Raw genomic sequence first — 144,179 nt, 5'->3', positions numbered from 1 at the left:
TCTGTCACCTTTCTGGTACACCAGAAGCTACACCAAGCTATACCAAGCTTCTGGGCTTGAGAGATGGGGAGGATGGTAAAGTGTCGGCTGGTCATCCAGGTGGGGATGTTCTGGAGGCATGGGGAATTGCGAGACTGCAGAGGGGAGGGGTCAAGATTGGAGAGGGAGATTGAGGAATTATCTGCATAGAGGCAGGTCTTGAACCCCCCCCAAGTAAATGAGTGTAGATTGAGAGGGGGACCCAGAACTGACAGAGCCTTTGAGAGTCACCCACCATTATGGGAGTGGAGGACAGAGGGGAAAGCCCAGTGTGGGCAGGGATTGTCTCCCTTTATTGCTGAATTGTACTTTCCAAGCACTTAGTACAGTGGTCTGCACAGAGTACGCACTCAATAAATACTACTGAATGAATAAACGCACGAGCCATCAGAGGTGGTCAGAGAGAGAAGAAAGTGATAAAATGCGAAGGGGTGAGATCAGAAGCACAGGTGGAGGGGGTGATTTTGAAAGTGGGTGGGGGAATGCCCTTTGAAAGTCTCGGGGGAAGGGTGAGAGAATTCATTCATTCATTCAATCCTACTTATTGAGGGCTTACCGAAGGCAGAGCACTGTACTAAGCGATTAGGAGAGTACTATATAACAATAAATAGACACATTCTCTGCCCACAATAAGTTTACAGTCCAGAGGGGGAGAATAAGAATGAGGAGGGGGGCACTCTGTCGACAGCAACCCATCTTGAGGGGGGCGGTTGGGGGGAAGGTAGTTTCAGGAGAGAGTTAAAGGTGGTAATCAATCAATGATATTTACTGAGCACTTACTGTGGTGTAGAGCACTATACTAAGTGCTTGGGAGGGCACAAAAGAATATATCCGTAATTTATCCGTATTATTGTCAGTCTCCCCCTCTGGACTGTAAGCTTGTTGTGGGCAGGGAATGTGTCTTTTATATTGCTGCGTTGTACTCTCTCAAGCACTTAGTACAGTGCTCTGCAAACAGTAAGCACTCAAGAAATACAATAGATTGACTGAACGGATTGGTAGACACGGTCCCGACCCACAATGTGTAATCTGTCATAACCATAGATAGTGCCGGCAAATTCGTAGATTCCCTCTCCCAGGGAGGGACTAAGATTCCTCTGAACCTCTGCAGCCATCCCTCTTGACTGTAAGCTCTTCGTGGGCAGGGAACGTGTCTACCAACTCTCCCAAGCGCTTAGTACAGTGCTCCACACACAGTAAGTGCTCAATAAATACCATGGATTGATAGGTTGACTGAGGTGCAGGAACGGTTAGCTGAACCCTAGAGGCTTCCTGGGCCTTTTCCAGGTTCCCAATCTAAGTCACAGAATAGTGAGGATGAACTACTGGGGCACTCTTGGGGTGCCCCGGAGGGAAGCCCCAAGAGTGTCTCTTGCCTTGTCTTATGCTGCCGAGTCGTCTCTGACCCATAGCGACACTCCACACATCTCTCCCAGAACGCTTCACCTCCGTCTGGAATTGTTCCAGTAGAGTATCCATAGAGTTTTCTTGGTAAAAATCTGAAAGCGGTTTACCATGGCGCAGTAAACTCGAGTCTCCGCCTTCGACTCTGTCCCTTGCCGCTGCTGCCCAGCACAGGGGAGTATTGAGTTGTAGCAGATTGCCTTCCACTCGCTAGCCACTGCCCCAACTAGGAATAGAACCGGTAGGCCTCTGCTTGACTCTCCCTCTCGTAGTCAAGACTGGTAGATTCCTGGAAACTCTCCAGGTGCGACCCTGATTGGGTAAGAATGTCCCTACCAGAACTGTAAATGCCCATTTGGGCACTAGAATCCTGGGGCTAGAAAGTCAACATCTGATCTCTAAAATGATCAGAAACGTCACTGGTGGTGGCAGCGGCGACATGTCTCTGCCCCATGATTTGGGAAGATCTTTTTCGATCCCGAAACAGCAGTCGAAGGTTTTGCTTTATTACGTCCTTAAAACATCTTTGGCGTTGCTGACGAGTAACCCGAAAGAGGAGGCACTGCTCAACTAGGTTTCCTTAGCCAAGGCCACAGCTGCATACCAAGAATACCATTTGTTGCTATAACAGCCTTGACCCTGTAGCCTCTGATGGCAGGAAAAAAGAAACTTTGCTCATCAGGAGACAAACTCAACTGGCCACTTAACGAGATAAAGCGGGGCTCGTATTTGGGCTCCAGACTATAAAGCTGAGAAGCCCCCCACCCTCACCCCACCAACGGACTGCTGGTGCACAGAGGCTGTCCCCCTTCTCATCGGGAATCTCCGACGGTCCAAAGGATGCAGTGACAGTAGCGTCCCCGGAAGCTGAGCTACTGGGAATTGGCTTGGGATGTGGGTCGCTGTTCATTGGAAGGGATTGTGGGCCCTGGCCCCGGCCCAGTAGAGAAGAGCTGTCAGCCCCCGAAATAAAGAGTTGTCAGCCCCTGAAATAAACCCCGCTAACCTACATTGGAGTGTCTTCCTTCCTTCTGCTTAAGCAACCTGAAATCCCCCACACCTAGTCGGGTCACACGACGTGTGGAAGCAAAGGAAGCAGCCTGTGGGCCACCTTGGAATTCCAGTTTGGCCCCAATGCTCTCCTTGTAAATAGGCAGGCATTGCAGGAGGAAGAATCCCTTCCTCTCCCCCGCCCCATCGCCGAAAAAAGGGCTCTGGGAGTTTGGGAGAGATAAGCCAGGAAAGCGGGACAGATATTTTTAACTGTAGTGCAAGATCTACAGGGAACGAAAGAGATAGTGGAACGAGGATCCAAAAAGTGAGAAGAGGACCTAAAAGTGTGACCGATCGCCCGCTGAAGGTGTGAGCGGGGATTGTCTCTCTTTATTGTCGAATTGTGGATTCCAAGCAATTAGTACAGTGCTCTGCACAGTACGCGCTCAATAAATACAATCGAATGAATGAATGAGTGAGTGGCAAAGTTCCCCCTCAACCCTGGCTTCCTCAGGGGAGGAAAAGGCAGGGACCAGAGCAGGATATGGGCACAGAGTGGTGCATTATGGGAAGAGAGGGCGAGCTCGTGCATGCACCCTCTTCGCTCACCCAGATTGGGATCCCATGGCACGGGATGGTGCTATCCGGGCTTCAGACGATGAGTCCGCTCCGGGGATGGAGGAGGGAGGCGGACGGAGGCCGATTCCTCGGATGGGGATCAGTCACCGGCCTGAGCCGAGTTTGAGTCGTTTGCGCTAACGGCAGCCTCTCAAGTGAAATCAGTATTTGCCCAAGGCAGGCAGCTCACACTATAACCTAATACTTCCACCCCAAGTTCTCTTAAACCTCAACGAAAATGAAGAAAAATCCTCAAGTTACCAGTGAAGCTCTGGGCTCAGCTTTAAGACACCCAGAGGAGCGCATGAATGTGCCAGGATTGAGGACGCTTTCTGGGTTGGTTCGAGGGTTTGTAGAATGATTAATGGTGGGATGAAGTGATCTGGGTGGTGATAATTATCAGAGAAGAGCTGAGAGCCTCAGGAATCAACCCTGCTCGCCCACCCTGGAATGACTTGCTTGCTTGTGTTTAAGTGACCTGAGATCTCCCAGACCCAGTCCAGCAAAAGCCTAGTGGTAAAAGCCCAGGAACGACAGTGAGGAGACCCAGGTGGGGAGTCCCAGCCCCCGCCCCTGACCTATTGTGTGGCCTTGGGCAACTCACTTAGCGTGGCTCAGTGGAAAGAGCCTGGGCTTCGGAGTCAGAGGTCATGAGTTCGACTCCCGGCTCTGCCACTTGTCAGCTGTGTGACTGTGGGCAAGTCACTTAACTTCTCTGTGCCTCAGTTACCTCATCTGTAAAATGGGGATTAACTGTGAGCCTCACATGGGACGACCTGATTACCCTGTATCTCCTCCAGTGCTTAGAACAGTGCTCTGCACATAGTAAGTGCTTAACAAATACCAACATTATTATAAATATTCTCTTTCAGCCTCAGTTTCCTCATCTGTAAAATGGGCATTAAAATAGATTGTGTACTTTGTTTGGGACAATGGAGTTGTTTGATCTCATAACCTGGCGTCTACCCCAGGGCTTAGCAAATAATAAGTACTTTATTCATTCATTCATTCAATCGTATTTATTGAGCACTTACTATGTGCAGAGCATTGTACTAAGTGCTTGGAATTTACAATCCAGTAACAGATAGAGACAATCCCTGTCCAATAACGGGTTCACAGTCTAAACGGGGGAGACAGGAAAGCAAAACAGAACAAAATAAAACAAGTAGTCTTACTAATGATGGCATTCACAGGGCCTTAAATCCTCATTTCCTCTGCTCCCACTCCATTCTGGTCACCCTTGCATTTCAATTCGCTCACTTTATTTACCCCTCCCTCAGCCCCACATTACTTATGTCCATATACTGTGACATAAAGGGACTGTGCAGAAAGGGACGATAGTAAGCCGCTTTGGTATTTTTACCAAGAAAACTCTATGGATACACTACCAGAATGATTGCAGATGGGAGAGATGTGTCTGTGGTGTCGCTATGGATCAGAGACGACTTGACAGCATAAGACAAGACACGAATCTGCTGATGGTGTGAAATATTTATATAAAGGACTTTAAAAAGACATTTTACAGCACTAACCTGCTACCACCTAGGAGTTAATAAAAGTCTCACAGTGCTAACGAAAGAATGAGATTACGTTGCAACAAAATGAGATCTGAAGAGTATTTGAAAAAATTAATATAAATGGACGTTAAAGGTTTCTTTCAAGGTTACAGTGTATATGAAGCAAACATATTCCTATAAGAGGCTGCATATTAGCTACCCTTCAAATTTACTCAATAATAAACTCGTTTATCTATTTTTAATGAACAAATTAATTTTTGGTTCGTGACACCTTATGATGAATGAAATCATAATTCTCTCCTGTTATCGTGTTAGCTCTCCCTCTAGACGATTAGCTCATCCTCTAATAATTGTGGTATTTGTTAAGCGCTTACTACAGTCATTCATTCAATCATTTTTATTGAGCGCTTACCGTGTGCAAAGCACTGTACTAAGTGCTGAGGTAGATACAAGATAATCAGGTCCCACATGCGGCTGAGGGAGAACAGGTATTGAATCCCCATTTTGCAGATGAGGGAACTGAGGCACAGAGAAGTTAAGTGACTCGCCCAAAGTCACACAACAAACAGTTGGCAGAGCTGGGGTTAGAACCCGGTGCCTCTGACTCCCAGGCCCGTGCTCTTTCCACTAAGCCACGCTGCTTCCCTAGACTGTAAACTCACTGTGGGCAGGGAACTTGCCTGCCAACTCTATTACACTGTACTCTCCCAAGTGCTTAGTAGTGCTTTTGCCCACAGTAAGCACTAGCAAAAAAAAATGGTTGATTGATTATCAAAATAGTCCCAGTTTCCATGCCATATTGAGGTATTATTCAGCAATTAATTCTAAAGGTTTACTTTATGGTCAGAACTTATACAGTAATGACATTCTGATTGTAATTTTATGTTGTTTTTGTTATCAAACCAATAAGAAAAGATGATGCATTTCATTAACTGACAATGATGATTTAAAATTGACACAAGATGCTCTTTCTACTAGCCCATGCTGCTTCTCTAGTGCTAAGGGTGGACATGGTTAAATAAAACATTCATTTCTGGTATTGTCAAAAATGCAAAAATGATCAGATCAGATAAGATTCGATTAGCTGCTTATTAGTTGGGAAAAGCATATTGGAGGAGGTGGGATTTTTAGGAGAGCTTTGAAGGTGAGGAGATTTAGATAGGGAAGAGAGTTCTGGGTGCTGGTAACAAAGTGAGACAGGGTTCAGAGGCAGGCAGGACAAGAACTGGGCACAGCCAGGAGACGGGCTTATACACTGGCTAATAAATGATGTGGAGAAAGCTGGTGGAGTGTCTTGAAGCCAGTGGCAAGGAGTTTGGGCTGATATGGAAGGAGATGGGCAACTATTTGAGGGTTTTGAAGAAAAGGGAGATGTGCGATAATAATAATAATAATAGTGGTATTTGTTAAGCATTTACACTGTGCCAGACACTGTACTAAGCACTGGGGTGGATACAAGCAAATTGGGTTGGACACAGTCCCTGTCCCACATGGGGCTCGCCGTCTCAATCCCCATTTTACAGATGAGGTAACTGAGGCCCAGTGAAGTGACTTGCCCAAGGTAATAATAATAATGATGGTATTTGTTAAGTGCTTACTATGTGCCAAGCACTGTTCTAAGCACTGGTAGATACAAGGTTATCAGGTTGTCCCAAGAGGGGGCTCACAGTCTTAATCCCCATTTTACAGATGAGGTAACTGAGGCACAGAGAAGTTAAGTGACTTGCCCAAAGTCACACAGCTGACTTTGAGAGGGCAGTTTTGGTGGAGTGGAGGGAGGGAAGCCAGATTGGAGGGGGTCCAGGAGACAGTTGGAGTTGAGGAATTCGAGGCAGCGAGTATAGACGATTCACTGTAGGACTTCGGAAAGGATGGGTAGGAGGGAGATGGGGTGATAACTGGAGAGGGCAGTGGGGTCAAGAGAGGGGTTTTTTAGGATAGGGGAGATGTGAGGATGTTTGAAGGCAGAGGGGAAGAAGCTGTTGGAGAGTGAGCAGTTGAAGATGGAAGATAAGGAAGGGAGGAGGGAAGGGGAAGGAGGCCAAGTGGAGATGGAGGCAGAGGGGAGGCTGGGGGGAGGCTGGAGACAGGTCAAGAGCTGTTCTTGAGGTTTGGTGACAGGCAGGTACTCTGTCAGTGGGGACTGATCTGGATTGAGAAGCAGCATGATCTAGTGGAAAGAGCACGGGTCTGGGAACCAGAGGACGTGGGTTCTAATCCCAGCTTTGCCACTTGTCTGTTGTGTGACCTTGGGCAAGTCACTTATCTTCTCTATGCCTTAGTTCGCTCATCTGTAAAATGGGGATTAAGACTGCAAGCCCTGTGTGGGACAGGGATTGTCTCTAACCCGATTATCTTGCATCTACACCCAGCGCTTTTTCTGCCTGGTACATAGTAAGTGCTTAACAAATGCCATTTTTTAAAAACGTTGCCTGCCACAGATTTATGGAAAACAGGGAGAAGGTGAGAAGATGCAGCAAACCAAACTCCTGCCCCTCAGCCCTGGCAGTAATAATAATTAATAATTATGGTATTTGTTAAGCGCTTACTATGTGCAGAGCACTGTTTGTCATCCCAGAGCAGAAATGACAACACATCTGGCCTCACTGAGTCCAGGAAAGAATCTTCAATCTGCAAGACCTCTATTTTAAGCCAGAGCAGCCCAAATACCAAGCATGAAGCTTAAAATAGATTGGCCATTAGGGGTAGAATTGACATTTTACTGCCAGGGTCCCTAAAAGCTTTAGTTTTTTTTTTAAAAAAAACACAACATTCTCTCATATACACAGACACACTAATTTATTTATATTATGTTATTTATGTAATGCATTTATTGATATCAACGTCTGTAACCCCTCTAGACTGTAAGCTCACTGTGGGCAGGGAATGTGTCTGTTTATTGTTATGTTGTACTCTCCCAAGTGCTTAGTACAGTGCTTTGCACACAGTAAATGCTCAATAAATAGGATTGACTGACTGACTACACTGTTTCTGGGGTGAACTCAATTGCAAGTGGCTGCAGTTTGTTCAAAGAATCTTGCCACAGTGGTTACTTGTAATGCGAAATATGCTTGGCAGGGCACAAACTGCATTTAAAAAAAAAAATTTTTTAAAACTACATCCGGGTACTTTGTAATCTGTACATCAAGTTTTTAGGTTTTCAATCGTTTTTCTGAAACGGTGCCACCCTTGTGTCCCACAAAAATGTACCGCTATAGGATAGGGCCTATAGGGTCTATTGGGAAATCAGCCAGGGGTTAATCTGCTTCAGCAGCTTCCAAGGCTTTCTGGCCACTCCAGACTCTAATGATGATGATAATAATAATAATGATAACAATAATAATAATAATAATGGTATTTGGTAAGCACTTACTATGTGCCAGGCATTCTACTAAGCACTGTGGGAGGATAAAAGCAAATTGGGTTGGACACAGTCCCTGACCCACATGGAGCTCACAGTCTTAATCCCCATTTTACAGATGAGGGAACTGAGGCCCAGAGATGTGAAGCGACTTACCCAAGGTCACACAGCAGACAAGTGGCGAAGCCGGAATTAGAACCCAGGTCCTCTGACTCCTAGGCCCGTGCTCTTTCCACTAGGTCATGCTGCTTCTCACGCTGCTGTGGTCTGTTGGATATGGAGGAGGAGAAGGAAGATCCAAGCGGGGGAGGATGGGCGTGAGCAAGAGGTCAGTGAGGCGAGAGAGGAGGAGGAGGCGGCACAGGGAGTAGGTTAGCTTGAGAGGAACGAAGAGTGTGAGTTGGGGTGTAGGGAGAGAGGAGAGTAGATAGGAAAGAGGGAGAAAGTGCCTTAGAGCGAATTCCTAGGGGTTTCTAGGAGATCTTTAAGGAGTGGGGAGATGTCTGTAGAACAATGTTTTAGAAATACGATCCAAGCAGCAGAGGGAGGTATAGATTGGAGAGGGAACACACTGGAGACAGGGAGATGGGCAAAAAGCTATTCCAATCAAGCTGGAGGATGACCAAATTCTGCAACCTCCTTGGAGGAAAAAGGGCAGGTTGTGGTGGAAGAAGTGAAAGGTTGAGTGTAGGAGCTGGAAGAGAGAGAGGAGCCAACCAGTGGTATTTATTGAACACTGACTGTGTGCCACGCTGACTTCCGACTCCCAGGCCCATGCTCTATCCAGTAGGCACGCTGCTTCTAATCCCGGCTCTGCCACATGTCTGCTGTGAGATTGGGCAGGGATCATTACTGTTCATTGTTGTATTGTACTTTCCCAAGTGCTCAGTACAGTGCTCTGCACACAGTAAACGCTTAATAAATATGAATGAATTTGGGGTAAAACCCTTCACTTCTCTGTGACTCAGTTCCCACATCTGTAAAATGGGGATTGATAATGATGATAATGGTATTTGTTAAGCACTTATTACGTGCCAAGCACCATATTAAGCGCTGGATTAGATACAAAATGATCAGGTTGTCCCACGTAGGGCTCACAGTCTTAATCCCCATTTTACAAATGAGGTCACCAAGGCCCCAGAGAAGTGAAGAGACTTGCCCAAGGTTGCACAGCTGATGGGTGGCAGAATTAGAACCCACGACCTCTGCCTCCCAGACCCGTGCTCTTTCCACTAAGCCACACCACTTCCGCTGCTTAAGACTGGGTCCCATCTCATCCATTTATATCTACCCCAGGCCCTCAGTCCAGTGCCTGGCCCGTAGTGAGCGCTTCACAGCCGTCGTTGGGCAGGACTTGTCTCTACCTGTTGCCTCACTGGACTTTCCAGGCAGTTAGTCCAGTGTTCTGCACGAAGTAAGCGCTCAATAAATAGGAGTGAATGAAATACCCTAAAAAACAAAAAACAACCAAAAAGAGAAGCAGCGTGGCTCAGTGGAAAGAGCCTGGGCTTGGGAGTCAGAGGACGTGGGTTCTTCTCCCGCCTCCACCACTTATCAGCTGTTTGACCTTGGGCAAGTCATGCAAAATCGTGAAACGTTCCATATTTTTCTGTTTCGCTTTGCTGTCTCCCCCGTTTAGACTGCACGCCGGTTATTGGGCAGGGATTGTCTCTGTTGCTCAATTGTACATTCCAAGTGCTTAGTACAGTAGAGAAGCAGCGTGGCTCAGTGGAAAGAGCCCGGGCTTGGGAGTCAAAGATCATGGGTTCGAATCCCGAATTTGCCACCTGTCAGCTGTGTGACTGTGGGCAAGTCACTTAACTTCTCTGTGCCTCAGTTCCCTCATCTGTAAAATGGGAATGAAGACTCTGAGCCTCACGTGGGACAACCTGATTACCCTCTATCTACCCCAGCGCTTAGAACAGTGCTCTGCACATAGTAAGCACTTAACAAATACCAACATTATTACAGTGCTCTGCACATAGTGAGCGCTCAATAAATACAAATGATTGAATGAATGAATGAATGAATGAATGAATGAATGAATGAATGAATGAATGAATGAACAAACGAACGAACTTCTCTGGGGCCTCGGTTCCCTCATCTGTCAAATGGGAATGAAGACTGTGAGCCCCGCGTCGGACAACCTGATCACCCTGTGTAATAATAATAATGGCATTTGTTAAGCGCTTACTAGGTGTCAAGCACTGTTCTAAGCGCTGGGAGGTGGGGGGGAATACAAGGTGATCAGGTTGTCCCACGTGGGGCTCCCAGTCTTCATCCCCATTTTCCAGATGAGGTCACTGAAGCCCAGAGAAGTGAAGTGACTTGCCCAAAGTCCCCCAACTGACAAGCGGCGGAGCCGTGATTAGAACCCAGGACCTTTTACGCCCAAGTCCGGGCTCTTTCCACTGAGCCACAGTGCCTGTATTCATTTGAGAGCTCACCTCCTCCAAGAGGCTTTCCCAGACTGAGCTTCCCCTTTTCCCTCTGCTCTCTCTGCTCCCTCTCTGCTCCCCCTTCACAGCTAAGCCCCCTTTCCCCCCTTTGCCTCTGCTCCTACCCCTCTCCCTTCCCCTCCCCTCAGCACTGTAGCTCATTTGTATAGATTTTATCACCCTATTTATTTTGCTAATGAGGTGTACATCCCCTTGATTCTATTTATCGTAATTAAGTTGTCTTGTTTTTGTCCGTCCGTCTCCCCCGATTAGACTGTAACCCCGTCATTGGGCAGGGATGGTCTGTATCTGTTGCCGATTTGCACATTCCAAGCGCTTAGTACAGTGCTCTGCACATAGTAAGCGCTCAATTAATACGATTGAATGAATTCAGTCGTATTTATTGAGCGCTTACTATTCATTCAATCGAATGAATGAATTCAATCGTATTTATTGAGCGCTTACTATTCATTCAATCGTATTTATTGAGCGCTTACTATGTGCAGAGCACTGTACTAAGCGCTTGGAATGTGCAAGTCGGCAACAGATAGAGGCAGTCCCTGCCCTTTGACGGGCTCACAGTCTAATCGGGGGAGACAGGCAGACAAGAACAATAGCAGGGTTGTTATGCGCAACCTTACTATGTGCAGAGCACTGTACTAAGCACTTGGAATGAACAATGAACAGTGCTTGGCACAGAGTAAGCGCTTAACAAATACCATTATTAATTATTATTATTATTCCTTTCAGGCGGGCCGGAAGGCTAGCGTGGCGAGGAAAGACTCCATTTCCCGTGAAGCTTTGAGGCGAGCGGCCTGCGGGGCCATGGCGGCGCCGGCGAGGTCGCCCGCGGGGTGGGACGTTAGCCGCGGCTTGGAGAACCTGCCTGTGGGCCTGTGGTCGCAGCGGGGGGAGCAGGAGCCGGGCCCGCTCCAGGTAGGCCCAGCGGGGACCCCGCCCATAGTAATGGTGGTATTTCCTAAGCGCTGACTATGTGCCGAGCACTGTTCTAAGAGCAGGGGGAGATCCAGGGTCATCGGGTTGGCCCACGTGAGGCTCACGGACTTCATCCCCATTTTCCAAATGAGGTCACTGAGGCCCGGAGAAGCGAAGTGACTCGCCCCAAGCTGACAGGTGGCGGGGTCGAGAATTAGAACCCACGACCTCTGACTCCTAAGCCCGTGCACTTTCCACTGCGCCACGCTGCTTCTCTAAGGCATTAGGTCGGATTGGCCGAGCGCTTACCGGACTAAGCGCTTGGACAGTACAGTTCGGCCACAGATCGAGACGATCCCTACCCACCGACGGGCTCACAGTCTGGAGGGATTATAATAATAATAATGTTGGTATTTGTTAAGCGCTTACTATGTGCAGAGCACTGTTCTAAGCGCTGGGGTAGACACAGGGGAATCAGGTAGTCCCACGTAGGGCTCACAGTCTTCATCCCCATTTTACAGATGAGGTAACTGAGGCACAGAGATGTGAAGTGACTTGCCCAAGGTCACACAGCAGACAAGTGGCAGAGCTGGGATTCGAACTCATGACCTAAGAACGATGGTATTCATTGAGCGCTTCCCATGTGCCAAGCAGTTCCTTCATTCAGTCCTACTGATTGAGTGTTTACTGTGTGCGGAGCACTGTACTAAGCACTTGGAGAGTCCAGTTTGGCCACAGATAGAGACGATCCCTTGTCCACCAACGGGCTCACGGTCTCAACGGCGGAGAGACAGACAACAAAACAAGTAGACAGGAATCAGCATCAAAATAGATAAATAGAATTACAGATCTGTACACATCATTAACAAAATAATAATGTTGGTATTTGCAAAGCGCTTACTATGTGCAGAGCGCTGTTCTAAGCGCTGGGGTAGATACAGGGTAATCAGGTTGTCCCACGTTAGGCTCAGAGTCTTCATTCCCATTTTACAGATGAGGGAACTGAGGCATAGAGAAGTTAAGTGACTTGCCCACAGTCACACAGCTGACAAGTGGCAGAGCCGGGATTCAAACCCATGATCTGTGACACCCAAGCCCGAGCTCTTTCCAATGAGCCACGCTGCTTTCCTAAATAAACAAAATAGATGGATTAATAGGTAAATATATATATATATATGTACACAAGTGCTGTGGGGTGGGGAGGAAGAGCAGAGGAAACGGGGGCTCAGTCTGGGAAGGCCTCCTGGAGGAAGTGAGCGAGCCGGAGGAGGCGAGCACTGTTTTGAGCGCTGGGGGAGTTACAAGGAAGTCATGTTGGCCCACATGGGGCTTGCAGTCTTCATCCCCATTTTCCATATGAGGGAACTGAGGCTCAGAGAAGTGAAACGGCTTGCCCAGGGTCACCCAGCAGACAAGTGGTGGAGGTGGGATTAGAACCCAGGCCCGTGCTCTATCCACTAGGCCAGGCAGCTTCTACGCATCCCCTCCCCTCTCCCCACAGGCTCTGCGGCCTGTTCTCGCCCAGTACAAAGTGGCAGGGACCGTGTCCCCTTATTCTCTTGTTTTGTACTTTACGCTGTGAGCTCGGTGAGGGCAGGAATTGTGGCTCTTTATTTTGCTGTTTTGGACTTTCCCAAGTGCTTAGCACAGTGCTCCGCACACAGTAAGCGCTCAATAAATACGATTGAGTACCCTCCCAGGAGCTTAGAACAGTGCTCTGCACCTAGTAAACGCTCAATAAATACCACTGATTTATGGTATTTATGGGATTTAGAAGCAGCATGGCATAGTGGCAAGCGCACCGGCTTGGAAGTCAGAGGGCGTGGGTTCTAATCCCGGCTTTGCCACTTGTCTGCTGGGTGACCTTGGGCAAGCCACTTAGCTTCTCTGTGCCTCAGTTACCCCGTCTGTAAAATGGGGATTAAGACTGTGAGCCCCACGTGGGATGGGATAGCCTGGTTGGCTCGTATCTACCCGAGCACTTAGAACAATGCTTGGCACTTAGTAAGCACTTAACAAATACCATAATTATTATGTAGTTAATGCCCCAACTAGGCCCTCGTTCCCTACTCCCTCAGTCTCCTGGGTCGCACTTGCATTAGGATTTGCTCCCTTTATTCACCCCCCCCTCAGCCCCACAGTACTTCTATAAACATCCCTAATTTATTTCTATTAATAATTATGGTATTTGTTAGTATCTATTAGTATCTGTCTCCCCCTCTAGACCGTCAGCTCCTCGTGGGCAGGGAACACATCTAGCAACTCCATTGTATTGTACTCTTCCAAGTGCTTAGTACAGTGATCTGCACACAGGAAACACTCAATAAATATCACTGACGGATACCCGTGTTGCCCACCGGGGAGGTATTCTTGTACCAGATGGTTTTCATCGTCTATGGTTTTCTTGACCCCAGGCCTTACATTGCAAGTATGGATCGGGAATATGAGGAGGAGCAGTGTGGCCTAGTGGGAAGAGTCCTGGCCTGGGAGTCAGAGGACCTGAGTTATAATCCTGCCTCTTCCAGTTGCTTGCTGTGTGACCTTGGGCGAGTCATCCCACTTCTCTGGGCCTCAGTATCCCTCATCTGTAAAATGGAGATTCAATTAGTCTGTTCTCCTTTCTGTTTAGACCCTGAGCCCCAGTGCTTAGAATAGTGCTTGAGGCCTAGTAAGCACCTAACAAAATACCATAATAATAATAATAATAAAATTTGTTCTCTATTTGCTTGAAATGTCATATTTTGAGCCGAATGTGTGGTAATCTGGAGCCAGTCAATACCCATTCCACCTGAAGTTTGATAGTTGTTTTCATCTTTCTCCCTGTTGCAAAGATCACATAATAATGATAATAGTAATAGGATTTGTTAAGCGCGACCAACGTGCCAAGCATTGTACTAAGCTCTGGGGCGGATACAAAATAATCAGGTCGACAGAGTCCCTGGCCCACATGAGGACTCACAGTCTAATTAGGAGGAAAAACAGGTATTTAACCCCTATTTTACAGGTGAGGGAACAGGCACCGAGAAGTTAAATGACTTGCCAAAAGTAACACAGTAGGCAACTGGCAAAGCTGGAATTAGAACCCAGGTCCCCCAACTCCTAGGCCTGGACTCTTTCCACTAAACCACGATGCATCTGAAAACACTAGTTTCTCATGAACCTCACTTTAAAGTTGCCTAGGCTTGGTATCAAGGGGCCAACCCCTTCCCCCGCCCCCACCTCTCTAACCTGTCCTCGACTATCAGATCTCTCGGTTTCTTAGCTTCTTTGCTCTCGTTAAGCCGACCTGCGCTCATTCCTTCCTCTACTGCCGTATCTGACAATAACACCTTCTCCCGTGGTATTCTCCTCTCCTGAAATGGCCATCCTTTAACAGCCTCCATTTTCTCAATATTTCACTTCCTTCATCTGTAAAAGCAAATGGGCCCCATCCACTTCTGTAGCCTCCCTCCCAAATCATCATCAGGAAAAAGCCACTGCCGCCAGGAGGCATTTTCCCAACTAATCCCTAGCTCTTAGAAGGCAGGATCCACATCTTCAATCAATCGATGGTATTTATTGAGTGCTTACCCGGTGCAGGGCACCGGACTCCGAGAGAGTTGGGAGACATCCCTGCCATCTTGTAGGGGAAGACAGACATTAAAATCAGTTGTAACTAGGGGAAGTGACAGAGTAGGAGATGTATAGAAGTGCCGTGTGGGTGGGGTGAGTATCAAAGTAATTGAGGGTTACAGATCCAAGTTCGTAGGTGACACAGAAGGGAAGGTGAATAGGTTGGGGAAGATGAGTCAAGCGTGGAGGAGATATGATTTTAAGGCTTCTACTTTTCTTGTATATTCTAGCACCTAGTACAGTGCTCTGCTCACAGAGGGCACTCCAATATCGATGATCATCGCTGACCCCAGTATTTCTGTACCGAGTGTTGTACTAGGCATTTGGGGACTGTACAGTGTGAGAAAGAGATGGTCCCTGCCCTCAAAGATCTTACCAGTTAATAGGGGAGACTAGCCACCTTCCCCTCCACCTCCCCGACAAAGAATCTATCTCTTATTTGGAAATTGGTTACTAAGGGACTGACATGGTAGTTTTGTTCAGATAGTCACCTTGGTGTGATATGTAAATATTAAATATGGATGATAATATAAAGTTTAAAAAGCCACAGTAATGCTACTGTAAAGACTTCAACGTGAAGTGTAAAAAATAAATCTCTTAATATATACCACCAAAGGCTATTTCTAAACTTTAATAGCTAGGAACTTTACAACAATCTTCTCTTCCTGGTCGTTTGGAAACCAATTTTTGATGCTCAGGAAAACTGCCCCCCTTCCCCTGCCCCCCCCCTTTTTTTAACTAACCCCTGATTTTTCAAATATCTTTTTATTTCTGTTTTCGGTGCTCAAGCATGCTTAGAAATAAAAACAGTAATGTACAATACTTTTAAGACGTCTTAATTTTTTTTAATAAGCTTAACTGAGACTTAAAAATGTTGGAGTTGGAATCAAGAGTACCACAGTATCACAGACAATTAGCGGTTGAAGCAAATAATATCTAAGTTAGTCCAGAAATTTTTATTTTCACTAATGTACTGATCTCTAAACCCAACTGAACCATAACAGGACTTGTCTGGCCCACACTCCTCTAGTAGCTGCCTAGAGCAAAAACAAGCTCAAAGGGCTAGAGGCCAAGTGCACAGCTTCTTGTAGCTGGTATTTCAAAACAACCAAAAAAGGAATGAAGCTTTTCAGAGCCCTTCTTTCAAATCCAAGAAGGAGCCCTAGGCTTTAAAGAGCAACATGTAACACCCCGCTGCCTGACTCTTTCTGTACCGAGTTTATCGTACTGGAACCGAACTTTAAGTTGGAAACAATCTTGTCCCTATTTATTCAGCTACATTTTAGTCTTCCAGTGGTTTCGTGCTCTCCGTTATCGCTTTTCTTGTAATCAGAAAGCAGAACTAAAGGTCCCACTAGTTTCAAGTCCACGACTTCCACCGCGCAACCACATATAGGTGGCCTATTCCTGGCCCAGTGACGTGTACGGTTTTTTTCACCAAGTATGTTAGTTGCCCAGGCCGCTTTGCCTGTAAAATTTGATATTAACCTGGAAAAACACAAATGGGATTAATAATGAGAATTGTACTACATAAATTACTGGTGTTTCTAAATCTTGAGTAGGTGAGTTGCTCTCTCCCCTCTGCGCCCCGTCCCCAGCCCAATTTTAAAAAAGTAACTTACCTGCAATATTAAGCCAGAACATAGAAGGGCGCTATAGCCTCAGCTAAAGGGTTTCCCCATATCTTTAGTGAACATAGGAAACGGTTTGTGTTAACAAATATACAACTTACATATCTTTCTTGGGGGAAAAGTCCCAGAAGGTATAATCCTTGTCCATAAAACAGAAAAAATAAAAATGAATAAAAATGCCACCCTGCTGATCCTGGAATTAAATTCTGACGATATATGTTCCCTGAAACATTTTTCTAGTATTCGGGACACCAGTACATTTTGCTTTCACTTGAAAAGAAATATTGCACTAATGAAGTGGATGAATAGGAGTTCATTAGCCTGAAGGTGAGACTTTGGTCTTTTGACAGTATTACTTCAAAGCATGCACATCATCATCAATCTTTATTGGGCACCTGGATGTAGAACACTATTAGGTGCTTGGGAGCCCGTTGTGGACAGGGATTGCCCCTGTTTATTGCTGTATTGTACTTTCCAAGCGCTTAGTACAGTGTTCTGCACACAGTAAGCACTCAATAAATGCGATTGAATGAATAAAAGATATCTCTGCCTTTGAGTAATTTAAATACATTGAATTTTTTTCTTTCTAAAGATATTTTTAAGAAATCAAGATTCCAGAGTTTAAATCTTGCCATTAACATTCCCAGTAAGTGGGCATATGATGGCATCTTTTATTAGAAACCAGTCAGCTTATTCTTGAAAAAAGACTAAGTGAAAATCTATTTTAGACTGGTACAATAACTTGCTAAGATTTTTATGCTGGAAAAAAACCCAAAAGGATCTTACAGATGAAAAAAAATTAATGTGGGGTGGTTCCCTCTTAATTTCTCTTTGAAATGATCTTTTTAATTGACTTCCATGGGTTGTCCAAATGTGATCTTTTAGTCACAGCTTATCATCCGATCCTTAGGGATGAAAGGCGTCAACCATGGGTTAATGCAGAACACTGCTAGTAAAGAGTGTTAAGTTAAGTAATGTACTTGCTTCTTCTGCAGTTAAACAGAATCATGAGGAGTACTTGAAAATTCTGACAGGCATTTAAGATTCTATGTAAGGTTCATAACTGAGGCTAAATATAAAAAAGAACTGAGACCTTTTCTTGCTTCACTAACGTTCTCAACGGTATAAGATGTATTTCAGAAGCATTTAACCTTTGCTTTCCCATGAGATATAGTTGAGATTTTAATCTATTCAAAGACAGAGTGATAGGAAATGAGAATGTAAAAGTTATAGGAAACCCCAAAAAGTCATAATGCTCACCACAACATTTTAAAAATTTCAGCTATTTGAATTATAGCTCTTATATCAATGTTACTCTTTTGTTAATGCATTGAGAATTGGGGAAGTGTTGTAATGAATCATATAATCAAAGCATAGAGGTTAAAACTAGGGCAAAGTTAGCAAATGAATAATGTTTGTTTTGTTTAACAGTAGTTGTGGTATTTATTGTTACTGTGGTATTTAAGTGTTTACTCTGTGCCAAGCACTGTACTGAGCTCTGGGGTAGGTACAAGGAATTCAGGTTGAACACAGTGTACGTCCCAATCAGGGTTCACATTCTAAGTATGAGGGAGAACAGGTAGTGAATCCCTATTTTACAGATGAGGAAACTGGGGCACAGAGAAGTCAAGTGCCTTGTCCAGGGTCACACAGCAGACAAGTCGTCTAGACAAGTCATCTGCTCATCGTGGGCAAGGAACTTATGTACCAACTGTCGCGAGCCCCCGGTTCGTACCAACCAGGACCTTCCTGGATCGGGGGAGCCTCGGTGACACTTGGTAGAGTCAAATCACACCACCGACCACCAAAGTTACTGTGGAAAATTTTTTACTTAGTTTTACCGACATGCAGGGGAGTGACACATACATGCACACACACATTCACTCACTCCACTTCACCAAGGGTCCAATACCAGTCTGCTGGTCAAGGGAACCCATTCTGCCGATGCTTCTTCACGTAAAGCCCATCAGTGCCTTCGCCAGTCTCTTCCTTCTTCTTGTTTGTGGGATCACAGTCACTAATAAGGCAGCTTGTTGTGGACTCACCACACCAACTCTATCATATTGTACTCTCCCAAGCGTTTAGTACGGTGCTCTGCACACGGTAAGTGCTCAGTAAATACCAGTGACTGATTGAAGTGGCCGAGCCAGGATTAGAACCCAGGTCCTCTGACTCTCAGGCCTATGCTGTTTCCGCTAGGCCACTCTTCTGTGAAAAATTATTTTAACAATAATAATAATTCAATTAATTCAATAAATTAATGATAAGTTGTGTCAGATATATAATATACTAATATATTATATTAAATATATATAATTTGGGGCAAATATAAACTATATATAGTTGCCCTATCCCCATCTCGATGTGGATGACTCTCAAATATATTTCCTTTGCCCCAACCTTTCACCTGCTTTTCCTTTTTGCCTCCAGGACATCTCCACGTGCATGTCCCATGAGCAATTTGAACTAAACATCTTCCCTCTGATACCTACTCTAGTCATCTAGCTTTTCCGTTGGAGCTGGCAGTACCACTATTTTTCCTGTCCCCGAAGCCTGCCCACTTGATGTCGCCTTTGCCTTCTCACTGTCTTTTAACCCTCACATTCAGCCGCTAAATCCTGCCGGTTTTCTCCGCAGTGTTTCTCCCCTCCTCCTTTAGCCCCCAAACATCGACCACCCTAGTTCAAGACTGTGAACCCGTTGTGGGCAGGGATTGTCTCTGTTGCTGAATTGTACTTTCCAAGCACTTAGTACAGAGCTCTTCACACAGTAAGTGCTCAATAAATACGATTGAATGAATGAAAGTCTTGACTGGACTACTCCTCACAGAACTCCCTGCCTCCAGCTTGGCCCGTCTTGGGTCATCTTCCTAAAAGAACAATCTCCCCTCTTCAAAAACCTCCACTGGAACAAAGACCTCCATTTCTCTCAACCTCAAGCAAAAACTCAGGAACATTGGCTTCAACGCTCTCCACCCGCTCTCTCCTTACACACCTGCTCTCCTCCTCTGCTCCTCCCCGCTTGTACTCTCCACTTCTACCAAGCTCATTGGTATCCCTCATTCTCACCTCTCCCACCTCCCCCTTCCCATTCATCTGCACCAGACTGCAACTTCAGGACCTTCCTGCAGCATCAACTCCCTCAGGAAACAATGCCCACTAATTTCTTTCTCCTTGGGTCACGTCATCCCAACAGCCCTTCTGGACTATATATATGTACAGCACTTATTGCATGCATCGCTCTACATTTATTCCCGTACCCATCTTTCCTTTCCCTTCTTCTAACTGGTCGATCTCTTCCTCCTAACTGTAAGTCATTTGTGCCTGCCTGCCTGCCTCCTTCCTTCATTCAGTGTAAACTCCTTGAAGGCAGGAATGGTGTCTTTGACCTTTATTGTACTCTCCCAAGTGCTTATCACAGTGCTCTGGACACAGTGGATGCTCAGTGCCATTGATTGATGGGTGATGTCACTGTGATAATCAGAAGTTCACAAAATTACCCCCAAATGCAGATATTGTGCTCGAAGAAACAGTAAATTGGGTTTTGCTTACAACTCACCGACTGTATGTTTGTGTTCAAGATGCTCTAACAAAGTTTAAAGATGGCTTTTAAATTCTAAAGCAGACTGGATTTTATTGCTACTCATTAAGTTCAAGGCAACCTAGCCCACCAGAGAATTCTGACAATTTCAATCAGTCCATCAATGGAATTTACTGAAAGCTTACTATGTGCAGAGCATACTACTTTGTGCTTGGGATAGTACGGTATAGCAGAATTAACAGGCATGTTCCCTGTCCATAATGAGGGTACAGTCTAGAGAGGGAGACAGACATTAATATGAATAAAGTAATTTGCAATGCAAAATTTAAAGACATTTTGAGTGACTTGGAATCATTTTCTGCTATGGACTATAACCCATTTGTACCTTAGGCAGTAAAACTCAAACTTGATTGGCAAAGCTTTTCCATCAGCTCTCTGCTGGTATGGAAGTGGATGCCAGCCAAAGAAGTGATGAACAAATCTTTTAGACTGTGAGCCCGTTGTTGGGCAGAAATTGTCTCTATCTGTTGCCGAATTGAACATTCCACGCGCTTAGTACAGTGTTCTGCACACAGTAAACACTCAATAAATACGATTGAATGAATGAATGAATGAATGAATGAATGAATGAATGAATGAAATCTTGCCTGGGCTCCATGGTGTTCTTTCCCCTTCTCTCCTAAATTGGATCCTGCCACTCCCTGGGGTGGGTGACTGGGATCACCTGGGGAATTTAGATTGACAAACAGCCTGGCTTAGTGGAAAGAGCCCAGGTTTAGGATTCAGAGGACGTGGGTTCCAATCCTGCCTCTGCCACTTGTCTGCTGTGTGACCTTGGGCCAGCCACTTCACTTCTCTGTGCCTCAGTTACCTCATCTGTAAAATGGGGATTAAGACTGAGGTCCACATGGGGCAACCTGCTTATCCTGTATCTACACCAGTGCTTAGAGCAGTACTTGCCACGTAGTCAGTGCTTAACAAATACCAACATCATCATTATTATTAGATAGCTCCCAATGTGTAGTCTTCAAGCTCTGAACCCTGAAGTCCTTCTACCCTCCACCAGTCTTTTCCTGGTGTAGATTTTAGCTCTTCTGCTGTGATTGTTAGCATTTCGTTAGCACCTAGAGCGTGATCTTTCCTCTCCCAGCCCCACTGTTAGCCGCGGTAAGAGACCAACAACTCTTGCGTTTTAACAGAAAAAAAAAAACCAACCCCATGAAAACCTCCAGTCTTTATGCAGGGAAAATAAGCCCCCTCACGAGACACTGAAGAGGTATTTCATCTATATTCTATAAATGAGAAAACTAATCCGAGTCAAGCGAAGAACTTGTCTCTGCTCTCCAGCGGCCAAAAAATCTGAACAACACTTTGGGCCAAGTTTGTGGTTGAAATGGTAACTTCTGGCCGCTGGAGACCAGAGGTAAGTAAGGTTCAGAGAGACGAAACGACTTGCTCAGTGAATTCTTATCGGAGCCAGAAATCAGAGGCCTTCAAAATTTGGTCAGGGCCAGGACTACTACTACTATCGCCTCCTTATGACAACTGTGTGAGTCGGTTATCTCAATTACTCGTGTTGATAAATTTTGGGGACTTTGAAAGTTAACCATTTCAGAGGTACTCCCCCATTAGATTGTAAGCTCCTTGGAGGCTGGAAATTAGCCTTTTGTGCTTCTCCTTCACTTTCTCAAGGACTTAGAATCACCCGATCAGTAGTATTTATTGAGCGCTTACTGTGGGCCAAACACTGTACTAAGCACTTGGGAGAGTACAAGAGAATTATTCATTCAATCATTTATTGAGCGCTTACTGTGTGCAGAGCATTGTACTAAGCGCTTGGGACGATCCCTTTCCTCAGAAAATTTTCAATCTAGTTGGTGAGACAGATACTAAAATAGACAAGAGGAGGGGAAGGGGAGGAGAAAGATTTGAAGTGCTTAAGTAACAGGGGATGTGAAATACCTACAGAAGGTCAGAGGGGTTGGGAGTGCAAAATTCTTTAATGGAGTGCATTGCATTCAGTAGCTGCTCAATACATACCCTTATCAGTCCTCCACAGGAGGAGAGCAGGTTTCTAAGGCTCTGTAATTTAAATGTTTGCTAAAAAGTGAAACAGAAACACATAAGTAGTATATAAACTTGCGGTCACCATTTTCAGCTGCTCTCTGTTCTACTATGATGTAAGTAGATACGAAAGCAGAGCCTGTGGGTGTTTTTATTCTATTTCAAGAAGTCTCTTCTGAAAGACATTTTTCCGACTTAATTAAATTCCCAAATCTGGTCAATTCTATTTTTGTTTTCATGGGTCTTTCAGAGAACTACGTAGACAATGGTGTTTTTCAAACTCTTCTACAGCCCAAATTGACTAATCAGTATGCTCTTAAACTGTTATAGCCCAGGTACCAAAATCTAGGGAAACATGGTAGATCTCAGAGAATGGTCTGTAAATTGAATGTTTTTAGCTGACAATGTGAGCAATTCATTATAATAAATATCTCTGATAATAATAATTGTATTTAAGTGCACTAAGCGCTGCAATAGATAAAGTAAGATCATGGGAGGGAAAACAGGTATCTTAACCCCATTTTTACCAATGAGGAACCTGTGCACAGAGAAGTGAAGTGAAGGTCACCCAACAGGGCAAGAGGTGAAACAGGGTTTGGAACCCAGCTCTCCTGACTCCCAGGCTCAGCCTCTTGCCCCTAGGCCCTGCTGTTTCTCTAGGATCTTAAAGAATGCATTTACATTCCAGAACCCCAAAGCACAGCCGGAGGTTTTCCTAAAGATGAAGACTCCCTCCTCCAGTTAGTGTCTGACTCTGACTCTGCCACTTTCCGCTGTGTGACCTTGGGCAAGTCACTTCACTTCTCTGGCCCTCAGTTACCTCATCTGTAAAATGGGGATCGAGACTGTGAGCCCCATGTGGGACAAACTGATCACCTTGTATCCCCCCCAGCGCTTAGAACAGTGCTTTGCACATAGTAAGTGCTCAATAAATACGATTGAATGAATGAATGACAGGGACTGTGTCCAACCCGATTTGCTTGTGTCCATCCCAGTGTCTAGTACAGTGCCTGGCACATAGTAAGTGCTTAACAAGCACCACCATTATTATTATTATTATTATCATAGGTTAATATTTTTGAATAGGTGAATTTTAAGCCATTTGTATTTGTATTGTTGATTTAATTATATTCTTATTGTTCTATGTTTTCTCCCCCCCCCCCCAACTTAGATTTTGAATCCTCTGTGGGACAGGGACTGGATCTTAATTGATCTTCCCACATTTACCTCAATTCTTTGTACATTGTAAGCTTTTGTTCGTAATAATTTTGTGAAAGTAAATAGGAGAATTTCAAGCCCTCTTTCGTCATTCCAATGAGAGAAAGTCCAAGTTCTGTTTAGTCAGGAGTGAAAGTAATTTCCCTGATAGTACAGACCATTCCAATTCATGAAAAGTTGAAGTCAGAACACCCATCCTAAAGTATGGCTTCTTACCTGAATAAGAGGAGCATTTATTGGCCGAGTGATTTGTACAGTATTGAGGAATGAGGGAGTCTGGAGGGACAAGCAAGTTAAAAATCTTCATGAAACATATCATAAATAGATGATTTTGCATTTCATTACTTCTTAAATACCATAAGAGCCATTCCCCTTTGCCCACAGTTTGGATTTTCCTCCTTTCCCCATCACCCCACAGCACTTGTGTATATTTGTACATACTTATTATTCTATTTATTTTATTAATAATGCATATATATCTATAATTCTATTTATTTTGATGCTATTGATTCCTGTCGACTTCTTTTGTTTTGTTGTCTGTCTCCCCCTTCTAGACTGTGAGCCCGTTGTTGTGTAGGGATCGTCTCTATCTGTTGCCTAATTGTACTTTCCAAGTACTTAGTACAGTGGTCTGCACACAGTAAGCGCTCAATCAATACCATTGAATGAATGAAGGAATTTTCCAGCGACTTGAACGTAATTCCAGTTGTTGCAGTTCCTCAGTTTACTCCCTTGTAGTGTAAGCACACTGGAAATAGCGTTTACTTTCAGACCACCAGAGGGCTGCTTAGCCACACAAACATGGCTGTTCTTCATATTCAAAGATAAACCCTGCAGGCAGGAAGATTTTGTGTGGAAGAGAATATGTCTCTTCCAGTAACATTGGGCGTACCCTACTGGGATGCACTAAAGATCCTAGAGTGGGCATAAAATGGTAAATTTCCATACCTAAGTTCCCAAGGCATCCAACTTACTACCAGGAAGTAAACTTAGATGCGGAGAGAATTGTATAAAAGGCTGTGGTACTAAGGGAATTGGGCTAAAAGAATTTCACCCTTTTCAAAACTGTCTTCCCACCTAGTACCCAGAAGCACATAATAAGGCACGGAGATTGCTCCTTATTCATTCAGTAGTTTTTATTGAGCACTTATTATGTGTAGAGCACTGTACTAAGCGCATGGAATGTACAATTCGGCAACAGTTAGAGACAATCCCTGCCCAATGACGGGCTCACAGTCTACACGAGGGAGACAGATAGCAGAGCAAAACAGAACAAAACAAAAACAAGACATCATCATCAAGATAAATAGAATCAAGGGGATGTATACCTCATTAACAAAATAAATAGGGTAATAAATAATACATACAAATGAGCACAGTGCTGAGGGGAGGGGAAGGAAGGAGGAGCAGAGGGAAAGGGGGGGCTCAGTCTGGGAAGGCCTCTTGGAGGAGGTGAGCTCTCAGTAGGGCTTTGAAGTGGGGAAGAGAGTTTGGCGGAGGTGAGGAGGTGAGGAGGGAGGGCATTCCAGGACAACAGTAGGATGTGGGCCAGGGGTCCGCAGCGGGACAGGCGCAAATGGGGGTCCGTGAGGAGGTGAGCGGCAGAGGAGCAGAGCGTATGGGGTGGGCAGTAGAAAGAAGGGAGGTGAGGTAGGAGGGGGCAAGGTAATGGAGAGCTTTGAAGCCAAGAGTGAAGAGTTGTTGTTTCATGTGAAGGTTGATAGGCAACCACTGGAGGTTTTTGAGGAGGGGTGTGACATGCCCAGAGCGTTTCTGTAGGAAAATGGTCCAGGCAGCGGAATGAAGAATAGACTGGAGTGGGGAGAGTGGATTGTTCATACCAAAAAAATCTCCTCTGTTTTGCTTTCTTGATTTTGAAAATGTATTTCCCTGTGTGTTTAGAAACAACTGGAAACTTGGCTACCTGGGGGAAACAGTGGGCATCTTGCATTACAGTGCTCTGCCCAAAGTAAGTGCTCAGTAAGTACAATTGAATGAATGAATGTAGTGCTTTTTGGATTAGTACAAACTACAAACTCCATCAATGGTATTTATTGAGTACTTACTATATAGAGAGTACTATATTCAGCACTTGGGAGACTACATACAGTACAGCAGAGTTAGCAGACACATTCGCTGCCCACGAGCTTAGAGTCTAAAGGGAGAAATGTAATTTCCTCACATTGAATTGTCAACTCTCTGAGGACAAGGATTGGGCCTTTAACTTTGGTTGTACTCTCTGAAGTACCTACTACAGTGCTCTGCACGGAGTAGGTGATCTATAGCTACTGTTGGATGAATGAAAAAACATCTAGAAGTTTAATAATAGGTGTATTTACATCTTAGTTGCCTTAAAATTTCTGGCATGATTTTTTGAAATTTTTTTTCTTTTAAGGGTATACGTTAATCACTTACTGTGTGTCACTTACTGTTCTAAGTGTTGGGGTCGATAGAAGTTAATCGGGTCGGACAGAGTCCCTGTCCCACATGGGGCCCACAGCCTAAGTAGGAGGGCGAAGAGATATAGAATCAGCATGGCTTAGTGGAAAGAGCACAGGCTTAGGAGTCAGAGGTCGTGGGTTCTATTCCCACCTCTGCCACTTGTCAGCTGTGTGACTTTGGGCAAGTCACTTAACTTCTCTGTTCCTCAGTTACCTCATCTTTAAAATGGGGATTAAGACTGTGAGCCCCACATGGGACAACCTGATTACCTTGCATATACCCCAGCGCTTAGAACAGTGCTTGGCACATAGTAAGCACTTAACAAAAACCGTCATTCAAGCGCTTAGTACAGTGCTCTGCACACAGTAAGTGCTCAATAAATGTGTTTGAATGAATGAATGAATCCCCATTTGGTAGAGGAAACTGAGGCACAGAGGAGTTCAGTGACTTGCCAAGATCCCACATCAAGCAGTTGGCGGAGCCAGGATTAGAGCCCAGATCTTATGACTCCCAGGCCTGTGCTTTTTCCACTAGGCCACGCCGCTTCCCTGAAAGGAAGATCACTGTAGTGGCAGGATATTTGTAATTTTAATATATGAAGTGCCAAATTGAGCTATGAAATAACTTTTTTCTAAAAGGTCAGGGATGTGTAAATCGATGCTAACCTTTGTGGAAAAGTATAAACCTACAAAAGGGATAGAAACTTCCAGAAGAATCCATTTATCTATTGGAAGAGTGCCTCTTAAAAGGGAACTTTGGGTTCATAGTTCTACTGATGAGCTTGGTGGAAAAAAAATCCCCTCCTCAGCCCCTCTAATGGCTACCCATTTCTTTCTTTCTACATCATGCAGAAACTCCTGATCATCCTGTATCCTCCCTAACTCGTAGAACAGTGCTTGACTCAGAGCAAGCACTTAATAAAAACCTCAGTTATGATTATTCTTATTACCAGTGGATTCCTGGGCTGTCCGCCAACCGTCTCCTCCTTAACCTTCTGCTCTCTCCTCGGCTTCGCCCCAGTTCACACTGTTTGCGCTCCTGAAATGAAAGTCCTAAAGGCCCCTCGCTTCTCCCCTTTCCCATCTCCATCTCATTCAACACAGTTTCTCCCTCCGCCCTTTCCTCAAGTCTGCCAAACAAGATCCCTTTCTCATCTTCAAAGCCCTCCCAAAGAACCACCTCCTGTAGCCTATGGATCCCCACCTCCCCGATGGGGTCATCTCATCCATTTTCCAAACACACTGAAATGTCAATTGATTTCCTTGGTTTTTTTGCCAGTTTTTACTGGTAACAAAACCAAGAGATCTACCCATCTCCTCCCTGAGTTGGTAAACTCCTCAAGGGTGGGGCTCACGTCTTCTTTTATCGTATACCCCCCAAGTGTCTCCTACAGTACTCTGCACACCGAGCAGACCCTCAGGAAATTCTGATGATGATTAAAAACCCGTGGTATTCATTTGGTAGAGGAAACTGAGGCACAGAGGAGTTCAATGACTTGCCAAGATCACACATCAAGCAGTTGGCGGGAGGACGTTTAGACTGTGAGCCTGTCATTGGGCAGGGATTGTCTCTATCTGTTGCCGAATTATACATTCCAAGTGCTTAGTACAGTGCTCTGCACATAGTAAGTGCTCAATAAGTACTATTGAATGAATGAACCCCTCGAGTTAAGGAGAACAACACTTACGGTTTGTAAATTTTCACCATTTTGGCTTCACAACTCATTTGATTCAACTTTACAGTCGCCAGCCTCCTTTAATAATAATAATAATAATGTTGGTATTTGTTAAGCGCTTACTATGTGCAGAGCACTGTTCTAAGCGCTGGGGTAGACACAGGGGAATCAGGTTGTCCCACATGGGGCTCACAGTCTTCATCCTCATTTTACAGATGAGGTAACTGAGGCCCAGAGAAGTTAAGTGACTTGCCCACAGTCACACAGCTGACAGGTGGCAGAGCTGGGATTCGAACTCATGAGCTCTGACTCCAAAGCCCAGGCTCTTTCCACTGCGCCACGCTGCTTCCCCAATCACACTAGCTCTGGAGATATGATACGATTTGTACTAAGGCACGATTTTCAGGAAACCAGTTGTGCCAAACATCCGAGGATGACCCGAATCGAGGATTCTGGTATTTTGGGGAGCAAGGTTTTAGAGGAAATCAGAGCACCCCCCTGGGAGCTGTGATCCGCGCTGTGGCTGAACGATATCCAACCCAAAGACAAAAACTGCATTTGCTGTACTGAATGAATAGCAAGGGGAGAGAGAAATAATCAGGGTTTGATTATAATTCATTGTTGACGAGTAGATAAAAAGGTGAAAACTCCCACAGTGAGGGTTGCCTGGACGGGTAGATTTTTGACAAGAGCAGTCTCTGGGTCATTTTCATCAGTTCTTTTTGACAAGAGCAGTCTCTGGGTCATTTTCATCAGTTCCTTTTCTTGCTTCACAGTAGTGGCTCCAAACTGCCCACCTGGTCTGTGATATCTCCTTTTCTTTGCAGTATACTCCTGAGCATGTGATGGGACCTGGAGCAGACATTGATCCTACTGAAATAGCCTTTCCAGGATGCCTCTGCCGTACGACTTCCTGCCTCCCTAGTGATTGCTCCTGCCTTCCTCGAGGCCTGAATTACGATCACTCTTGTCTCAAAGATATGGGAAGTGAAAACAGCTACGGCAGGCCCATTTATGAGTGCAACGTCATGTGCCGGTGCAGCGAAGAGTGCAAAAACCGAGTGGTTCAGAAGGGCCTGCAGTTCCACCTTGAGGTGTTCAAAACCGATAAAAAAGGCTGGGGGCTTCGGACTCTGGAATCCATACCGAAAGGAAGATTCGTTTGTGAATATGCTGGAGAAATTCTAGGGTTTTCTGAGGCCTGTAGAAGAATGAAGTTACAAACCACAGATGATTCCAACTACATTCTTGCAGTCAGGGAACACCTGCATAGCGGACAGGTCATAGAAACATTCGTGGATCCCACCTGGATAGGTAACGTGGGCCGATTCCTCAACCATTCCTGTGAACCAAACTTACTCATGGTCCCCGTCCGAATTGATTCGCTGGTGCCTAAATTGGCACTTTTTGCAACTCAAGACATCTTGCCCGGGGAAGAACTCGCTTATGACTATTCAGGAAGATTTCACAATCGGGTGGAGAGCCATGGAGATCAAGACGCGCTATACAAAGACAAAGCAAACAAACCTTGTTACTGCGGGACTAAATCTTGTGCCATTTTCCTGCCTTATGATAGTTCTCTTTACTGTCCCTTAGAAAACAAAAGTACTAATTAAAGGATTTGTTACCAGGCTGACATTAGGAGTGGAAAGGTCGTAAAAGTAAGCATCACCTCCTACACATAACACACAGTATTACTAAAAGCCATACTGTTGATTGATGCACTTTGTGGCTTCTGTGGGAGGCAGGCAAGAAATTGAGAGAGAGAGACACTGGGCCACAGAGTGGAAAGATGGTGAGCAGAGAGAGAGAGAGAGAGAGAGAGCCAGCCGGAGGCGTGAGCCCCACCCAGGGGAGGGACTGTATCTGACCCGACGATCGGGTACTTATCCCAGCGTTTAGTACATACGTGTTCGGCACAGTAGACAGCGCTTACCAAAAACCACCGTCGATCATTATTAGACATAGATCGGAAGGCAGACAAAGTGGACAGGAATGGATGAGAAGAGGCGGCTTGGCTTGGGTCTGGCTGATGTCACTGGGTTGGTGGGGGTAGGGGGGAACTGAGCTGGAACTGCTCCTGGGAGGCACATGGGTCATCCTAGGGCCTCAGCTGGAGACATCCCTCGTTGCCCATTTTAGACACTGGAGGGGCCGAAAGTTGTCCCAACCCTCATGAAGACTCACCAGAAAGGATGGAAAGTCTCATATGCCCTTTTAATTAATCTATCAATCAATGTTATTTATTGAGTGCTTACTGTGTGCAAGAGCACTGCACTGGGCTCTTGGCAGAGTGCAATACAGCAGAGTTGGCAGACATGATCTCTGCCCACAAGGAACTTGCAGTGTAATAATAATAATGGTATTAGTTAAGCGTTTACTATGTGCCAAGCATTGTTGTAAACACTGTGGTAGATACAAGGTCGTCAGTTTGTCCCATGTAGTCTTAATCCCTATTTTACAGATGAGGTAACTGAAGCACAGAGAAGTTAAGTGGCTTGCCCAAAGTCACACAGCTGACAAGTGGCAGAGCCGGGATCAGAACCCACAACCTTTGACTCCCAAGCCCGTGCTCTTTCCACTAAGCCACCATTCACATACATTACCATTAGGGGAAATGGATCTCATCAACATCAATGGACTTTGAGCGCTTACTGTGTGCAGAACACTGTACTAAATACTTGGGAGAGTACGATACAGCAGAGTTAGCAGACACATTCCCTGCCCACAGTGAGCTTACAGTCTAGAGAATCTATACAAAAGTTCTGTGGTGGTGGGTGGATATCAAATGCTTAAGGAGTACAGATCAAGTGCATAGGCAAATGGGGGAAACGAAGGTTTAGTCAGGGAAAGCCTTTTGGAGGTGTAACTTTAGTAGGACTTTGAAGGTGGGGAGGGTGGTAGCCTGTAAGGTATGAAGGGGGAGGGAGTTCCAGGCCAGAGGAAGGATGTGGGTGAGGGGTCGGCAGTGACATAGATGAGATCGAGGTACAGCGAGTAGGTTGCCTTTTAGAGGAACCGAGCGTGCAGGCCGGGTAGTAGTAGGAAATCAGCGAGGTAAACAGGAGGGGGCAGGCTGATTGAGCGCCTTCCAACTGCCGATAAGGAGTTGCTGTTTGATGCAGATGTGGATGGGCGACCATTGGCGGTTTTGGGGGAGTGGGGAGATGTGGCCCGAAAGTTTTAGAAAATGATCCAGGCAGCAGAGCGAAGTATGAACTGGAGAGGGGAGAGAGAGGAGACAGGGAAGTCAGTGAGGAGACTGCTGCAGTAGTCAAGGCGGGACATGAAAAGTGCTTGGATCAGCGTGGTAAGCAATCTGGATGGAGAGGTGGGGGGATTCTAGAGATACTGCAAAGGTAGAACTGACAGGGTATGGTGACAGACCGACTGTGCGATTTGAATGAGAGCAATGAGTTGAGGATAATCCCGAGTTACGGGTATATGAGGTGGGGTCGTGGTGGTGATGTCTACAGTGATGTAGGGTTTGAGTGGGAAGATGACTTCTGTTTTGGACATATTAAGTGTGAGGTGTTGGCCTAAACCCAGCAGAGATGTCCCGAAAGCAGGAAGAAATGTAAGCAGGTTGGAGAGGTAGATTTGGGAATCATCTCTGAAGAGATGGTAGCTGAAGCCATGGAGCAAATGGCGTGGATGTAGATGGAGTGGGAGTGAGTGTAGATAGAGAATAGAAGGGGACCCCGAAATGAGCGTTAAGGGACTCCTCCGGTTAGAAAGGGTGGGAAGCAGAGGAGGAACCTGCGAAGAGACTGAGAAGGAACAGACAGAGTCAGAAGGAGAACCAGGAGCAGACAGTGTCGATGAGGATTAGGCCGGAGTAGAGGTCGTTGGATTTGGCAAGAAGGTGGTGGCCTGAGAGAGAGAGAGCAGCTTCGGTGGAGTAGAGCGGGAGGAAGCCGGCTCCTAGGGGGTCAGTGAGAGAATCGGCGGAGAGGAAGTGGAAGCGGCAGGTGTCATCAACTCATTTAAGTTTGGGAAGGAATGGTAGGAGGGAGATGGGGCGATAATAAAGGAAGTCATGGGGTCAAGGGCTGTTTTTTTTAGGGTAGGGGATACACGGGCATGTTTAAAAGCAGCGGGGAAGGGAACCATTGGAGAGTGGGCAGTCAAGAAGAAGCAGCATGGCGGAGTGGAGAGAGCACGGGCCTGGGAGTCAGATGGTAATGGGTTCTAATTCCTGCTCCGCCGTTCATCTGCTCTGTGACCTTGGGCGAGTCACTTCAATTCTCTGTGCCTCAATTACCTCATCTGTAAAATGGGGATTGAGACTGTGAGCCCCATGTGGGACAGGGATTGTGTCCAACCTGATACGTTTGTATCCACCCCAGCGCTTAATACAGTGCCTGGCACATAGTAAGCACTTAACAAATGCCATTATTATTATTATTAAGATGGCAGTCTGATAAACTGGTTAATGCAGTGGATCTCCATCTCCATGCCTTAGAGCAGATAGTTTCAACTAGTAATCCATGTATTAGACTTGGTAGGTGTATCGGAAGATGCCAAATCTTTTAGTTTCTCAAGAAAAAATTCTGGAGCACAGCAATTTACTGATTGACATCATGGGAACCTTAAGCTGTGTGACTTTGGGCAAGTCACTTAACTTCTTGGTGCCTCAGTTACCTCATCTGTAAAATGGGGATTAAAGACTGTGAGCCTCCCATGAGACAACCTGATTACCCTGCATCTACCCTAGCGCTTAGAACAGTGCTTGGCACATAGCGCTTAACAAATACCAACATTATTATTATTATTAAGTAATTACAGTGTATCTTCCATGTCACCATTTAAGATCTGGATGCTTGTTGCAGGTCACCTTGTCAAATGACATCTCCCCAATACATCAATGATTGGATAATGTAGATAGAAGTAAAACAGATGCTCGGTGAATTAGAGGAATCCAGGAAATTCATTTTTTTTAAAGTGCACTTGACCGAACATATTAGATCTGTAAGCAAACTAAAACGACATGCTCTTCGAGAGTTATGCTCAAAAATCTACTTACCATTTAGAGCCCCTGGAATATTGAAAAAGACTTATGAGCGTAGAAAGCGCAGGAAGGACCTCATTCTAAACATAATGTACTTAATAATTTGGTTTATGGAGCCAAATGAAGCTAAGTGTGTTTTCTGGAGAGAAGTTTTTATAGTAAAATCTATTTCTTTAAGTTCCCAGGGCCAGCTTCATCTGACAGCTACCCATCTTCATCTGCACCTAAGTCACAGTTAGGAGACCACGTACCCCTCGTCTCATCTTAGAGACCAGTTGGAGGACTCCAGCTTCTGTACATTCACTCGAGTGACAGCATTTTGGGCTTTCCCACTCCTTTTTCTTCCCAGACCGCTCCTCTCCCAGTTCTGTCCTCCCATCGGGGGTGATCTTAGGGTAATCCTCATGGTTGGAAGATGATAAGGGGCTTGGAAAAATGTGCTTCCAGTGCACTGGGAAACTCTTCCAATTCAAGTTAAAAACATCATTTAAAATATTTGAGTTGGTCATCCACAAGTACTGTAGGTTGAATAATTGCTCTTGAGACCCATACACATACAGCCCTCTGGACTGTAAACTCATTGTGGACAGGGAATATGTCTGCTACATTGTTGTGCCGTACTCTCCCAAGCGCTTAGTACAGTGTTCTGTTCACAGGAAGTGCTCAGTAAATACCATTTGTTGACTGATTGATACACAGAATGACTCACAGATTCATTCAGTTGTATTTATTAAGCTCTTACTGTGTGCAGAGCACTGTACTAAGCACTTGGGAAAGTACAATACAACAATAAACAGTGACATCCCCTGCCCACGACGAGCTCACAATTGCTTCACAGAGGGTGCAGCACAGTGGACTGACAATAAGTTTGAACACCCTAGTTATGTACTGGGCCACGACCAGAAACCCTACACCGGCAGATTTTCATTGGCAGCAGTGAAGTCAGTGATATCGCTTTTGGGAGATTGACAGATGGGGAGATAGAGAAGAAGCATGGCCTAGTGGATAAAGCACGGCCTGGGAATCGGGAGGACCTGGATTCTAATCCCTGTTCCTTCACTTCTCTGCTCTGTGACCTTTGGGCAAGTCACTTCACTTCTCTGTGCCTCAGTTACCTCATCTGTAAAATGGGGATTAAGACAGCGAGCCCCATGTGGGACAAGAACTGTGTCCAACCTGATTAGTGTGTATCTCCCCCAGTGCTTAATACAGTGCCTGGCCCATAGAAAGTGCTAAACAAGTACTAAAAATGAAAGTATTATCATCATTACCCCTATTTATTGAGTGCTTACTGTGTGCAAAGCACTGTACTAAGAGCTTGGGAGAGTACAATATAACATCAAACACAAAAAGTTCACGGTCTAGAGGGGCAAGTAGGCAGAAACGAGGCTTCAAGCACCATACCAAGTGGAAGGTTTTCAAAGCTAGGCTGGTAATACAATGCCTTGATATGGCTGTGAGGCGTGGACCTGCTACAGAAGAGACGTTCAACTTCTTGAGCAGTTTCACTCGCATCTCCCGTGAACCGTACCCAACATCAAAGGGCAGGACAAGATTACCAACCCCATGATCCTGCAATGCAGTCGCCTCACCGGCACCGAGGCCGGGCCCAGGGCAACACAGCTTCGCTGGGTGGGATGTGTGAAGAGAAGGGATGACAACAGGCTAGCCAAGGAACTGCGATCTGGTCGGTTTGGGTATCTTACTACACACTGAGCCCCAAGCAGATTGGACACGGTCCCTATCTTGTGCACAAGGAACACATTCATTCAGTCATATTTATTGAGCACTTACTGTGTGCAGAGCACTGTACTAAGCGCTTAATGCAAGCAGCAAGCACAGGGAGCACGAGAGGCAGCGTGGCCTAGTGGATAGAGCCCGGGCCTGGGTGTCAGAAGGACCTGGGTTCTAATTCTGACTCCGTCACTTGTCTGCTGTGTGACTTTGGGCAAGTCACTTCACTTCTCTGTGATGGGTTACGTCATCTTAAAATGGGGATTAAGACTGTAAGCCCCCAAGTGGGGACATGGATCGTGTCCAACCTGATTAGCTTGCATATCTATCCCAGTGCTTAGTATAGTGGCTGGCACAGAGTAAGTGCTTAACAAATGCCATAAAAAAAAAGATATTGTGGGGCACAGTCTCAAATAAGGACGCCACACCACCGTAGCAGGCAGAGCAGCCTGGTGGGTAGTAACTGGGAAAGGGGTTACTGTCCTGTAGCAGAGACTCTGCAGAGATCAGGATGTCAAAAGATGGGCTCAGAAACAGACAGGTCCAACAGATGCATCCAAACAGCTAAGAACCAGAACTCTACCCAAAGCGTATGGCGGGCATTGGTCTTTTCATCTGCACATTCGGTGAGGATTTCACCATTACCTTCTCTCTAAAAATATAGGACAGCACACATTCTCCCTCTACTTATAATTGGGCTTGCAACAAGATTTATTGAGCACTTACTGTGTGCAGAATCCTGTACCTGTACCTGCTGCTTGGAGAATCTGCCAAAGACACAATTCCAGTCCTGGAATTTTATTCTGATGGGGGAGAAAGTGGGATTGTATTTGAGCCATTTCAAAACATATACATTTCAAGAGTTTTCTTCAGCCTAATGTCTAGATTCATAATTCATACAGATCCAAATCGAAAGCACTTCCTCATGAACTGGTTAAAGTTTACTGTAGTGGTATTTATTTCAGCACTGAAGCAATTGAAGAATCTGTTCTCGGGGCCATTGAATTGGCAGTCATTCAGCATGGAAATGGGTCACTTTAAAAAATTGTGGCATACTCTTCCCTGAAGATTTTTGAGACTATGATAAATGCCACGAACTCTTCCCGAGGTATGAAATATGCATGGAAGCAGAGGGATAGATTAGTTGACTTCTGGAGTTCACTTCCTTTTTGAAGATATTATGTGGAAACTCACAGAATTGGGGTCTTTCAGTGGAGAACGTGAGATGGGAATACTGTGGATGTAATAGGTTTCTGAAAATGGAATAAGGACTAACATTTATGAGTTTGAGCGAGGGGGAAATTGCCGAGGTTAGTGGGTGGGGTGAGAAGAGGAAATTGGGATCAGGAAATCCAGCTACTGTGTGACTTTGGACAAGTCACACACTTTTCAATGAGCTCATCTGTAGGCTTGGAATAACATTTGCTTTCTACATCACAACACAAGAAGGGAAGTTAGAAAATCATTTTCATATTCTCAGAAAGTTTTATAGCTTGGAATTAGATCCTGTTTTAGCTATATTCAGCCTTATTTAAGTGTGAGTTATTAATAATATTTTTTGTATCTATTTGATGTTTACTATGTGCCAAGCACCATACTAAATGCCAGAATAGATACAGGGTAATAAGGTCAGTCACAGTCTCTATCCCATATGGGCCTCACAGAGGGAGAGTAGGCACTGAATCCCCATTTTTCAGCTGAGGAAACTGAGGCACAGACAAGTCAAGTGACTTGTCCAAGGACACCCAACAGGCAAGTGGCAGGGTTGGGATTAGAACCCAGGACTTCATTCTTTTCACTAGGTCACACTGTTTCTCAATTATTGATTGGGTTATTGATACAGTGATCAGATTTTCTGGAGATCAAAGATCAGAAGCCTCCAGGGCATAGGAACAGAGAGAAATCCAAGAGCATGCAAGAGATGGCGTGGGAAGGCCAGAAGAAGACAGAAAGGAAGAAAAACTGAAAAAAGGGTACTGAGAGGCAAAGGCTGAAGTAGACATATAGGCACGTCAAGAGCCCCAACTGCAACGAGCGTAACCAACATCCTATTCAGCCACCAACCATCTCCTCAAAGTTCAGCCACAGTCGTCCTCATCCCCTTGCAATCTAATGACTAGGCAGCAAAAGATTATGGTTTCACTATTATAAAGGCTATTATAAACGCTTCCCAGAAAATGAGGTTAGGGAAGCAGGTTTTTAAGCCCGTTCAGTCGCCGAGTCCTGACCTAAACCTCGTTTCCTGTTGCAGCCTTCAGGTGCTACTCCGCTTTCTATTCTATTCTATTCTATTCTATACAATTAGCTCCTTGCCGCCCTGGGAACTGCCCGACCGACTCGCGCCGCTCTGCGGAGGAGGAAGCGGACGGTGCTTCTGGGATGCTGCCTCCCCTGACCTTCGGGCAGGTTTGCAGAGGGTGCCTCCCAAGCGCTCAAGTAGAAGCCTCCCAAGTACAGTGCTCTGCACACAGTAAGTGCTCAGTAAATACGATTGAATGAATGCCAAACCGGGACCCAAAAGACTGCAACGGGGATGCCAATAGCCAACTTACCTCGGGACCATCTGGCAGGGCAGATTATTTTTTAGCGGCAAACCCTACGGGACCTAGACTCTGAGTTTGTCGTGGGCAGGGAACGTTTCCGCCAATTCCGTTGTGTTTTATTCTCCCAAGTGCTGAGTATATTGCTCTGTTAATAGTAAGTGCTCGACAAATGCCATTGGTTCATTCATTGATAGACCTCAACATTCCTCTTTTCTAGGGTCTATGGATCTTCTAGAATTCTAGACTGTAAGCCCGGTGTGGGCAGGGATTGTCTCTTTATTGTTGACTTGTACTTTCCAAGCGCTTAGTACAGTGCTCTGCACACTGTAAGTGCTCGGTGAATACAACTAAATGAATGAATGAATTATAGCTCATAAAGCCATAAGGGCTCATAGCCCCAGAGCTCTTCAGATGGGGAACAAATTAATGGCTGAAATGAAAGGTTTAAATGAACTGTACTAGTTCCGATGGGGAAAAGATGATCCTCCAGAACAAACATGGGCTGGTAAAACCTTGGAGAGCTCAAATAGAGATCTTTGTTTCTTCTTGAGTAGCACGCTAAAGGTAACAGAAATCACAGCACCCTCATTGACGGTGAATTGTACCAAGTGTCTGCTCTGTGCGAGGTCGCACTACTTGATGCACAAAAGGAGAAATGAGAGAAGTATGCCCACAAAACTGACCTGCAAATCCCCGAATAACTCACTGAAGGTAACAGAAGATAAGCTAGCGCCAAAAACGGTGAATTGTACCGAGCGGTGTCTGCTTTGTGCAAGGTCACTCTACCCAATGCTGAGGAGAGGACACAAAAGGAGAAATGACGGAAGCACACACACTACTGACCTGTAAATCTCCACTGCCTGAATTCACCTTCACCCTGCCCCGCTCCCCTTGGCCTCCCCCTTACTCTACCCAGAGTCCCCCACAATGATTTCAGAAGAACATCCTTTATCTAAAACTTTAGATGTTAAGGAGGCACAGCAGACTTTTTTATGGTATTTGTTAAGTCCTGGACTAAGAGCTAGGGTGGATATAAGCAAATCAGGTTGGACACAGTCCACATCCCACGGGCTCACAGTCTCCAACCCCATTTTACAGATGAGGTAACTGAGGCACAGAGAAGTAGAGTGACTTTCCCAAGGTCACACAGCAGACAAGTGGAGGAGTTGGGATTAGAACCCATGACCTTCTGACTCTCAGGCCCATGCTTCTATCCACTATCCCATGCTGTTTCTTGCATGATTTTTGCTGCTTGTCAGATACAGAAAAAGTTTAGGAAAACACCCCGTGACATCTAAACCAAAGAGCTACACTGCGATAGAATTGAGTGTCGTCACTGATTCTGCTTCTTACCCAGCGCACTGCCTGATAAGACACAGGACAGGCAGGCCACAATGAAGAAAAGCAAATCAAGAAGGAGTGCACCTTCTTTGAGGAGGCCAACAGACAGCACGGCACTAATTTGGCATCACGATTCAGACCAAATTTATGCCCAGCTGTCTTTATTGCTGGGAAACCTGGATCCAACAATATGTCACATTCAGCAGTTCCACCAATGCCACTTGTCTGCAATGCTCAATATCAACTGGCAAGTCAGGACCACAGACAGTAAGGACCTGGAACCAATCAACCAAACAATCACTGGTATTTATTGAGCGCTTACTGTGTGCGGAGCACTGTATAAGTGCTTGGGAGAATACAGTCCAGCAGAGTTGGTAGACACGTTCCCTGCCCACAAGGAGCTTAGAGTCTAGAGGGGGAGAGAGAGGTTACTATAAATAAAGAAATCACAGATCGGTACCTAAGTGCTGTGGGGCTGAGGGAGGGAGGGATGGATAAAGGGTGCGAATCCAAGTGCGAGGGCGATGTAGAACGGGAATGGGAAACAAAACTGAAACATTCTTATCACATCTTCCCTAGAGGGCATGTGTGAGGAGAATGGACATTCAAATACCTGCTTTATGATAAGCTGGAAAGGGCTAACCCATATGTAGGTTGGAAGGAAGAAATGCTTTAAATATACAGTGAGACCTAGCTTCCAACTATGAGGCACTGCCAAGGACAGTTGGGACAGAAGCAGAAGTCAAATCAGCTTGTCAAAACGGCATGGCCTAGTGGAAAGAGCAGGGGCCCAGCTCCACAGCTTGCCTGCTGCGTGACCTTGGGAAAGTCACTTCATGTCTCTGTGCCTCAGTTCCCTCATCTGGAAAATGGGTATTAAGACTATGAGCCCTATGTGGGACAGGGACTGTGTTCAACCGGATTATCTTGTATCTACCCCAGAGCTTAGAACAGTGCCTGGCACATAGTAAGCACTTAACAAATATCAGTATTATTATTATAATCATAATAATACAAATACTTGTGTTATTTGGTTATATGTTAAGCTCCTACTATGTGCCACACACCGTACTAAGTGCTGGGCTAGATATAAGATCATCATGTCAGGCACATTCCCTGTGAGGCAGTTAGAAATAGGGTACTGCCTTCAGGAACATCACCACAAAGAGGGCCAAAATGGCAAACCCCCCACAACAACCCCCAAAACTCCACAGTGGGTAGCAAATGCAGTGTGACACAGGGCAATTTTTACATACCTACAATGAGGAAGAGATTGGTTTTGCTAGTACCCATTAAGCACTTGCTATAGGGAAGCAGCGTGGCTTAATGGAAAGAGCACAGGCTTGGGAGTCAGAGGTCGTGGGTTCTAATCCCGCCTCCACCACTTATCACCTATGTGACTGGGGGCAAGTCACTTCACTTCTCGGTGCCTCAGTGACCTCATCTGTAAAATGGGGATGAAGACTGTGAGCCCCACATGGGACAACCCGATTACCTTGTTTCTACCCCAGCACTTAGAACAAGCCCGTCAAACGGCAGGGACTGTCTCTGTTGCCGACTTGTTCATTCCAAGTGCTTAGTACAGTGCTCTGCACATAGTAAGCGCTCAATAAATACTATTGAATGAATGAATGAACAATGCTTTGTACATAGCAAGCACTTAACAAATACCATTATTATTATTATTATGTACATATCTGTAATTTATTTACAAGCCTGTCTCCCCATCTAGACTGTAAGTCTCCCCGTCTAGATTGTAAGCCCCTTACAGGCAGGGATCATGTCTCCCAATCCGCACTCTCCCCAGCACTTAGTACGTCCCTTTGCTCAATAAATACCATTTATTGATTGATCGATTGGTTCGCTTGCAGAGACGGATCAAAATCTCACCATCAGTGGCATCGACTCCAAACTCAAGGGAGCTTTTAAAATTTGATTTATACTTGGAAGTATACGGTGTGCGTATAGTATAGGTTTTTGGGGGTGAGCAGTACACTCCTGAATAGAGTTAGGCAAACCACCAGGTTGTCACTCAATGCGTCATCGTCGTCGTCCTCTGCTCTCAATAAATCACGACAGCTGGACGTGTCCGTGAAAGCACAGATTGGCCGTTCCACCTACTTAACAGAGAGGAAGTACTTACTGAGAGAATCAGGCGGCCAATCATACTGACTGAGTGCTTATTGTGAGCAGAGCACTGTACTAAGCGCTTGGGAGAGTACAATAGAACAATATAACAGAAACATTCCCCGCCCACGACAAGCTTACAGCCTAGAGGATGAGTTTACAGTTTGGAGGGATCCACAGAAGCAGCGGCGGAAGCAGCGCGGCTTAGTGGAAAGAGCCCGGGCTTGGGAGTCGGAGGTCATGGGTTCTAATCCCTTCACCACTTGTCTGCTGTGTGACCTTGGGCAAGCCACTTAACTTGTCTGGGCCTCAGCGACCTAATCTGTAAAACGGGATTAAAAATGTGAGCCCCCCGTGGGACAATCTGTTTACCCTGAATCTACCCCAGTGCTTAGAACAGTGCTCGGCACATAGTAAGTGCTTAACAAATACTATTATTATTATTACTTGAGGGTCAAAGGAAGGCAGGACTGTGGCAGCATGCCTGTTCTGGCCTGAATTATTTCAAAGGGGATGCTGTTCATTTATTAATTTTTTATTTATTTATTTTTGGGGGGTGGGGGGGCGCACACGGGGCTCCTTTCGGCACTGAACCAAGCTGCCCCTCATTGGCGTGTGTTTCGAGGAGCAGACCTGGCCATGATACCCGATGAGTGTGGCATCGGTTCCCAACTAAATGAATCCCAAACAACCAGATGGCTTCCAGTCAGCCAGTCAATCCTATTTATTGAGCACTTACTGTGTGCAGAGCACTGTACCAAGTGCTCGGGGGAGTGCAGTATAACAATGAATAGACCCATTCCTGGCCCACAAGGAGCTTACGGTCTAGAGGGGGAGACAGACATTAATATGAAGAAATAAATTACAGATAGGAACATAAACACTGAGGGTCTGGGAGGGGGGCGGTGCTATCGGCTCTCCAGTTAGCCAGCATTCACTCACTCAATCGTATTTATTGAGCGCTTATTGTGTGCAGAGCACTGTTCTAAGCGCTTGGAAGAGTACAATCCAACTGAATTAGCAGAACATGTTCCTGGCCCATAATGAGCTTATCCCTGAATTTATTTAAAAATATGGAATCTGAAGTCCAGAGAGGACTCCCAACACCACCCTAGCAGTGGCCAAGCTGGGTCTAGTTAGTCAGTTATGGAACTTAATAAGTACAGTGCTAAGCACTGGGGTAAGCAGCATGGCGTAGTGGATAGAGCTTGAGCCTGGGAGTCAGAAAGTCATGGGTCCTAATCCCAGCACTGCCACTTGTCTGCTGTGTGACCTTGGGCAAGACACTTCACTTCTCTGGGCCTCAGTTACCTCATCTGTAAAATGGGAATTTGCACCCATTATTCACCCCACCCTCAGCCCCCCAGGACTTATGTACATATCCACAATTTATTTATTTATTTGTAATAATGTCTGTCTTCCCCTCTAGATTATAAACTCCTTGTGGGCAAGGAACATGTCTACCAACTCTGTTATGAAGTACTCTCCCAAAAGCTTAGTACAGTGCTCTGCACTCAGTAAGTACTCAATAAATGATTGATTGAAAAACATTTTCAACAATGATATCCAATGACTTGTAATATATTGCAAGAGTTTGAGGTGTTAAGAAAGTTTTAACAGCACTTGCCTCCTGTTATAATCTATGAGCCAACTGCCTAACTCCCTACATATAGAGATTCTAATAACTTGAGAGTTCTATCTGCTATGAAGACGTCTAGAGGGCAGAATTAATTATTATTATGGTATTTGTTAAGCGCTTACTATGTGCCAAGCACTGTTCTAATCTGTGGGGTAGATACAAGGTTATCAGGTTGTCCCATGTGGAGCTCACAGTCTCAATCCCCATTTTACAGATGAGGTAACTGAGGCACAGAGAAGTTAAGTGACTTGCCCAAGATGACACAGCACACAAGTGATGGAGCCGGGATTAGAACCCATGACCTCTGGCTCCCAAGCCTGTGCTCTTGCCACTAGGCCATGCTGCTTCTCTTAATAATGATGGCATTTGTTAAGCGCTTACTATGTGAAAAGTACTGTTCCAAGCGCTGTGGGGGGGAAACAAGGTGATCAGGTTGTCCCACGTGGGGCTCACAGTCTTAATCCCCATTTTACAGATGGGGTAACGGAGGCACAGAGATGTTAAGTGACTTGCCCAAAGTCACACAGCTGACAAGTGGCTGAGCCAGGATTTGAACCCATGACTTCTGACTCCCAAGCCCGTGCTCTTCCCACTGAGCCACGCTGCTTCCATAATAAATATGTACAAATATACACAAGTGCTGTGGGGAGGGGAAGAGGGTAGAGCAGAGGGAGGGGGTAGGGGGAATGGGAATGGGAGGAGGAGCAGAGGGAAAGGAAGGGCTCAGCCATGGAAGGCCTCCAGGAGGAGGTGAGCGCTCAACCCCCATTTTACAGATGAGGTAACTGAGGCCCAGAGACGTGAAGTCACTTGCCCGAGGTCACACAGCAGCCAAGAGGCAGAGCTGGGATTAGAACCCATGACCTTCTGACTCCCAGGCCAGTGCTCTATCCACTGTGCCATGCTCAACAAATACCACACTTTCTCTTTCAATAAACCACAGAATTTATCTAGTTAATTTGGGCCTCCCAAAATACAGATATAATCAGGTATCTAAATACTCCCGATGCATAGTCTTCTTGAATTCAGGTCGACACACATTTTTAGGTTGCAATTATCCAGGTAATTATCCAGATGATTAGCAAATGTCACTCATGCTTGGCCCTATTTATGAAAGTACAAAGCTACACAATCCCCTTAGTAATGTTTATGTAGTCAAGGGCTTAGGCTCAATAAACTCTGGGGAAAACAACTTTGTGTTTCTAGGCAATTAAAAAAGTCAGTTTCATTGCTACTGCACCTTTCACCCTAAATAGGGATCAGAATGGAAAACAATAACTCTCAAATTCTAATAATAATAATGATAATAGTGCTTACTATGTACTAGACTAGCGCCTTGCGGGTTGGGAATGTGTCTACCAACTCTGCTGTATTGTATTCACCCAAGCGCTCAGTACAGTGCTCTGCACACAGGAAGCACTCAGTAGATCCGATCGATTGACCTACCGAACCCTGTACTAAGCACTGGGGCAGATACGATACAAGATAATAATAATAATTAATAATAATAACTATGGTATTTGTGAAGCACTTACTATGTGCCAAACACTGCTCTAACCACTGGGGTAGATATAAGGTAAGCAGGTTGTCCCACGTGAGGCTCACAGTCTTAATCCCCTTTTACAGATGAGGTAACTGAGGTACAGAGAAGTTAAGGGACTTGCCCAGAGTCACACAGCAGACAAATGGCGGAACTAGGATTAGAACCCACGACCTCTGATCAGACACAGTCCCTGTGCCACCTGAGGCCCGCGGTCTACGAAGGAAGGAGATTACTGCTAAACCAAAGTGATTTGTATTCTGGTGGCACCAGGACGTTTCCAGAACTGGTGGTCCAAGCCCACATTCCGGCACTAAAAGTTTGAATTTGCTAGGCAACTGGGACCAACAGACCGATCAACCAATCAATGGCATTTATTGAGTGCTTACTGTGCACAGAGCACTCTACTAAATGTCTGAGAGAGTACAATACAGTAGAGTGGAAAACTCCATCCCTGCTCAAGAGGAATTCACAGTCTAGAGGGGGAGGCAGACAGGAAAAGAAATTAGGGATAGGAGAAAGAGTAGAATAGAAGGATAGGTACATAAATGCGGTGGGCCTGGAGTAAATATCAAAATGCAGAAGGGTCACCCAGACGGTTGCATAGGCAATTATGACGGGAGTGAAGACTGAGGATTTTTGGAAACCACTTGATTACTTGATGGATTGATTACTTGATTACATCCCCTCCAAGAGGCCTTCCCCAACTAAGCCCCCATTTCCTCTTCTCCCATTCCCTTCTGCGTCTCCCTTGAACTTGGATTTGCACTCTTTGTTCACCCCTCCCTCAGCTCCACAGCTCTTAAATGCATATCTGTAATTTATCTATTTATAGATACCATACAGTGCTCTGCACACAGTAAGCACTCAATAAATGCAGCGTAGCTTAGTGGAAAGAGCGTGGGCTTGGGAGTCAGAAGTCGTGGGTTCTAATCCCGGTTCCGCCACTTGTCTGCTGTGTGACCTTGGGCAAGTCACTTAACTTCTCTGTGCCTCAGTTACCTCATCTGTAAAAATGGGGATTAAAAAACGTGAGCCCCAGGTGGGACAATCTGATTACCCTGTATCTACCCCAGCGCTTAGAACAGTGCTCTGCACATAGTAAGCGCTTAACAAATACCATAATTATTATCATAACTATCGATTGACAGATTGATTGGAGCTATCATCCAGCATTTTTCTTTTGGGTAGCATGCAGTTCCTCCGGCATGACTCTTCCCATGTGTCTGCCTCTTACGTAGTCCTCTGAATTTTCTTAATGGAGGGTGAAGGGGGAGTGTCTTTCCAATTGATTTGGTGGCTTGACTTTTCTCCTCTTCTCACTGACAGATGCTCCCACAATTAAGAACTAATTGAGTGGTCTTGTTACTTACAGATGAAGACAAACCTCTTATTCATTAAAGATTTTTAAGACGTGTGTTATAACACTCGTGAATAAAACCCATAGTTCTCTGTCAATCTTTGGTTGCCTAAGAACGATTGATGTGCCTTGTTCACAACATGCAAATGTTAGGTCACCTTAGGGACCTAAAGAGTTCAGAATTGATTGAAATGTTCAAACCACCCCTGAAATTGGGACTTATGAATCAACATTCATTTTGTTCGCAGCAGGTTTTCCGGGAAAGCATTTTATGAACTAAGCTCAAGCTTATGGAATTCTCCCACACCCTTTCGAGAAGGCTGCTCAGTATGCTTGATGCAGCCCATCGTGGATTTTCCTTACTTTTTTTTTCCCAGCCCTATCTTATTTCTCCTTTATCTATCAGCTGGATTCCTTTAATGTACTTCCGCTTGGTACAACTTAGAAGATACAGTGCCTGGCATATAGTAAGTGCTTAACAAATACCATAATTATAATGATTAAGATAAATTACCTTTTGATTTCCATTATTTTCAGCAGATGAATGTTTCCCTGCTTAAAAAAAAGGCTTTCCTGGAACATAATCACTTTGCAAACAGAGGAAGTACCTGTGATGGAAGAAAAGGAAAGGTGAGCAAAACATACTGTACTGAAGTTACTACTCATGACCCTGAGGGTTGTTTTTTTTTTAGTAAGAGCAGCTGCTCTGGGAACTTTCCCAAGTGTGATCTAGAGAGTTTAAATGGAAGATTTACTGACACCAGAATCCCGGCGGCACCAGCGGACGAAGTCAACTGGTCTTTAAATGGACATCTCTCCGCTTCGCCCACACATAAAAACTAATCTCATAATCAGTCTTGAAAATGTGTTGCTGGACAGAAAGTGGGAAGGACTTTCAGGGGCTTGGACTTTCCTCTCACCACTGCATGAGAAGTAATCCTTGCTGGTACTTTATATGTTCTCTGTCACTTTTCCAGTGCCTACACTCCTCTGAACACAATGGGTACTTAATAAATACTTGATGTTGACGATGGAATTCCTCATGAGAAACTACTTCACAATGGCATGAGCAGGGTATGGTTGGGTGGGCCAAAATTTTAGAGCCCGTTTCATTGTTCATCTGGCCTGAACCCAACAGATAGCAACAAACTGCCCGGTTCCAGTCTATTACCCTCCCCTCTGCCCCTGCTTAAAAAAAAAAAAATAAGGCCAAGTCCAACAGGAGCACAGTGGGGTGGGATTCCAGGAGGCAAAGATGGAAAGGGGCAGTGAATGAGACGGCAGAAAGACAGAACAGATGGAGGCAGGGGAGAAGACGTGACAGTCACTGAGTCAATGTGGCTACGCTCTGCCGCCGTCCAATCTCTGGGCCGAAGTGGTGGCTTCCCCTTCTGCCACCCCGGCCAAAAGGGAACCCTTAATTAGGTTCAAGCAGCCTGGCCTAGTGGCAAGAACAAGGCTTGAGAGTCAGGGGACGTGGGTTCTAATCCCGGATCTGGTTTCTAAAACTAGCTTCGCCACTTGTCTGCTGTGCCGCCTTGGGCAAGTCTCTTAACTTCTCTGTGCCTCAAACACCTATGTCAAATGGGGATTAAGACTGTGGGCCCCATGTGGGTCAGGGACCGTGTCCAACCTAACTTGTATCTATCCCATTGCTTAGCACAGTGCTTGGCAAATAGTAAGCGCTTAACAAATACCATCACCATTATTATTATTAGGGTCCCATCCCCAGGCTTTCCCCAGTTAAGCCCTCTTTTCCCCTGCTCACTCTCCCTTCTGCATTATCTATGCACGCCAATATGTGACCTTTGGGCACTTGACATTCGCCCGACCTGCAACTCCACAGTACTTATGTACATATCTTTAAATTATAAAAAAAAAATAATAGTACTTGTTAAGCACTTACTATGTGCCCAGCACTGTTCTAAGCACTAGGGTAGATACAAGTAATAAGGTTGGACACAGTCCCTGTCCCACATGGGGTTCACAGTCTCAATCCCCATTTTACAGACGAGGTCACTGAGGCCCAGAGAAGTGAACTGACTTGCCCAAGGTCACACGACAGACAAGTGGCAGAGCCTGGATTAGAACCCATGACCTTCTGACTCCCAGGCCCATGCTCTATCCACTATGCTGTCCTGCTTCTCAATGTAAATAGTAATTATATATTAATTAGTTATTTATTCCTACTAATGTCTGTCTCCCCCTCTAGACTGTAAGCTTGTTATGGGCAGGGAACATATCTGCTAATTCTATTTTTTGTACTCCCTTCAAACCTGTTGCCTTCATAACCCCAACCCCTGCGTGGCCTAGTGAGAAGCAACATTGCCTAGTGGATCGAGCACAGGCTTGGGTGGTAGAAGGACTTTGCTTCTAAAACTAGCTCTGCCTTGGGGAAGTCATTTCACTTCTCCGTGCCTCAATTCCTTCTTCTGTAAAATGGAGATTAAGACCCTGAGCCCCATGTAGGACATGGACTGTGTCCAACCTGATTAGCTTGTATCTACCCCAGTGCCTAGTGCAGTGCCTGGCACATAGTTAGTACTTAACAAATACCTTTTTTTTAAAAAAAAAAAAAAAAAAGAAGCAGCAGCAAACACTTCTAAGGAAGCCTGAAACAGAAACAATGGGAATTAACTCATTCAGGCCCAAACCCAGTCCCCAGAGATACAAAGTTAGACCCCCTCCCACATGTTCATGCCTCTGCATCTAGGTATTCATTTTCCTCCCAGACACTGCTGAGGCTGTTCTTAGCTCAGCTGTGGTTGGGACCGTGGAAAGGAGACATAGGGCAGAAGACAAAGAAAAGGGATCGGCACGACAACCAGAAGGTCGGACAGATAGGCCCTCCTACCCAGTGGTTAAAGCAGCCCTGCCAACCTCGCTTTGAGTCTAAAACCAGTCTACGTACTGGGTCGAGCCAAAGCTGAGGGACTTCTTTATTTTAATAGCCATGGGAAATAAAGCTTAAACTGTACAAATCCCTCTAAGACGGTAAGTTTGTTGTGGGCAGGGAATGTGTGTGTTATATTGTCATGTTGTGCTCTCCCAAATGCTTAGTTCAGTGCTCCACACACAGTAAGCGCCCAATAAATACAATAGATTGACTGAACAGAGTTGGTAGACACGGTCTCAGCCCACGATGGGTTATCTGCCATAACGATAGATGGTGCCGGCACATTTCTAGACTCCCAGCACACAGTAATCACTCAGTAAATACATTGATTGGATGAGTGAAATTCCAATTCCCTAACAGAACTCATAAAAATAAGGAAAGTGCATGAATCGTGGAATCTCAGAGCTACCTTAGTTGATCTTGAAAGATCACCAGATCCGGCTCCCTGCCTTCAGGAGGCATATTATTATCATGGGCCAGATATTTGCCTACTTCTTTCTTAAAGCCCTGCAGGAAGGACCTACCTCCCAACCAGAAGATTATTTTCATCGTATTGAGCTCTCTCAAGTGCTTAGTACAGGGCTCTGCACTCTGGACTCTCTGCGGGATCCAGTGTGGTGTCCAGAAGGGGACATACTTCTCAGAGTCTCACCTGGTCAGACCACAAAGGAAGGGTGAGTACCACTCTTACATCCCATAATCAATCGATGGTATTTATTGAGTTTTCACTGTGTGCTGAGCACTGTACTAAGCACTTGGGAGAGTTGGACACTACAGAGTCGGTAGACACATTCCCGGCCCACCATACTCCTAAGGAATTCCAGTGCTAAGTTGGCTATTTAAAGAGTGCCAATATATTGCTGTCTCCTTCAGTTTCTGATCAACTATGACCCTCATTTCCAGTATAAATAATAACCAATATATTTGTTAAGCACTCACTACGTGCCAAGCACTGTAGCAAGCGCTGTGGAGGATACTGTATAGGCAGATCAGAGACCGTCCCTGTCTAAAATGGAAGGCAGACCAGGTACTGAATTCCCATTTTACAGATGAGGAAGCTGAGACACAGAGGAGTTGTCACTTGCCCAAAATCCCACAGCAGGCAAGAGACAGAGACAGGACTAGAACTCAGCTCCTCTGACTCCCACTTTCCACTAGGCCATGCTGTTTGGGCCTAGTCTCTCCCCCTGTAGTCTTTGCCTTATCTTTCACCTTTAAGGGCACTACGACACCCTTGTCCGCATCGAATTTCATCCCGGTTTTCACAGCGTAGCTTGAATCCCTGCCCCGCAGAGAAGCAGCAGGGCGGTGATTAAGATGGTGAGCCCCACATGGGACAGGGACCGTGTCCAACCTGATTTGCTTGTATCTACCCCAGTGCTTAGTACAGTGCCCGGCACAAAGTAAGCGCTTAACAAATACCGATTAATTCAGTGTAAATTGAAGACCACCAGCCCTCATCAGACTGTGTTGTGTAGGACACCACTCTACACATGCTTGTTCCCCCACCTAGTTTGGCTGAAAAGCAGCGTGGCCTAGTGGGAAGAGTAGAGGCTTGGGAGTCAGAGGAACTGGGTTCTAATTCTGGCTCTGCCACTTACCCGGCACCCTAAACAGCAGAGTCAGAAGGCTAGTGCCCTTCCATTAGATACATTTTTTGGATGACCTTAATGGAATTAAGAGGAAGACTGCTGAATTGCAAATGATTATACTCAGTCTAAAATGGGGAGAGACAACACATAGAGAAGTTCAAAAGTCAAAAAAAAAAGCACTTATGAAGTCCATAACATGAAATAGGAAGGAACTTAAGTTACAGTTGAAATCAGCTAATAGCCCTTCTGAGGTACCAGGAATGCTCAGGAGTTCAAATGGTCAAGTTTTTCCCAACAATCTAAGTGGATTAAGGGCCAGCTCTTCTCCAAACTCCTTTTAGTCATAGGGGTGCAGTGTCTTTCCCACAAATGGCAAACCCAAAGGGGAGAGAAGGGAAAGGGTTTAGGGCTCAGGTCTGACCTCAGATCCTGGGACCATTAGTGTTGAGGGAGGTCCGGGAGCACATGGCTGGCTCCCCCCCATTGCCCCATGGGCCTAGGAGTCCAAAGAGCTGGGTTCTAATCTCAGCTCCGCCACTTACCTGCTGCGTGACTTTGGGCAAAACAGTTAACATCGCTGTGCTTCAGTTTCCTCATCTGTAAAATCCATCAATTATTGGAATTTACTGAGCACTTACTATGTGCAGAGCACTGTACTATGTGGTCAGGAGAGTATGATACAACAGAATTAGTAGACACGTTCCCTGCCCATAATGAGTGTAAAATGCAGATTCAACACCTGTTCTCCCTTCCCCTTAGACCGTGAGCCCAATGTGGGACAGAGACTGTGTCCAACCTGATTAACTCATGCCTACCCCAGCTCTTAGAGTAGGGCTTGGCCCATAGTAATGCTCAACGGATGCCACAATTATTATTATTATTATTTTATAATTTTATAATTTATTATGTGCTGGATGTAGATAACTTTTGGGTCTCTAACAAAGGAATTGCTTGCTTTTAAGGTTTCCTCTGTCTCCTCCAGTCCGGGACCATCAGCAACTTCTGCAGGGGGCTTCCAGGGTAGAGCACTGAGCTACTTTCAGCACAGAGCAAGGCCATGACCCTGTCTCCAGGCAGTCTCCACAGAAACCATTACATATACATTTGCATCTATTTTCTTCTTAAAGATAGGGAAGGAGGCTCCATCCTCCCTCTCATCTTGTCCCACTATCTCACGGGCCTTGTGGGCAGGAAGTTCATTCTTAGGTCCTGCTAAATACCCCTGAAGATTTAAATCTAATCCCTGTGGCCTGTCCTCAGTGAAGGTGGCGAGTATAATAATAATAATTATTATGGTATTTGTTAAGTGCTTACTATGTGCCAAGTACTGTTCTAAGCGATACAAGGGAGATACAAGGAGATACAAGGTAATCAGGTTGTCCCACGTGGGGTTTACAGTCTTAATCCCCATTTTACAGATGAGGTAACTGAGGCACAGAGAGGTTAAGTGACTTGCCCAAAGTCACACAGCTGACAGGTGGCAGAGCAGCATTAGAACCCATGACCTCTGACTCCCAAGACCACGCTCTTGCCACTGAGCCACGCTGCATCAGTATCTGACTCTGATCCTACTTCAGATACTGGAAGCGATTAGCTCACCTTTTTTTTTTCTTTCCCCCTCAGCTAATTGCTTTCACCAGGTCTCATGGGTCCTATTTGCTAACCCTTTAATTTTTCTCACTTCAAAATCATCCTTTAAGATCTCCCCCTCCCTCCAGTTGAGGTGCTCCAAATTGGATACTACTCCAGTAAAGAAACCATCCAGTCCTAAGGAGGGTGTGAAATGAACAGGAGAAAAATTTCCCTTAAAATACTTGTGTCTAAAATTAGGACTAAAAATTCACAACAGTATTATGGCCCAAAGGAATTAGCCCAAACTTAAAAAGAACCAAACTGGAGCAGGACTATTGAAATTGTATGGGCTTGACTTTTTTTTTTTAAAAAAAAAAAAAAAGCATCAAGCCACAAAACAACCAAAAACACCAATCGAGGTTAAGTTTAGAAACTTCTACTTCCATTTCCCTCCTGAGACTGACTCAGCTGTTCCTATAGAAGGCCACAAAGGAAAAATGTGAGAATCCCATGTTATCTACGATGCTATCTTTTTTCTTTTCAGGACCAATTTGAATGTACAGGTACCATATTGTACTTTCCAAGCGCTTAGTCCAGTGCTCTGCACACAGTAAGCGCTCAATAAATACAAATGAATGAATGAATGCACAAAATACACATGTAACCGTTAATGGGATCCATTCCAGCTTGCTGTGTTTGAGATGAAGTGAAGAAAAGATCATCTTTTAAAATGCTGACTCCTTCCTCTGTATCCCCTTTCCGTCACCAAGTTCTCTGCCCTCGGGACTAAATCTATAATTCCAATTATAATTGGATCCATAGCACCATCCTGCCCCTCTGCCTTTGGAAATTCGAATGGTCCTTTTTCCACACGCACACCCTCCCTCAAATAAAAATAACATCTGGTAAGTATTTTGACTGGTTGGAAGTGCGGGATATGGAAAAGTGGTGCAATACTGTCAAGGCCCTTCTCCATTGGCAACAGACCCAATGACGTAGGTGACTCTTATCAGTGCCGACAGCATGCGGGTTGTGACTTTGTTCTCAGTTTTCCCCCCAGGTGTTTGATTTACACCCCATTTAGGTACATGCCATGTTGAAAAGCATCTTTTGGGTAAAGCAAACAAGCAGCTCCCATGACCCTATCACCCAGAGAAGCAGGATCACCCTGCCTGCTGTGATCTGAAACCGCAAGGCCACTGGCTGATTTTCAGGCAATCATTTCTTGAAGGTCATTACCGTTTTGGGGCAGAACAGAACCTCTGACAGAGTAGGAAAATCCCCACACTCATTATTAATCCCTTGAATTTTCCTATCCCTAACGGGCCCCAGCTTTTGCCAGGCACTGTAGCATTTTCTCGCTTTATGACTTACCTGAATGCAGCTTACGTTGGTTTTTTTAAATTAAAAATTACATAACCAACCTAGTAATTGAATCACACATTCGAGAGGCAGGGATTACTCAGGGCTAATGCCAGTTCTCCACTGGAGGTCCAGTGGGTTAATGTATTAAATGTTTAAACCAGCTTGGAATTCAATAAACGGTCAGCCTTCGTGTACGGTTGCCATCTCTAGACACAACAAAGGTACGTTCCTTGGCAACTTTCAATGGGTAAGACTTCAAGGGTAAAAGGAATCCAAGAGACAGGAAATACTTTTGGGGTTCTTCCTGCCTGACTTTCACTACCTATGTGAAAGAGTCAACTCAACCCCAAAAGAAGCAACTCAGTGATCGAGGGGCCGATCTTCCAGTTTATGTATTAACTAGAACAGTGCTCTGCACATAGTAAGCGCTGAACAAATACCAACATCATTATTAGTCTTCTTATATCCTCTCAGGATCGCACCTGGAGAGTTTCCAGTTCCCTAACAGTCTCGGCTGTGGGAGGGAGAGTCAAGCAGAGGCCTACCCATTCCATTCCTAGCTTGGCCAGTGGCTAGCGAGTGGAAGGCGACCTGCTACAAGTCAAAACTCACCTGCGCTGGGCGGCAGCGGCACGGGAGAGAGTCGAGGGCGGAGACTCGAGTTTGCTGCGCAGAAGAAGGCAATGGTAAACCGCTTCTATATTTTTACCAAGGAATCTCTATGGAGACACTACCAGAACGATTGCAGATGGAGGTGGGGCGTTCTGGGAGAGATGTGTCCATCGAGTTGTTATGGGTCGGAGATGACTCGACAGCATAAGACAAGTCTCCTTACCCCTCCTAATAATGTCCGTCTTACACTACTTCACTGCTTTGAGGCATCTCTTTGACAGTAGCCCAAGAACAGGAGAGAATATAAAATGTCAGTTGGGCATTTTGCTGCTAGTCTGAGGTTCAAGTATATATTCTGGGCTATAGACTATAAGCTCGTTCTGGGCAAGGAACATTTCTGCTAATTCTGTTGTACTGTACTCTCCCCAGCACTTAGTAGTGTGCTCTGCACATAGTAAACACTCAATAAATACCATTGATTGATATACTTAACACCCACAGAGTGCACCGTTTCAGTGGTAGTTTCTACTGCGTTTAGATCAGGGAAGTTTCTAAAATAGCATTAACGGCTCTCATGAGAGAGGCTCCACAGAAAATTCTTGTCTGTGAACCTCAAGGGAACTGATATTTCTGCTTGGTCATTGGTAACTCTGTTATACTGTACTCTCCCAAGCACTTAGTAGTCAATAAATACTACTGATTGGTGAAAATTGAGACTCCCTCCATCCCACTTAGTACACAGGTCACACTCACTTTTTAAAGTATTCCTAAAAATGAAGGGTTTGTCATTGAGATATTGGTGAAAAGAGAGTAGATGGTATTTTTCCTCTAAGGTAGGTGGTGACAATTCAATCCATTTTAGAAGAAACAGCAAGACAGCCATAAGCATTTAGTATCCTTACATTTTGCCATTTAATATTTATTCAAAGATTTTCCATTAAAACCTCTCCCAAGAAAATAGACAGTAGATGCACATTTCTCCCCCCGACCAAACCAACACACTGAGACTGTGAGCTCGTTGTGGGCAGGAAACGTGTTTACCAACTCTGTCATATGGATTCTCCCAAGCACTTAGTACACAGTGCTCTGCATGCAGTAAGCGCTCAATAAATACACCTGATTGATTGATTGACTTAGGCCCGATCATCACCCAGTTTTTATTTCACCATCTGATTTTAAATTAAGGAACAAAAATCCCGCGAGTGAGGCAGGATGCAGCGAGACCTTTGCAGGCAGACAGATGGAACCAGAGGAGCTCCCCTTTTAGAGTGTAAACTCATTATGGGCAGGGAATGTGTCTGTTATACTGTACTCTCCCAAGCCCTTAGAACGATGCTCTGCACAGAGTAAGTGCTCAGTAAATACGACTGAGAGACCACCCACCTCGGTCCAAGCTGCCCAAGGTCAAACAAGATGAACGGAGTTTCTTTTCCCCTCAAAAATGGAATGGAAGGGTTCAGACTCAAAGCAGGCTTGGAATCAAATCAAAAGGTGATAGTGGAATGAGGAATAATTCATGGTGGGTAGACCTGCCTCTTGGGGAAATAAATCTCATTAAACCATTTAAATACTGAAGCTAATAGATATGCGTGAGCTAATTTCCAACACAAAGACCTTCTAGCCAAAGAATGAAATTGAAAGAAGCTTTTCTTTAGAAGTCAACAAAACAGAAGTGAATACAGGAATTGATAATGGTAAAGTCCTCATTAGGTCAAAAGGGAGTCTAATTTGAAACAACTGCTCCAGCTCGACCATTTGGATGCCCTATTTTCTTTAATAAAAATAGCAGATCATTCAAATCTAGTTTATTCAAAGGGTTTTTTTCCTAGTTCATTTCAAAATAACGAGGTTTTACCGCACACCTCAATTTCACATATTCTCAAAAGTAGAGGGTCATTTTCTATAATTGCCTCTCTGCATTCTAGGCACTTAATGTTTAAAAAATAAAGCACTGCAGAATGAGTCCACAGTTATTTCTGTAAATTCAAGGTTTAGAGAACGCTGATACACTGTGCCACCCTGGATTCATCAGTAGAGTGTACTGGACTTTCATTTTCTTGGAAAAGTGCTACGTGAATATAAAATCCCATTTTCCCCTCTCGCTACTGGGGGGTGCAACCAGAGGCGACTCTTATTTACATGATAAACATCCTCCACGTTTCATTTATGTTAAAACATTTCAGCTTAAAAATAATCTGTTTCCTTGTTGAGGACTGGAGAGAGTTCATTTTTAAAAGAAGTCTCCAAAATAGAAATCATAATCACGTCCAAAAATGTTACAAGACAAAACACACAATCGACAAACATCTCCACATCAGCCACTGGGTTTGCTTTAGCCGGCAAATTCTCAGTAGCCTAAATTCCCATCCTATTTGGCATCCTGTTTCACAAGAAACCTGGTGGCTTTCAAGTTTTTTGGTGGGAAGCCAGAATTCCGGCAAAGCACCACATCGCTCTTGCCGGTCGGCCTCCAGACACTCCTCTGTTGCCACCACAAGGGGAAGCTCTCATCCAGACTCGGGCAGGCGGTCGGCAGCACAACGGAATCCCAGGTTGGAAGCTGAGCTGTCGGGTGTGTTCTGGCTGCGGGCTGCACAGCGGTACCTGTAGCAGTAGGACTGGGAGGAGGAAAAAGATAGAGAGAATTGTTTGCAGGGGGAGAGCGTGGGGGGGAGGGGGGAGGTGTGTGGGTGTATGTGTCCAGGAGGAGGGGAGGAAGATGGCTTTGCATCTTCCCCTCCTCTCTTGGTGACCGTGAGACTGGGGGAGGGGAGAGAAGTGTGGCAGGAGCCTCCTAGAAATCTGGCATTTTCATTCTAGAAGCCCACAGGCTGAATGCTGAAGGGCCAAAACTGAGCCGGTGCTATTCAAAATGCTCCGTCCCCAGACAGGAAGACCCAATATGGAAGGGAGCAAGAGCCAAGATTGAAGGGTGCTCAGTAGGCTGAAAATTGAGTCAGCCCAGTCCCAATTCCGGAACTTCTGTTCCTCTAGACTCTAAGCTCTCTGTGGGCAGGGAGCGTGTCTACCAACTCTGTTGTATTGTACTCTCCCAAGTGCTCAGTACAGTGCTCCGCGCACAGTAAGCACCCAATAATTACCATGGATCGACTGACTGGTGCATTTTCCAAGATTGTCCAGGATAGCCTACAAAAAGCTGGGCTGGTCCCAGTGATGCTGGGACAATTGCCCAACCTACAGCTAGGCCTCTAAGCTGGAGCTCTAGGGTGCCAGATGGCATATTTAAGACAACGCTAAGCGCAGAAGAAGTCCTAGCTACTTGCATGCACATCTGCAAATGATTTCAAAGTAGCAGAGCACTGACAGGCTCCTGCGCTTGACTATTTCTTACAGTTTATCGTACTTTTGAAGGTATTACAGATTTTCATTTCAGTAGATTATTTATTTTGCCATAATATATAAACACACTCAAATAAAAAAATGCAGCATGATACAAATACCCAGTTCTGTAATGCGAGAGCGGCACTCTCGGAGAACCTTGCGTTAGGAACACTCACACCGTAATAGTAATAATAACCATGGAATTTGTTAAGCGCTACGTGCCAGGCAGTGTACTAAGCACTGGGGTGGATACAAGCAAATCATGCTGGACACAGTCCCGGTCGAATGTGGGCTTCACAGTCTTAATGCCCATTTTATAGATGAGGTAATGAGGCACAGGGTAGTGACGAGACTTACCTAAGGTCTCACGGTGGACAAGTGGCAGAATCAGGATTAGAACCCATGACCTTCTGACTCCCAGGCCCGTACTTTATCCACTACGCCATGCTGCTTCCCTACTATGAGACCCTGCACCTGACATCATGCGCATAACCCTTTCTTCCAATCCCGAGTCATGCTATATCCAGACATGTACGGTCTGAAGAGTGTTCCCTAATTCTCCTCCGCATTCTATCTCAGAATGCATAGCGAAATTATGCATTCTGACAGAACAGAGTGCATGTGTGTACGCACTTGGAAGTGCCCCTTTTTTCCCCCTACTCATTCCTTCAATCGTATTTATTGAGTGCTTACTGTGGGCAGAGCACTGTGCTAAGCTCTTGGGAGAGTACAATATAACAAGCAGACACATTCCCTACCCACAACGACCTCTTTGTGAACAGGGACTGTATCACTTGGTTTTATACTTCTCAAGGACTCAGTATAGTGCTCTGAATCCAGTGGAAGCTCAATAAATGCTATGACTAATAATGGTAATACTAGTTATTAAATGTCTACTGTGTACAAAGCACTGTCCTAAGCACTGAGCAAAAGACATGCCGAGAAGTGGCGTGATCTAGTGGAAAGAGCATGGTTCTGGGTGTTAGAGAACCTGGATTCTAATCCTGGCTCTGCCACTTAGCTGCTGTGTGACCTTGGGCAAGTCACTTCATTTTTCTTGCCTCAGTTCCCTCATCTGCAAAATGAGGATTTGGTACCTGATCTCTCTCCTATTCAGGAGGTGAGCCCCACATGGGACCTGATTATCTCTTATACACCGCAGTGCTTAGTATAGTGCTTGGCAGTTAAATACCACAATAATAATAATTATTATTACACAGATGAGAATTAGACACAGTCACTGGCCCCGAAGGGGCTCACAATTTAACAATCAGGGTAATGGGGGCCCTGTGTCCTTTATGCACTTTAATACCCCAGCCCCACAGTAATAATAATAAATGTTGGTATTTGTTAAGCGCTCACTATGTGCAGAGCACTGTTCTAAGCGCCGGGGTAGATACAGGATCATCAGGTTATCCCACATGAGGCTCACAGTCTTAATCCCCATTTTACCCATGAGGTAACTGAGGCACAGAGAAGTTAAGTGACTTGCCCACAGTCATACAGCTGACAAGTGGCAGAGCCGGGATTCGAACCCATGACCGCTGACTCCCAAGCCCGTGCTCTCTTTCCACTGAGCCACGCTGCTTCTCATATCGCTAAATAATCCTACACTCCACTGTCTCCCCGATCCCTACTCTATTTAAATGTCCATCTCCCCCTGTAGACTGTAGCAAGGATCATGCCTATCAACTCTGTTGTACTTTCCCAAGCACTTAGTACAGTGCTCTGCACACAGTAAGAGCTCAATAAATACCACTGATTGATTGACTGAATATACTACTACTTCCAAATAATTGAATCTTTAGTAACTGGTCAAACAGCCAACAAAGTTCTGTTTTGTTTTCAGTCACCCTCTTTTCCCCTTAACTTTGCCTTTCCTGGTTAACCTTCACTGGCATTTTAGCTGTTTCAAAATGGTCAGAAAACAGGCAAGCTCTTTATAGACCAGCCAATGGATTTGTTTTCCCCTCTGAAACACGGGTGTGATCAGTGACCTCTCAACGAATACAGATTTGGGCTCTACACTAGCTGTTCAGTTCCTTCCTGTGCTAAAATCATTTAAATTTGGAGTGTTAAAACACTACCCTCCCAGCCCATGCTGAGAGGTTAAGTACAGGATTCGGATCCTGTGTTTGCCTGCTTTTTATAGGTCAGAGCTCTAATTTAACTCTGTCTGATGTCCCCAGAGAAGCATTCCAAACACATTTCCAATGGGAGAGCGACGCATACTGATAGAGGCCCAGTCTGGAAACTCTAAGGTACCATTAATGTTCGTGACCCAAGGTAAGTAAATCAATTGGAATTATTTTAATCAATCTCATTTATTGAGCGCTGACCGTGTGCAGGGCGCTGTACGAAGTGCTTGGGAGAAGACAATACAACAGAGTCAGTAGACATGTTCCCTGCCCACAACGAGCTTGCAGGGTAGATGGAGACACGGACATTAACATAAAGAAATAAATGAATTAGAGATCTATTTCAAGACCTTTTCATTTTAATGCCTACATACGTAGTTCACTGATCATTAAGTGTTAGCCATGGTCATAGGCATTATCATCCTCATCAAAAAGACATAAATGGCTTAATTTTGATCCCCGTCCCCCGCCACACCCCCCGCTTACGGTATCCGAGTCTCCCAGCACAATCTTACAACTTAAGTAGGCAAGCGCTTTGCAGCCACTTTAGCTGGTGGCTAAATAATCTGGTGCCATAAATAATGGCAAATAGACCATTCGGCTATTTGTCTTCTCTTCAGGTTCCCACATACTGTACTCCGAGTGAGCCTCCCAGTTCCCCGAACATTTATCACATTTCCGCAAAGTGCCCTAAAACACAATGAACAGGGTAGAGGAAGTAGCACCGGATCAACCTTGGTAGAAGAGATGTCAGGCTACAACTTGTCCAGTTCGGAGTAAATGCATACCTGCAGGGTGGGAAGAAACCTTGGAGAAAGAAACCCCTAAACCCTTTCCCAATAGAGATCTGCAATTCAGAAGGAAGGTGGAGCCAAGAAGAGACAAAATGGTGTTGCACAAGGCAGCAGGAAAGGTGACTGCACCTGATATATTTTGTGGGAGATTTTATCCTTTAGGATTAGGGGGGGGCATCCACACTGAGTATGTCTGTCAAGCTGCACCCACAGTTGAGGATTGTGATGTACTAGGACTGGCTCTTTTGGGAACAAAATGGCTTCCGGGCATCCGTGCACAGCACACTCTGTGGGATCAATGCTTATCTTTGCCCCCACAGCTTTCGGGGCAGGAAGTAGTTCCTGCCCTGCCCCTTCGAGCCAGAAAGGGGCTGAGGTTGAGCCCAGATAGCTGAGAGACGCCGTGGGGGAACCAAGTAGTTACCGAATGACCTCTTGGTATAGCTGACTTGGAGAACCTTCTATGGGCCTTCTGTGGAGTGATGAAATGGTAGGATAATAATAATTGTTACTCGCTTACTATGTGTCAAGCACTGTTGTAAGCGCTGGGGTAGATGCAAGTTCATCAGGTCAGAGGCAGTCCCTGTCCCACAAGGGGTTCCCAGTCTAAGTGGGAGGGAGAACTGGGATCGGTTCCCCCAGCTTGACAGATGAGGAAACTGAGGTCCCGAGAGGCCCAAGGTCACAGAACAGACAAGTGGAGAGAGCTGAGGCGGGGTGAGTGGGAAAAGTTAGGAAGCACTGACAAGCTGGGGCAGGACAGGAGACAGCCGAGAGGAGCAGGGAGCCAGGATGGGAAGGGATGAGAGGCAGCATGGCTTAGTGGAAAGAGCACGGGCTTGGGGGTCAGAGGACGTGGGTTTCAATCCCGGCTCTGCCACTTGGCTGTTGCGTGACCTCGGGCAAGCTACTTAACTTCTCTGTGCCTCGGTTACCTCATCTGTAAAATGGGGATGAAGACTGTGAGTCCCACGTGGGACAACCTGATTACCTTGTGTCTACCCCAGAGCTTAGAACAGTGCTTGGCACAGAGTAAGCACTTAACAGATACCATCATTATTATTATTATTCAGCAGGCGACCAAAGGACAGAGCTTGGGGCCAGAGGCACCAGGGAACTGGGTCAGAGGGGCGCTTGAGAAGCTGTGAGAAGGGAACCTGTCTACTAACTCTTTTATATTGTACTCTCCCAAGCGTTAAGTATAGTGCTCTGCACACAGGAAGCGCTTAATAAATAACACTGATTGATTGGATCAGAGACAGACCTTCAGGAGCAGCAGGGAGCGGAATTGGAGCAAGGGCTTGGAGAGTGCTGGATGGGCAAGAGGAAAAGAGATTCACCTGACTCTCCAATGTTTGCTAAGTCCCTGCCCAACAAAGTTTCCTACTGCTCCCAAGACATTTTATTGGAATATTTATATATTTTTCTTGGGGGGTGGGGGGGCGGCGGGGCGGGCCCGGTGGTGAGGAGCAGAGCCAATGAAAATTTCAAATATATTAACGTTGGGGCCAATTGTGATGTGGGGGGTGCTTGGGGTCTGAGGAATTAACAGACTGTGAGTCAAAGGGGCAGGGTGGTGGAGTAGTACCGAAAGAAGAGTCAGAGGTTATCCTCAGAGGACAGTCAGCACAGAAAGAGGAAAAAGATAAGGGGGGCTTCCCTCAGATAAGAAGGGCCCTCAACTGAAAAACAGCACCAGAGATAACCTTTGAGAAGACTGCACAGAATCCATGGGGGGTGGTAGGTGAAAGCAAAACCACATCTCCCCTCCCCACCCTCCCCCCAGCAACACACACACACACCCCCTTCCATTACTGACCGACAACTAGGTATGACCCTCCAAGGCAAGGAAATCCCCCCTGGGGTGGAAGCAGGGAGGAGCGCCAGATGTCGGAGGTAAAAGAGCTGATCACAGTGTGAGCTTTGTCCTGCCCTGCTGGATGGAGTCGACTGGTCTGCGTGCTGGTGTAGGACTGACTCGTCCATCTGTAGCCAGTAAACCGCATTGCTCTGGACCTCTCAGTGGGCTGGTTGACTCTTTGGGTGGGGATGAATCAATCCATCAATGGTATCTATCGAGTGTTTACTGTGTGCAGAGCACTGGACTAAGCACTTGAGAGAGTCTAATACAGTGGATTGGTAAACAAGATCCTTAACTCCCAGCAGGGGGAGGGGATTGTGGGTCGTGTGGGTTCTCTTACAGGGACCCACATAGGGGTATGTGGTCGATGCAAGGTGGTTGACAGGAACAATTGTACATATATATTTTTTTTCACCACACACACACGCATGACCACATATATTTGTGACAGCCTTTATACTTAAATTAATGAAGACAGAATATTAAAAATGCCACCATATAGTCTATAACTAACAGTGTATCTCTTCATTTAGGTAACATCCTTGAGTCAAGGTGCAGAGGCTCTAAAATGAGGACCAAACACCACGAAACTGTTCAGGCTTAGACTTTAGGAAGCAAGTAACTGAGAAGCAGAGCACAGGCCTTGAAGTCAGAGGCCTGGGTTCTAATCCCAGCTCCGCCACTTGTCTGCTGTGTGGCCTTGGGAAAATCACTTAACTTCTCGGTACCTCAGTTACCTCATCCGTAAAATGGGGATTAAGACTGTGAGCCCTAAGTGGGATTATGACTATGTCCAAACTGATTTGCTTATATCAACCCCAGCACTTAGAACAGTGCCTGGCACATAGTAAGCAAGCACATAAATACTACAATTATTATTATCTACCCCAGTGCTTAGCACAGTGTCTGATACACAGTAAGGACTTAACAAATACCATTAAAAAAAAGACGACAAAAAACCTTCACTCTGCCTCAGTTACCGCATCTGTAAAATGGGGATTAAGACTGAGCTCCATGTGGGACAGGATCTGACTAGCTTGTATCTACTCCAGCACTTAGAACACTGCCTGAGAGATGTGTTGAGGAGGTACAGAGTGGGTGGCCCATCACCTGGGGTCTGATTTTCTGTTTCAAGGATTAGCCTCCTTCAGCAAAGAATAAAGAAAGGATTGACAAAAGTGGTTTTGTCCCCTCTCTGGCTACTGAGGATGCACAGTAGAACCCTCAGGTATTTGGGCAAGAAAAGAAAACCCAGCACTCCAGGGCAGGGAGACAAACTGTATTTCGATGTTTAAATATCGGTAAAAACAAGTGGTTGAATTGGCTGCTCTTTTTTTTTTTCTGATGAGGGTACGGAACTCAAAAATTTCTATCACCTTTGGAGAGAATTTCTGTGAAAATTGCGTTCTTCTTTGTAAGAAAAGAATTATTTTTAAAAATCCCTGATTGCTCAGTGGCCTAATTTTTAACCAATTTATTCTCCCTCCACCTATTCCAAGGTTAACCTCCTTTCGTTTCCCCTGCAGCTTCATACCGTGTTCAAGAACTGAGCAGGAGACAGACCGTGTAATTAAATATATGGTTAGGGGCAAGAGAGAAATTTTAACATGCCAGATCCAATGCTTTTAATTCCGAATTTAGTGCTATGGTCATATTAAAATGCAAGTATTAGAGATCTCAGACCTATTGATTTGTTGCACTACTGGCTAGTAAAGAATCTGGGGTGGGTCTACATAAATGCTGATTACCGCGGCTGCTTTGGTTAGAATTACTAGGGCAACTCTTGCAGCAAATTTTCTAAAGCAAACATTTCTCGGAGTGACCCCGCTCAGGTTCTGAGGCTTTGTGTCCATACAATACTGCAAATATTACCAATTTTCTAAACTAACACTGGTCCTAGTCGCCTGGGGCTAACCTGGCAGCCGATTGAAAAAAAATGTCCTGAAATCTGCCTGCGTCTTCCAACGCTGTTTCTGATTCGGTATCTAATGTTAGCTGGGGCTGATATAGTAATTTTTGTTGCAGGTCACCCCTGAAGTCTGAAAAGTATTAGGTTGAGGTCTTACAGACAGAGTCATGTATTTCCCTGGGGTGGGCGGGGAGAGGAAGGGAACTGCCAGGGGGATGATGACACTGCATCGCATCAGAGTCTCTCGCTACAAGCATTTGCATTATTTCAATATTGATCTTTATCATCCTTAGTGGTTCTAAAAGAAAATTATAGCTCACTTTAAGACGGTAAGCTCGTTGTGGGCAGGGAATGTTTCTGTTTACTGTTATATCGTACGCTCCCAAGAGCTTAGTGCAGTGCTCTACACACAGTAAGAGCTCAATAAGTGTGATTGAATGAATCTGATAAAAAAGTGACCCCACGCTCCATCTATAGGGAAGCGGAGAGGCACCCAACAAATTGGTGGAGGGCTAGGGAGAGTGCTCTAGGTTCTCTGGAAAAGTTCCATAAGCCTGCATTGTGTGACATGCGCAGAAAGGACATTTTACATCTGGGTTGGCAGCCTCCTGGGGCTGGGGCTGTGGTCCCATGAGGACAGGGAATGCAATTCCCGGCATTCTTTCCCAAAGGCTCATTGTAGGCAGGGAACATGTCTCTCAACTCCGTTGTACTGTACTCTCCCAAGCAGTTGGTACAGTGCTCTCCACATAGTTAAGCGCTCAATAAATGCCACTGATGAACATCCTCATTTAGACCAATTGGGAGCCTTCCATTACTTGTGCTCCATGAAGACACAACTACTGATATTTGAGAAAAATAGATAAGAATAGCAATCATTTTTAGGTTGGAGAAGTACAAGATATGAGTCTTGACTTTAAAGGGAACTTCAAAAAGCAAATATGGGTTGCACAGACACATCAAATGTCTAGTTCTATTAGACCAAGTAGTGCCTAAATTAAATATACCCACCAAGCTTCCGGAATGCTCAATTAAAGACCGCTGGATCTGGATCTTTCTAGGTCTTTCTTCCTTCACCTCAAATCCTTCCCTTCCTTCTGCCTCTCTTAAGTATCAAGTAACAAGAGAAATAGCATTGCCTTCGTAGAAAGAGCATGGGACAGGGAGTCAGAGGACCTGGGCTCTAATATCGGCTTTGCCACTTATCCGCTGTGTGACCCAAGGTGGGCAAGTCTCTTCACTTCTCTGTGCTTCAGTTTCCTCATTGTAAAATGGAGATCAAATCCCTCCAACTTAGACTGTGAGCCCTAGATCCAACCCGATTATCTTGTATCTACCCCAGCACCTAGAAGTGTTTGACAAGAAGTAAGCGCTTTAACGGGTACCATAAACAACAAAGTATCGCCTGGTATCCGGAGGTCTTCATCACCATCAGTAGTATTTACTGAGTGCCTAAGTTCATAGCTGTGTATTGGGAGGGTCCTGAACCTGTTCTTAAACTCTTGGTTACTTAGATCGCCTCTTCCCCCCTCCATCTTTTCAGTTCCAAAGAGCTATTCATCTTGCGTGATTAAATTGATGAAAAAAGTCCAATGAAGAAAGATTAAAGGAATTGGAGTTGTTCAGCCTAGAGGAGAGAAGGCTAAAGGCTGAATTACTATCATCTGATATAAAATGGGATTTTATGAGGAAGAGGATGTTCTTTATGACCGCAGAGAACTAAATAAGATAAATAAGAGGAAATGACATTAAATAAAAGGAGAGGTTTCCGTTGAGCATAAAAAATGCATCTATAGCCTTGTCCAGCGCTTTACCACCCAACTTAAAAGGAGATGTTGTGGCATCGTCCTTTCCTACAGCTTTTAAAGAAGAGACAACCATCTGACCTGAAAGTGCATGAGGGAGGAAAAACAGCCCTAGAAGTGACTGCATACATAGGCACCCACTTCAAAGGGACCCTGGGGATCGATATCATCAGGAAGTAATAACAATGGCTTGTGGTATCTGTTAAGCATTTGGCATGTGTCAAGCACTGTACTAAGCACTGGGGTAGAATCGAGATAATCAGGCCAGACCCAGTCCCTGTTCACGACATCTACAAGAGCCACCCTTTCCTCCCCATCCAAACTGCTACCTTATTAGTACAATCCTCATCCTATCCCAACTGGATTACTGCAGCAGCCTCCTTTCTGAACTCCCAACCTCCTGTCTCTCCTCACTTCAGTCCATACTTCACTCTGCTGCCCAGATTTTCTTTTTACAGAAACGATCTGGGCATGTCACCCCCCTCCTCAAAAATCTCCAGTGGTTGCCTATTGATCTTCGTATCAAGCAAAAACTCGCAATTGGCTTCAAAGCTCTCCGTCACCTTGCCCTCCCCACCTCACCTCCTTCTGTCCTTCTACAGTCCAGCATGAACACTCCGCTTGCTCCTCTGCTGCTAGCCTCCTCACTGGGCCTCATTCTCGCCTGGCCCGTCGTCGACCCCTGGCCCACGTCCTACTTCTGACCTGGAATGCCTTCCCTCTTCACATCCGCCAAACTAGCACACTTCCCCAATTCAAAGCCCTACTCAAAGCTGACCTTCTCCAGGAGGCCTTCACAGACTAAGCTCCCCTTTTCCTCTGCTCCTCCTCCCATCCCCATCGCCCCTACTCCCTCCCTCTGCTCTACCCCCTCCCCGCCCCACATCTCTTGTGTATAATGTACGTATTTATTATTCTATTGATTTTATTAATGCTGTGTATTCATCTATAATTCTATTTACTTATATTAGTGCTACTGATGCCTGTTTACTTGTTTCGTTTTGTTGTCTGTCTCCCCACTTCTAGACTGTGAGTCTGTTGTTGGGTAGGGATTGTCTCTATTTGTTAATGAATTGTACTTTCCAAGCACTTAGTACAGTGCTCTGCACACAGTAAGCGCTCAATAAATACGATTGAATGAATGAATGGGGTTCGCAGTCTAGGTAGGAAAGAGAACAGGTATTGAATCTCCATTTTACTATGGGGAATTTTTAGCTGTGGGTTCATCACCCCACAGGTTTTGGGGCAGAAGAGGGGGCCCTACGACAGTGAGCAAGTTCCCTTCAACAGACTTGCAGCCAGCAGCAATTGGTAGCCATACTGAAAGCAGGCCAACTAAGGCAGAGCCACTGTGGGTGGATGAACGATGCAGCAAGAAGGAATGAGGCCTCCGGCTGGGTTCGGATGAGCTAGGTGGTGGGAAAGGATGCTGTTGTCACGTTTCTGGGGCTCACCAGGGCTGGGCATGGGCATGTCTTTCCGGATCAGCACTGAGGCCTTGTCAGGGAGGGGCCATCTGCCAGTCTAGCTGCTCGGGGATCCAGTGTCCCGGCTAAGGAGCCATAGCTGCGGCATCAGGCCACTTCCACGGCAGCCATGGCTGAAAGGCTGGGCCTTTCCCAATCCGCCTCATCTCCCCATTTCAGCACTTCCACGGTGCCGAAGCACTTGGGTACTGACGCTCCACCACACATCTCTATACCCTGTTGCCTCCTCCAAACTATCATTTATTTTAATACCTGTCATTTCCTCTAGACTGCAAGGTCCTCCTGGGCAGGAATTGTGTCTACCGACTCCATAATACTGTACTTTCCCCAGTAATTAGTACAGTGGTCTACACGCAGTAAATGATGAGTAGATATTACTGACTGACTAAAAGGTGGAACGGCCCAGCAGCACTTGTGCTGCTCAAAGAGGCACACTTACCCAGTGGAGAAAAACGAAAAGCCCTGGAAAAGTACCTTTTCCTTCCTCTTCCTCTCCCCCAGCCAGTCAACTGATGTATCTTTTTCTTCGCCTTCCTCTCTCCCCATCAATCAATCAGTGGTATTTATTGAGTCCTTACTGTGTGCAGAACATGGCTTCAACCACCATCCCTGGGCAGAATATTCCCAAATCAACCTCTCCAGCCCTGAACTCTCCTGCTCTGCAGTTAATAATAATAATAATTATTACAGTATTTGTTAAGCGCTTACTGTGTGCCAGACAGTGTACTAAGCACTGGGGTACAAGCAAATTGGATTGGACACAATCCATGTCCCACATGGGGCTCACAGTCCCAATCCCCATTTTACAGATGAGGGAATTGAGGCCCAGAGAGGTTAAGTTCATTCATTCATTCATTCAATAGTACTTACTGAGCGCTTACTATGTGCAGAGCACTGTACCAAGCGTTTGGAATGTACAAATCGGCAACAGATAGAGACAGTCCCTGCCCATTGAAGGGCTTATAGTCTAATCAGGGGAGACAGACAGACAAAAACAATAGCAATAAATAGAATCATGGGGATGAACATCTCACTAAAACAATAGCAATAAATAGAATCAAGGTGATGTACATCTCATTAACAAAATAAATAGGGTAATGAAAATATATACAATTGAGCGGACGAGCACAGTGCTGAGGGAAGGGGAGAGGGGGAGGGGCAGAGGAAAAGGGGGGAAAAGAGGGTTTAGCTGAGGGGAGGTGAAGGGGGGGTAGAGGGGGAGCAGAGGGAAAAGGGGAAGCTCAGTCTGGGAAAAAATCTTACTATGTGCAGAGCACTGTTCTAAGCACTGGGGTAGATACAGTAATCAGGTTGTCCCATGTGAGGCTCACAGTCTTCATCCCCATTTTACAGATGAGGTAACTGAGGCCCAGAGAAGTTAAGTGACTTGCCCACAGTCACACAGCTGACAAATGGCAGATCTGGGATTCAAACCCATGACCTCTGACTCCCAAGCCCGTGCTCTTTCCACTGAGCCATGCTGCTTGCCCAAGGTCACAGAGAAGACAAGTGACAGAGCTGGGATGAGAACCCATGACCTTCTGACTCCCAGGCTCGTGCTCTAGCCACTAGACCATGCTGCGTCTCACTTTCCTTCCTGCTTTCAGGACTCCTCTACCTGGATGTTCCGCCGTCACCTCTAACTCGACACGTCCAAAACAGAGCACCCCCTCTTCCCATCCAAACCCTTTCCTCCTCCTGACTTTCCTACCACTGTAGTCAACGCTACAGACTCCCTGTCTCACAAGCCTGAAATCTTCCCGTTATCCTCAACTCTTCCCCCCAGCTCCTCTTCCTTTCTCCCAGACCCGGGTCCTAATGCCGACCTCCGCAGTACTCTGACCCAAGTTTGCGCCCACGCTCAAAATGAAATGTGGGCACCCCCAGCTGCATGGGGTTATCCACTGCTTCTACTGTTATCACTTTTATTGAATAAAAAGCATTCCCAGCCATTAAATGCAGGCATCCGAGTAGTAACTCTAACATAAAGGATTTCAAAGCTTTTCAGGGGAGAAATGTCAAGAAACGGCCCTTTATTCATCATCACTCCGTATGCCATGAAGTGTGAACTAACCAGCTCTTATAAGCAAGTGAAGGCACAGTAATAGACAAGAGCCATTTCAAAAAGATCAGCCACTCAGTAAGGCTCTGTAAATCTATTTCACATAGGTTGGCAGGTCAGCTGAGATCTAATCGGAAACACATCCAGTAATTTAGAAGTTACAAGATTCGATTTAGAAAAGATCGCTTGCATTTCATTTTCTCTCCACTTTTAACACCCACAAAGGTGTTTTAGATGAAAGGACCCTGGGTGTTGTTAAATGGGTCACCTTCTACAACAGCAAAGGGAACAAAACTCCATTTCTGCATTCAGCTCATCACTACTGCTAATTAACTTGGGACACTTATCTCCCCGGAGCCTGATAGCAGGCCTGAAAATGTGATCTTAGAGTTGGAGACTTAATCTAATTATGAAGATGAGTTACCAGCTGCAGGCTTTGAAATCACTGAAACACTGGAGCAATCTTTTTGAAACTGGCACATGATTTGGCTTCTGACAAGAAATATGCATTCTTGGTGCAGCAACGATTTGGGACAATCGAGGGGAAATTAATTCTTCGGCTGATAAAGCTAAAGGCCACATTGGCAGTTAACCACAAAGACCTATTCATTCCCTTTCTGTCCCTGTCTCTGGGTCTCTGTTTCTCTCTGGGGCTATAGCAGAAAAATGATTTTCAGAGCATTTCAAGACTGTACAGTGGTGCAATTAAGAAATGGTACCCGATTCTCAGACCCCAAACAAAAAAGGACAGTTAATGCAAAATTGGACCATCACCCACATCACTCAGATGGAATTCCATCAGGGGTCACAACCAAGTGCCACCCAAGGAGGGGCTGAATGCGCTCTGTAATGACCGCGGACCCGGTTTTACAGAAAAGATGGGGGAATGGAGCCTAGTGGTTTGGTGGTTTTTTTAAATTTAAAGTTAACTTTCATATATTTTCCTCATGGGTTGGCAATTCCATAAGAAAAGTCCCTCCAAGTTAACCTGAAATGGAAAGGAAAAACCTCACAAGAATTACAACAATAAAGTCCAAAGCAAGCCCAAACACCTCCTCGCCCCATTTCAGTTCACTTTTACCTGAGACCAGGTTTCTAGTTCTTGGGCTGTAGTCTGGGGGGGTAGGGGTGGGAAGGAAGCTTTCTTTAGCCTGATTTTCCCTGATGTCAGATGTCAGTGAAAAGTTTGGTGAATCAGTACATGTTTCTGTAGCAGAGCCTGATGATTTGTTTTTAAAACACATATGGAGGCATGTTTTAGAAATAGAAAGCTTTCTATTAGCCAATTCGCCACAAATTGGAAAAGCAGCCAATCCCCTAAGAGCTATTCCCACTATTAGCTTGATGAAAACTCAGTGAAGAGCCCTGAGAGTTCTGTCTGGCATATTCAACAGCAGTGCCCCAGGATGTACCCTGTTTAAGGCTACATTTTGCATCCTTATGACTCCCACGAGCAAATATAAATGCCCATGGCCAAATGTAGGGAAGCAGCATGGCCTAGTGGAAAGAGTACGGGCCTGGGAGTCAGAGGACCTGGGTTCTAATCCCAGATCTGCCACTTGCCTGCTGTGTGACTGTGGGCAGCTCACTTCACTTCTCTGAGCCTCGGTTCTCTTCTTCTCCCTCTTACTTAGACTGTGAGCCCCATGCAGGACAGGGACCATGTCCAACCTAATTAACATTTATCTATCGCAGCTCTTAGAACAGTGTTCGACACACAGTAAGCACTTACAAATACCATAAAAAAGTACCTATCAATCAACGGTCAATCAATCAATGGCACTGATTGGGTGCCTAGTATGTGTGGAGCACTGTAGTAAGCGTTCGGGAGAGTACAATACGACAGAGTTAGCAGACAGGTTCCCTGCCCACAATGGGCTTACAGTCCAGAGGGCTAGTCTACGGCCCCAAAATAATGCTATTTATTCCAGAGTTGATGCGGCTACATTGCACACCTACCACTCGGGGTATTAGAATGGTGATCTATTTACAAGTTGCTGTGGTTTTCACCTTGGGAAAACCCGTTTTCTCCTTCTTGCCAATCATTTGGTGGCATTAGGACCCGGGTTTTCCAGAGGCAAGAAAAATGACAGTTGGCAGTTAGGGTTCTCTGAAAGAACATGAGTCCTAGAAATGTTCTGCAATTCTGGGAACAGTCATTAAAATAGAGGGCCATCCGCTTTTCATAAAATTCTGGCACCCCACCAAGAGAGACTAAGCCCGTTTTCTAAAACCATTCCTACGCCTAAGATGATATGACCAAAATCAAGCTTTTGGGCAGAAGAATGTGGAGTGTAATTTGGGGCACTGTCCTCCTTTTCATTTAATAATAATAATGAATTATTTTGGTATTAGTTAAGCCCTTACTATGTGCTAGTCACTGTAGTAAAACTACACTGACATCCCTTCCCTGATTTCATTATTTTTAGAGCAGCAGTAGCGTGGCCTAGTGAAAAGAGCCTGGGCCTGGGAGTAAGAGGATCTGGGTTCTAATCCCGCCTCTGCCACTTGCTTGCTGTGTGACTTCGGGCACGTCACTCAACTACTATGTGCTTCAGTTCCCTAATCTGAATAATGAGGATTCGATATCTAATCTGCCTCCTACCTGTAATGTAAGCTCCCACAATGGACCTGATGATCTTGTATCTACCCCAGAGCTTAGTACAGTGCTTGGCACACAATAAACACTTAACAAATGCCACAATTATTATTATTATTATTATTATTATTTCCCAGGTCCTCTTCTGGTTATATACAGAAAACCCCCAACATACATGCATTCCACAAACTTCTACTAAAACGCGAAGCGTCAAATTCCCCAATTTAACCCCAAACTCTTGGACCTAAAAACCGACCAAATAAAATTCCCCTTATCCAATGTCAAACAACTTTCTCTGGTTTATCTTTCCCCTCCATATCCTCTATTATCAAGCATTTTAATTCTGTGGCTAAATTCTCCCTCTGATCAGGCACCGAGCCCACTGCACTGATTATAAGTGGCTCGATGGCCGAGACAAGCCCATCTTTTAACCCACCCGTAAGCTCCCATGTGCCTAGTACAGTTCTCTACGGTCAGTAGGTGCTCAATCGATGCTTTTAGTGATGATAATGATCAGTCAATGGTATTTACTGAGCGCTTACTGTGTGCAGAGCACTATACTAAGCGCCTGGGAGAGTACAATATAACAGACACATTCCCTGCCCGGTAGAAAAAAGCACAGACAGATTTCACCATATGATAGAAAATATTTGTATTTTTTTTCTTACAAGTAATAAATCCCCATTACAGAGAGGTTTCAAAGACAACAGCATTCCGTTTTCACCATCACACTGCTCCTTCCTTCCTCGATGTCACGCTTTTCACCTCTTGCCACCCACATGATGGGTGTAGGTCAGAGTTAGAGATGGTGGAAAATCTAAACTTTTCCATTTCTATGTAACAGATGTATTTGCAGGATGGCACAGTGGATAGAGCACAGACCTGGGAGTCAGAAGGTCATGGGTTCTAATCCCGGCTCCACCACTTGTCTGGTCTGTGACCTTGAGCAAGTCGCTTCACTGGGCCTCAGTTACCTCATCTGTAAAACGGGGATCGAGACTGTGAGCCCCACTTGGGCCAGGGGCTGTGTCCAACCCGATTTGCTTGTATCCACCCCAGCGCTTAGAGAAGCAGCATGGCGTATTGGAGAGAGCAGGGGCCTGAGAGTCATCATCATGGGAGAGATCAAGGGTTTTAATCCTGGCTCCATCATTTGTCTGCTGTGCAACCCTGGGCAACTTACTTCTCTATGCCTCAGTTCCCTCATCTGTAAAACGGGGTTTGAGACTGTGAGCCCCATGTAGGACAGGGATCACGTCCAACCCTATTTGCTTGTATCCACCCCGATGCTTAGTACAGTGCCTGGCACAGAGCCTAGCAAATAGCAAGCGCTTAACAAATACCATAATTATTACTATTATTGTTACAGTGCCTGGTACATAGCAGCGCTTAACAAATACCATTATTATTACTATTATTATTATTAATAAACCTGACATTTCATGAAGTGACTTTACCTTATGGCACATGTACGATCCACCTTTCTTCACTCGATCACTCCCCGAAGATGGCCCTGCCTGTGGAGGAAAAGGCAACACATTTAATCCGGAGAGCAAAATTACCCATCACGATGGAGCACAGGGTTTGGAGATTATTGGTTAAAAAGAGAAGTGAAGTAAAGAAGCACAAACAGATGAGTGAAGCTATAATTTACATGAGGGGCATGGAAATTAGACACACCATCCTTCAGGGAAGGGAGAGCAGAGAGCAATCATTCCAACTCCATTACTATCAATCGACACTATTTCCCGAGTATCTACTGTATGCAGCACATCACACTAAGTCTGGTGAAGAGTACAATAAGTGACAGGGACCTTGCCCTCAAGGAAGTTAGAGTCTCACGGATGGGGAAGAGGGTGACAAACACAAGCCATTCACAAACCCCACGGCCAACGACAGCCAGAGTATACAAGAATATGGACTTAAGATCTGTACTGGTAAGACTAAATGTTCCTCCAAGGCAGCTGACAGGACAACTGCTGGAAACCTTTAACTACAATGTGATAAAAATGGGGAATGATTTTTAGCATGGCAAAAATTTTTAGCTCTCTCTGCGCCTTTCCACTCTCCCTTCTTCACCACATGCATAAATGCACGCATGCCCATATGGCCTTTTCAATAGTATTTATTGAGCGCTTACTATGTGCAGAGCACTGTACTAAGCGCTTGGGATGAACAAGTCGGCAACAGATAGAGACAGTCCCTGCCGTTTGACGGGCTTACAGTCTAATCGGGGGAGACGGACAGACAAGAACAATGGCAATAAACAGCGTCAAGGGGAAGAACATCTCGTAAAAACAATGGCAACTAAATAGAATCAAGGCGATGTACATTCATTAACAAAATAAATAGGGTAACGAAAATATATACAGTTGAGCGGACGAGTACAGTGCTGTGGGGATGGGAAGGGAGAGGTGGAGGAGCAGAGGGAAAAGGGGAAAATGAGGCTTTAGCTGCGGAGAGGTAAAGGGGGGATGGCAGAGGGAGTAGAGGGGGAAGAGGAGCTCAGTCTGGGAACGCCTCTTGGAGGAGGTGATTTTTAAGTAGGGTTTTGAAGAGGGAAAGAGAATCAGTTTGGCGGAGGTGAGGAGGGAGGGCGTTTCAGGACCGCGGGAGGACGTGACCCAGGGGTCGACGGCGGGATAGGCGAGACCGAGGGACGGTGAGGAGGTGGGCGGCAGAGGAGCGGAGCGTGCGGGGTGGGCGGTAGAAAGAGAGAAGGGAGGAGAGGTAGGAAGGGGCAAGGTGATGGAGAGCCTTGAAGCCTAGAGTGAGGAGTTTTTGTTTGGAGCGGAGGTCGATAGGCAACCACTGGAGTTGTTTAAGAAGGGGAGTGACATGCCCAGATCGTTTCTGCAGGAAGATGAGCCGGGCAGCGGAGTGAAGAATAGACCGGAGCGGGGTGAGAGAGGAGGAAGGGAGGTCAGAGAGAAGGCTGACACAGTAGTCTAGCCGGGATATAACGAGAGCCCGTAATAGTAAGGTAGCCGTTTGGGTGGAGAGGAAAGGGCGGATCTTGGCGATATTGTGGAGGTGAAACCGGCAGGTCTTGGTAACGGATAGGATGTGTGGGGTGAACGAGAGGGACGAGTCAAGGATGACACCGAGATTGCGGGCCTGAGAGACGGGAAGGATGGTCGTGCCATCCACGGTGATAGAGAAGTCTGGGAGAGGACCGGGTTTGGGAGGGAAGATGAGGAGCTCAGTCTTGCTCATGTTGAGTTTTAGGTAGCGGGCCGACATCCAGGTGGAGACGTCCTGGAGGCAGCAGGAGATGCGAGCCTGAAGGGAGGGGGAGAGGACAGGGGCGGAGAGATGTAGATCTGCGTGTCATCTGCGTAGAGATGGTAGTCAAAGCCGTGAGAGCGAATGAGTTCACCGAGGGAGGGAGTGTAAATGGAGAACAGAAGAGGGCCAAGAACTGACCCTTGAGGAACTCCAACAGTTAAAGGATGGGAGGGGGAGGAGGCTCCAGCGAAGGAGACCGAGAATGACCGGCCAGAGAGGTAAGAGGAGAACCAGGAGAGGACAGAGTCCGTGAAGCCAAGGTATGGAGGAGGAGGGGATGGTCGACAGTGTCAAAGGCAGCAGAGAGGTCAAGGAGGATTAGAATGGAGTAGGAGCCATTGGATTTGGCAAGAAGGAGGTCATGGGTGACCTTACAGAGAGCAGTCTCGGTAGAGTGGAGGGGACGGAAGCCAGATTGGAGGGGGTCTAGGAGAGAATGGGAGTTAAGGAATTCTAGGCATCGATTGTAGACGACTCGTTCTAGGATTTTGGAAAGGAAGGGTAGTAGGGAGATAGGACGATAACTGGAGGGGGAAGTGGGGTCAAGAGTGGGTTTTTTTAGGATGGGGGAGACGTGGGCATGTTTGAAGGCAGAGGGGAAGGAGCCCTTGGAGATTGAGTGGTTAAAAATAGAAGTTAATGAAGGTAGGAGGGCAGGGGCGATGGTTTTAAGAAGGTGAGACGGAATGGGGTCCGAGGCGCAGGTGGAGGGGGTGGCACTTGCGAGGAGGGAGGAGATCTCCTCTGAGGATACTGCAGGGAAGGATGGGAAAGTAGGGGAGGGGGTTGTTGGGGGGGAGGGGAGAGGCGGAGGGGTGACTTTGGGGAGCTCAGACCTGATCGTGTTGATTTTCGTGAGGAAATAGGTGGCCAGATCATTGGGGGTGAGAGATGGGGGAGGGGGAGGAACAGGGGGCCTAAGGAGAGAGTTAAAGGTCCGGAACAATCGGCGGGGGTGACGGGCATGGGTGTCGATGAGGGAGGAGAAGAAGCTTTGCCTGGCGGAGGAGAGGGCAGAGTTAAGGCAGGAAAGGATAAATTTGAAGTGTGTGAGGTCGGCTTGGTGCTTGGACTTCCGCCAGCAGCGTTCAGCAGCTCGAGCATCGGAGTGTAGGAGGCGGACGGAGGAGGTGATCCAGGGCTGTGGGTTAGTGGAGCGAGAGCGGCGGAGGGAAAGGGGGGCGAGAGAGTCGAGATGAGTAGAGAGGGTGGAGTCGAGATGAGTAGAGAGGCCTTTTAAGTACCAAACAACTCCAAACTGGACTAGATACACCTAGGTATTTAAAGGGGTTCTTCAAATACCACAAGAATCGTTGGACAATATGGCAACAGAATCTCATGTCCTCTTGTACTTTGTTACCTCCAAATCGAAGCAGTTTGGATTCATGCCAACTGATTTTCCCCTTTGAGAGTCATCCATTGTCTGGAGACAGTTGTGTTTACTCCAAATAGCAAGGCTCTCAGAGGCACAGATTTATAAGCGTTAGACTAAAACAGGGGAAAAAATAAACTGCCCAATTTTAAGTATGTTCTCTTCCGAACATTTCTCACCCTCTTAGGTATTTTCACATGCCAAGCCAGAACCTAGTCTTCATTCCAGTTTGGCCCATCAAAATTTCAGTTGCCTGTTCTCCTTAAATAGCCGATTCATACACTGTTATTCCCGAGTGTCATTTTATTCAAAAGCTTTAGCCGGATTGTAGGCTCAAGGTCTCTCAATTCTCAATCCCGCTTTACCTTTGTGCCCCCAAGCAAATGTACTTAAGTTTTCTGGGTGCCTGTCTTCCCATTTGCAAAAGAGCTAAGACTAAGACACTTAAAATAATAATGATGGTATTTGTTAAGTGCTTACTATGTGTAAAGCACTGTTCTAGGCGCTGGGGGGATACAAGGTGATCAGGTTGTTCCAAGTGGGGCTCACAGTTTTAATCCCCATTTTCCAGATAAGGTAACTGAGGCACAGAGAAGTGAAGTGACTTGCCCAAAGTCACACAGCTGACAAGTGGCGGAGCCGGGATCAGAACCCATGATCTCTGACCCCCAAGCCTGGGCTCTTTCCACTGAGCCATGCTGCTTCTCTATAAAGATGCACAGGGGCAAACCCCTTTCTATGAAAAGCAGCGTGGCTTAATGGAAAGAGCACGGGCTTGGGAATCAGAGGACATGGGTTCCAATCCCGCATCCACCACTTGTCTGCTCTGTGACCTTGGGCAAGTCACTTGACTTCTCTTTGCCTCAATTACCTCATCGTAAAATGGAGATTAAAAATGTGAGCCCCACGTGGGACAACCTGATTACCCTTTATTTATCGCAGTGCTTAGAATGGTGCTTGGCACATAGTAAGCGCTTAACAAATACTATAATTATTATGATTATATCATACAATTTTTCAGGTGAGCAGGGTGGTTTTTCGCCATTTAAAATTTCTTACCTGTGAGATCACTGCATCTCAATTTGTACTGGCTGAAGCACAGAGAACAGAAGCAGCGTGGCTTAGTGGATAGAGCATAGGCTTGGGAGTCTGAAGGACCTGGGTTCTAATCCTGGCTCTGCCACACGTCTGCTGTGTGACCTTGGGCAAGTCACTTAACTTCTCTGGGCCTCAGTTATCTCATTTGAGGCCCAGGTGGGACAGGGACCGTGTCCAACCCGATTAACTTGTATCTACCTCAGTGCTTAGAACAGTGCTTGGCACATAGTAAGCGCTTAACAAGTACCATAATTATTATTACTACTGTTAAGCGAGCCCCGGCACCTCTGCCAGAGAGATAAAACTATCTCCCCCTGAGCAGCTTCAGAGCACAGGGGCTGGAAGGATGAAAATCCCCCTGCTGCTGGCCATCACCGCTCCTTCGGTTCTGGGTTCTCCCCATGAGCTACAGATCCTGGCATTCCCGCCTCGTGACTCACGGACCTGATTAGCACTGCCACCCTGGGCCTCTCCCAAAGGGGCCTGAGCTTCAGAATAAGCCCCAGGTCATGGGTTCTAATTCTGCCTCCACCACTTGTCTGCTGTGTGACCTTGGGTAAGTCACTTGACTTCTCTGGGCCTCAGTGACCTCATCTGTAAAATGGGGATTGAGACCGTGAGCTCCACTTGGAAGAGGGACTGTGTCCAACCCGATTTGCTTGTATCCACCCCAGTGCTTAGTATAGTGCCTGGCACATAGTAAGCACTTACATACCATAATTACTATTATTGTTATTATTAAAAGAAAAACAAAAGCCTTTGTATGCACTTGGCAATGTACTGCTCACCTTTCCACCTTCTTAATAACGATAATGATGATGGTATTTGTTCAGCACTTACTATGTGCCAAGCACTGTTAATAATAACAATAATAATAATAATAATAATAATGTTGGTATTTGTTAAGCGCTTACTATGTGCACAGCACTGTTCTAAGCGCTGGGGTAAACACAGGGGAATCAGGTTGTCCCACGTGGGGCTCACAGTCAATCCCCATTTTACAGATGAGGGAACTGAGGCACAGAGAAGTTAAGTGACTTGCCCACAGTCACACAGCTGACAAGTGGCAGAGCTGGGATTCGAACTCATGAGCCCTGACTCCAAAGCCCGTGCTCTTTCCACTGTGCCACGCTGCTTCCACTGTTCTAAGCACTGGGGTAGATACAAGCTAATCAGGTAGTCCCACACGGAGCTCACAGTCTTAATCCCCATTTTACAGATGAGGTAACCGAGGCACAGAGAAGTTAAGTGACTTGTCCAAAGTCATTCAGCTGATAAGTGGCGGAGCCAGGATTAGAACCCACGACCTCTGACTCCCAAACCCGTGCTCCTTCCACTAAATCACGCTAACTGTTCACTGCACTCCGGCAACCACCAGCAGAGATGAGAGTGTGTGAGTGGCACTCTGCATAACCACTAGTGCTATTACCAATTGCTCCATTACCAGTCATGCAGCTGAGTCTTCATTTACAGAACGTCTTGGCAAGTCACACTCTTCTCACCCCCTCCCCCAATACACACACACACACACATTCTCTCTCCCCCCATTCCCAGGCATCTTAATTGTGTAATATTACCCTGCTCTACAGGCTGCATTAAAGGGGACCATTTACCAGCTCATAAATTATAATGTAGGCTTTCCAAAATACACCCCCCCATTTGAAATTATATTTATTTTCAGAAGTTTCTCTAGAGCAAACCAAAAATGCCTGCTACAAAACTAGATTTCCAGGGAAAGAGAGGTCGCTCCGCCCCAACTGCCCACACGGCGACATCATTAAATCCATATTCTCCCTACTCAAGTTCAATATCAAATATTCGTGAACTGTCTGCATACTGTAGCAGAAATCAATAAAGTCACTTTAGCAAACTGAGAGGGACTCTACATGAAGATATTTCTGCCCTGGTGGAACGGTGAAGCTGAATATATTCTTTGATCTGCTCCAACTGTGTTTTAAAGCTGAGCAGACTTTTACAAATAAAGCAATTTATTCCTCCAACTAAAGATTTACATGCTTTTCTGAGAAACTGAAAAATTACATAAGTAAAAAATGAATTTTTTTTTTGTATGTTTTTAGTGGTATTTGCTACATGCTTACTGTGTGACAGGCACTGTACTAAGCACTGGGGCAGATATAAGAGAATCATGTTGGACAGAGTCCGTATCCCACATGGGGCTCACAGTTTTCATCCCCATCTTACAGATGAGGTAACTGAAGCACAGAGATGTGATCTGCCCAAGGTCACACGGCAGACAAACGGCGGAGCCGGGAAAAGCTACATAGCTTCTCTGTGCCTCAGTTACCTCAACTGTACAATGGCGATCACCTGATCTCTCTCCCACTTAGACTGTGGCCCCTGTGGGCCAGGGATCTTTGTCTGATCCAACTGTATGGTATCTACCCTGGCACTTAGAATAGTGCTTGGCACATAGTAAGTGCTTAACAAATACCGCCATTATTATTCTGATTCAGTGCATTTGATAAAAATCCACACAAAATCCCAGATCACGGGGAGGGTTAAATCCTTCCTACATAGCATTGCTAAAAACAACCAAATCCGGCAGTCGTGCTTCAGCATTAATAAGTGTAAGAGTTAACAAAGAAATGGGTGTCTACGGTTGCTTTAGACACCGTAGAGGAGCCGTTACTCTGTTTCTAAGTACCAAGAAACCAAGGCTACATAAAAGTTCTGCAGGTCTGTGTCTATTCCTCAATGGAGAAGCAAACCCAAAGCAATTAATCAATTGAATTTATTGATCACTTACTGTGTGCAGGGTACAGTACTAAATGCTTGAGAGAGTACAACAATATAACAGACCCCTTCCCTGCCCACAAGTGAACCATAGAATGGCAAGCTTACCTTGCTAATTAATCAATGGTATTTATTGAGCGTTTACTGTGTTCAGACCACTGTATTAGGTGCTTGGGAAAGTACAATCCAATAGAGTTGGCAAACACGTTCTCCGCCCCCAAGGAGCTCACAGTCTACAGGGAGAGGCAGACATTAAAATCCATCACAGAAGTGAGAAATGGCAGAGTGTAAGCATATGTACATAACTGCTGTGGGGCTGAGTGGGGTGAATATCCAGTGCATAGGTGACCCAGAGGAAAATGAGGGCTTAGTCAGGGAAGGCCTCTTGAAAGAAATGTGATCCTAGGAGAGTTTTGAAGGTGGGGAGAGAGGTGGTCTGTCGGCTATGAAGGGGGAGGGAGTTCCAGATCAGCCAGAGGATGTGGGCAAGGGGTTAATGGTGAGAAAGATGAGATCAAGGCACAGAGAGTCAGTTGACATCAGAGCGAAATGTTCAGGATGAGCCGTAGTAGGAGATCAGCAAAACAAGGGAGGAGTGAGAGAGGTGATTGAGTGCCTCTTGATTTCTCCCTTACTAGTCTAATCATCAAACCTCATTGTCATCTCTACTTCCTCTGACCAAGGCTCATACCTGGAACTCCCTACCACTTCCCATCAACCAGACCACAGCTCTCCCCATCTTCAAATCCCTTCTGATAAGACATCTCCTTCAGGAGGCCTGCTTGAATTAATTTCTAATCAATCAATCAATGGTATTTATTGAGCACTTACTGTGGCCAGAGCATTAAACTAAGAGCTTGGGAGAGTACCATTATGTAGACGAGATCCCTGCCTGCTAGGAACTTATAATCTATTGGGGAAGACACCAAAGAAAATAGATGACATGTAGTGGCTAGCGAGTGGAAGGCAATCTGCTACAAGTCAAAACTCCCCTGTGCTGGGCAGCAGTGGCACGGGAGAGAGTCGAGGGCGGAGAGTCTAGTTTACTGCGTGGAAGGGGGGGGACGGTAAATCGCTTCCGGATTTTGACCAAGAAAACTCTACGGATACACTACCGGAATGATTGCAGATGGAGGCGGGGCGTTCTGGGAGAGATGCGTCCATGGCGTCACTCTGGGTCGGAGACGACTTGACGGCATAAGACCAGATGAGACAAAGGAAGCAACCGAGTATAGGGATATGTACGTAAGTGCTATGGGAGGGGGGTGGGGGGGGAATTTAGGGGTGGATGTCTCACTCCCGATTGCCACTTCAGCACCACCTCAAGTCTCTCCATTCCAACTCTCCTCCAGTGATCCAGCATGGACCATCCCACACCTCAACTCTCCCCTCTCCATTCTTTCTCTTCCCAAGTGACCCAGCAATGCGCTATATCGTCCTACCTACCCCACTATTTATTTACATATCCACTTACTTATTTACATAACCACTCCTTCATACTTGCTGATTATTTTAATGCCCATCTCTTCCGCTAACCCACTGAGGGCAGGGATAGTTGCGGGCAGAGAATTTGTCTATCAACTCTGCTATATTGTACTCTCCCAAGCGCTTAGTACAGAGCTTTGCACACAATAAGCACTCAATAAATATGACTGATTGACGGGATTGTGCCTAGTAACTCTACTGTACCCTCCCAAGCACCTAGAACAGTGCATTGTGTACAGTAAGTGCTCAATAAACAGTATTGATTGATTAAATACATTTCCAGAGTTCATTTGATTTAGTTACAGCAAGCAATTACTGCTATTAAAGCTGAAATCCCATTTTCCTTTCCCTTAGGTCTAGGCCCTATTACAATAAAGAATCTAGTTCCAAAAGTAACAATGTATGTTTTTGAGCATTAAACAAAGAGTGTAGCCTCTTTGAAAGGATTAACCATTATGTCACTATAAATTATTTTTAAACTGATCCCCTACATTTTAAAGCATTATTCCCTTAGGATACAATTAGTGCATTGAAGCTCTATAGAAGAGATAAGCAGAAATAAGCATCTACTCACATGCCCAATGTGAGTTATCTAGTTTTAGTCTATATTTTTTAAAAAATTCACCCAATTCAGAAATTTACATTCTCTTGATATTTTTTCATTAAGATCTAGATAATCCCCTACAAGACTGGAAAATCCAAAAGCAAAAAACAATGAATTTACACTATATTTAGGATCACTCCAGTTTTCCCCAAAATATTTATTTGTACTCTGTGCTGGAGGTGCTGAATGGATCACACAAGTCATTGTCACCTCCAAACACAACTCCCCTGGACTAAAAAACTACAATATTTTAGAAACCCACTATCCCTGAAGTGTCTCACAACCTGCAAAAAAGCCTACCTACCATAACGTGCATTCTTAGGAAGAGGGTAGATCACACACAAAGTTCCTATCTAAACTTTCAACCTGTCAGTTTGTGTGGATTCTCACAAGCAGGGTCCCAGTAGCCTAAAATTCAGGATAAAAGCTATTCTTCCCTCTCCTATTTAGCATTTTATGCTAAAAGAGCATCCTTGTCAAAATACTTAATGCCAGCAGAGCCATCATAAAAACAGAAAAGGGCATCCGAGGGACATCTATTTCACCCTCATTTTCCTGGCTTTTCTATACTGTAGACAGAACCCCAAAGAGGATATCTTTTTGGCAACTGCATTCCCCTTAAAACCAAAGTAACTATCTATGCCAATGTAAAAACGATTCTTGCCATGAAGTCTGAAACTTCAGTTATTTGAATGGGTGTCAGGGGACCTGGGTTCTAACCCCAGCTCCGTTATGTGCCTGCTGTGAGACTTTGGGCAAAACACTTAATTTTCTTTTAATGGGGATTAAATAGCTGTTCTCCCTTCCTCAGACTATGAGCCCCGAGTCGGGCAGGGATAGTGTTCGATCTGTTTATCCTCTATCTATCCCAGTTCTTGGCACACAGTAAGCACCTAACACCACAGTTATTGTCATTATTATGATTCCTGACTTTTGAGCCTTCCTCTCCACCAACGTCAGTCCCCCATTGCAAGTCACAGGCTTGAAGAGTTAGGAAAAAAGAGAAAAAAACTGCGAGATAAAATGCCCTCTTTTCACTGTCTGTTAACTTTGAATATAAACAGAAAAACTTACTACTCCATGCTTTAAAAAAACAGTCAACTACCCTTCCTCAAGGAAACACAATGGATGAAAAATTAGCGTATACAGCATTCTCTTCTATTTCCTTGGCAGAACAGCCATTTGTCTATCAGTTGACAGCAGACCCACTCAGTTCTGACAAAATGAGTGTTTTCACTACACGTTGGTTGGGATGTTGCTCTTCGCGTCGAAGATTATTTGACGATCTCTCCCAAGTGCTTAGTATGGTGCTCTGCACACAGTAAGCGCTCAATATGATTGATTGAAGATGACAATGCCAATGTTAACTCTGCATCCATGCTAAGACTGACTTAGAGAGAGAACCATTTACACACTTGAACACCTTGTCCATGAAAATCCAGTAGCGCATCTCTTCTGGCCCCTTACTAGTCAGGTGAGGGTAGCTCAGATATCAATGGTTTAAGCGGGCAATAGTGTAACCTCCACTGGCAGGACATGCACTTGAGATGTTTTTACTGTTTGTCTGGTAGAACGAACATTACCGTAGCAATCAGGAGACTGTGGTTCTAGTCACGGTTCTCCAGGTGGGGTTAAGCCATCGTGATAAAAGTTTCTAACTGAAAAACCACCTAGGGAGTCCCAAGAGGTGGACAGGTCCAGTAAGAAGCCTGAAAAAAAAAAAGTTGCTGGCTAACGCGGGTGAAGAACACAGCCGCTATCAAGGGACCTGACTGCAGGGTTATGGTGACAGGGAACATCATGGCACTAAGCTGTTGTCACTTTAGCAAAGACAACGCCCCAAAATGTCCCCATGCCCTGCGCAAATATTCGCTCATTGCCCTCTAAGCCCTGGCAGGAACATAGCAGGGAGAGACAATGAGAATGGGGCTGCACAAACCACTATTGCTAGAATTAATTCCCCCATTCAGTTCTTGGATCTTAATCAATTGAACAATAAGTGGAATGTGTACAACACTTACAGTGTACTGAACACTGTAGTAAGCGCTGGGAGGATATAACACAGTGGCAGACATGATCCCTGTCCACAAGGAGCTTACAATTTGGGGGCGTGTCAGGGCCGAAGCTCATGAACTGGTCCCGTGCTGACGCTGTGTCAATACCACTTAGAGAAGCAGCGTGGCTCACTGGAAAGAGCACGGGCTTTGGAGTCAGAGGTCATGGGTTCGAACCCCGGCTCTACCACTTGTCAGCTGTGTGACTTTGGGCAAGTCACTTAACTTCTCGGTGCCTCAGTTACCTCATCTGTAAAATGGGGATTAAGACTGTGAGCCCCACGTGGGACAACCTGATTCCCCTGTGTCTACCCCAGTGCTTAGAACAGTGCTCGGCACATAGTAAGCGCTTAACAAATACCAACATTATTATTATTATTACCAGTGATAATCTGCACTGAGTCATCCACACACTGATCACCCTTTGCCTAGAGAAACATTGCGAGATGACCGGTCGGGAGAACGGGTACAGTCTAACTCAATGTCAAGAGCAGCGGCAGCAGACACCGTTGTTTGTTCCCTCGACCATGCAGTAGGCCATCTATAAACATGGTACTCCAATCAGCTTAATAAGGGTTGTGCTTTTTTTTTTAAGCTTTAAAAACCGATGGTAAAATTCAAGTCAATTCTTCTGACAATGTCATCTGTCTGGATCAAGCTTGACGCAGCGTCAGAAGAAACAGTTGTGTGCTCAAGCACGTGGTGGCAGAGTACTACAAAGTAAGTTTTCCTTAACGTGGACTTCTGCAAAACACAGTCTCTGCATATAACTCCCTCCTCCTCCTCCTCCTCCATATGTGCCAGACCGCCACTCTCCCCACTTTCAAAGCACACAGTGAGCGCACGATGAGTACGACTGAATGAATGAAAAGCCTTATTAAGGTCACATCTCCTTCAAGAGGCCTTCCTCGATTAAGCCTTTTATTCCCCCAGCTCCCTCTCCCTTCTGTGTCGTTATGCACTTGGATCTGCCAACTCTGGCCATTGGACGTTCGCCCCACCCTCAACCCCACAGAACTACGTTTCTTTAAACTATATATTATGAAGTATTTATATCAATATCTGCCTCCCCATCTAGATTGTTAGCTCATCGTTAGAGAAGCAGCATGGCTTAGTGGAAAGAGCACAGGCTTGGGAGTCAGAGGACATGGGTTCTAATCCCGCCTCCGCCACTTGTCTGCTGTGTGACCTTAGGCAAGCCACTTAACTTCTCTGTGCCTCAGTTACCTCAGCTGTAAAATGGGGATTAACACTGTGAGCCCCACATGGGACAACCTGATTACTTTGTGTCTACTCCGGCACTTAGAACAGTGCTTGGCACATAGAAAGCGCTTAACAAATATCATAATTATTACTATTGTTAGTATCGTGGGCAGGGAATGTGTCTACCAACTCTGTTGTATTCACTCAATTGTACTTATTGAGCGCTTACTGGGTGCAGAGCACTGTACTAAATGCTTGGAAAGTACAATTCAGCAACAGAGACAATCCCTGCCCACAACGGGCTCACAGTCTAGAAGGGGGGAGAGAGACATCAAAACAAGTAATCAGGCAACCAGAGCATCGATATAAATAAATAGAATTATAGATGTACACATCACTAATAAAAGTAAATAGAATTTACAAATATGTACATATATACACACAAGTGCTGTGGGGCGGGGAGTGGAGGTAGAGCAGAAGGAGTGAGTGGGAGTGATAGGGAGGGGAGGAGGAGCAGAGGAAAAGGGGGGCTTAGTCTGGGAAGGTCTCATGGAGGAGGTGAGCTTTCAGGAGGACTTTGAAGGGGGGAAGTGTGCTAGTTGTATGCTGCGTTGTATTTTCGTGTGCTGTTGTATTCTCCCAAGTGCTTAGTATAATGCTCTGCAAATTGCAAGTGCTCAACAAATACCTCTGATTGATCGAATCGGATGCATTTCAGACAACCAACCTATTGTGGCCTGGTTTAAAGTTTGAGCTACATGTTTAAGGTTGGTCATTAGAGAAGCAGCATAGCTTAGTGGAAAGAGCCTGGGCCTGGGAGTCAGAGGACCTGGGTTCTCATCACAACTCTGCTACTTGCTTGCTGAGTGACCTTGGGCAAGTCTCTTGGCTTTTCTGTGTTTCAGCTTCCTAGTCTCTAAAATGAGGATTAAATACTTGCTCTACCTCTCCCTCAGACTGTGATCCCCATGTGGGACAGGGGCGGTGTCCAACCTGATTATCCTGTATCTACCCTAGTGCTTAGTACAAGTGCTTGGCACACAGTAAATACTTAAATAATCAATCGTGTTTATTGAGCATTTACTGTGTGCAAAGCACTGGACTAAGCGAGTCCGATATAACAAAGGTTATATCCCTGCCCACAACAAGTCTACAGTCTACCACTATTATTATCATCATCATAATGCTTGGACACCCCAAAATGAATTCTGAATATCACCTGTTTTATATCTTGCTTTGGGGACTCATTTGGTACTTGCTTTCTTTAATACATAAAATAAGTCCCAGGCTGGCATCTTATTGGAGGGCTTGGGGGGTTATTTCCTTCTCTTGATACTAAATCTCCATCCGACTTCTCACCTGCTCATCTAACCTTTTATAAGCCTTGCTAAGCTGCAATGTGCAACATTATCTATCTGTATTTCACAACTACACAGCCGAAAATCATTGAAACTAAAGAGAAGATGTTTATTTTTAAAGTACTTCACGTTCATTAACAACTTTTGACAAATCAAAGATCTTGTTACTTGATAGGTGTATTATTCGCTTATACATGAACAGAGAGGTAAAACGCGTTTTTGCACTTTCTTGGCATCCTGCATTTTCACTTCACCTCAGAATAAATGAATACCCAATTCCCAGAGCGTGTGTGGTCTGGTGGTGGTATCTCCATTACTCTAAAGACACTTGTTTGGCTTCCAACAAAAACATGCCAAATGAACAGGAGAGGAAGGGAGTCAAGCAAGAGATCAGTGGTACTTACAGAGCGCTTACTGTATGCAGAGTACAACACAACGGAGTTGGTAGATGAGCGCTCAGTACAGTGATCTGCACATAGTAATCGGGCAATAAATGCCACTGATTGACTGATACACATTTCCTGCCCATAAGGAGCTTACAGTCTAGAGGAAGATGGCCTGGGACACCAGAACTGGAATTCATAATAACTGTAATGATAAGAATAACAACTGTGATATTTGTTAAACAATATGAGCCAAGCACTGCAGTAACCCAGGCCCTGCACATTCAGAGGCTCAATCATCAACAGTGGCATTTGAGTGCATACTGGGTTACTCTGCGAGCCCCACATGAGACAGGGACTGTGTCCAACTCGATTTGCTTGTATCTACCCCGGCGCTTGGTACAGTGCCTAGCACATAGGCAAATACCATAATTATTATTATTATTAGTGAGGGAAACAGACATTAATATCAATCATTTATAATATATCCTTTACAGATCTGGACATATGTAATGTGGGGCAGAGGTTAAGGCGAATACCAAATGGCCAAAGGTGACAGATCCAATCACAGAGACAACACAGAGGGGAGATGAAGGCGGGGCGAAAGAGGGCTTAGTCGGAGGAGGCTTCTAGGAGGAGATGTGACAATAGCAATGCTATGAAGGTGGGGAGAGGGGTGGTCTGGCGGATATGGACGGGGAGGAAGTTCCACGCCAGAAGGAGGATGTGGTAAAGGGGTCGGTGGCGAGATAGATGAGAACAGGGCACAGTGAACAAGCTGATGCTAGTGGAGCAAAGTGTGCAGGCTGGGCTGTAGTAGGAGATCAGTGAAATAAAGCAGGAGGGGGAAAGCTGATTGAGTGCTTTAAAGGCAATGGGAAGGAGTTTCTGTTCGATGCGGAGGTGGATGGGCAACCAATGGAAGTTCTTAAGGAGTGGGGAGACACGGACTAACTTTTTTTGAGAACAATAAACCGTGCAGCAGACTGAAGTGTGGACTGGAGTGGAGAGAGACGGGAGGCAGGGGGGTCAGCGGGGAGGCAGATGCAGTAGCAAGACAGGACAGGATAAGTACTTGGATTAACGTGGTAGCAATTTGAATGGAGAGGAAAGAGTGGATTTTAGCGATGTTCTGAAGGTAGAAGCAACAGGGTTTGGTGAAAGACAATATTTGGGTTGAATGAGAGATGAGTCGAGGACACTGCCAAGGTTATGGAGGCTTGGGAGACAGGGAGGATGGTGGCACTGTCTACAGTGGTGGGAAAAACATGGGGAGGACAGAAATCTTATCTTGGGTGAGTAGATACAGAGTTCTGTTTTGTTAAGTTTGAAGTGTCGGCAGGACATCCAGATAGAGATGTCACAAAGGCAGGAGGAAATGTGAGACTGCAGAGAAGGAGAGAGGTCAGGGCTGGAGAGGTAGATTGGAGAACCATCCATGTAGAGATGGTAGCTAAAGCTTTGGGAGCAAATGAGCTCTCCAAGGGAGTGGTAGTTGAAGCCATGGGAGCAAATGAGTTTGCCAAGAGCGTGGGTGTAGATGGAGAATAGAAGGGTATTCAATACCCTTCTGCATCGCCCTATCTTGCTCCCTTTATTCATCCCCCCTCCCAGTCCCACAGAACTGATGTACATATCTGTAATTTATTAATATTAATGTCTGTCTTCCCCTCTGGGCCTTAAGCTTGTTGTGGGCAGGGAATATGTCTGTTTATTGTTATAATGTACTCTCCCAGGTGCTCTGCACACAGTAAGCACTCAGAAACTACGATTGACTAACTGGTATATTGGTAATTGGCATATCAATCAACGGTATTCATTGATCGCTTTCTAGGATAACAGCAGATAAGAGGAAGCTATATAAAGGCAATCCTGGGAACTCATACCAAAGCATGAAATCTGAGTGCTCCTTTCCTCTACTTACCCCGCTTCCCATTCTGCTCCCTTTCCAAAGTGAACTGGCTCCCTCTCCAAAACCTTAGAGATACAGCCTGTCAAAGTACGCAGGGAAAACTTGTTACCTCATTAATCTCTATAATGGAAGCAGCACCAGACTCACTCTCAGCTTCACATCAAACCAAGACAGCCCGAGATGAATAAGGCAAACACCAATCAGTGTCTTATCACTAAGCCACTTTCACCCCTAATGTTATAATGGCAACCAAAACCAAATGGAATGGCATTTGAACAAGTCTATGTCTAACACCTGGAAACTGAAAAATTGCTCTATTTTGCTCCAGTCCCTGTGCCATTTAGGAAGGACACCCAGTAGAATCCTTGACCAAAATTAATTACTCTAGTCAGTCAGTTTATTGAGCACTTCCTGTGTGCAAGGCACTCCACTAAGCGCTTGGGAGAGTACGATACAACAATAAACAGACACAATCCCTGTCCACAACAAGTCCAGCATACTACCCAGTTCTTTTTTTAAAATGCAATTTCTATTATTAGTCCAGAAAATGAGACAACACTTGTATCTACAAAACCCCCAGCACTCTAAAACAGTCAGACTCAAAGGGAAAAATAATAGGGTGGCTCCATTCGGAGTTAAATTAGCTCTACATTGAAGAATAATTCCAGTGCACCCCAGAGTTGTGCATTATATACGGTATTATTCTAAACAAATCTGCCAAGATCAAACGCACCAAGAGTCAGAGTTCATTGATCACGTTTGTGCTTAGTGGCTCTTTATAAATCCATCATTTACACTTCACAAAATAATGGAGTGAAGCTGTTAGTCTTGCCTGCAGACTTGCAAAATGGTTTCAAGCTGGGCAGCAGTGGAAAAATAAAATAGTCGAGCACTAGTGGTCAGAGTTTTCATCTATTAGGGATTTATTTGCACAATTTTTACACTCAGCAGTGACCATTCTTGAATAGTTAAGGACAGTACGGCAATTAGCCTGAACCAAATTGCATTTTTAGTTAAACATTACTTCTTTAAAAAAACACCAAAGCCACAAAGGATTTGAATGCTTTTTGTCTATTGCTATGCTTTTAGTGGCTGTGAGAGGGAAATAATTGCTAAGACTAATTCATAGTGTATTTTATGTTTGATTAGGTGCTCCAAGTACTTCCTTTCCTGAGGACCGAGTAGTCTGATCATGGAAAGAAGTTGATTTATAACTGCATGACTAGGTGGTAATAATGTTGGTTTTTGATAAGCACTTACTATGTGCCAAGCACTGTTCTAAGCGCTGTATGCTACTGGATGAATTATTTCGCTAGGTAAATGCCTCCTACAGTGTAAATTCCCAGATGAAGAGCCAGTTAATGATTCACCAGTCTCTCTCAATGTCTCTCCTCAAATCTGCAAGCAAGGGTCGTCAGCCTCAACCAACAGACAGGAACACACTACCTGTGTGACTCTGGGCTGGATGTCGAACCAATCTTACAACTCAAGCTTTCCTAGTAGTTTAAGTGGTGTGGCCTAAGGGAAAGAGCCCACATCTGGGAGTCAGAGGATCTGGGTTCTAGTCCCAGCTCCACCTTGTACCCGCTGCGTGATCTGGGGCAAGTCGCTTCACTTCTCTGGGCCTCAGAGACTAAAGCAGGGAGAGACAGGAGGATGGGAGATCAGAAAGGGGGCTGATGCAGTAGTCCAGTCGGGGTATTATGAGAGATTTTACCAGCAAGGTAGCAGTTTGGCCGGAGAGGAAGGGGCGGATCTTGGTGATGTGAAAGTGAGAACGACAGGTTTTGGTGACAGATTGGGTGGGTGGGGTGAATGAGAAAGCAGAGTCAAGGATGACACCGAGGTTGCGGGCTTGTGAGACGGGAAGGATGATAGTGCCGGCCACAGTGATGGGAAAGTCAGGGAGAGGACAGGGTGTGAACCTTTAGGCTGTGAACCTCACAAGAAACGGATTCTGTGTCGATTCTGATTATATCTACCCTAGTGCTAGATACAGAATAGGTGCTTAATAAATATCACCATTACTGTTATTTTTTAATAGTGGGAGAACAAGGATTTAGCAGAGAGTGGTGCAAATACTGCAAAATGAAATAGATGAATGAAGATACAAATATACATATGTATTTAAATGTTGAGGAAACTAAACATAAAACCTTTAAAGGTGGGTTGATATGACCAGGGTGCTGAGACTTCTCTGAGGAAAACCTCCTGGAAGACATGTGACCTGAAGAAGGCTTTGAAGATGGGGAAAACTGTACTCTGGCAGATCTCTAGACTGTAAGCTTGAAGTGGGCAGGAAGTGTGTCTACCAACTCTGTTATACCGTACTCTCCCAAGCACTTAGCACAGTGCTACGCACAGAGAAAGCACTCAATAGATACCACTGATCGATCGGTGGGTTGATTGATTTCAGGGAGAGGAGGGAGTTCTGGTCTGGGGGAATGGAAGTTTTCTGCCTCTTCAGAGCCAATCTGTTAGGTGAAAGATCCATTTGTTCCCCTGCAAGCTTCCTGATCCTCCATTTTTGTTTGGTTCATCCCTTGCACCATGTCTTACACTGCTGTATACTTCCTAAAGTTCTTCATCTGGGCTCAAGTGAGATTTAGTAACCCAAAGAGCAAGGGAGTGATGCACATGCAGCAATCTTCTCTTCCTCTGTGCAAGCTGTCAATCATGGATGGTGAATCAGGGCAGTTAAAAAGTTCCCTTTCCTTTTTGAGGAGCAACTCACTGAACGGTGACTTTTTAGAAAATGGGGGCTCATAAATCTGCATCCTACAGACCATCTAGGCTGTGGAGAGAATGGAGTTCCCTTGAAAAAATGCTATTTAAATTCAAAACAGTCCTTGTTGCAAAATTTGAAAACTTTCCCCCAACTGATGTTTCACTTTTGCTTTCTATATGAGACTGTACATTTCAGTTATGAATACAAAGCAGACAGATTACCATATCTATGTATTTAATGTACATTAAATGAAAGACAGACATTAGAAAATTACCATATTCCAAGAGTCTATTTTTCAGTGAGTACAGCAGTATTCTTGAGGAATAAAAATATGAGGTTCAGAGCTGAAAGACTACTAAGAAGGTGAGGTGATTTAGGAAGACTGCTAAGGGGAAAATTTTTTAGGCCTGGTTATTTTTAGACTAATGAATGAGGACTAATTAGGTTTTATTCTCTCCAGTGCCTAGTCTCTCTCTGATTACAAATTAGACTCTTAAGGGAGGTACAGTCCTTCTTTTAGGCCAGTACAGGACCATTTAGCACAATGGGGTGAGAGGGGTGTGTGCCACTGTGTTTGTGTGTGTATACATTCACACAGCTAGTTCTCTAATGCAGGGATTGCATTCTTGAAGAACTAGCTTAAGAAGCAGCACGCCCTAGTGGAAAGAACCCAGGCCTAGGAGTCAGAGGACCTGGTCTAATCCCAGCTCTTCCACTTGTCTGCTGTGTGATCTTGGCCAAGTCACTTCACTTCTCTGTGTCTCAGTTACCTCATCTGTAAAATGGGGATTAAGACTGAGCTCCATGTGGGACATGGACTGTGTCCAACTTGATTACCTTCTATTACCTCAGTGCTTAATACAGTGCCTGGCACATAATAAACACCTAATGAATACTATTAATACCTCCCCACCCCCCCCAGTTAAATTTGTAGTACTGCCTTTATTCAATGCCACACACAAGAACAACAATTTCTTCCATACATCTTGCACTGATGGAAAAATGTTTCCTATTCTGTTATCACTTTATAGCCAAAGTGCAAGGGGCAAGGGGGGGGGGGGGAGGGAGAGAGAATGTTTGTGTGTGTGTGTGTGTGTGTGTGAGAGAGAGAGAGAGAGAAGAGAGAGAGAGAGAGAGAGAGAGATAACCTTGTTTGCAGATGATGTTACTAAGGGAGAAATTTCAACAAGTTTTGGTGGCAGACAGTATTCAGGTTGCTTGAGAATGATGAGTCAAGGATAATGCCAAGGATACAGGCTGATGAGGCAGGCAGGATGACGGTGTTGTCTGCAGTGATAAGAAAGTCAGTTGTGGGGACAGGGTCTGAGTGGGAAGATGAGTACTATATTGGACACGTTAAATTTAAGGGTGGGGCAAGAAGCGATGCCCTGAAGGCAGGAGGAATTTGGGAGGCTGCAAAGGAGAGAGGTCTGGGCTGGAGAAGTAGATTTGGGAATCATCTGCATAGAAATAGTTGAAACCCTGGGAGTGAATGAGCCCTCCTTGGGAGTGGGTGAAGATGAAAAATAGATCGGGGAACCAAGACTAGAAAGGAAACAGTGCGGTCTAGTAGACAGAGCACTGGCCTTGGAGTCAGAAGGACCTGGGTTCTAATTCTGCCTTCGCCTCTTGTCTGCCATGTGACCTTGGGCAACTCACTTCACTTCTCTGGGCCTCAGTTACCTCATCTGTAAAATGGGGACTAATACTGTGAGCCCCTCATGGGACTGTTTAGACTGTGAGCCCGTTGTTGGCAGGGATTGTCTCTATCTGTTGCCAAATTGTACATTCCAAGCGCTCAGTACAGTGCTCTGCATATAGTAAGCGCTCAATAAATACGGTCAAATGAATGAATGAATCCACTCTACCAGTGTGGTTAGAAAGACTGAAGGGCTACTGCATAGAAAGACATTTTAGATAAATGGGACATATCTGATGCAACCAACATGACAAGGAAAATCTTAATTTCCCAAGTCTCCTGCCCTGATTTGCTGAAGATGTCTAGCTCTACAAGAACAAGATTTAAAGATGTTCCTTAAGAAAAGAGGTCACTTCTCTGTCCCCTGCAGGCACTCAAATCCTGGTTCTCCTAAAGTGGGTTGCCACCAGATCAGACCATGGAATGAGCCCTCTCTCAGGCTGAGTTACTGAGTGACTTCCGACCTGTCTGCCGGTTGAGACCGTTGGGGCGGATCTTCTCCAAAGGGGTCAGTGCCGGCCTCCCTCCCCATCCAGGGCGACGTGGGATTCCCACCAGCAGACCTCATTTCTTTTCCTTCGCTGGTGAAGAAGGCTCCCTGGTGCTTTATTGCACACCAAAATCAAGTAGGTATTTTTCTTTCTCTTCCTCACCTGCCAAAGATCCCCGTGTTTGGCAAGAAAGGGGCAGAAGACACTTACTATTGACTAATAATAATAATAATAATTTATTAAGTGCTTACTATGTGCCAAGCACTGTTCTAAACACTGGGGGAGATACAAGGTAATCAGGTTGTCTCACGTGGGGCTCAGTCTTCATCCCCATTTTACAGATGAGGGAACTGAGGCACAGAGAAGTTAAGTGACTTGCCCAAGGTCACACAGCTGACAAGCAGAGAAGTCAGGGTTAGAACCCATGACCTCTGATTCCCAAGCCCGGGCTCTTTCCACTATGCCACGCTGCTTCTCTAAAACCACCAGCACTACCTTCCTCTACTATGTCAGGTGCTGGAACTTTTCTCAAACCAGATAAGTATTGGCTTTTATCTTGACACCCATGACATGAGCTGTAGAGAGAGGAGTATGCATTTTTTTTTTCCAATGCAGCCTACCACTTTATCCAGTCACGCAGCCTATCACCTTATCCAATCCAAAGGCGAAGGGATGGGGAAGTGGGGAGGGAACGGAGTCAGCCCGTGCTCCTTAAGAAGGGGTTCTCAAATTCCAGGCAGTTAAGCTTCACAGGACAAGAGGCACAGCAATTTTAAGAAGTGAAAGGCTTATCTGAAAGGTTGCCATTGTAATCACATTGGCTTAATCTGCAAATTCTATTCAAGATAAAGTGATCACGAGGCATGCTGCTAAGCTTAGTTTCAAAATTTTAATCAACAACACTGCTTAGAAAATAACTCGTAATTCAGCTTTTGAGCCCAATTTAAATCCCGTCCCCATCAAAACAAAAATAATTCTATTAGGCCCACACAATGGTGCTGCTGTCCACAAAGCTTCTTTGCCAAAATTTGCTGCCACTGGACTTGGTCGAGGAAGTACCTATGGCCAAACAGCTCTCATTCATGACATAATTAGCGTGACAAACAGAAAAAAAAGAGGGCAGAAGGAATATAAAGCCATATTCGGTTGTTCCAAATAAAACTTCCTTGTTGGTACTGACAGGCAATTTCCTAACCAATTCCATCGACTCATGCTGGATTCCAATAAGTTATGTAAAATTCTCAAGAGAGGCTCTTGTATAGAAGCCACATCTGCTTAATTTACCTTTAAAGAGCCTTTAAATGTCAAGTCCAGAATATTCAGAACAAGTGTGCACTTCACACACTTCTTAAACACAAACTCAGTTTGTTCACAGCCAATCTTTTGTTTTATATATATATTTTTAATATCACAGGTCTTGATCAGTAAATCATCTGGAAAAAAAATGACCTGGGTCCATTAAGCATGTAAACTTCCTCCTTTGAAAATCCAAGGAGAATGTGAGTGCTTTGCTGTTTTAATTTTTTTTTGCTTTACAGGCAATGGTTTCCTATAAATCTGAAATATGGGGGAACAATACCGAGTGTTTTGTGGAGCACATGGTGAACATCTTTGTGTATGAAACAACATTTTTCAGTTGATGGCACTGTGAGTTGCCAAAATTTACAGGTTCCTCCGGTAAGGATCACAAAAAAAAGTGAGGAGGAAATGAATTTGCTTGTTGGATCATGTGGTAAGAGACTAACAGGAAAAAAAAAAAAAAAGGTCATCACCACATTCCGAACTTTTGCACTGAGAAGCAGCATGGCCCAGTAGATAGAGCACAGTCTTGGGAGTCAAAAAAACCTAACTTCTAATCCTGGCTCTATTTGTCTGCTGTGTGACCTTGGACAAGTCAATTAACTTCTCTGTGCCTCAGTAACCTCATCTGTAAAATGGGGATTAAGACTGAGAGCCCCATGTGAGACATGGACTGTGTCCAACCTGATCAGCTCGTATCTACCCCAGCTCTTAGTACAGTGCCTAGCACATAGTAAGTGCTTAAAAAAAACCCAAACCAAAATGAAACAAAAAAGATGCAGTGATGGAGAAACTGGTCGTATCTCCTTCTGTAGCTTTGGGAAAGAGAACAGCCCCAGCTTCCTATTCACTCCCCATAAAATTGGAAGGATTTCAGGGCCGGTCCATGAAGTGGAAAATCCCTCTCTCTCAAAATCCACCTATTTTCTTTCTCTGTCCCTCTGTCTTGCAGAGTGGAGAAAACAAGGACTGTCTGTATCAAGTTGTGAGGTCCTGGAAGACCGTCCCCTCCAAAAAGGGCTTAATCTGTTTATAGTAGTAATTGTAGTCTTAGCATTTATTGAGCACCCTCTGAATGCAACATACTGTATTAAGCACTTGGGAAACAAAAGACACATTCCTCATGCACTAGAGCCTTACACTTTGGTTGATGGGAAATAAGAATACTCACAAGGAGTGGATCCAAATAAATCAAACTGCATGGTCGACCGACTATACATATACACACAGGTACTCAAGGTGGGCAAAAGTAAATACATACACAATGCCAGGAGTAGTTGAAGAGTTTGTAAAATCTGGGGAAGGCTTGTTGGAAGAGGTGGGGTTTCAGAAGGGATTTGAAGGAGGGGAAGGTTGAGGTCTGGTATATTTGGGGATGGAGAAAAGGTTTCAGGCCCTGAGAACAGCATAAGCAAGGGGATGAAGGTGGGCAAGACAAAAAGAGCAGAAGAGTCGCTGGTGAAGAGTGATTTGGGGCGGAGGGAGGCGATTATATTTTAACTTTTCACCGTGGTTTAAATTATACTCTTAAATTTATTACAGCTAGGGGGAAGGAGACAGAGGAGGAGCCCACGAAAGAGAGAAGGAGTGGCCAGAGAAATAGGAGGAGAACCAGGAGAGGACAGTGTCAGTGAAGCCAATGTTGGATAGCGTTTTCAGTAGAAGAGGGTGGTCGACAGTGTCAAAGGCAACTGAATGGTCAAGGAGGATTAGGATGTAGGATGTAGGCCGTTGGATTTTCAAAGAAGGAGAACAGAGGTGATCTCATAGAGGGCAGGTTTTGTGGATTGAAGGGGGCACAAGCCAGATTGTAGGGGGTCAAGAAGAGAATTGGAGGAGAAGAAGTGGAGGCAGCAGGTGTAGACAACTTGCTCAAGGAGTTTTGAGAGGAATGGTAGGTGGGAGATGGGGTGATAACTGAAGGGTCAATTCCCAGACAAGGGGACACCTACTGAATCGAGAAGATCACAGATTCAAGAGGAACAAAAGGAAATATGTCTTCGCACAATGGGTGGTACACAGATGGAATTTGTTTTTTTACTTCACAACTTCCTGAACTAATATATTTCAGAGAGCAAATATAAATAGGATAAATTGGCAAAAGGTCTGAAATTCGGGGATGTAGAGAGGAAAAAGTAGAGAAGTTGGAAGTCTAAAGAAGGATTTAAGTAGGTATGAAGCCAATAAATTCACAAAGAAGGGAAAAGTAAAGAAGGGTAGACGGTACATCGCTAACCATGAGGATGGAATATGAGGAGTGGCACTTGATGCCATGGTTGGACACACAGTTCCGGGCTAGAGAGATTATTGGTTCAACCATGGCTCACACTGCTTGTATTCACATGACAGTCTTAAAAATCAGCCCAGCATTTTAGTTTTAAGCCACCAGTCACTATTATTGGCCCAGTCTCCCTAGGCTTAAAAGAATAAAAAAGGACTTTGCAAATGTCAAACATGAGAAAGCTTGAAATAAATCAGCTCATCCTTAGTTGAAATACAAAGCCTCAAAATCAAATAAACCCTTGACTAGTACCAGATGAACAAAAATATACATTTACAATGTGCCACAAAGCCCAAGCCCTGCATTCCCTTTCATATTCTTCCAAACACGCAGATGCCATTTATCTGTGAGCAAACAATTGACAGCGAACAGTCAGTGAGCCCTCAACCTGTCAGTAGGCAGAAATATCTGTTTTTATTGTTGTCAAAAAAAAAAAAAGATATTTGTTAAGCCTTACTATGTGCCAGGAACTATAATAAGCGCTAGGGTAGACACAAGCTAATCAGGTTGGATACAGTTCATGTCCCATGTGGAGCTCACAGTCATAAGCCCCATTTTACAGATGAGGGAACCGAGGCACAGAGAAGTTAAATGACTTGCGCTAGGTCATGCAACAGACAAGTGGCGAGCTGGGATTAGAACCCAGGACTTCAAACTCCCAGGCCCGTGGTCTTTCCACTAAGGCCACGCTGCTTCTCTTCAACTACAAACCCACTTAGGAGTTCCACAACTAACTCTGCAGATGAGGGATACCATTGGCCTCCACAATTCCAGAAAGAGCAATTCAATAGCTGAAGTAGAAAGGGATCGAGGCCTCTTCACCCATTTCTAGTTTATGTTCCCATGATCAGTACAGTGCTATACACACACAGCAGATGCTGAGTAAATAACGACGATGAGAAACCAAGGAAGCAAAGCTAAACACTTCATGAAGCAGTCGTGTGCATGTTTCTTGGTAGATGATACAATACCACTTAACTTCTCTGTGCCTCAGTTACCTCATCTGTAAAATGGGGAATAAGACTGTGAGCCCCGCGTGGGACAACCTGATTACCTTGTATCTACCCCAGTGCTTAGAATGGTGCTTGGCACATAGTAAGTGCTTAACAAATAACATCATTATCATTATTAAAGCAGCATGAAGGTGCTGCTTTCAATGCAAGAAGGTGCATTCAATCAAAAGTATTTATCGAACGCTTACTGTGCGCAAAGCACTGCACTTAGCACTTGGGAGAGTCAACCAGTCTTGATCAAGACATGGCTCCTTGGCCATGGAGAAAACTTAAGGAGCCGCTCCATTTCACCAGCACTATCAGTCAATCAATCAATGGCATTTATTGAGCGCTTACTATGCGCAGAGCACTGTACTAAGCAGATGGGAGAGTACAATACAACAAAATCAGCAGACACGTTCCCTGCCCCTAACGAGCTTTACAGTCTAGTGGGATATTGTGTTAAAGACGAACCACACTGGTAGCTAGTCAAGTCTGTATTGATATAAATATGCCCACTTCAATCTAGCTTGCCTGAAGGTCTAGGACTCTCAACCGGAGACTATCATTTTTCAACCTATTGACAAAATGAAAAATATACAAAGGTAAAATCTATTATTGGGTGATGTACCTCCAACAGATGCAAATCCTCCATGTACCGTAAAGAGTTTTCATTTAGTCTGCCACGATTTCCTGCTATTTATTCATTCATTCATTCAATAGTATTTATTGAGCACTTACTATGTGCAGAGCACTGTACTAAGCGCTTGGAATGTACAAGTCGGCAACAGATAGAGACAGTCCCTGCCCTTTGACGGGTTTACAGTCTAATCGGGGGAGACAGGCAGACAAGAACAATGGCAATAAATAGAGTCAAGGGGAAGAACATCTCATAAAAACAATGGCAACTAAATAGAATCAGGGTGATGTACATCTCATTAAACAAAATAAACAAAATAAATAGGGTGATGAAGATATATACAGTTGAGCGGACGAGTACACTGCTGAGGGGGTGGGACGGGAGAGGGAGAGGAGGAGAGGGAAAAGGGGAGAGCTCAGTCTGGGAAGGCCTCTTGGAGGAGGTGAGCTTTAAGTAGGGATTTGAAGAGGGGAAGAGAATTAGATTGTCGGAGGTGAGGAGGACGTGGCCCGGGGTCGACGGCGGGATAGGCGAGACCGAGGGACAGTGAGGAGGTGGGTGGCAGAGGAGCGGAGCGTGCGGGGTGGGCAGTAGAAAGAGAGAAGGGAGGAGAGGTAGGAAGGGGCAAGGTGATGGAGAGCCTTGAAGCCTAGAGTGAGGAGTTTTTGCTTTGAGCGGAGGTTGATAGACTTAGTCATCACTTGGATGCATTGCTGGCCACCACCTGAGTGCACAATCATCCAGGACATATTACAATTGGGGCCTGTGAAGGTTAATGTCAGGGACCATGCCTGAAAACAGACGGATTAATTAACAGAGGTTCTTTCTTCGGCATCTTAGAATGCGGTCAAGAACACTGAAGGAAACAGATAGTCCTATTGATTTCCACCCCCACCCCCATCATGTAGTCAGTCAATCATATTTATTGAGCACTTATTGTGTGCAGAGCACTGCACTTAGGCACTTGGGAGAGTACAACAATACAACAGACACATTCCCTGCCCACAGTGAGCTTACAATAGAGAGGACTGTGGAGATTGAAGAGCAGCAAGGCGCTTGATTAGACAATATCCCTAAATGTAGTACTTACTGGGTCCTGGCTTTCATGTGTGGAATGATTAACAGCCCACCAGTCCGAAGTCCATTCCCAGGCATTTCCCACTATGTTGTACAGACCGTACCCATTCGGAGGAAAGGCAGTAACCTACAAAAAGCAAAGACCTTGTCAAAATGATCTCCGGGTTCGATAACCCCATTTGTCTCAAGAAAGCACCAAGGAAGGCTTTAAAATCTGTTTTAGCAGATGATTATTAAACCTCATCTAGCTGGCCTGTGGTGAGCTATGCATGTGGTTAACAAAGAGGTGAGTTCCAGCTTTTGAGCATGTTATTAGAAGTTTATCAAGTCATCCAGCGGAGTGTCTGATTTCACAACGTCATATTTTACGCAGCGAAATCCATTCCAACAAAAAGAGCCCGACCGAGTGTACGGCAAAAATTGCACTTTGAGGTATAGTACGTTAACCTAAGCCATAAATTGAAATGATCACGAAACAGAACTTGATGATGTAACACTAGACTTACCACCAGGGTAGAAGCTTGCTGGCAGCACATCCTGTTTCCATATCCTTTATCAAAGTCAAGACCTTCATTCCCCCAACTAATGTTGTGGAAAGACTGAGTGAGCTCTTTGTTCTTTTAATAATATGAACTTGTATTAATATTCTCTTGAATGAACCATCAGTCCTTGAGATTCTGAGGTACACCACATGTGCTCTTAACAATCAAGCCTCGATTGAAATTGAATGTTGAAGTAAGGTTAGCCATATGAGTGATTGATTATAGAAGCGCCAATTTAACCTTGCAGTTTCATATTATAAAATTACTGAGAACATAAAAATTCAAAATCCATCTATAGTCACTGGTTTGTTCTCACAAGTCAAACCTCCTAATTAATAAGCACACTTTCACGTACTTGGACATTGAAAAGTGGTTTATGTTAATATCATCTGACATTCAAAAACCCACAAAATTTGCTGGGTGGGATTTCAATAACGTATTTCCAGATTTCATTAGCCCTTCCCTTTCTCCAATTAAGACCTTTTGCTTTTTTCCTTCAGGGCTCAGGAAAGACTACAGCATTAAAAATTGAAAATAAACAAGGGCCAGTTTTCTGTCTCACCTCCCCAAGTTCCTGTTGGACAATGGATCACATTACTTGTCAGATTTTGAGGAGACTTCCTCAATGTTAGATTTCTGGTTTTAAACATGAAATGCTTGGTATTTTTGCTACAGCAACGTATGCAGGGAAGACGAGACACAGACACCAGTGCTTTCACCCAGTTCTTAACAGGTTTCTGTTTGCTGTTTTGTTGCCATCCCATTTACAGTCACCATACTCACAGGCGCAGTTCCTTTGTATCCATCTTCTCCAGTGTTGCTCACGGGGAACTCTCCCTGCCAAATGTTGGCATAATGTTGACCTTTAGGCTGCAGTTTATTGCCCCAGGGGAAAAGTCTGTCAGGAGAGACACAAGCAAGGGCCTGTCAAACGTGTGCAGACTTTTGGATCAGAGTTATGAAAAGGAATGCTTCGGAAGAAAGAACATTGCTACCCTGTTCAGAGAGCTATTTTTAATGGAACGCTTTTAATCAGGGGAAAAAAAAACTGCAGAACCAGTTCATGTCAGGCTCACAACAACCTCAATTTCTCCACAGTACTAGAATAAATCATGTGTCTAAAAGTGTACTTACAGAAGTACAACTATTAAGGCAACATTTTGTACTTATATGGTAGCATGATCATCGAGCATTTCTTCTTTATGAAGGCTTAACTATTTTAAGAAAACTCCACTAGAAATTTCAACTCAGGCTTCAGTGCCATGTCTCAATTTTCATCCAATGAAGACTTACATCTATTGTAAAAGGTCACTAAAAAGAAGAAAACGCTAGAGTATGGATGTTTAGCAACTAGAGACATCGAAAAATAAGCACTGACAAGCCGTTCCAATTCATCTAAATTAAATTTGACACTTTCAAAAGAGAAGCATTGAGTTAGCAAGGATTCTGCTTTTCTGTATTTTAATGAATGGGAAAGCAGCATGGCCTAGTGGAAAGAGCACGGTCCTGGGAGTCAGAGGACCTGGGTTCTAATCCCTGCTCTGCTACTTGCCTTCTGTGAGACGCTGGGCAAGCCGCATAATTTCTCTGTGCCTCAGTTTCCTCAAATGTCAAATGGAAATTCCATGCCTATTTTCTCTCCTACTGAGGCTGTGGGCCCCATTTGAGACACAGGCTGTGTCTAACCTGATTATCTTGTATCTACCCCAGAGCTTAGAACAGAGCCTGGTTCGTAGTAAGTGCATGATGATGATGACAATAATAATAATAATTGTGGTATTTGTTAAGCACTTACTATGTGCCAAGCACAGTACTAAGCACTGAGGTAGATAAGATAATCAGGTCCTACATGGGGTTCACAGTTTAAGTAGGAAGAACAACAGGTAGTGAATCCCCATTTTGCAAATGAGGGAACTGAAGCACAGAGGTGTTAAGAGACTTGCCCAAGGTGACATAGCAGACAAGTGGTGGAGTTAGGATTAGAACTCAGAACTTCTGACTCCCAGGCCTGTGCCTCTTTCCACTGGGTCATGCTGCTTCTCCTAACAAATATCGTATTATTACTGTTACTATTAATGATCAAAGTCATCAGTCTGCCCTAAATAAGGGTATCAAACCAGAAAAGGAGGGAAAACACATCTTTCAGATTCTGCCTATGAAAAGCACACATCAACAGACGGAATTGTGTTCTTCAAGCACGCTTTGCAAATACCTATTTTCAAGGCCTCCTCTGCAACTATATTCCCATTCGGCTTCGGTGGGTAGGCGTTTTCCTGCCCAGGTGCAATATGCTACAGCGTCATTCCAGGACACATGGAGAACTGGGTGATCTGGTCTGATTAGTAACAAGACAGAAATTACACAAACAGGACTGCAAGCGGGGATCACCTTTCACAAGGCGCAGCTCACTCTAAGAAGCCAGTACACTGCCAACGCTGTCATCACAGAGATCAATCTGTCGGTCCCAGATGTTAGCCCCACGATTTGCTCTCGGTTCCTGGGGCATCACACCTCTTTCATCACCTCCTTTAGTTCCTGCAAATTGCTCCCACTTCAAAAGGCTTTTTTCCCCCATGAACGTGCCTGTCATACCTACCTGCAGCAATTTATTACCGTCGAAGCTTCATTTCTCATAGTACAATAAGCTATTGACAACACAAAATATATCCATTATGAAGAACCTTGTAAAATGTTTATGCTTGCAGACTTGCCCCACTCCCACCCCTCCGGCTTTCACTATTAGACTGATGTGCTGCAAGGCTCAATTTATCAGCCTGGAATGATGACCCCATTATACAGCTCAATCTCCATAACCTGCTTGACTACAAAAAGTCTCTTGATTTGTTTTTTTAAGATTAGTTTACCCAATCCAGAATGATTTGCTAACCTATTTTCATTTACTTTCAAAGCACATTAAATCTTGGCTTTCTAAATGTAATTATGAGAAAGATGATCCCAACCACAATTCATTCTTCCTGGTTTCCTCCCTCTGACCCAAATGAATGAGGGATGTTTTAACATTATGATGCCAAGTCTTCTCCTCTTCCACCTTATCTCCACACTTACCTACCTATCCTTATATTCTGCCATTTCCCCTATCTGTAATTTATTTGAATGTCTGTCTCCTCCACTAGACTGTGAGCTCCTTAGAGGACAGGGATCATGTCTACCAACTCTATTATATTGTATCAATCAGTGGTATTTACTCAGGAAACAGTTCAACAGAATTGGAAGACTTTCCCTGTCCACAAGTATTCTCTTTAGTGTTTAGTACAATGCTCTGCACACAGTAAGAGCTCAGTAAATACCACTGAGTCTCTCCCCATCTCTCAATTGGCATCCCTCAATTGGCAATCCAGAAGAACATCTGCACACTTAATTTTTTCTGGTTGCCTTCTACACTGTCCCTCAAGTGCTCCAGCTGTGACCGGGAGAGATAGTAACCCAATATCTTATTCGGCACCTGCTAGGATCTGTGGAAAGACTGTCCCAGTTCCTCTAAAGTTCACCCTTATCCTCTTGTATTCTCTTTGCTGCCTGAGCAGAAAAAAAAAAAAAAACGCTTCCCAGAAAATGAGGTTAGGGGGGCAGATTTCTAAGCCTGTTCAGTCTCCGAGTCCTGACCTAAACCTCGTTTCCTGTTGCGGGCTTCAGGTGCTACTCTGCTTTCTATTCTTGCTTCAGACAATTAGCTCCCTGCCGCCCTGGGAATTGCCGGACTGACTCGCGCCGCTCCACAGAGGAGGAGTCGGAGGGTGCTTCTGGGGTGCGGCTTCCCCTGACCTTTGGGGAGGTTTGCAGAGGGTGCCAATCCAAGACCCAAAAAACTGCAACGGGGATGGTAATAGCCAATTTACCCTAGGACCACCTGGCAGGGCCATTTATATTTATCAGCAAACCCTACAGGACCTTAACATTCCTCTTTTCTAAGGGCTCCGGATCATAAAGAGTTATGGGCTCATAGCCCCAGAGCTCCTCAAACAGGGAGCAAATTAATGGTCGAGATGAAAGGATGAAATGACCTGTACTAGTTCCGATTGGGAAAAGATGATCCGCCAGAGCAAATGTGGGCTGGTAAAACCTTGGAGAGCCCCAAATAAAGATCTTTGTTCCTTCTGAATAGCATGCTAAGGGTAACAGAAATTACACCACCGTCATCAACAGTGAATTGTATCATGTATCTACAGGACTCGGTGCTGAGGGAAGTAACACAAAAGGAAAAAACACAAGCCCTGAGGGATAACAATTTAATGGAGGAAGACAAACATACAGAAGGTCATGAACACTCCATTAGGCTAAATACAAAAGCAAAAGTAGGGAGAAACGGTTAAGACGTGGATAAGAGTGTTGATGTAGCTGTACCGAGAAGCAGCATGGCCTAATGGACAGAACACGGGCCTGAGAGGTGGAAGGACCTGGATTCTGATCCCAGCTCTGCCACTTGTCTGCTGTGTGACCTTAGGCAAGTCACTTCATTTCTCTGTGACTCAGTTACCTCAACTGTAAAAATGGGGATTAAGACTGAGCCTCATGTGGGACATGAACTGACTCCAATTACTTCGTATTTATCCCAGCACTTAGAACAGTGACTGACACAGAGTAAATGCTTAACAAATACCATTAAAAAAAAATGAATCGCTCAGCTGGAGCAGCAGAGAGGAGAGATTGGGTTACTCAGGGAAAATCTACTGCAGGATGTGGAGCTTTTACAGAGCTCTGAAGGACATAGTTGGAGAGGAAAAAGGAGCAAAGGTTCAGGATTTAAAGTAGGGACTAGCAGGAAAAAGGATGGCTAGGTGTGATCGAACTTCAAAACCAACAGTCCAGAGTTTTAGCTTGAGGCAAGGCAGAGGAGGAGGGAGAGAACACACATTAACAGAAGAGCATATGAGAGAGCGAGCGTACACATGAGAGAGAGAGAGTGCGGGAACATGGGAGGGAGGAAGAAAATGAAAAACAGAAAGGGTGACGGAGCAGCCGATAGGGAGAGAGGAAAGAAGATAGAGCCATTTCAAGTTTTAAGGACAATGACATGATCTAATAGGTATTCAAGCAAAATGATCCATGGCGCTGCGTATGGGGAGAGACTGGAGTGAGGCGATCCTAGAAGTAGAGAGATTAGCAAGGAGGTTGTTCGATATTAGTAGAGTCAGGAGTCGGTTGGGGCATTGCGGGATGCAAAGCACAATCTCTTAAATGCCTCCATCTTCAGTTTTGGAAAATGGCCCTTCTCACCTGTTCAAAATAGTAGAATCAGGACCTTCTGGATGTCTCCAATTAGCTCCTTTAACGGGTAGCCACCAGGGAGCAGCTGCAACCTGAAAGAAAACCAGAACGAGGAGATGTCATTCAAATATTTTAAACTCTGACTTCAAAGCAATTTCAAAAAAGCACCCTCAGTGTTAAATTGGGAAAGGCAGCCAACACTGAACTGAAGTGAAGGAGATCAATCCCAACTTTCAATTATGGCATAAAACCAGTTCATTTTCTGGAAACCTAACTGTACTGACACAGCCTTTAACCTTGAGCTAATCAAAAAAGCCTAAGGGACTCTTGAAAGCTAATTCACCACCAACTGTCTCCTGAAGCAGTGACCACCAAATTGCTCCAGCCTATTTCACGGACAGGGAGTCAATCAATGGTTTATAATGAGCGCTTCCTGTGGGCGGAGCACTGTACTAAGCAGTTGGGAGAATGCAATACAATAGAGTTGGGAGATGCGATCCTTGCCCCCAAGGAGCTTACAAACTAGTAGGGGAGATGGACATTAAAATCACTTACTGGTAGGGGAAGTGGTAGAGTATAAGGATATGTACTGAACTGCTGTGGGACTGGAGTGGGGCTAGTATCAAAGCATTTAAGGGGTACAGACCATCGCCTTCTCCTGGAAACAGCATCTAACCTCGGCTTCACTGACACCGTCCTCTCCTGGTTGTCTCACCATCTCTCTGGTCACTCCTTCCTAGTCTCTTTGGAGGGGCTCCTCCTCTGCTGCCCACCCACTGTGAAAATCCCTCACCGCTCAGTTCTGGGTGCCCTTCCATTCTCCATCTACACTCACTCCCCAGGCGAACTCATCCGCTCCCATGGCCTCGACTTCCATTTCTAAACAGAAGATTCGTAAATCTACCTCTCCAAGCCCAACCTCTCTCCTTCTCTGCAGCCGCACATTTTCTCCTGGCTTCAAGACATGATGATGATAACAAGTACCATAGTCATTATTATTGCCAAGTGCTTACTAAGTGCCAAGCACTGCACTAACTGCTGGAGTACAAGTTACAAGTTAATAAGGTTGGACATAGTCCTTATTCCACATGGGGCTCACAGTCTAACTAGGAGCTAATCCCCATTTTACAGATGAGGTAACTGAGGCACAAAGAAGTGAAGTGATTTGACCAAGTCACACAGCAGACATATGGCAGTGCCAGGATTAGAACCCAGGTCCTCTGACTCCCAGGAACGTGCTCTTTCCACTAGGCCATCCTGCTTCTCTATCTGGATAGCCCACGGACACCTCAAATTTGAGGCCGATGCACCGACATAGAACCTAGATTCCAAATTCCTTGTGGTTCACCACAATTCATTCTCTCATGCAGTCACAGACTCTTAGAGCTAGAAGAGACCTTGGGAAGTCATCTTGATCAACCCACTGACGTCAAACAGGCTACAGTTAACCCCCGAGCTTCTACCTATTTTTAAAAGTCCCCAGGTAGAGATTCCATAACCTCCAGTTCCAGTACCCTATTCCATAGTTGAACCACTTTTAGTGTCTAGAAATGTGTTCTTCTATGTCCCTCTTGCTGCAGTTTAAGTTCATCTCCTTTTGTTCTGCCTTAAAGGCAAGAGAAGCCCTCCTAAATCAGAGGGTTTTTTGATGGGTACCCCAGGGATACTACAAAGCAGAGTAATAGTAACGATAATAATTGTATTTGTTATGAGTCAGGCACTGTTGTAAGTGCTGGGGAAGACACTAGATAATCAGGTCGGACACAGTCCCTGTCCTACACAGGACTCACAGACTAAGTAGGAGGGAGAACAGGTACTGAACCCCCATTTTACAGATGAGTAACAGAGGCAGAGAAAAGTGAAGAGACTCCCCCAAAGTCACACACAGCAGGCACGTGGCAGAGCTGGGATTAAAACCCAGGTCCTCTGACTCCCAGTCCCGTGGTCTTTCCACTAGGCCATGCTGCTCTTCCAGGGTATCTCCAGGGAAGGAGACAAAGCCATTATGTCAGGCATTAAGAACGGACCGTGGAAACTTGGTGAGCAAGTCCGGCAACAGGGAAGAGGGGAGGAGACAGTGCAGAGTTCAAAATCTCTAGCCACTTAGGCACACTTCTCACCTGTTCGACCACTGCTGCTCTCCATTCTATTATAAAGACGGCTCCACTCTATTGAATATCCTTGGGAGAAATGAGAGGAGAAATGTGTGCGAGCGAGGCGGGGCTGGTGGGGAGATGGGTACTTCGTGGGAAACTTAAGACCACGGGGGTACGGTTTTTAAATCACCACCTACTGTGTGCAGAGCACCATACTAAGTGCTTAGCAAAGCAAGAGAGACGTAGGAGACACGATCCCTGCCCACAAGGAGCTTACACTGTGAAAGGGGAAGATGGGCACACGATAAATTACACAGAGAAAGAAGAAGTGCTAAAATAGCACAGTATGTAAAACAGTATGTACAAAAATGGAACAACAGGTTGTGAGTGCAAAAATTGCTGAGGTGGTGCAAACATGCTCAGGCAACAGTTGGGAGGATGTGATCTGGGCAGAAGATTTAGTTGGGGAAAATTTCCTAGAAGAGATGATATTTCAGATAGGCTTTGAAGATGTGGAAGCTGAGGTCTCACAGATTTGAAGGAGGAGGGAGTTCTAAGCGGAAAAAAGGGACTGAGCCAGGGGTTGAAGGCTGGAAGGTGGGGAGTGAGGCACAGTGAGAAGGTGAACTTGCAAGTAACAAAGAGTGCAAACTGGAATTTAGCAGGGGAACGGGGTGATAAGTAAAAGGGAGAGATTTCATGGAGTGACTAAATGCACGGGTCTGGGAGTCAGAAGGTCCTGGGCTCTAATGCCAGCTCTGCCACTTGTCCGCTGTGTGACCTTAGGCAAATGACTTCACTTCTCTGTGCTCAGGAGTGTCTACTCGATTAAATCACTGAAGGCTGTTTTGAGAAGTAGGGACACATGGGCAGAGCAAGCAACGGAGTGAAGTATGGATTGGAGGCAAAGAAAGGCCAAAGGCAGAGAGGCTAGTGAGGAGGCTGATACAGTAGTGGGATGTGACAAATTCTGGGACCAGGATGGTGGCCTCTGGATGGAGAGAAAGGAATGGATATCTGGAAATATTCTAGAGAAAATAACTGGCCAGATTTAGCAACAGACTGAAGGTGAGATTTGGAAAAGCAGTGTGGCCTAGTGGATAGAGCATGGGCCTGAAAGTCAGAAGGACTTGGGTTCTAATCCTGGCTCTGCCACTTGTCTGCTGTATGACCTTGAGCAAGTCACTTAACTTCTCTGGGCCTCAGCTCCTCATCTGCAAAACGGGGATCAAGACTGAGCCCTAAGTGAGACAGCGACTGTGTCCAACCTGATTAACTTCTATCTACCCCAGCGCTGAAATGTCTGGCACATAGTAAGTGCTTAAATACCATTAAAAAAAGGCAAAGAGTCAAGGATATTGCCAAGACTGTGGGCTTCGGAGACAACGATGACAGTCGTGTCAACTGTGATAGAGAAGTTGGGTGGAGGAAAAGATTCTGGAGAGAAGATGAGGAGTTCAGTTTTTGCATATGGAGTTTAAGGGGCTGGCAAGGACATCCATATAGAGATGCCCTACAGGCAGGAGGAATATGAGATAGCAGATGGGGAAGGAGTTTGGGGATAGAGAGATGGATTTGAGACTTGTCCGCAGAATGAGGCAGCTGAAATCATGCCAGGGGATGAGCCCCCAAGGGAGTGAGCATTAAGTGAGATGAATACCCAAAGCATAGCCTCGAGGAGCACCCAGGGTGGGTGAGAGATGGATGAGAAACCAGCAAAAGAGACTGAGAAATAGTGCTCAAAGAGGACAGGTTTCAACTGTGCTATGTGGGAGTGGAGGGAGGGCATTCCAGGGCTTCTGGTTTGGCCCACAACCCCCCAGATGTCCCCGTCCTCCCCCCGCCCCAAGCCCCATTCAGATGGGCAGCCAGGACCGAGTGGCTAGAGCACGGGCCTGGGAGACAGAAGGTCCTGGGCTCTAATCCCATCTCTGCCACTTGTCTGCTGTGTGACCTTGGGCAAGGCACTTCACTTCTCTGTGCCTGTTACCTCATCTGTAAAATGAAGATTAAGACTGTGAGCCCCATGAGGGACAGGGACTGTGTCCCAGCTCGATTTCCTTATATTCACCCCAACGCTTAGTACAGTGCCTTGCACATAGTAAGCACTTAAATACCATAATAATAATAATAACCTGAGTCCTTTGCTTCTGGCTCTGAAGAGCTGCTGGCCCCAGACAGAGCTAGCGTGCAATCCTCTTCCTGGGCCTAGCGGGATGAAGATTTCCCAATCTGAACATGCACACAGTGGGGAAGTGGGGAAGGAAGAACCAAGAGATCTGGATACAAGTCCATCCATAACTGCCTACCAAGTTCCAGAGAGCCTAGGGCATCACCGGCCCGCTAGGAGACCTCGACATGAGGCCTTGGGGGTCTTCTGAGGAATAGGGCCCACCCTCCTCATCTGTCAAAGGCCCCCAAATGGGCTGCCTGATGCTGACTCCCCCAAATCCACCTCTCCCACCCCCAGCAGCGATGGGCCAAATGAAGCCCAGCAACCCCGAGCCCTCTGCCATGACTTTTAGGCAGACTGTGGCCACAATGCCATGTGGTGTGCTCAGAGGAGGCTCCTCTTTAGCCCAAGGCCCTGCTCCCGAGCCACAGTGGTCTCTAATGTGACACGAGAGCGAGCCACAGCTTGCCGATCCCTGTTCTAAAATCCACTGTGGCTCTCGAGCTAAGTATCCCTGGGCTAAATATCTCCAGTCATTTAACCTACCTTCAAAGAACTTGGTTTCAATTAATAAAATGTGGAAGCATTCATTCCATTAACCCCTACTCCCACAGGTAAGATGTCTACACTGCGTGTGATACTTCGGGAAGGTGCATCGGTTCGAACAATATGTTGAAACAGGGATCAAAAAATGACCGCACCTCCAATAACAGTACCTCATTTTCACCCCAAAGGGCACTGTTCATAGGATGAATCTGGCTTCTCATTTAGTGGTCAGTATATAAAAGCTTTGCTTCTAAAAATGAAATACTGCACTTCCAATCCTACATAGGCCAGGCTATATATATTTGTCCTTTCCATTTGAAGATGACATCACAGATAGCGACATTTATCTATGAGTGCAAGTGTGGCTGGAAAGGGCAACACAGGACTGACTGTCAAGTGAGGACTAAATCAGGATATGCCTCCCGGGCATTTATGTACACACCCGTAATTCATTTATATTAATGGCAGTCTCCCCTTCTAGACTGTAAACTCACTGTGGGCAGGGAACGTGACTACCCGTTCTCTTGTAATGTACTCTCCCAAGCGCTCAGTACAGTGTTCTGAACACAGTAAACATGCAAACACCATCGACTGACTGAAGGGGTGGTGCTTCATTCATTCATTCATTCAATAGTATTTATTGAGCGCTTACTATGTGCAGAGCACTGTACTAAGCGCTTGGGATGAACAAGTCGGCAACAGATAGAGACGGTCCCTGCCGCTGGACGGGCTTACAGTCTAATCGGGGGAGATGGACAGACGAGAACAATGGCACTAAACAGCGTCGAGGGGAAGAACATCTCGTAAAAACAATGGCAACTAAATAGAATCAAGGCGATGTACAATTCATTAACAAAATAAATAGGGTAACGAAAATATATACAGTTGAGCGGACGAGTACAGTGCTGTGGGGATGGGAAGGGAGAGGTGGAGGAGCAGAGGGAAAAGGGGAAAATGAGGCTTTAGCTGCGGAGAGGTAAAGGGGGGATGGCAGAGGGAGTAGAGGGGGACGAGGAGCTCAGTCTGGGAACGCCTCTTGGAGGAGGTGATTTTTAAGTAGGGTTTTGAAGAGGGAAAGAGAATCAGTTTGGCGGAGGTGAGGAGGGAGGGCGTTCCAGGACCGCGGGAGGACGTGACCCAGGGGTCGACGGCGGGATAGGCGAGACCGAGGGACGGTGAGGAGGTGGGCGGCAGAGGAGCGGAGCGTGCGGGGTGGGCGGTAGAAAGAGAGAAGGGAGGAGAGGTAGGAAGGGGCAAGGTGATGGAGAGCCTTGAAGCCTAGAGTGAGGAGTTTTTGTTTGGAGCGGAGGTTGATAGGCAACCACTGGAGTTGTTTAAGAAGGGGAGTGACATGCCCAGATCGTTTCTGCAGGAAGATGAGCCGGGCAGCGGAGTGAAGAATAGACCGGAGCGGGGCGAGAGAGGAGGAAGGGAGGTCAGAGAGAAGGCTGACACAGTAGTCTAGCCGGGATATAACGATATAACGGTGCTTAAGCAAGGATTTGGAGATGGAGAGGAATGTAGCTTGGCAGATCTGAGCAGGGAGGGGAAGGGCATAACTGATCGGTCAGAGATAAAAAGACATCATGGATGCACCAAAAATCTAACCATTATCACCCCCGGAGCAGAACGACCGATACATGCCTAGATGACACTATGGAACCATACCATAAACCACCCTCTAATCCACCAAGACAGCTCAATGCTAGATTCCTGCTGAACAAATACACCTGCAAAGAGCTCTGTAGCCACAATTGAGCAATCCCCTCCTCAACTTCCGATAAAGACTTCTAATGGCTATTTCGCCACAATACTTCTTAGGAGATAGGCAGCAGGATGCCGGAAAGGGCTAGGCAAAGCTACTATAGTTGCTTTGATGAATGGCTCAAAGATTAAAGGAGCACTTGTAGTAAATTAAGAAATGCATCAACCCCATTTTGCCAGCCCTCATGACCCTGATAAAAAGAAGTCCATAGAAACCTACCTCATGATACGCACATAGAGTTTAATTAGGAACGTATGCATGAGGTGCTAAAGTTGAAAAGCTCCAGCCCGGTATGCCGTGCACCGCCCCAGTGGGACAGAGAAAAGCTGCCTCAGCATGAGGCTTTCACCAAACCTTGGGAAGACGGTGGCGGCTGCTATAGCAGTTGCTGCGGCTAGCGTATTTTAGATTCTGAACAGCGAGGAACCTGAAATCCCACTCCTCTAACCACAGCACCCTGCTCATTTTCATCTTTATTTTGTGAATTTATCCTTGTATTTATCCAAACCACTACCTTGTAAGTACAAACACTCATCATATCCCAACTGGATTACTGCATCAGCATCCTTTCTTATTTCCCAACCTCCTGTCTCTTCCCCACTTCAGTCTATACTTCACTCTGCTGCCCGGATCATCTTTCTACAGAAACGCTCTGGAAATATCATCTCCCTCCTCACAAATCTCCAGTGGTTGCCTATCAACCTTCATGTCAAGCAAAACCCCTCACTATTGGCTTCAAAGCGCTCCATCACCTTGCCCCCTCCTACCTCACCTCCCTTCTCTCCTTTTACAGCCCAGCCTGCACACTCCACTCCTTTGATGCTAAGCTTCTCCCTGTGCCTCGTTCTCACCTGTCTCTCCGTCTACCGCTGGCTCATGTCCTACCTCTGGCCTGGAATGCCCTCCCTCCCCACATCCGCCAGGCTAGCCCACTTCCCCCTTCAAAGACTACTGAAAGCTCACCACCTCCAGGAGGCCTTCCCAGACTGAGCTCCCCTTTTCCCCTGCTCCTCCTCCTCTCCCCATCGCCCAGACTCCCTCCCTCTGCTCTACCCCTCCCCCCATCCCACAGCACTTGTGTATTTGTGTACATATTATTTTATTTATTTTATTAATGATGTGTATAATTCTATCTATTTATACTGATGCTATTGATGCCTGTATACTTGTTTTGTGTTGTTTTGTTGTCTGTCTCCCCGCTTCTTGATTGTGAGCCCGTTGTTGGGTAGGGATTGTCTCTATTTGTCACTGAATTGTACTTTCCAAGAGCTTAGTACAGTGCTCTGCACACAGTAAGTGCTCAGTAAATACAATTGAATGAATGAATTTTATGCTGTTTTAATATAAAAAGGGGAGGCGAAGGGGGAGGAGGGAGAAGGGGGAGAAGGAGGGAGGAGGGAGAAGGGCAAGGAGGGAGAAGGGGGAGGAGGGGGGAGGGAAATGAATGGGGGGAGGAGGGGGAAGGGGGAAGGGAAAGGAAGGGGGGATGAAAGAGGGGGTAGGAGGATTGTATTTGTTAAGCGCTTACTATGTCCCAAGCACTGTACTAAGTGCAGGGGCAGATACAATATAGACAGTGTGACCAAATGGAAAAACCACAGGCCTGGATGTCAGAGGATCTGGGTTCTAATCCTGACTCTGCCATTTATCTGCTAGGTGACCTTGGGCAAGTCACTTAACTTCTCAGTTCCTCAGTTGGTTCATCTATAAAATGGGGATTAAATCCTCCTCCCTCTGACAGGGACTGTGTCTGACCTGATGATCTTGTATCTATCCCAGCAGTTAGTACAGTGCCTGGAACATAGTAAATGCTACACAAATACCATTTAAAAAAAAATATATAGGGAGATATATATGAAGGAATATATATGCATACACACACAAACATATAATAATAATAATAATGATGGTATTTGTTAAACACTTCCTATGTGCCAAGCACTATTCTAAGCTCTGGGGTAGATACAAGGTTCTCAGGTTGTCCACATGGGGCTCACAGTCTTAATCCCCATTTTACAGATGAGGTAACAGACACAGAGAAAGCCCAAAGTCACACAGCTGACAAGTGGCGGAGGCAGGATTAGAACCCACGACCTCTGACTCCCAAGCCTGTGCTCTTTCCACTAAGCCATATATATATAAATATATATATGAACAGGTTGGACTCTATTCCTGTCCCACACAGAGCTCACTACTTAGTAGTAGGGGAAACAGGTTTTACTGTTGATCGCTCATGTGTCTGTCGCCAGTCCCCTCTCCCCTTTTTCTTTTCAGACTGGGGGCCTTCTGGGAACCAGGGACCTGATCTAATTCCCACCTGTGGACTCTTTCCCAGGGAGGTTTTGAAGACAGATATGCACTTTGATTTTTTGCTAACACTGTTCAACTGTTCAACTGTACCATTACCTGCTCTTTCAGGGCTCTGATTCATGTTAATTGTTGACTTTTCCCTGAGTGTCTATTCTCCCCAAGGTCCTTAGACTGTGAGCTCCCTGTGTACCAAGGACCTGAGCCTGTATCAATCAATGTCCACACTTTAAAACCACATAATAAATGTTTTTGTTGAATGGACAGGCAGATGCCATTTTTGCCTTACACTACAGTTTTCAGCCGAATATCACAGGTTAACATTTTATTTGTGGGTTTTCAAGAACTTTTCATTTTGGCCCGGTCTTACTGACCAGACAGCTTAATGATTAAATGCTTTTGACAGGTTAATTAATTGTCACAAGAAATAAAAAGAGAATAGAACATGTTAAGTCTTTTTATCCAGCTATTGACAGAGAACCCCAAAGAAGCAGCCTGGCCTAGTACTTCAAGGACGGGCCGGGGAGTCAGGGGAGTCAGAGGATGTGGTTCTGATCCCGGCTCTGCCACTCGTCTGCTGTGTGCCCGTGGGCAAGTCACTTAACTTCTCTGTGCCTCAGTTACCTCATCTGTAAAATGGGGATGAAGACCGTGAGGCCCATGTGGGACATGGACTGTGTCCAACTCGATTAGCTTGTATCTACCCCAGTGTTTAGCAGAGTGCCTGGCAAATAGTAAGCACTCAAATACCATTAAGATGACAAAACAGTTATATTCAGTTAAGCTGTTTGGCATGTGGCTCTATTAACCATCTCTCAGAGCCACAAAAAGTCCTCTGCCATTTGCTTCAGGCTTTAACCTCTTCCTCCTCCACCGAAGACCACCACCTGGGCACGGCCTAAAGACGTGTAAACCACAGACACCGAGGGAGATGCCAGTTCACACACATGTACACGGTTCTAGTCCCTCCCGCCCTAAGCAGAAGAGGATGAGGATTAAGCCTTGCTCTGTCCAAAAGATTTAGGGTGAGTGATCGATTGACCAGACTGACTGACAAGTGACCTAAGCAACAAGGGCTTTGCCCGAGGTAGACCGCCCATTGCTGACACCAACGCGGTGATGGGCCGGATGGAGGTCGGTGGCCTTATGCCATCTGCTGTGGCTTTTAGGTAGGTTGCGACTGGGTGAGTGTGTGATCGTGGCTTTTTTTTCCTTATGGCATTTATTAAGCACTTACTATGCACCAGGCACTGTACTCAGTGCTGGGGTAGATACAAGTAAATTGGGTTGGACACAGTCCCTGTCCCACATGGGGCTCAGGGTCCTCATCCTCATTTCACAGTCGAAGTAACTGAGGTACAGAGAAGTTAAGTGACTTGCCCAAGGGCACACAGCAGGCAAGTGGCGGAGGCGGGATTAGAACCCAGGTCCTTCTGACTCCTAGGCCCATGTTCTATACACTAAGCCATGCTCCTTCCACCCTGGGCCTCAACAAAGGGGGCTCAGCAGAGCTCAAGTGGGGGGACACGGTCTCCCTGGACTCTAGATGCCCTGCTGGTAGGGCTACAAACCCTTCCCCCCTTGATTCTAAGCAAGGAACACCCAAAGGCGGCTCTGTCAGTGTAGACTCCTCCTTTCCAGGCCTTATTCTGAACTCAGTGGGGGCTTCCCCTGCCAGTAGAAGCCGCGCTTCCGGACCCTGGACATGGCACGATCATGTCTCCGCCTCACCTGATGCGGAAGTCCCTATCACTGGATTCATCCCCAGGATGGGCCCACAGTCATACTCCCATGGGGGCTCTTCAGGCCGAGCGGGTCCGTGTGGGGGAGCGGCAGGCCACCCGGCTGGCCAAGGAATCTGTTTGGTTTTTTTTATGGTGCTTGTTAAACACCGTGTTCCGGGCACTGTACTAAAGCACTGGGATAGATGCAAGCTAATCAGTCCATAGCCCACGTGGGGCTCACAGCCTTAATCCCCATTTTACAGATGAGGTAAGTGAGACGCAGAAGCCAAGTGACTTGTCCAAGGTCACACAGCAGAGAAGTGGTGGAGCCAGGAATAGAACCCAGATCCTTCGGACTCCCAAGCTCACTCTCTACCCACTAGGCCATGCTGCTTCTCAGTTTCTGGTTAAGGATATTTGACTAAGGGAGTTTATGGAGCCATGACACTTCTTTATAACAAAAAAATGACTTTAACATGACCTATTTCTAGTCAACCGTCTCCATAGCGACGGTCTTGTTCCTTGTGTTTAAGTTGAAACAGCTGGAACTGAGTGCAAGAGACCAATTGCAATGTAAATAGTATCCATGTGAGTATTGTGTTTAGGCTCCAGACTAAAGGGCTTTGAAGAGCAAGAGAGAAGTCTTTTCTCACCTCTCTCTGGGTAAAACTAAAGCTATAGTAACATCTTTGGAAGGGGAAAATATGTGACTGGAAGTTTCACTCCACACACACAAAGTTGGCAGAGTGAGGAGTAGATAAAATATGCTATAATTATGCAAATAAAATTTAAAGATGGGACAAAGAGAAAGACAAGTATCAACAGGAAAAATCACTACATGAAAAAAATTGCATACCAAGGTTTTAGGGTTAACACCGCATCACCACTAGCCCATGATAAATTGTAGACATGCTCAGGATCCAAAGGGTAAAGATAAAACAGACAAGATGGATGCAGCAGTTTCATTTCCTCTATGTCTTTTCAAGTGTAATGATTGCCTCAAAACAACGCTGCCAAGCCCCCACAGCAATTGGGATTTTCATTTCCTCTACTAATGTTGCTTCTCTTCTGTCTCATCTCCTCCAACTGGTCTGCATACTGGATGTATTGAATTTCCCTTAATGTTCTTGCCCCTTGGACCGTTTTCTAACTTAATTTTTTCTTAGAACACTTTGAGCATTCCATTTACCTTTCCACACTATGTTAGTTGTACTCTTCCAGAACTTCGAGGTTATGAGTTTCAACTAAATCCACTAAAAACCACTCCCCTGTATGACATTTACTGACCATCAAAATCAGGCCATGTACAAAGCTTCTTGGGTTGACCCAAGTCTGATTCAGCATAGAGTGCAAGATAAGAATATAGCCTGCTAGAGAAAAAGAGACTAGTCGGTGGAAGGGTCGGTCTGGTTTCCGGAACTTATTTCAAAATCTGTCTCTTAAACATTAGTTGAACATTCCACTGTTAAGTACCTTTTAAATCTTTAGGCTGCACAGACTAGAGAGAGGATGGGTTATCCATTTGTTTATTCATTATGATCCTAAGCGTAAGTACCAATTTCATGGGGGCAATGGGGACAATGACCCCTGCAGATTTTTGAGCCAGACCCCCCCAGTTTCACACATTCCAGGCCTCTGCCCAAACTTGACAGGTTCTAATCAGGGCTGAAAAGATCCCAAATGGTGGCTTTCTGACCTGTTAGCTCTTCAAAGCCTACCCCCTCCCAGGCCCACCCTGGCTCAAATTCCTACCCCTTTTTGGCTCCGGCACTCAGAATGGAAAGTTGGCGCCTAGGATCAGAAGCACTTAAGTATCACCTTCAAATCTAAATAATCCAAGGTGAAATTTTATCAGTGCAGGGGAGTGTGGGTGAAAAGCCTGATATATCAGATTGCTGAGCCCTTTCTTTGATGCTCAGAAGCATTTGCTACAATCATGTAGTTTGGAATGAAGTGGGAGACTGTGCTGATGTCACCCTGCCCCCTCTCCCAAAGGAAGTATTGGCCTCAATTTAATAGCTCTGTTTAGTCTCAAATGAGTCACTGGGCATGGCACGCTCTAGGTAGCAGAACACAGTGCATTTTATTAACATTAATGGTAATAAAAATTATGGTATTTTCTTAAGTGCTTACCACGTGTCAAACACTGTGCTAAGCACTGAGGGTAGATACAAGATAATCAGATCAGACACATCCTTAGCCCGGCTCACCCTGTGCTAGCCGAGGGAGGATCCTTGGTTGAACGTAAGCTTGTCAGGCAACGGCGGGCTCACAACCTTGTACTGGTTTGGATGTACAGCCGATCCACGGTGCTTCTACAAAGCAGTCCTTAATCATCCATGCGTATTTCAGTATCACAGTCATCAGTGTAGAGGAGTTCCTCTAGGAGCTACTTAAAGACTTTCAATGAGACAATGGTTCTGTTGTGTTGGAAGAACTTCTAAAGGTTCACAATGGCATTCTAACACCAGTTTGCCAGACTCCCTGTAACCTCAGGCATAGCCATATAGAACTGGGTGAGCCAAAATGGACTTAATATATGACCCTATTTTACTCCAAGGTTAATGGGGAAATCATCAGTTATTCTCCATCAGTTAAGCCAGGCATAACATCAGAGTAATTTAGGGATCTGGATAATCTTTTCAGGAAAGCCAGATATTTTCAGAATATGGTAAAGCCCAGAGTCTGCTGATGCTGTCAAATACTTACATGTGGTCTGAGAAGACAGTGTACATGTCTTAATGTTGTACCCTGCCCTTCTTGATCTGCCGTGCCATACTGCAGTCAATCACATCATGACTGTCCATCTTGTCCCCCCCAATCTGGTCTCCCTCTTGCCTCTCGGGCACAGAGCTAAGGTTGATTTGTAGTCTCAGCCGTGAGCGAGGCAAGGGGGTGGATAGAGCACGGGTCTGGGAGTTGGAAGGTCATGGATTCTAATTCTGACTCCACTACTTGTCTGTTGTGTGATCTCAGGCACATCACTTCGCTTATTTGTGCCTCAGTTACCTCATTTTTAAATGGGGACTGAGACTGGGAGCCCCACGTGGGACAGGGACTGCGTCCACCTCGATTTACTTGTATCCACCCCAGTGCTAGTACAATGCCTGGCACATAATAAGTGCTTAACAAATACTGCAATTATTATTATTATTATAAGGAACAAACCAGGATCACTCTACACAATTTAGAACTTAAGTTCCTTGTGGGCAGGGAATGTGCCTCGTGTGGCTGCTTTACTTTCCCCAAGTGCTTAGTGCACCCAGTAGGCACTTGATAAATACCTTTATGAGAATTTCCTTTGTCTCATCCAAGGCAACACACGAGTACACTTTAAGGTGTGAGAGAGGAGCAGAGGGTAAGGTCCACTGAGGTTCCGACCACCTGGTGTGTGGGCAGGGTACCACAAAGGGAAGGAATGGGCTCCCTGTGAATGGTCACACCCTGCTGAATCCTGTCAGTCAGATCAACCTATTCTTTTCAGTCCCACAAAGCCCAAGGCTACCCTTTTGCAGTAATCCATTTGAATGAAACTATTTCCATGAAAAGCCTCGATTTGGGATTTGTCAAGAATTAGAAATGCTCTCCAGTGACTTCACCCTGAACTGAAATCTCTGGCACACTGTTCACTAGAACTCTGGAGAAATTCTTTACTAAACAACACGCCTCCTTCCTTCTCTGTTTCAAAGGCTGAGCTTTCTGTTTACGCTTGCTGGTTTTCTCAAACACACATATACAATCTTAATATGCAGAGGAAAAGGCACTAATAGCAGTTGTCAATCAGCGGAGGAACACGTTTATCCAACATAGCTTCACACTTAACATCCAGCAAGTCAAACAGTGTGGTCTAGTGGATAGAGCTCAGGCCTGAGAGTCAGAGGATGTGGGTTCTAAGCCCAGCTCTGCCACTTGTCTGCTGTGTGACCTTGGGCAAGTCACTTCACTTCTCTGAGCCTCAGTGACCTCATCTGTAAAATGGGGATTAAGACCATAGGGCCCATGCGGGATATGGACTGTGTCCAACCTGATTAACTTCTATCTATCCCAGCACTTAGTACGGCACATAGTAAGCACTGAACAAATAATTTTTTTTTTAAAGCCACAAATATCTCTCTGTGACTTACCATCAGGTTGAATCTCCAGGATTTGTACTGTGCCAGAAGAGAGAGTTGGAAACTTTCCCTAAAAGCCCCTTATACTATCACTTTTCCCTACCATACCTACTCATCTGCATATCACCCATAGCCTGCACATCACCTGTAGCACATCACATCACGCAAAGTCTGGGGACCGCTGCACTATCTCCTCCCTCACCAACTCTGATATCCCTCTCTCTGACCATAACCTTCTCACCTGCCTCATCTCTCACACTTCCTCCCCCTGAAAATCTTTGCTACTCCCCCACAGAGACCTCCACTCTCTTGATCCCATCTGTCTTTCCAAAAGCATCTCTCCCCACCTTGCCCCCCGTCCTCACTTCCCACTCTCGATGATCAGGTCTCCACTCTCAACTCCACCCTCTCTACTCATCTCAACTCTCTCACCCGCCTTTCCCTCCGCCGCTCTCACTCCACTAACCCACAGCCCTGGATCACCTCCTCTGTCCGCCTCCTACGCTCCTATGCTCGAGCTGCCGAGCTCTGCTGGCGAAACTCCAAGCACCAAGCCGACCTCATACATTTCAAATTTATCCTTTCCTGCCTTAACTCTGCCCTCTCCTCTGCCAGTCAAAACTTCTTCTCCTCCCTCATCGACACCCATGCCCGTCACCCCCGCCGATTGTTACGGACCTTTAACTCTCTCCTTAGGCCCCCTGTTCCTCCCCCTCCCCCATCTCTCACCCCCAATGATCTGGCCACCTACTTCATCACAAAAATCAACACAATCAGGTCTGAGCTCCCCAAAGTCACCCCTGCCTCTCTCCCCTCCTCCCCACCAACCCTCTCCCCTACTTTTCCATCCTTCCCTCCAGTATTCTCAGAGGAGATATCTCCTCCCTCCTCGCAAGTGCCACCCCTCCACCTGTGCCTCGGACCCCATTCCCGCTCACCTTATAAAAACCATCGCCCCTGCCCTCCTCCCCTCCTTAACTTCTATCTTTAACCACTCACTCTCCAATGGCTTCTTCCCCTCTGCCTTCAAACATGCCCATGTCTCCCCCATCCTAAAAAAAACCTCTCTCGACCCCACTTCCCCTTCCAGTTATCACCCTATCTCCCTACTACCCTTCCTTTCCAAAATCCTAGAACGAGTCGTCTACACTCGCTGCTCAGAATTCCTTAACTCCCATTCTCTCCTGGACCCCCTCCAATCTGGCTTCCGTCCCCTCCACTCTACCGAGACTGCTCTCTCTAAGGTCACCCATGACCTCCTTCTTGCCAAATCCAATGGCTCCTACTCCATTCTAATCCTCCTTGACCTCTCAGCTGCCTTTGACACTGTTGACCATCCCCTCCTCCTCCGCACCTTATCTCACCTTGGCTTCACGGACTCCGTCCTCTCCTGGTTCTCCTCTTATCTCTCTGGCCGGTCGTTCTCGGTCTCCTTCGTAGGCTCCTCCTCCCCCTCCCATCCTCTAACTGTTGGAGTTCCTCAAGGGTCAGTTCTTGGCCCTCTTCTGTTCTCCATTTACACTCACTCCCTTGGTGAACTCATTCGCTCTCACGGATTCGACTACCATCTCTACGCAGATGACACAGAGATCTACATCTCTGCCCCTGTCCTCTCCCCCTCCCTTCAGGCTCGCATCTCCTCCTGCCTCCAGGACGTCTCCACCTGGATGTCTGCCCACCACCTAAAACTCAACATGACCAAAACTGAGCTCCTCATCTTCCCTCCCAAGTCTGGTCCTCTCCCAGACTTTCCTATCACCTGGATGGTACGACCATCCTTCCCCTCTCTCAGGCCCGCAACCTCGGTGTCATCTTTGACTCGTCTCTCTCGTTCACCCCACACATCCTATCCGTTACCAAGACCTGCCGGTCTCACCTTTATAATATTGCCAAGATCCACCCTTTCCTCTCCACCCAAACAGCTACCTTACTGCTACAGGCTCTCATAATATCCCAGCTAGACTACTGTGTCAGCCTTGTCTCTGATCTCCCTTCCTCCTCTCTCGCCCCGCTCCAGTCTATTCTTCACTCCGCTGCCCGGCTCATCTTCCTGCAGAAACGTTCTGGGCATGTCACTCCCCTTCTTAAACAACTCCAGTGGTTGCCTATCAACCTCCGCTCCAAACAAAAACTCCTCACTCTAGGCTTTGAGGCTCTCCATCACCTTGCCCCTTCCTACCTCTCCTCCCTTCTCTCTTTCTACTGCCCACCCCGCATGCTACGCTCCTCTGCCGCCCACCTCCTCACCGTCCCTCGGTCTCGCCTATCCCGCCGTCGACCCCGGGCCACGTCCTCCCGCGGTCCTGGAATGCCCTCTCTCCTCACCTCCGACAATCTAATTCTCTTCCCCTCTTCAAATCCCTACTTAAAGCTCACCTCCTCCAAGAGGCCTTCCCAGACTGAGCTCTCCCCTTTTTCCCTCTGCTCCCTCTACCCGCTCCCTTCACCTCTCCACAGCTAAACCCTCTTCTCCCCCCTTTCCCTCTCCTCCTCCCCCTCTCCCGTCCCACCCCCTCAGCACTGTACTCATCCGCTCCACTGTATATATCTTCATCACCCTATTTATTTTTTTTAATGAGATGTACATCACCCTGATTCTATTTAGTTGCCATTGTTTTTATGAGATGTTCTTCCCCTTGACTCTATTTATTGCCATTGTTCTTGTCTGCCTGTCTCCCCCGATTAGACTGTAAGCTCGTCAAAGGGCAGGGACTGTCTCTATCTGTTGCCGATTTGTACATTCCAAGCGCTTAGTACAGTGCTCTGCACATAGTAAGCGCTCAATAAATACTATTGAATGAATGGGGAAATCCCACCCTGACGGCTGATTCCTGCCGACGCAATGTCAATTTGACCTGGATCTACAAAACGACTTTGGACCCGCTTGACTCACGAGCTGCTACAAAGTGGAAATCCAAGTGCAAGGGAGTCCTCGGACGCTAACCTCAGAACCTAGGGAGAATCTGGTCCCTGTGAGTTGTCAGATTTCAAAATGTACTTTAGTGTGGTAATGTCAGTTCTCCAAGGCTGCTGGCATACAGAGCTTGTATGAGCCCTCTAAGGGCCGGGTAATCCTCAGACCCATTCTGTCTAGATGTCGAACACTGGAACAACAATAAACTGTCCAATTTTCCTCTGGGGACTTGACACTCGTTCACAGGATGGTACTTGGCACATAGTACCAAGAAACAGTGCGGCCTAGTGGATGGAGCACAGCCCGGGAGGCAGAAGGACCTGGCTTCTAATTCCAGCTCTGCCACTTGTCTGCAGCATGACTTTAGGCAAGTCATTTCATTTGTTGGCGCCTCAGCTTCCTGGTCTGTAAAATGAGGATTAACGCTGTGAGCCCCATGTGGGACATGGGCTGGATCTTGTATCTGTCCCAGTGCTTAGTACAGTGCCTAGCACACAGTAAGCGCTTAAACACCATTAAAAAAAAACACCCCTCCCACAGTAAGCATTTAAATTCCGCAATCATCATTATTAAATACTTCAGCCTCTACAGTCTTGGGCGGTGCCTGGACTGCATATTGATACTATTGTCCTCTTATTCAAATGACTGCACAGGAAGCTCAGTCTCTATAGAAATGCAAGATAGCTGCTTCTCCAACCAGTTCCTTTCATCTCTTCCTCCTCCCAGTCCATCTTGGGATGCCCAAGGGATTTCACTCAATTGATAAAACACTCAATCCTTTCAATCCAGCTTGAAAGTGAAACAAGGCTTGGCAATCAAAAGAGAACCTACCTAAAAGTCTAGAGCTGGAATGTGCTATTAATCCATTACACTTTAACTCAAGTGTGTCTCGGGCCAGAGAGGGGTAGATGATAGCCAGGGGAGAGATAATTAACTGAGGTCTTGTTTCTGATAAACACACAGGAGACTCCTTTAACCTGACTGATATCATCTTAATAGCTGTTGGGCCAAAACGAAGGTAAATCTTGCAATCTGGAGCAGTGTGGCCTAGTGGAATGAGCACAGGTCTCAGAGTCAGAGGACCTAGGTTCTAATCCCAGCTCCCCACTTGCCTGCTTTCTGACCTTGGGCAAGTCACTTCATTTCCCTGTGCCTCAGTTACCCCATCTGTAAAATGGGGATTAAGACTCTGAGCTCCATGTGGGACATGAACTGTGTCCAACCTGATTATCCTAGTAATTAAGAATACCGTTTTAAAAAAAATCTCAAATTCAAAAGTTGATTAGTTGCTCCACATCTCGTTGATTTTGCTTATTTGAATTTAATTTAACTCTACCCACTGAAGCATGCCACTGGAACTCTTACTTGGGCTTGAATTACAATGCAGCAAAACTTAGCTTTTCAGTGCATTTTAATTTTTCACTAACACCTAGTACACTGTGCTCTCCTCATAGGCTCGAATAAAAAAAAATACGATGATGATGAAAGTATATTGCCTATCCTGGTTAATACAATTTATGTTTGTTTAGATAGTTTCATTGCCATATATCCTCACTAATGGTTCTCATTCTAGCTCAGTCATCAGTTATTTTCTTTAAACCGATCATAGAATTTTTTTTTTCTTAAACCCTAATGGTATTAACCAAACAAGTAATACAGTATTTCATTCAAGATGACCATTTTGGATCCTATCTTCACTTATGACTACGGCTTTGCAACTCCAGTCTCTTGTTGCCCATAGCGTAGAGTTAATGAATAAATGCTAAATTTTACCCTCATTTTTCTACCATGGATGTCATCACAAGACACACTGATGACAATTTTTATTAACCATATGACTCTCGATAAAAGCCTGTCTCCTATGGTAAACGCGAATCCAATCACCACCATCTACTAAGCCCCACTTTTCCTCGGCTCCCCCTCCCTTCCGCGTCACCCTGACTCGCTCCAGATGCTCTTCCCCCTTCTCCCTGCCCCACAGCACTTATGTATCTACGTATATATCTATAATTGTATTTATTTATATTGTTGCCTGTTTACTTGTATTGACGTCTGTCTCCCAGCCTCTAGATTGTGAGCCTGTTGTGGGCAGGGATGGTCTCTCTTTATTGCTGTACTGTACTTTCCAAGCACTTAGCACAGTGCTCTGCACACAGTAAGTGCTTAATAAATAGGATTGAATGAAAGAATGAATACTGAATTCCTGTTTTTACCATTATAGAACCTTTTGAGATCACCACCCCCAAGCTAGCCTAAGACACCAGGAGTCGCAAAGAGGCAAAATTCAGTACCTATTAAGCATACGCAAAGATACTTTCTATAAACCCAACAGCGGAGGCTTCGAGAGGATCACGAGACGAAGGGTTGAAAGCAGAAACAGCAACAGGTACCGTGAACAATGAATACAACAGTACGACAAAAGGCAAGTCGGTGCATACACAGCTTGGTAGGCGCTGAGTGGTCCGCACTGGTCTTTAAACCACACCCACATCGATGGATGAACTTTGCCATTGGTACCATCTTCTCTCAGTACGAAAGAGCGACTACGACGGGTGGACCACGTGGACTTTGGCCGCTGCCGACGGCACCCCACTGCCTGCTGCCTCTCCATTATGGCCTTCGGCTCGGTTCCCAGCACGGGAGCCTCCGGCCACACGGACTTAAGTTGCTGCATATCGCATACCTGTCTCGTCCCATCCCCTCCCTCGCCTTTCACCGAGGCCCTCGGCATCCTCCTCTAGCGGTACGCCACGCCGTCCCCCTGGGATTCCGCGGGGGCTCTCCTCCGCGTCACCGAAGAGCTTCCATCCCACCCCGCCCTGCGCCACCCCGGAGGGACAGAGGGAAGCTGTCGTGGTCTGGCATCGCCACCACAGAACCTCAAGAAGGTTGGGGCGGCTGTTGCTGGAGCATCGCTGTGGCCGTGGTTGAGATGGTGGATTCTGAGCCGCAAGGAGCCTGAAACTCTGGTTCTTCTGTCCCGGCACCCTACTCATCTTTGTTTTTGTCCTCACGCTGTCTTAGCATTTTGTTTCACCTCTCCTTACTTGTCGGTTACCATTCCCCACTCCCTCTTTTAATTTTTAGAGCTCTCCGAGGGACAGGGACCATGTCTAATTCCCACCTGTGGATTCTTTCCCAGCACTCAGAATCAATCAATGGTATTTGATTGCTGGCTTTTTTTTTTTTAAAAAAAAGTCTTTGTTAAGCACCTTCTATGTGTCAACAGGGCTCACAATCTAAGTTGGGGGGAGAATAGGCATTTCATCTCCATTTTAGAGTTGAGGAAACTGAGGCCCAGAGAAGTTAAATGACTTGTTCAAGATCACACAGTCGACAAATGGAGGAGCCAGGATTAGAACACAGGTCCTCTGACTCCAAGGCCCATGCTCTTTCCATTAAGCCACGCTGCTTACTGTGTGCAGAGCACTGTACTGACCCCTGGGATGGTACAATACAGGCATTGGGAGACATGTTCCCTGCCCACCAGAAAAAAAAAAAAAATGATGGTTTTTGTTAAGTGCTTACTATGTGCAAAGCAGTGTTCTAAGCGCTGGGGGATACAAGGTGATCAGGGATACAATGGGGCTCACAGTTAATCCCCATTTTACAGATGAGGTAACTGAGGCACAGAGAAGTTAAGTGACTTGCCCAAAGTCACACAGCTGACAAGTGGCGGAGGTGGGATTAGAACCCATGACCTCTGACTCCCAAGCCCGTGCTCATTCCACCGAGCCACGCTGCTTCTTGCAGCCTAGTGGAAGAGACAGATGTTAAAATAAATTACGGCTCTGTACGTAAGTCCTGAGGGGCTGAGGGGAGGGCGATTATCAAGTGCTTAAAGGGTACAGATCCAAGTGCGTAGGCAACACGGAAGGGGAAATGAGGGCTTAGACGGGGAAGGCCTCTTGGAGGAGACGTCATTTTAGTGAGGTTTTGAAGGTGGGGAGAGTGATGGTCCGTCAGACACGCAGGAGGAGGGAAATTCCAGGTGAGGGGAATGACATGAGGGCAAGGGGTCGGCGGCCAGATAGACGAGATAGAGGTCCAGTGAGTAGGCTGCCGTTAAAGGAGCCAAGTTGTAGCAAGAGATCAGCGAGTACAGTAATATGGAGCAGCGTGGCTGAGTGGAAAGAGCACGGGCTTGGGACAACCTGATTACCTTGTATCTATCCCAGCACTTAGAATAGTGCTTGACACATAGTAAGCGCTTAACAAACACCGTCATTATTATTATTATTACAGTTCTCTGTCTACTGCAGGTACTTAATACTATTACTACTATTACTCAAAACCAAAGTCTACAGTCACGTACATGCACTATTTTTTCGTAAAGACTACACAGACAACAATAGAACAGACATATTATAATAATAATGATGGCATTTGTTAAGTGCTTACTATGTGCAAAGCACTGTTCTAAGCGCTGGGGGGGATACAAGGTGATCAGGTTGTCCCACATGGGGCTCACAGTTTTAATCCCCATTTTACAGATGAGGTAACTGAGGCACAGAGAAATTAAGTGACGTGCCCAAAGTCACCCAGCTGACAATATTCCCTACCCACAACGAGTTTACAGTTTCAGAGTTGAAAAGTTTGGTTTCCCATGACAAACGATTTGAGTAAAAATTTCACTACTGTAAATCCAGGATTTCTTGTCCTTTTTCTAGTTAAAGACGTATCCACTTTCCTAGTTTCATGATGGGGCCTACAGACATCTGGCAGTAATTGGCTCCTGCCACTGCTTCTAAAAAGCGATTGGACATTCTTAACTCTACTGACTCTGTTAGATCGTATTCTCCCAAGAGCTTAGTACAGTGCTCTGCACACAGTAAGCAGCCAATAAATACAACTGATTGATAGGAAGCAATGCAAATTACTGATCTACACATCAGTAAAAGGGGGGGAAAGTTAAGGTCAGGAAATCATATATGCAAGTAGAAAACATAATAGCAGGGGAGGCAAACGGGAATTGAAAGAAGAGGTACTGGGAAGCAGCAAGGCCTAGTGGAAAGAGCCCAGAGCCTGGGAGTCAGAAGCCCTGGGTTCTAATCCTGATCCGCCACTTACCTGCTGTGTGACCTAGGGCAAGTCATTTCACATCTCTGTGCCTCAGTTCCCTCATCTGCAAGATGGGGATTCAAAATCTGTTTTCTCGCCTACTTAGACTGAGGCCCCTGTGAGAGCTGGACACAGTGCTTGGCACAGAGTAAGCGTTTCACAAATAACACAATTATAAGATTACACACAAACCAAAACCCAAAAAAGTTAAATTAAAGAATGCACACTCAGACAAGGTCAGAGAGCATCTGGCAGTTGTGGGTTTTGCTTCACAAGTGAAATCAACTAACATTTGTTGATCCCTTTAAATGGCGATAATAAATGCAAATCCCTTGACAACGTCTGAGCCCAGGATTTCAAATGTCCTGAATGACAAATTTATACATAGAGATCCTAACTCCTTATTATCCTGAGGTCATAATTAACCTTAAGCACTCACCACTGATCAGATTATCCAATAGGGTATTTGTCATAACGAGCAAATCAAACTCAAGCCCTCTGTGGGAAAGAAAACGGCCAGCCCACGCAAATAATTTACCAATTTTCCCCACAGAACATCAGAAAAGCATTTCACCTTAATCCCAATTTTTCCAGTGGTTCACATGAGTCAGCTATATTGTTTTAAAAAAATGGGCAGGGAAGCATAGCCTTGTAGTGCTGATTCTTCCCCTGCATACAGCAATGTCAAGAAGAGTGGACAGCGTGACTCCAACATACAAAGACTTCATGCAGGAGTTTGAAGGTGTACAATGTAACCAAGGTGATTTGAGACTGAATCCTTTCGATTTTCATCACCGTTCACTTAATCTTTGTAGCCCATTATTCCTGTAGGCCTTCCTCCCCTCTTGCCTTCCCTTGTTTTCTCCACGCTGATAGGGCAGTGGCCTCTGAATAGAGGTCCCCTCTCATCAGCATTACCCGAAGGAGTACAGCCTAGTGGATGGAGCCCGGACCTGGGAGTCAGAAGGACCTGGGTTCTAATGCTGGTCTGCCACTTGTCTGCTGTGGAACCTTGACAAGACACTTCACTTCCCTGTGCCTCAGTTCTCTCATCCATAAAATGGGGATTAAGACTGTAAGCCCCATGTGGGACAGGGGCTGTGTCCAACGTGATTAGTATATATCTACCCCAGGGCTTTGAACAGAGCTTGACAAGTAGTAAGTACTTAAATACCATTGCTATTATTATTATTACTTGGGCCTCTGGCAACTCTACCAGAGCACACTGATTTAAGAGCCAAATGATTCAAAAGCCCATATGTGGATAGAAACCACGTGTACCCAGATTCCCCCCACTTCTCTACATTCAGAAGGCAGGGAACAACCCCTTTCCAAGTTTGGTGTGCTGTAGGTTGGCAGGCACTGTTATATGTTGATAGCTGTGCTCTTGAGGCATGTGCACAGTGAACAAACCAATATAGCATTGATTGTGTGCAGAGCATAGTACTAAGCACTCAGGAGAGTACAAAAGAGGTAGAAGAACCAATCCCTGGCTTCAAAAAGCTTCTACTCCCATTTACACACAGGAGGATGAATTGCTCGAATAGCTCGTAAACTGACAAAAGTGCAACAAAGTGCAATGTATGTGAAAGTGCAGAGGATGTGTCCTGGAGAGGGAAAAAACTCAACGGGGAAAGTCTCCAGGAGGATGTGGGCTTTTAGAAGGGCTTTGAAGACGGGGAGAGATGTGGCCTGGCGGACTTGAATGGGGAGGAAAATGAAGGACTACTCTAAGGCCAGATTCAGTCATTCCTGCCACAAGGCAATATTTTACTGTGCGACTGGAAAAGAATGCAACGGAAGAATAGAGGCACATAGTGCCGAAGCCTGGCCATGAATTGGCCATAACAGATCCAAGTACGGAGCAGCTCTGTGACAGTGACCGAATGAACTATAATACTAATTCACTAGCATCACAGAGGGAACTACAACTTTTTACAGTTCATTACATCCAATAAACATATAGTGACGGCAAAATTCTCACGGTTACAATTACTTTTCTCTACCACATTAACGAACCACTGATTGAGTCTGAGAAAAGCACACTTTTTGTTTTCAGTCAATCGTATTTACTGAGCGCTTACTGTGTGCAGAGCACTGTATTAAGTGCTTGGGAGAGTACACTATAACAGACACATTCCCTGTCCACAATCAGCTTACAGCCTGGAGGGGGAGACGGGCATTAATATAAATAAATGAAATTACAGATATGTACCTGAGTGCTGTGGGGCTGGGAGGGGAGGATGAATAAAGGGAGCAAGTCAAGGTGGTGCAGAAGGGAGTGGGAGAAGAGGAAAGGAGGATTTAGTCAGGGAAGGCCTCTTGAAGATGTGCTTTCAATAAATCTTTGAAGGCGGGGAGACCCATTGTTTGTCAGATATGAAGAAGGAGAGCGGTCCAGACCAGAGGCAGGACGTGGGTGAGATGTCGGCAGTGAGACAGATGAGACCAACCTGGCGCTCCAGAACCCAGTTCCTCATATTGTGTACTCTATCGTTTTTAAACCATCTTCCTTCTAGACCTTCATTTCCCCTTGTAACAAACATTGACAAAGCTATTTTTTGATAATGCAGGGACTTTCAAGAATGTCAACTATCGTATTGTAATACGAATGACTGTTCAGTTGAATCGTGATACTGTTGCAGATACTTGGCTCAAATGGATAGGCCCTTCATCATCACCAATGGTATTTACTGAGCGCTATGTTCAGAGAACTGTACTAAACGCTTGGGAGAGTAAAATACAACAGAGTTAGCAGACACGTTCCCTCCCCACAATGAGTTTATGGTCTAGTGGATGAGCTTGCAGTCTAGTGGAAATTATTACCATCTGTCTCTACCACCACAACTGGGACAAGAGAAGATCAAAACACTTTCAAGACAAAACAAGAAACAAAATAAAACCAAAACCAAAAACAAGAAATTGATCAAAAGATATTTACTCCCCTACAATATCAACTCCAAGCAGAGGAAACCTACATGGGCCCGTATAACACACCTGATTCCAGGCACTGCTGAATGGGATGGTGGTGGTTGCTGAGCTATCAAATCAATCAGTGGTATTTATTGAGCACTTACTGTGAGCAGAGCACCATACTAAGCACTTGGGAGAGTACACTACAGTGAGCGGATGTGCTCTGTGCCCTCAAGGAGCTTACAATCGAGTGACCCAGTGGGGAAGCGCTCAATAAATGCGATTGATTGATTGACTCTCTAATTAGCCCACTTCCCAGAAGTTAATGCACTCTGCAGTCCTTGAAACTTATTATTCTGCATAAGCTTTTATAGGCAAACTCAGAATATGAACCTCTCAGGATTGATATAGAATCCAATGCATTTAGACACTACTCACAGCCTGATGAATTCCAGTCTTCACTTGTTCGCTCAACATGCTTTCAAAGACAAAAGAGTCTCCAAATTTCTCTGCCTATAAGAGAAAGGCAAAAAAATGAAAAACACCAACTCCCAAGCTGATTCTTTACATACAAAATGTTACATACAAAACATACAAAGTGATTCTTTACATACATACAGAGTTTTCTCATTATTTCCCCCAAGCATCTGGAAACCACTTGAAAAGAGAAACAACAGGGCTTGTGGGTGACAGACCTGTAGCTATCATTCTTTCTTCACACAATTGTCAATTCACCTGACAAATTACAGACTAATCTATCTCAACAGAGATTAGTTTTTGAGAACGTTCCAATTTCTAGTGATTAGAAGCATTTTCAGAGTGACCTCAAATGCCTTTTGAAAATGCAATGGGATATCATATACGTGATTCTGAAGAGGTTATACAAAAACTTTTCCTTTGCTTCCAACACTAGTGGGAAGAGTCCAAGCCTGGGATTCAGAAGACCCGGGTTCTTATCCTGGCTCTGCCACTTGACTACTGTGTGACCTTGGGTAAATCACTTCCCATCTCAGTGCCTCAGCTCCCTCATCTGGAAAATGGGGATTAAATCCCTGTTCTCCTTCCCTCCTAGACTGTGAGCCTAATGTGGGACAGGCACTGTGTCCAACCTGATTAACTTGGATCTCCTCAACACTTAGTACAGTGCTTGGCACCTAGGTGCTTAAAGACCATTATTATTATTATTATTATTATTAATTATAATAATTATGCTATGTGTTAAGCACTTACTATGTGCCAAACACTGTTCTAAGTGCTGGGGTAGATACAGGGTAATCAGGTTGTCCCACGTGGGGCTCAAAGTCTTCATCCCCATTTTACAGATGAGGTAACTGGGGCAGAGAAGTTAAGTGGCTTGCCCAAAATCACACAGCAGACAAGTTGCGGAGCCGGGATAAGAACCCACGTCCTCTGACTCCCAAGCCCGTGATCTTTCCACTAAGCCACGCTGCTATATGATATATTAAAATTATATTATAATAATAATAGCAAACTACAACAGGAAAAGCTGCTCCATCATTAATTTCTTAGAGTAACCAACATAACTGACAACAACATGACCTAGTGGAGAGAGTACGGGCCTGGGAGTCAGAAGGACATAGGTTCTACTCCTGGCCCCTCCACTTGTCTGCTGTGCGACTATGGGCAAGTCACTTATCTTCTCTGTCCCTCGGTTCCCTCGGCTGTAAAATGGGGATTAAGACTGTGAGCCCCATGTCAGACATGGACTGTGTCCAACCCGATTACCTTGTATCTACGCCAATGTCTAGAACAGTGCTTGACACACAGTAAGTGCCTAACGACGACAAAAATTTAGAGTATTAGTTGCGAGTTCAGTACCTGATGAGACATCTCCTCATAAAGTGATTAAGTAACCTAGTAATAGGTGTCCTACCTCTGTAACATAGCCCGTAGAATTCACAAACTTCTCGAACTCCGCATTACTAACTTCATACAGATCCATGTAAAAGGCATGCATGTTGACTCTTCTGGCCGGTCCTTCACCATCCTGTTGTATTTGAGGATCATCTGTACCCATTGTAAATACTCCAGCAGGAATGGGGGCCATCTGCAACTGAGAAAAGATTGAGAAATAAGAACACTCATTTTTCAGAATCACTATTGCTGGCCTTCACTTCCGTTGAAGTGCTACGTGCTACTCTTCAAATAAACCATTCTTTAGACTGTGAGCCCCAGGTGGGCCAGGGAATGTGTCCAACCTGATTTTCTCCTATCTACCCCAGCGCTTAACCAAGTGCACACAGGAACTGCTTAAGTACCTTTATCATCATCATGTGATATGGGGCTTTAAAGGATGTAGGTAAAAATAATTTGCGGGTCTCAATCGCTCAGAGGGAAAAATGTGGCATTTGTACCTATCACTTCCCTAAGAGAAAGCTTTCGGGCGAAATAGTGGAGAGACTGGGCACTACCATCCTCCTCATGATCATGAGGATCCCTTTGGCACTGAACTAGGCACACAATAAAAGTAGAAGACATTATCCCTGCCTTCAAGGAGTTTCTAATCTCATGGGAGAAAGGCAGAATCTGATAACACACAATACAATGGGAACCGAAAGGAAAACATACAACTGGTAACAACAGAAGTATGCCTTTTTCTGTCGAATAAGTGAAGTAAATCCATATGGGTACATGCTGAAAGTGGCCGACAGGGTCAATGTAATCAGAAAGGTGGGGATTAATCGGAGATCTCTAACTACTGCTTGGAGTTATTTTTGATTGTTTCTTCAAAAATCAATTTCTAAAAAGAAAAATATCGACCAAAGAGAAATAGCTGAAATGAAATGAAAGGACGGAGTCCACGGATTAGAGTATAAGAGCCTGGACCTTTGGCTCTGAATTTCTTTTTCTGTTAACTCATTGCACAATATCGGAAAGCTGATCCATCCATATTCTGTGTACATTTCCCCTTTTTGGAAAACAAAACACACTTGCCGGTGAGGTAGAGCTCTCACGGTGCCTCGAAAGCAAAGTAGCCAAATGGAAAGAGCATGGGCCTGGGAGCTTGAGGACCTGAGTTCTAATCCCACAATGCCACGTGTCCTTGGGTAAATCAACTGACTTCTCTGTGCCTCAGTTATCTCATTGGTAAAATAATAATTATTATTATGGTACTCGTTAAGTGCTTACTGTGTGCCAAGTGCTTAAAGGGTACAGATCCAAGCGTGTAGTAATCCCTTAGCAGTAGTTAATAAAAACACCTAGGTAATTGCAAAAATCCATAAGATGAAATGGCACATTTTCCTACAGGCTGAATCTTTGTAGTGAAGGCAAGTACACAGTTCTCTTAGCAAGACCTATTTAAATTTTATCTCCCTTTAAAACCTGGACAAACTATCTTTTCAAGATCATTTTGACACTATTCCTAAAACTTTCTGTCTGAAGCAATCTTTTGTCTTTGTAGAGCTGTTAGAACCCCAGACGTCTTGTACAATGATTGAGAGTCTTTTGCTGACGAAAATTATTGTTTCACCAATTTCCAAACAATCTAAGTGAATCCTTGGACAGAGTGTCATAACTGGACTGTAGTGATACAGCCCATATCTTTTTAAAAAAAATTTATTTTGATATTTAAGTGCTATTGGCCAGGCGCTGTACTAAGCACTGGGGCAGATACAAACTAATTAGCTTGGACACAGTCCATGTCAATCAATCAATCACATTGACTGAGCACTTACCATGTACAAAGCACTGTACTAAGCACTTGTAGCACAATTAACAAATATGCTCCCCGCCCATAACGAGCTCACAGTTTAGAATCCTAAATAGGGCTCACAGTCTTAATCCCCATTTTACAGATGAGGTAACTGAAGCACAGAGAAGTGAAGTGACTTGCCCAAGGTCACCCAGCAGACAAGTGGCATTTCCGGAATTAGAACTCAGGTCTAGAAGTAGAAGCAGTGTGAAGGAGAAGCAGCAGGAGAAGCAGTGTGGCTTAGTGGAAAGAGCCTGGGTTTAGGAGTCAGAGGTCATGGGTTCTAATCCCGACTCCGCCACTTGTCAGCTGTGTGATTTTGGGCAAGTCACTTCACTTCTCTGTGCCTCAGTTCCCTCATCTGCAAAATGGGGATTGACTGTGAGCCCCACGTGGGACAACCTGATTAGCTTGTATCTACCCCAGCACTTAGAAGAGTGCTCGGCACGTAGTCAGCGCTTAACAAATACCATCATTATTATTATATGCGGCAGAGTCAGGATTAGAACCCAGGTCCTCTGACTCCCAAGCTTGTGTTCTTTCCACTAGGCCACATTGCTTCTCTGCCATACATTCTTCTCCCATGGCTAGCTGAGCAAAGGTTTGATGGTGATCAACATAAAAGCAATGCCGGTGAAATAGGTTCCAGAACCACACTGTTTGTGACCCTCTCATTCTTTTGATGTTAAGGAGGACATATAGGGTGGTTCTGTTGGAACCACCCTCCAAGTCAGGAAAGGCACCTGTGGTAAAATCCAGGTCTCAGAACCCCACATAAAGTCGGACACTACAATTGCTCCGCTGATCTTCAATCTGATCTACTAGCTATTTTGCTTGGATTTCCTATCTGTGTCTCTCCTTGCATCACTGGACAGTGTGTGACTCCTAGGTAACAACCATTGACAGCATTCAGCTGTGTCTCCAGGGTAAATCCTTGTCTGGACATAGAGCAGAGCGGCTCAGTCTTCTTCAGGCTAACTGTCAATCCAGAAGGCTTGGCTGATTCTGAGAAGTAGTTCGCCAACCTCTGCACATGTGATCCTACAGCACAGTTCATCGGTGCAAGGAAGCTCTTGGCTGAATCACTTAAGGCCTTTCGACGATGCTGTCACCCTACTCTGTGGAGAGATTTTTCCCAGGGGATCGCATCATCTTCTGACTCCAGCTCCCAGATTCTTTAGTAGCGCCTTAAGGACCAGACAAAGCCACTGCAAAACTGCACTTAGGGCAATCCAAACCATCAGGAGGGGCAGTGCGGCCTAGCGGAAAGAACACAGGCCTGGGAGTCAAAGGACCTAGGTTCTACTCCCGGCTCCACCACGTGCCTGCTGTGTCCCCTTGGGCAAGTCGCTTTTCTGGGATGCTACATCTGTTCTCCCTCCTACTTAGGCTGCGGGCCCCATGTGGGATGGGGACTATGTCTGACCTGATGATCCTGTTCTCGACTTGATTACCTGTTCTAAGCACCTGCCTCCGGTGCTTAAGAACTGTGCTTGAAACATAGTAAGCGCTTAAATACCACGATCATTATCATCATCATCATAGAGTAATCTTAGGTTCTTGACAAGCTCCCAGGCCATCCGTACTCTTTCAGCAGGTGTCAGAACCCAAGTCTACTGGTGCCAAGTGTTTCAGAAAGGTCTATTACCGGCACGCAGACAGGCTGATATTGTTCCCTGAACTTCTCACGCAACTGAAGTGCAGCATAGCTCATTTCCTCCACTGGGTTCTGCTAGAGAATAGGACAGCAAAAGGGAAGTTTCCACAACAAAGACTCTATGGAGAGACTTTGCAGCATTAAAAGCAAATTCCCAACTAAAACAAATGGGATGAAGTTAATTTACCAGCCTGCAGATTTCAGCTACTGATCTCCCCTATCAATCAAATGCATTTATTGAGTGCTTACTGTGTGCAGGGCCCTGTGTGCAGGGCCCTGTACTAAGCATTTGTCGTTGCGAGCACTTTACCCATTCCACAGGATTCTCAAGTACATCCTTCCTTGCGTATCATCATCGTCATCGACAATGGTATTTATTGAGCGCTTACTGCATACACAGCCGAGTGCTTGGGAGAGGACAATGTGGCAGAGTTGAGACACATTCCCTGCCCACGACAAGAGAGGATGCCTCCACCTGCCCTCCCCAATATTCTCTGATCCAGCCAAACCAGTATCTGTTGACGAGGAGAATGTCGCCACTACCCACCCGGTCTACGGAGAGGCTGCTTAAAGGGAACTACACCACTTAAGTGTAATAGATGCAACTCTTTAGAGGAGTATAAGTGAGTCTGGGAGAAGTGTACTTTCCATGCACTTAGTACAGCGTTCTGCATACAGCCAGCACTCAATAAATAGGACTGAATGAGTCTTGCCATATCCCTTTTTAAATCTACACACCTGGGGCAAAAAGCAGACACACAGCCCAGTATGACTCCATCCATACTCATCAACCAATCAACGGCATCTATTGAACGCTCGGGACACTGTAGTAAGCACTTGGGAGAGTGCAATGTGAGTTGGTAGGCACGGTCCCTGCCCACAACGAGTTTATGGCATAGAGGGAAGATAGGGCAGAGGAGAGCGCTTCTACTGTGAAAAGTCACGTTGGTGGACCCAGAATGCAGTTTTGCCAACATCAGGCTTATGCTACTGCCATCGATACTCTCAAATTATGCACTAACCAAAATCCCATTAGCCCAGGCTCCATAATGGACACACTCAGTGACAAAAGAGGAGAAGAAATAAAGCTACTAGACATCCTTTACCCTCAGGTCAAACAAAAGTATAGTCGTCTAGACTGTAAGTTCATTGTGGACAGGGAACCAACCATCCATCAACCAACTGTTATCTTGTCCTCTCCCAAGCGCTTAGTACAGCGCACCGCACTCTGTAAGCGCTCAATAAATACCACTGATGCCTGCTAGCTCTTCACGCTTGCAGTGTGCCCATCGCAAAAGATTCAAGATGGACAATTGCTTGAAACCTCTCTTAAGACACACGCCTACAAACATCCCTCTCCCTAGTTCCACACGGCAAGATCTGTCTTAGCTTATTTAATGAACAGGTCCATTGTACTAAAGAATATCTTAAGGGCAAATACCAAAAGCGGGGCTTTGTTGCCAAGTACCAGGATCTACAGTGAATTCTGATGTCCTTTCACAGCGAAGTCTAGAGGGAAGACCATACGGCTGGGAGTTACAAGATCAGGATTCTAATTCTAACTTGGCCACGGGCCTGATGTGTAACCTTGGGCAAGTGACCGAACCTCTCTGGACCCAGGTTTCCTCATCTGTAAAATAAGGATAACACCACCAGCCTCCATTTGAGCTAATCGCCCTCTATCTGCCCCAGATTTCACACAAATTAAGCACTTAATAAATGCCTCAAATAAGGACCCTCTCTGTTGCCCCTCATTAGAGACACCAAGGTCTACTCTTTTAAAAATATTTATTTCTAAGTTTTGTATTTTTAAACCATACGCTCCCTACTTTTGAAAGCTCTTATTTCTTCCACAGAGGTCTATTTTTTTTCTTCCTCATAGACAGTCTTCAAATACGAACACCGCCAGAGCATATGTGTTGCCTTCGATTGTGAGCGCAAATACAGGACCCGGTGTCCTGATCAACATTTTCGAGGTTGTCATGATATGACAACTGATGTAGCCTCAGTAGGTAACTGTAGTAACAGCCAACAGTAAACTTGGCGTTGCCTCGCTACATGTGAGGGGAACAAGATGATATTTAAAAAAAAAACCCAACCAAAAACACATAGAACATAAAACAGTGAGACATCAACATTAAAGCTGATCATCGCATCATTAACTGACTCAGTGAAGCTAGATTACTAGGAATCAATCAGTGGCATTTATCGAGCACTTTGGTGCGCAGAGCACTGTACTAAGTGCTTGGGAGAGTTGGTAGACATGTTTCCTACACATCAGGAGCTTAGGGTCTAGAGGGGGAGACAGACATTAAAATAAATTAAAGCTACGTACGCAAGTGCTGAGGTGGAGAGGGTGGGGTGAATATCAAGTGCTTAAAAGGTACATATCCAAATGCACAGGCAACGCATTAGACCTCCTGGAGATGTGACTGTAATGAGGTTTAGAAGGTGGGGAGAATGGTGGTCTGTTGGATATGAAGCAGCAGGGTGTTTCAGGCCAAGGGTGAATGCGGGGCCAGGGGTCGGAGGCGAAATAGATGAGATTGAGGGCACGTGGGCATTGGGTGAGCAAAATGAGCAGCCCGGGCTGTAGTAAAAAAAAAATCAGTGGGAAAAGATAGAAGAGGGCGAGCTGATTGGGTGCTTTAGAGCCGATGGTCAAGAGTTGTTGGATGCAGCGGCTTTTGAGACTGGGGAGATGTGAACTGTATGTTATTTCAGAAAAAAAGATCCTGGCAGCAGAGCCAAGTAAGGACTGCAAAGGGAAGAATGCAAGCTTCTCTCTAGACTGCAAGCTCCTTGTGGGCAAAGACTGTACCTACCAACTCTGCGGCACTGTACTCTCCCAAGCCTTTAGTACAGTGCTCTGCACACAATAAGTGCTCAATAAATACCACTGATAAATTGATTGAAAGAGGAGGGAGGTCGGCAGGGAGGCTGATGCAGTAATCAAAAGAGGATATGAGTGTTAGTAGCAGCAAAGTAGCGGTTTGGATGCAGAGGAAAGTGTGGATCTTAGCCATGTGGTGAAGGTAGTACCTGCGGGATTTGGTAACAGACTGAATACGGGGGTTAAATGAGAGATATGATTTGAGGATAACGCCAAAGTGACAGGGTTGTGAAACCGGGAGGATAACAGCGCTTAGAGTGATCAAGGACCCCCTTGCAATCAATCCATCGTATTCACTGATCTCTCACGGTGTGCCGAGCACTGTACTAAGCGCTTGGGAGAGTACAATACAATAGAGTTGGTAGACACGGTCAGTGTCCACAAGGAGTTTACAGTCTATGGGGGAGAGGGAGACAATAAAATAAATGACTAAGACGTAAACAAGTGGTGTGGGGCTGAGGGTGGGGTGAATAACGTGTACAGATCGCAGTTCGGGGGCAACACAAAAGGGAGGAGTAGGAGAAATGGGGGCTTAGTCGGGAAGGGCCTCTTGGGCGAGATGTGATTTTAATAAGGCTTTGAAGGTGGGGAGGGTGAGCGTCAGTCGGATACGAAGGGGGATCACGCTGGATCGCAACGGATCAGAAGGCCATGTTATTAGGTTTAAAGCCCTCGGATGGGCTGGGAACACGCGTGAACGACAACAGCCTATTAGGGATATGGGACTCTCACAGACACAAAAGAAAAGACGATAACTTATCGGACAAGTACAGACAACACTCTTCACCCCGCCATTACAACCTCCAGAGAGGTGTGAATTGACACAGCCCTCAATTTTGTAGCCACCCAAGAAGAGTGGCAAGTTATACGCTACCAACTCATCACATGGGATGGAACACCCACTCTTAGGAACATCTCCCAGGTCCAAGGGCAGACAGGCAAGTCGCTTCACTTCCCTATGCCTCGGTTTTCTCACCCGTAAGATGGAGATGCAACGCCCGTTCTCCCTCCTACACAGACTGTCAACTCCACGGCGGGAAAGGGGCCGCGCCCAACCCAGTACAGTGCTTGGCACGCAGCGAGCGCCTAACAGATACCCTGATCATCATCGTAATAAGGGGCAACTGCTTGGAAATCGAAGCGACTGAAAAGTGATGAGCCACGCTAGAGTTTAATCGAGGCATCACAGTTTCTGAAAAAAATAAAAATCAAAAACGCCACCGGTCTTCGCCCGTGGTGAACCGAAACGGTGACTCGGTAGCATCGCGGGGGTGGGAAGGAGGAGTGTGCGTGTTTCCAGGAGAGGCGTTTAGCCGCCCACTCTCGATTTAACCGGTAACTGAGTCATCGGAAGGGACCGTCCCCAAGGTGCTAAAGCACCGGGGCTGGGAAAAAGTTCTCTTCCGAGATCCCGTGGATTCGGCGGACCTCGATCGATGGGGTGGAGGAATCTCCCAAAGCCTCCTCGAGCAAAGTGGGGGTACCGGTCTCCCGGGGGTGGATTTCGGATGGGGCCGGAGGTTCGCCAGCTACACCTCGACACCGGGTGGCTCGTCGTGGGCGGGGAGCGTGTCCGCCCTGCTCTCCCCCGAGGGCTCTGCGCAGAGTAAGCGCTCAACAGATACCATCATCACTACCCCCCATCCTCCACATGTCATCTCGTCGTGGGCGGGGATCGTGTCGACCGCCGCCGGGGCGCTCTCCCCAGCGTTTAGTACGACGCTCTATAAACGCTGGGATTACGCCCTCCAGGCTGGAAGCTGGTCGTGGGCGGGGAGCGCGGGGCCCCACTCGGCCGGGTCTCGCCTCGGCGGCGGCTCGATCGCTGGCTCGTACGTATCGAGCCCTTCCTGGGGGCCGAGAACCGTCCGGAGCGCCCCCGGTACCAATCTCGATGAGATACCCAACGCTACCGCGGGCTCGGCCCCCAGGAAGGGCTCGATACGTACGAGCCAGCGATCGATGGAGCCGGCCGAGGGGGGAGGGAGGGCGAGCCGCGGCTCATGGGCCGGCCCCCGCCGCCCGCCCGCCCGCCGGCCCCAAGGGAAGAGAGAAACCACCTGCGCGGGGCCGCTGGGCCCGTCGGCGCCGTCCGGGCCGGCCGCGTTGGCTTCCCGGGAGTATCTGTAGGCGGCCGGCTCCTCGGCCCGCCGGGGAGAGCCGCAGCCGCACGACCCCGCGGCGCGGCCGGCCTTTCCCGCCGCACAGACCGGCGGCGGCGGCGGCAGCAGCAACGGCAACAGCAGCAGCAGCCGCAGCCGCGACCCGGTTGGAGCGGGCCCCGGCCCGGCCGCGGCCATGTTGTCTACGAACCCACATGATCGGAGCAGTCAGCTGACCGCCGGCCGCCTCCTTAAACCCTCGTCTGGTCGGGGTATTTTCCTCTCTCCCGCCCTTTTCTCCTCTCCCTCCCTTCTTTCTCCTCTCTCCTTTCCCTCCCTTCTTTCTCCTCTTCTTTCCCCTCTCTCTCCTCTTTCCCCTCTCTCTCCTCTCTACCTTCTTCCCCCCCTTCCCCTCCCTCCCTCTTTCCCTCTCCCTCCCTTCTTTCCCCTCTCTCTCCCTTCTTTCCCCTCTCTCTCCCTTCTTCCCTCTCCCTCCCTTTTTTTCTTCCCCTCCAGCTCACCACTTGTGGCGGCAGCGACTCCTCAAACTTCTGCAGGCCAGCGCCCTCCCTTAAACCGTTTCATCCCATCGGATTTCCTGAGCGCTTACTGTGTGCAGAGCGCTGTACTAAGCGCTGGAGAGAGGACACCACAACAATAAACAGACACATTCCCTGCCCACGACGTCCTTACAGTCTAGATGGGGAGACGGATGTAATGCAAATAAATAAAATTCAGACGTGGACCTAAGTGCTCAGGGGCTGGGAGAGGGCTATACTAAGCACTGGGGAGACGACAGTACAACCATAAACAGACACATTCCCTGCCCACAGCGAGTTTACAGTCTAGAGGGGAGGTAACAGGCACAGAAGAGTGAAGTGACTTGCCCAAGGTCACACAGACAAGTGGAGCTGGGATTAGAACCCAGATCCTGTTGACTCCCAGTCCCGTGCTCTAATGAGCATTATCCTTAACGTGTCCGAACATCTGTGAGTGCATCACACTGCAATCCATTTGTCGTATTTACTGAGGAGCACTGTATGAAGCACTTGGGAGAGTACTTAGAGATGCAGCATGACCTAGTGGCTAGAACATGGACCTGGGAGTCAGAAGGACCTAGGTTCTAATTTCGGCTCTGCCATTTGTCTGCTGTGTGACCTTGGGCAAGTCTCTTCACTTCTCTGGGCCTCGGTTCTCCTATTCATCCTCCTATTTAGATTGTGAGTCCCAAGCAGGACAGAGACTGTGTCCAATCTGACTCTCTTGTACCGACCCCAGGGTTTAGAGCGGTGCCTGGCCCGTAGCACTGAAGAAATACCCCAATTATTATAACAATACAACGGAGTTGGTAGACTCTACCCACAACGAGTTTACAGTCTAGAGGGGATGATCTAATTGCCCTAAATCCTCAACTATGGATGGGATCTTCTCTTACGCCACGCAAACCAGATAGTACCTTTCAGAAAATTTTAAAACACTGAAGATTCCACCTACTGTCTGATGGCCTTTGGAGTCCCAAACTAATTTTCAACCCGGTGAAAAGAGAATTGATAATTGGTACTCTCGGTCAGAATTCAGCACAGATCTCCCTGAGTACTCATGGTTGGTTTATGGAGCCAAGGTAGTAGGTATATGATGCACAAGTCTCCCCCTATTCTTGACTCCAGTCAATCAATCAGTGGCATTTATTAAACATTTCTAGCGTGCCAAGCACTGAATGATTAGTAGACATGATTCCTGCCCTCACAGAATTGACAGTCTAGCAGACCTCACCGCACTCTCTCGCCATCACTCCATCTCCCTGTTCTTATTCCTGTCCAGACACCTTGAATGGGCTAGATATACACAGACCACCTTCCTTGCCTCCCCTTTTCTTGACCCTCTGAAATCTGGATCTTGCCCAATTCCCTCTAGTGTGTCTGCAATCACTATTTGGCCCTCTTCTGTCCTCATCCTCTGAACTGTCAAGTGCTTAGCACAGTGCTCTGCACACAGTAGGCCCTCAATAAATACGATTGAATGAATGACTTTGACCCTGTTGACTATTCCCTTTTCAAGAAACTCCCTCCAGCTTTGGTTTCACAGATACAACGAGAAGCAGCATGGCCTAGAGGAAAGAGCTTGGGCCTGGGAGTTAGAGGACCTGGGTTCTACTCCCAGCTCCGCCACCCATTTCTGTAAGGCCTCAGGAAGTCACTTCACTTTTCTGGGTCTCAGTTACCTCATCTGTAAAATGGGGATTCCATACCTGTTCCCCCTCCTACTTAGACTGTGGTATGGAGACTGTGTCCAACTTGATTTTTTTTATGGTATTTGTTAAGCACTTACTCTGTGTCAAATATTGTTGTAAGCACTGGGGTAGGTACAACCTAATTAAGTTGGACACAATCCCTGTCCCCCATGGGGCTCACTCACTGTCTGAGATGATCATGAATCTATCCCGGTGCTTATTACAGTACTTGGCACAGAGTAAGCGCTTAAATACTACAAATATCATCATCTTCATCATCATCATTATTATTATTCAGTCTCCTACCTCTCAGACTCCTCCTTCTCTGCCTCCTTTGCTGGCTCTTCTTCCTCCTTTTACCCTTTCACTGTTTTCACTCTACACTCATTCTCTTGGATAGCTCCATCTACTCACAAGACTTCAGCTACAACCTCTATGCGAACTACTTCCAAATTTCCCTCACCAACCCCAACTTCTCAGCTGCCTTGCAATCTTACATGTCCTCCTGCCTCCAGAACATTTCCCCAAGGATGGACCCACCAGCACTTTAAATTCAATGTGGCAAAAACCAAACTCTTCAACTGCTTTCCTAAACTTACTCCTTCTCTCAAACTTTCCCATCATGATCAACACCACCACCATCCTTTCTGTTCCAGAAGCTCACAGAC

The 144,179-nt window shown here is 45.7% G+C and overlaps 2 protein-coding genes, 1 long non-coding RNA gene and 1 other non-coding gene across 7 annotated transcripts; 3 read left to right on the top strand and 1 right to left on the bottom strand.

Annotated features, from left to right (window-relative positions):
* Window positions 1-11,195: 11,195 nt before the first annotated feature.
* Window positions 11,196-29,126, top strand: LOC100075708 (histone-lysine N-methyltransferase SETMAR). Its single transcript, XM_039910412.1, has 2 exons — window positions 11,196-11,306; window positions 28,316-29,126. The coding sequence occupies exons 1-2, from the start codon at window positions 11,196-11,198 to the stop codon at window positions 29,102-29,104; spliced, it is 900 nt and encodes a 299-aa protein (XP_039766346.1). The 3' UTR covers window positions 29,105-29,126.
* A 7,410-nt stretch (window positions 29,127-36,536) lies between these two features.
* Window positions 36,537-48,326, top strand: LOC114806645. Of its 2 annotated transcripts, XR_003754709.1 has the most exons (3): window positions 36,537-36,703; window positions 45,321-45,413; window positions 48,185-48,326. It is a non-coding gene; the product is annotated as an uncharacterized LOC114806645 (long non-coding RNA). The 2 variants fall into 2 exon arrangements; XR_005659517.1 differs by lacking the exon at window positions 48,185-48,326 and having other exon boundaries at window positions 45,321-45,811.
* A 4,346-nt stretch (window positions 48,327-52,672) lies between these two features.
* On the top strand, window positions 52,673-52,810 carry LOC114807140. The gene has a single exon (XR_003755193.1). It is a non-coding gene; the product is annotated as a small nucleolar RNA SNORA7 (small nucleolar RNA).
* Window positions 52,811-53,708: 898 nt separating this feature from the next.
* Window positions 53,709-141,491, bottom strand: SUMF1 (sulfatase modifying factor 1). 3 transcript variants are annotated; one of them, XM_029051112.2, is made up of 9 exons: window positions 141,240-141,491; window positions 132,809-132,988; window positions 131,353-131,427; window positions 105,313-105,395; window positions 102,290-102,412; window positions 100,861-100,975; window positions 99,549-99,662; window positions 72,275-72,334; window positions 53,709-55,438 (listed from the first exon to the last, which is right to left on the bottom strand). In XM_029051112.2, exons 1-9 carry the CDS (start codon window positions 141,477-141,479, stop codon window positions 55,328-55,330), a joined length of 1,101 nt encoding a protein of 366 aa, XP_028906945.1. In that variant the 5' UTR covers window positions 141,480-141,491; the 3' UTR covers window positions 53,709-55,327. The 3 variants fall into 3 exon arrangements, with proteins under 3 accessions (XP_028906945.1, XP_039766165.1, XP_039766166.1); XM_039910231.1 differs by having other exon boundaries at window positions 132,809-132,982; XM_039910232.1 differs by lacking the exon at window positions 102,290-102,412.
* Between the last annotated feature and the right edge of the window lie 2,688 nt (window positions 141,492-144,179).

This window comes from Ornithorhynchus anatinus, chromosome X1, assembly GCF_004115215.2.
Source record: "Ornithorhynchus anatinus isolate Pmale09 chromosome X1, mOrnAna1.pri.v4, whole genome shotgun sequence".
Lineage (NCBI taxonomy): Eukaryota > Metazoa > Chordata > Mammalia > Monotremata > Ornithorhynchidae > Ornithorhynchus > Ornithorhynchus anatinus.
The sequence above is the reverse complement of the archived record's forward strand: the minus strand, read 5'-3'. Positions and strand labels throughout refer to the sequence as shown.

Bases quoted from the DNA above. Each gene is read 5' to 3' on its own strand.
- LOC100075708 (XM_039910412.1), top strand. From the start codon at position 11,196: ATGGCGGCGCCGGCGAGGTCGCCCGCGGGGTGGGACGTTAGCCGCGGC. The intron at 11,307-28,315 runs GTAGGCCCAGCG...TTTTCTTTGCAG, and splicing joins AGGAGCCGGGCCCGCTCCAG to TATACTCCTGAGCATGTGAT.
- SUMF1 (XM_029051112.2), bottom strand. From the start codon at position 141,479: ATGGCCGCGGCCGGGCCGGGGCCCGCTCCAACCGGGTCGCGGCTGCGG. The intron at 100,976-102,289 runs GTATTTGCAAAG...CTCTCCTGACAG, and splicing joins AGAGGAGGCCTTGAAAATAG to ACTTTTCCCCTGGGGCAATA. The intron at 72,335-99,548 runs GTAAGTACTACA...TTTCCTCCACAG, and splicing joins CACATGAAAGCCAGGACCCA to GCAGGGCCATCTTCGGGGAG.